Raw genomic sequence first — 144,179 nt, forward strand, 5'->3', positions numbered from 1 at the left:
TTGACTTGGTCCGTATTATTTGAATTAAATAGACTTTGTTATACTTTATGACTTTGTGCATCTGTATTGTGATACTTGTTGAATATCGGGGCCTGTGCTCAAATTCAAACCTTTACGGTTCACTCTGAATGTGGAAGTTTACTTTAACTATTTACATTTTGAGATAATTGCATCGCCTTCTCTTTCTGTTGTCTGAATGTGTGCATATTTAATGCAAGCTCTTTGTTCTTTCATCCTTCCCTGTTCTCTCCTTTCCCTCACCTTGTCTTTCCAGCTTTTCCTACTTCTGTCATCAGAATCAGAATCAGAATCAGAAATCAGAATCAGAATCAGAATCAGAATCAGAATCAGAAACAGGTTTATTGCCAAAGAATGTTCATGAGTCACAAACAAACGAGGAACTTTTTTCTAGAAAAGGTGGATGAAAGATGACAGCATGGAGAAACAAAAAACCATCTTAGACCTGTCACCCTGGGCGTGGGATGGGGGGTAGTGAGTGCATTTCAGTTTGTTGAAGTTCCCCAGTCCACAACAGACAAAGTTCTAATTTTATGCCAGCCTCCATTCGTCATCTGTTCCCTCTCCTCCATCACTCCCACAGTTAGTCCGGTCTCCCAGGACCTTTAGAGATGTCACCTCCAGCAGATCCCTGCTGCAGCGCACGAATACTGATCTACAAAGGGTGGAGGAATGAAGGAAAATTAACATGGAAGCATTAGCAATACTGATGTGATATAGCGATTAACAATACACAACAATGTGTTAACAAGAAGGAAGGCCGTTGCACGTTAAGTTAATAATTTTTGTCTGAAATTGATGCAACGTTGTGCCTCTGAGTGCATGTTGTGTTGTGGTTTTCCTCTTTTCCACTCTCCCCCATGCTCCTCTCTGCTGTGTGCCCTATCTAATACATATGCAATCACATTTTACTAATCTCATAAACTAATGACTGCTCAGCGCTCAAAGTGTGGGTGACTTTGTAATCAAATCACGCAGCTATAAATCGTTATTGGTGTTTACGAAAATTGCTGAAAATGACGTGTAACATCAAAAGTATAAAACAAACAAGTGACACGAACGTGTGGAAACATCTGATCTAATTCTACAGCAGATGTCTGCCAAATGATGGTAATATTTGAGTCAATTTAATGTCAAACTGACTGTCTTTTGGCTCACTCAAACTTTTGAGGAAATCACTTTCCAATAATGCACGACTGTCTTCCATCCTTCACTGCTACTTTCAATAATAATATGGCTTCCCCTGCTGACATCTCAGTGCCTTCAGTACACATACAACAGCATAGTGTCTCCACCCATTCTCACGACACGTGGTATGCTCCCTCATGGTCTCTACAAAACAAGTTCACCCCTACATTTACATCTATGAGTTGACGATAACTCACATATGGTGTTAAAGTTAGTTATAATTAAAAAAAATGCTCTTCTCTTTAAGGACCTTTCAGATTAACTAAGCAGCAACACTCATTTGCATGGAGACCAAAATCCACTTTCCAATCCAAGTTGTCTGACCTTAAAAGTGATTTTGGCTGCAGAATGTGTCAGTTAACTTTGGGTTGTTTTTTAGTTTTTTTCAGGAACTAACATCTTGATATGGACTTCTACATGTCACAATGCTACATGGGAAAACAGTCTGAAAATGCTGCCTGAGACATCACATCGGTTGCTACCACTGATCCACTGAGACCTGGTGATTGCCATTAGTACAAAATAAAAAATAAATAAACTGAATTATAAATTATATATTACTTTCTCTTGTTGTTGTTGTCTCAAATGTAATTTCTACGTATTCCTTCATTAACTTGAAAGAATAGAACATGATTGCATTAGCTTTTATGAGCGGCTGTACATATTCAGATGTTATTGAATTAAGGTTATTATGAGTGAACACTGCAGGCTGCCATGTACCCAAAATCAATAGACAGACAATAAAGACACACTTGCAACATTACTGCAATATAACAATGCTGACTCAAAGCTCATTTTTTAAATTCACTTCAATATCTCACTAACTCTCCTTAGTTGTGAACAGGTTTTGTCTGGACACATACAGTGTCTGAATGGCATAGTGTGTGTGTGTGTGTGTGCGTGTGTGTGTCACAGCCCCTTCTCTTCCTCTTTAAAAATGCACCGATGCCACATGTTTGCATTTTAAAACTCCTTTTTTTCATGGACACATGGAATATGCTGGAACTATGCATAGCTTCTATACCTGCTTATTTCTGCTCAGTCATGAAGGATCCAAAGCTTTTTCCTCAGCTCTGAGTAAAATGCAATCGGGCCAACACAGGGCTACCAACAGTGGTCCTTAGCATGAATATACTGCAACCGCACGGGGGCCTGTGGCCTGAAAGAGCTCATGCTCGGGGCGCCACAGCACAGCTGATGCCGACCCCTTCACTCTGCAAGTAAGTTGGCAAGAACAAGGCAAGTAGTAGTCACCTAATTCCAAACCAAAGCTGATGGCATTTTATATAAAAATAGAATCTCTCTGTCTGGCTGGTGCATAGAGCTCGAACACTTATTGGAAAGAAAGAAAAAGCATTTTTCTGCTGAAAATTGTCTTTGTGTGCAATAAAATGTAAATGTCAGCATCAATGAAGCCTCTGTGGCACATTTTGACTGGGGCACATGCTATAATCAGCAGTAAAGGGAAGTTTATCCACCCTTTAATATGTAATTACATTAATGGCCAAGGAGAGCTGCCAAACACTGAGTTTAAGTTGTGCTAGCTAGTAAGAGGTATATGTACACAAATAAATCCCATGTTGCTCTGAATTCCACATGAATAAAACTAGTAACAAAAATAATTTAACAGAATATTCGCCGCAGCCCAGTGGTGCAAGTACCAGATCTGGTTGGAATATACCAGCGTTAGATAAAAGCACCTTCTTCCCATCAGGCCACACCGCCACACCTCGGCGCTGTCTCTGCCGGTTTCGGCGAGCAGCCACCCCGCAGGCTGCTTGGCGTCATAGAGGACTTTGCGGGGGGAAGTATAGAAGGTGTCGGGGCGGCAGTTGGGCAGACCATCGACTGAATGGCAGCTGGACGTGTCCACCAGCGATGATCCCAGACATTTGGGATGGGAATCGCTGTGACGAGCACAGGTCCGCTGGCTGAGCTCGCTTCATTCCACTGTTCTTTATCTGACTTCCCACTGGCAACCTCAAGGTCTTTTTAGGCTTTCTGAAAGGTGGAGGGTGGGATAAAAACTGGAAAGGTCAAACACTGGAGGATGCAATTACAGTCCGTCATGAAAGGGAAACGAGGGAAAAACACTCTCTGACTGACTCTCAAAATAACATTCAGTTGTGGAGAATCATGAATCAATTAGACAGAATTGAGTCAACAAATGTGGTCAGGTAAATCATTACAGCCATTACCTCTTAGAGTATTGCATGACATGTATCCATGGCAACACTGTAGAGCGTCAATATCACATCTGGCGTCGCGACAAGTCGCAGAGGCTCACCGCTCTCCCGTTTGGTGTTTTTTTTTGTTATTTATGTGTGTGTTTTTTTTCTCGTCCTGCTGGGCGAAATACAGCTATAATAGACAAGACCTACTAGAAATCGGATTACGCAGCAAAAGCACCGTCACAGCCGAGTTTATCCACGGAAATAACATCCCGGTAGACATCGCCAGGAGACCCGGTACTCCGTGGTTCAACATACCCGGAACCAAGTACCGCAGACGGAGGAAGGAGCGTAAGCAAAAACGAGGCTGCAGAGCCGGACTGCGAGAGAGGCTAAGGAAACGCCCGGACAAACCATCGCTACCGAGTATTTTCCTAACAAATGCAAGATCTCTGGCAAACAAGATGGACGAGCTGAGACTCCAGGTTGCAACTAACACCACGGTGAGGGATAGCTGTGTGCTAATAGTCACCGAAACCTGGCTCCACTCGTCCATCCCGGACTTAGCTATCGAACTAGCAGGCCGCACTCTCCACCGACGCGACAGAACAAAAGAGGCTACAGGCAAGTCGCGGCGGGGCCTCCTAATATACACAAAGGACACTTGGGGGGAAAACACAAACATAGTGAGTAACCACTGTTCCCCAGACGTAGAATATATGACTGTTAAATGCCGGCCCAGATACCTACCAAGAGAATTTAATGTTGTATTGATAACCGCAGTGTACATTCCACCCGATGCTAACGCTAGCGTGGCGCTAGGTGAGCTGCACGATACAATTAGTAAACAACAAAACACATACCCTGAGGCTGTCCACATTATTGCGGGGGACTTTAACCATGCTAACTTAAAGGTAGTGCTTCCCAAACTCTACCAGCATGTTAGATGTGCCACCAGGGGAGATAAAACATTAGACAAGGTATATTCTAACATCAAGCTGGGCTATAGAGCCAGAGCATTAGCACACCTAGGCCAGTCAGACCATGTGTCCCTACTCCTAATCCCATCCTACACCTCCATCAGAAAAAGGGTTCCCACCACATCAAAGACAGTTAAAACCTGGCCTGAAGGTGCCACTCCACAGTTGCAAGACTGCTTTGAGTCCACCGACTGGGGGGTCTTCGAGCACGAGGACCTGGAACAGTACACTTCAGCAGTCCTGGGTTACATCAAGCACTGCATAGACTCCGTCACCGTGGACAAGCGTATCCGGGTACATCCCAACACGAAGCCGTGGATGACGGGAGAGGTGCAGCGTCTGCTCGAGAGAGGAACACCGCCTTCAGCTCCGCAGATGGAGAGCTATACAGCACGGCCAGAGCCGACCTGAAGCGGGGATCAGAAGGGCCAAGGCGGACTACAAGGCGAAGATTGAGGACTGCTTCCAGAGTAACGACTCCAGGCAGGTGTGGCAGGGGGTCCAACACATGACAAACTACAGACCCAGCCACCCCTCGGCTGACGGGGGCGACCCTCAGTTGGTGGAAGAGCTGAACTCCTTCTACGCCCGCTACGAGGTGGGACCAACGGAAGCAGCCACACCACATCCACCAGCCCACAGCAGCCTCATCCTCACGGAACACGAAGTGAGACGCACGCTGAAGGCCGTGAACCCGAGGAAAGCAGCAGGGCCGGACGGCGTCTCGGGACGGGTGTTGAGAGACTGCGCCGACCAGCTGGCGGGGGTCTTCACCAAGATCTTCAACCAGTCCCTGTTCCAGGCCACCGTCCCATCCTGCCTGAAAACCTCCACAATCATCCCGGTGCCAAAAAAGAAAACCATCAGCTGCTTAAACGACTACCGTCCAGTGGCACTCACCCCATCCCCATGAAGTGCTTGAGAAGCTGGTTCGTTCCACATCATCTCATCCCTTCCGCCGGCCTGGACCGTCACCAGTTTGCATACAGAGCAAACAGGTCCACGGATGACGCCATCGCCACAGCTCTCCACTCTGCCCTGTCTCACCTGGAGGGGGGGGGGAGCTACGCACGGCTGCTCTTCATGGATTTCTGCTCGGCATTTAACACCATCCTTCCTGACAGACTGGTGACAAAACTGTCAGACCTGGGATTATCACACTCTACCTGCCGTTGGATTAAGGACTTCCTGTCTGACCGCCCCAGAGGGTGAGGATAGGTCCCCACACCTCCACGGCCCTCAGCCTCAGCACCGGGTCCCCAGGGCTGCGTGCTGAGCCCCTACTACTCCCTCTACACTAATGACTTCACCGCCCACCCCAGCAACTCCATCATAAAGTTTGCTGACGACACCACTGTGGTGGGCTGCATCTCCGGGGGTGACGAGACCGCGTACCGCGACGAGGTGGAGCAGCTGTTTGTGTTGTGCAAAGCGAACAACCTGCAGCTGAACAAGCTCAAAACCCAGGAGATGATCATCGATTACAGAAGGAAGAAAACTGTCATCCAGCCCCTGTACATTGACGGGACTGTGTGGAGAGTCTCGGTCTTCAGATTCCTGGGCGTTCACCTGGCTGAGGACCTGTCCTGGAGAACCAACACCACGGCGATCGTCAAGAAGGCACAGCAGAGACTCTACTTCCTGAGAATACTCAGGAATTACCACCTCAGACAGGATCTGCTTGTGTCCTTCTACCGCTGCTCCGTGGAGAGTGTCCTCACCTATTGCATCTGCGTGTGGTTCCTCAGCTGCACAGCCGCAGAGAGGAACGCGCTTCAGAGGGTCGTCAACTCGGCCCAGAAGATCATCGGGTGCCCCCTCTCCCCTCCCTGCAAGAACTATACAGCTCTCGCTGCCTTAAGAAGGCAGTCAAGATCCTCAAGGATCCATCTCACCCGGGCAACGAACACTTTGTACGGCTGCGCTCAGGCAGGCGCTTCAAGACTATGTATACCCGGACCAACAGACTTAAGTTCAGCTTCTTTCCGAGGGCCATAAGCGCACTAAACGCTGCTAAGTTTTTAGAGAGTCAAATGTCGCATCCCCGTTCAATATGAGGAATCGTGCAATAAAAAACTTAGGTTTACACTAAGAAATATGCCTAGTTTACATACGTAGTTTATTATACTTATTTTTATATTTATATTTACATCCATAGATCTCATTTATACTTATGTATAGTTCCCCTATGTCTATTTATGATTCATTCTGGTTTTTATATTGTCTTGTTTATATTGTCTTGTTGTTTTTATATTGTCTATTGTCCTATTAGCACCTTGGGATTGCATCTAAATTTCGTTGTTCCTTTGCACAATGACAAATAAAGATCATTCATTCATTCATTCATTCATTCATTCATTTTGCAGACATGGAGATCTGTCTGGTGATAAAACTTAACCTGTGGTGATATGTGTTATAGAAATGCTGTATGTAATGACATATCACGAGGAGCTCCTCCATGGAGGAAGAAAGTGCTCTAAGTTCATCTTTATCTCTTTTCTCTTTTAATGTTACGTTTATCCGATTTTTATCTGAACAAAACATGTGCCTAGGTTTAGGCAAACAAACCAAAACATCATGTTTGGTCTTAAAATAACGAACAAAGTAAACTGGTGAGACTTAGAGTCTGATTAAGAATGAACAGGAGTGTAAAGTGTCTTCCTTATTGAACATCCGCTTGAGCTTCTTTGCGGATTTTGGTTTACAAAATCATCCAATCGTGTTTCCTCTTGGGTTGCTGATTCCGTTTTTGTCATTTTAATTAAGAGCATATTCTAAACAACTTCAATTTGTATGACTGTTGAGGCCATTTGAATTATGAGTGTGATCTTTTTTTATTTTTTTTAATATGTTTTATTGATTTTCACAGTTTTTATCCCACCAGGGAAGAGGATTCACACATGTCTCAGGGCAATTACAAATTGAAATTTAAAACCTCATTCCCCCACATGTATGCGTATGTTTTTCTCAGCTGCACGTCCTTTTGTCATGTATGCGTTAGTCGCTGGACACAAACCTTCCCGTTTTGAAAAGAAAATAAGTAGCCCACGCTATCTATCTCAAGGATGAATAAGGATACACATTGTATGGTCATAACGGCACGTTGCCTGTTTGGACAGAAAGGGTTTGCAATTGCAGCAGCCATGGCAATTCATTTAAGGGTCAAAGAGGCTATCGCAGTAGACCTGAAACAAACGTGAGGCCATGATCAACATACAACGTAACAAAACCGTGGTGAGGATTGAAATGACCTTTGGTGTGCTAAAAAACCTGTAGGCTCAGAGTAGCCACGGACGGATCATCCCACATCATTCTGGCACATTGCTACCATCTGCAAGGAGATGGCCTTTACTGGACATCAACCACCCCGGAACTTGTACCCTCGACCACCCCACTGGCAGGGCTTTGAGAGAGGCCATAACACAACATTTATTTTTATTATTTGCATTGAGTTTGAATAATTATATTTGAAAATGTCAGACGTTGAAAGATATTTTCATGAGCCACTAATCGTCCCAATTATCTCCAGCTACAATCAGACTGCGGGTGATAGACCAATCTACTGCTACACATCTTGGTCTAGACATCTCTGGTTATTGGAATTCCTTTATTCTCTCCAATACACTCTATACATTAACTGAAGTTATTAACACAGTTATTCATATTTAATGACACAGAACATCGACTTAAATGCATTCATGCACACAGATAAATGCTTCATATTTTTGTTCTGTTTCCATGAGGTTTTATGAATATCTTTTTATGCAGCTCTCTATCTCCATTTATGTCTTTTTCTCACACACACACACACATACACACACACTCACACACACACACACACACACACACACACTCCTCCTTGTGATGTTCAACACCCCGGGCAGTGTGAAACGGGGTCTTAATCCATCACGAAGGGATTAGCTATAGACCGATATGGGAAAGCAGACACAGGGATGGGGGGAGTGAGGAAGAATGAATGAAGAAGAAGAAGAAGAAGAACCAAAATGGGAAAATGATGACATAGATGGAGATAAATAATCGTCTACAAATTAGTAGAGAGAGTTTGTAAGAGTTTGGAAGTAGTGGAAAATAATAGAATAGGTTAAGATAAAGAAAAGAAGACGAGATAAAGGTTACTGGGTGCAAATAGACAGTTGTGTCTAAATTATGGGAACAAATAAATAAAAATAGTTAAAAGGAAAAATAAAAGGAGCTTAAAAATAATTGTAAATTATATTTCAAGTAAATGACAATATATTAAAACCTTATTATTAAAAAGGAATGACATATCTACTCAGTAGCAAGAGGTAGGGAAAAATACGTAACACAAAGAAGCACCGATGAAAGAGGAAGGAGGAGAGAGGTAAAGATGGGAAGGAACAAATGATGGAGGAAGGGGATGGAGGAAAAACCGCAATATCCACAACAATGCTACTCTTTTGTATCATGTCTCACCACAAATTGAATTGACATAATGAATCAGTTGAAATTCAGATGAGGTACAGGGATGAGTGCAGGAGGAAGAAAGTCAGAGAAAGACAAATCATTATGAAACGGTAAGTTATTCTGATCCACAAATAGGTTCGACCTTCATTGTACTTCACCCTGGATTAATCCTTGCCTGTTGAAACGGTGTGTCGGTGTGTCGGTGTGTCTGTGGGTCTGTCTGTGTGCTCTCATGCATGTGTAAGTCAGCAAATGTGTGTGTGTGTGCATGACAACATGTCTTCAGGCCAAAATGTGGGCCTCGAAGCATGTGTAGACACTGACATGTGGACACAACTGTCTGTTTGTGGGTGAAAATGCAAATGAGTGTATACAGTTGTACCTTTAAGCAGACAGGGTGTGTGTGTGTGTTTGTGTAAGTGTGTGTGTACCCATTCGGGAGGGGTAATCAGCCAGCGTATTGGTGTGAGCTGTCACTCTGTGCTCACACATTTAAATGCCAATCACAATCTCAGGAGCGCGAGAAAAGATTCATCAGCTGCCCTCAATCACTTCAAAAAAAATCTTCTGCTAAATCTATTACTTCTTTTTTGCAATCAATGTCTTTTTGCAGTGTTTCCAATCTCCCTCTATTCTTGCTATTTCAAAACACATGATTTATCTTGCTTGTGAATAGCGTGATACAATCTACCACAGTTTGTTTGCTTGTTATGCATTGATATGATACATATATGTCCAATATTTTTGTATGAAATGACAGTATGTAAACAAATTGACCGTATGAAAAGGGTCGCACGCAGTGATGACACTAAATCTGCAGCTCCCCTCGGCTTCATCCGGAGTAGCAGCTCATTGTTTCGCTGCTCCGCCCCAACGTGTTGGTATTTGTTAACCCTGACTGCTCTCGTCGAGTGATTTCATCCGCATCCAATTAAATTTGATCCCCTGCTGTATTGTATATATTGTAACGGCCTAAGTGACATGTAATGTTAACCTGTTATGTTCGAAGTGTTATTGTGTTTACAGGAAGATGTTGTTAAGGAGATAAGTAGATTGTTTATGGCAATTACTGAGTTTAGGAGGTCAGAGAAGGTCTCATGACCTGTGTAGCTGTGAAACCTGTCAATCATCTATTCCTAACCCAGTGTTGCTACAATATATATATATTTCATCCTTCCTGACCGCCAGAGAGGTTGCTAAGCACTGGATATCATCCGTCTCGCGCACACGCAGGTCGAGTATTAACAAGAAAGTCCCCTGTGACCTCGGATGACCTCCACCGGGTATAAGTTCCGGTGTCATTCAGGGGAAGGCGGTTGTCTTGGCAAGTTTTTTAAAGACAGCCATGTCAATGTGTTCACCTCACTTTTAAACATCTGAACATATCAAAAAGGGAAACTTCCAGCTGAAAATGTTGAAGCACAAACATATTGGGAAATGTATAACTGGAAAAGATAAGCACAACTTTATCTTCTAAATATTCAAAGATATGAATCACAATCCAAGAAATGAGAGAGAGGGGGAAACATCAGACATGAGAACAAGAGAGAGAAATAAATTGAGTCAGAAGGAGAAAATACAAAATACAAAAATAGAGAGGGAGAAACCAGGGTGAAGGATAGACGAGAACTAAACACTGAGTGGATTTTCTACAAAAGCATTTGTTAAACCCTGTCAAAAAAACATGATCAAATCACCAAAATAGTAGAATCAATAGAGAGGAAAGATTCAGCTGAACGCGCCGATATGTTTGTTATTTTTGTGGGTTAAATGTGACCTGAGAAACTCTGAAGCTGGTTCTCCTCTGATATCTCTCCATTTAAAGACACACGCACGCACACTGGGCCACACACGCACAAACGTTGGTCTGTGGGTGTGTGGGGTTCACAATGTATCATAAACAAGAGTGTGTGTGAGATCTGCCACGGATTAGCCTACCGTCAAACACCTGTGGGACAGAGACAGACAGCTCAGAATCTGATCAAAGCAACGTGTCAGAACCTTTGGATTTGACAGAGAACCATAACTCTGATCCTAAAGCCGTCTACATTAGGAGATGCTCAAGGCTTTTGTGAACCTTTGCATGTCCTTAAATGTTTTTTAGGTTTAGAAATGAGTTTAATCACAGTTCAGAAAGTTTTCCTGTTTGCTTTAAAAAAGTTAAAATAGTCAGATTTTCAATGGAGATGACTGAGCAGAAAGGTGGAGTTCTCCCCTCTAAGGCTTCTCTAGAAAAATCTGGGAAACTGTTAGATTCCATAGTCACATGTCTACGACGAGCACAATATTATCTACTACTTTACCAAAAAATAATGCCGAAAGAGTAAGAATTGTGGCCGTAGTTATGATATACAAAAAAAATTCCGCTGAGCGTGACGCGCGCCGAGCCGAGAAGAGTTGTTGACGGGAGGGGGGTGCTAGTGACTTTTTCTTTGCTCGGTCCCGATGCGCGCAGACCGGCGTCGGAGCTCTGTGGCGACCACGATCGACGTATTGAGCACCCCTGCATTCAAACATTAAATAGCCGAGAGTTTTTTTCAGCGTAAGAAATACGATGTGTGGCGGGAGTGTGTGAGTTAAGACCGAAATGACACTTGAGAGCCCTGAGAATGTTTAATATTAATTATTACACCATTAGACCACCATTACATTTTTCCTCTCGCGCACCCCCTAGAGGCAGCTCGCGCACCACACTTAGGGAATACCTGGCCTAGTGAAACACCTGTGTGAGTGAGAGACAAACAGCTCTGAATCTGATGAAAGCAACCTGTCAGAACATTTAGATTTGACAGAGAACCATAAATCTAAAGACCAGGGGTGTCTCTGGGATTTTGATACATCTGGGGCTTAGCCAGTGCAGCGAGCGTTGTCGGGGGGGGTAGGGACGCCACTGCTAAAGACGTCTACATTAGGAGATGCTCAAGGCTTTTGTGAACATTTACCTGTCCTTAAATGTTTTTTAGGTTTAGAAATGAGAGTTTAATCGCAGTTCAGAAAATGTTTGTGTTTGCTTAAAAAAAGTTAAAATGTCGTCAGGTTTTCAATGGAGATGACTGAGCAGAAAGGTGGACTTCCTCCCTCTTTAAGGCTTCTCTAGAAAAATCTGGGAAACTGTTGGATTCCATAGTCACATGTCTACGACAAGCAGAAGATTCTCTACTACTGAAGCATTCCAACTAATTAGAAGAAATCATGACGGCAACATCAGTGTTTTCAATTTAGTTTTCCAAGTCGGCATTAATGCAGAAACATACTCTTGAGAAGATTTCTAACAGGAGATTTCTTTTTGACTTATTTGGTAGATTATTGAGTAAATGTGTCATATTGAAGGAAATCAACCTGGACTACAGATAAAAGAAGCCTTGCTATTCTTAGGTGGGTAATTGTCAGAACAACAAGTTATTACGCTCAAATCTTCGCTGTTAGAAATTCAGCTTTTTGGCATTTGAGATACGTTTAAAATAATTTCTCATCTTTAAGTCAATGATCATGAGAGTAGCAGTACAAAATGTGTTATTTGTAGCAATAAGACAGCACACAACCTCGTCTACCATAGGTATACTTTGTCTTTTCTCTATCCACCACTTTGGTCAATCTGTTCCTTATTAATTCTTATAAATGTTTTCTAGTGCGTTTTAGAAGTACTCTGTCAGTCAATAAAAGGAGACACACAGATGAATACCATTTTTAGATCAAAATTTAAATTTCATTTATTCAATCTTTATTTTGATGGGATACTTAAATGAGTCAAATATCTCTATCTACTTTTAACTGAAAGGCGAATAATATCAAAGTGTTGAAGTTTCAGGGACTGATGAATCCATTTCTGCTCTGATGGCCATCTAGTAGACCAATCATTGCAGTTACAAGATGCCGTTTTGAGTTTAAACAGACCATCTAATTAAAGAGAAAGTCTCTTGGCTTTATTTGTCCTGTATCACTTTGCTGTCTACCTTCATGTGCACCAAGCAGCTGATTGATGCATCAAGCATCAGCTTGTTAAAAAGGCACTCTGGGAAATGGGCTGTTGGAAACAACCCCAGAAGATGCGAGGGAAACTGAGGAATGCACTGTTAAAAAAGAAAGGCTATTACATGCCAAAATAACTCCTGGGTTCCAGATTGTATTGGTAATCACATGTAAGACTAATAACAGTTAACGAAGTAAGAATTTCTGTTGGTGGGATTTTCTGCTAAAATCGTTGGTGGAAGTCACAAAAGGTTTACTTTTGAAATAGATTTTCAGCAGAGAAGCTGATAATAAAGCCTGCATTTGGTTTTTAAAAAGCTTCTCCAGTTTGATTTTGTTGTTCGCACAAAGCCAACCGGCCTCAAATTACTGCCATCTTGATATCTTTGGATAGTTGTTTGTGTTAACAACCACAATCTGAAGAGGTCAATTATCATCGAGCAAACAAAACTATTACTTCAATTTTATATGCTAGAAATATAGTCGTTTTAAATTATTACACGATGGTGATCTATATTTTTCCCCATTTATCTTTGTTTTTGAAGAATAATTAAATTGGAACAACCCCCTTTAACAAATTGTCTCTCACACCAATGTATCCCCCAATTGACTTCATCTCTCTTCCCCCCACCCCCAAAACTCTTTTACTCAGCCTCGCTGTCTTTAGCTCACGTTTTGAGATAAGTAGAAAGGTAGGCATGTGTGTGTGTGTGTGTGTGTACTTACTTAGGCAGACACACACACACACACAGTTATGGCTTGTATTGCTAATTTAGGTGAGAGGTGGTCCATCATATGACGAGGCATGTAATAAATCACATTTGTGTAAGCATATATGTGTGTTTGTGTTTTTGTTTTATTGCCAGACTTGATATGTCAACCAACTCAGTATTGTATGAGGAGAAATACAACTAAAACACACACACACACACACAGATTGAACGATGAACGGAGCAAATGCATGTTTGTCCTTTGGCTTCTGCTGTTCCGTAATTTATGTTGATGGATGAGTGATCAGATAAAGATAAAATCGAGAAAGGAAGAGGCAGAAAGGCACACGCAAATATATATATAGAGAGAGAGAGAGAGAATTTGATGGTAAGAAAGGACAAGAGGGACAGTGATATATTGATTTCTAGATATCAGCGGACCCTGAATTTAACAGAAGTCGTGGCTAGACATGACTCATCCAGGTTAAACCTTGTTTCTTCTAATTTAAATATTTTAACTTCACATTAGTGTTTATTTAACTTAATAAAGAAATAGTTAACTTTATGGATTGTGGTAGTCAGTACCATCAGTCGTGTCAATGTGAATGCGTGTGCAATGGAGTGTAAGAGTTGTCAGACAATCTAAAGGAAACCAAAACCAAAGAAACCAGCAGCAAGGTCTGCAACCACTCCACCTATGATGGAGCGAATAACCCGCACCCATCGACATGAGCGCTCAAGGCTTTTATGCCCCTCCCTGTTCTCGGACCAGGTGCTCTGCATCAGGCAATCTGCTTTCCAGGGACAAGAGCAGAAGCAGTAATTAAAGGGAGGGAACATCACAAAGGATGCTTTGACTGTATATATGCAAAACACAATGATGATTTCAAAAGAACACATTTTATCTTAATATTTCAGTCATTAAGAGATTTTGTCTGCCATATGATGCACATGTTATACACATATAACATATACTTATATACAATATACTGACATGTGTATATTTTAAACACATCAGCGTGTCTAGTTTTTTTGTTTTGCTTCAACAAAATCAATGTGTTATCAAATATAACAAAGCTATGTTGAATATGTCAACATAAAGATGTGTTGAAATAACAAAAAAATGATAATTAAATGCATTTTTTTCACTAAAACGCTTGTAACGTCCGGTCTTGGGAAAACCCAAGCGCAGCATAACGACGGGTCTCCCCTCCTCTCCAACTCCCAAATAAGGACCAATGCCAGGCTTACGGTCCACAATTTGTATTTATTGAGATCTTGGTAGCAAATATTTATCAGGGTGAGCTTGACCCAAAACAACGACAAAAACAATCTTTTTAAGTATCCTCACTTCCCGTATCTCACAGAAAGTAACAAAAGAAAGGACAAGTATCTCACCTATCTCCCTATCAGTAAAGATGGAGATTTATTTTTCTCATTTGCAATACAGTAATCAAAACTGTTTTTGACCAATCTGTTATTGGACTGCTCTAAGGTGAAAAGTGTTTCATCATAAATGAAATGTTTTAACATCAATTTCAATTCAATTGGAGCCACGCCCTCTAGAAAATGTCATGCTTAATTTCTACAAAAATGTTTTCAGTCACATGACAATGAATTCCAACAAAACCCCTCTTTTATACCACTTAAAAATGGGCATAACATGTTCTTTAAAGTTTACCCGTAGCACTCCTGGTGATCATCTTCAAACACATGTTGTGACATTTGTTCGTCAGTAAGACAGAAAAAGCTAAATCTGTTCCATGAAAAGCTTTCTAAAAACCTTCCAAGTGAATGGCAAGCACGATTATCAGCGGTCAAGAGACAGATGACATTGTGCCGAGAACTCTGACCCTCAATACACAGGGAAAGTGCAGGTAATTGTACACTGGGGAACGAGACACAGGTGGAAACAATGAGGGCGGGGCTAGCAATCACACAGAAGGAAACAATCAGGGACAGGGCAGACAGTCACAGGGGCAGGGAAAAAGATGACGCGAGAGACAGGGTCTTCAAAATAAGACACAAAACAAGACACAACAAATCCGGACCATGACATTTCCGTTTCAAGATTGAATATCCTTCAACAAAGGCTCCAATATTTTGCCAAACGTACCCTGTGGTGTGCCTGCACGTACCCCAGCGGGCCTGACAAGGCAGTGTTTTTAGAAAAAATATTGACAAACATTTGCATGAAAACAAGTTTTGTGTATTTCAAAAATAATTCTTTAAAGATTAGACAGCATCATATAGACCAGGGGTCGGGAACCTATGGCTCGCGAGCCATATGGCTCTTCCGGTGACGGCATATGGCTCCCAGAAAATTTTGAGTTGAAATAAATAAAATAAATCTCCGCCTGTCACCGTGTCATTTTCTCTATTGCGCCAGATTACAGCAGAAGTAATTTAAGGTCCTTTTCTTAAAGAGCACGTATTTGTTCTTGTATTAAACAGACGTCTGTTATTGATCGTCTCTACACAACAGCATGTCACTCTGTCTCTACGTGTCGCGTTAACACTTCCCGGCTCGCCGTCTCGCGCGCCGCAGAGCTCCGATGCCGGTGTGTGTGCGCATCGGGGCGGAGCAAAGAAAAAGTCACCTGCACCCCCCCCCCCACCCCCGTAGCACCATGCAGCACCAGAAGTCGCATTAAAAGCAAGACATATTTAATTTATTATACGTTAAAAATACCATATGGCTCTCAATGAAATATATTTAGAAATATTTGGCTTTTATGGCTCTCCCAGTCAAAAAGGTTCCTGACCCCTGATTTAGACTAACTACCAATCACAGATGCAGTTTTATCTAAGAATCCAAGGTCTTGTCCAGTAGCTGTTTGAGGCAGGCAATGCTTTTTTGCACATAGGGTGGAATTTGATTTCTTCCACTTGAAACAATTGTGACATGGTTGTACAACTTATACCACTGCCTGAAGCTTTGCATTAAGCTCCATAACTTTTGATCACATAACATTCAAAAAACTATCCTTGAGCAAAGGTCCTAAATCCAAAACCCATGGACTATTCAGTACTGTAATACAGTGGAACCAGTGTGTGCCAGATTAATGGTATACTTTGATTAGCAGCCTAATTATTTTTCATAACCAAAACAAATTAAATAGTGAGTCAAAATAAATCTTATTTTTCTTTTCCAAGCAACTTGCTCCAAATACCAGCGTCCTGATTCAGAATTAATGAATTCCATTCTCCTTTCTCTCCCATCTTATTTTCTTCCCTTTTCGTCCATAGCCTTGTGTCTTTTTGACAATCAAATATGTATTTCACAGTTTCTGTCAGCCAGAGTTTGTACTTATTTCTCTTCTTTGTTCTGTTCTGTTCTTCTGGCAGGCTGGGGTCACTCAGGCATCACTGTTAATTGGATTTAGGCCAGTTTCTTTATGAATAATGTTTTTTCGATTATACAATAAAGACAACTTCCAATAGCAACTGATAATAATGTTTTTTATGATCTAATTCATTGTATTGTTCCTCTGTGCATTCAACCTCGTTTGAAAGACTGTGCAGACTGTGCTTGATTCAAATATGTCTCACATTACGTGTCACACGCTGAGCCTTTTACGTCATTTTACACCATCTTCTATTTCCCAACTTATCACATATAGATGCAAGCTCACAGTTTTAAACAAATGGTTAACCTTGTAAATGTAAACACAATGTTTAGAAAACAAATATTCTTGGCTTTGTTGTGGTTTTTTCCATACATTTAGCTGCATATGCAAGTGAAGTAGTCAACATAAATAAGCCAATGGTTGACTTTTGGTTTGACACAAAGGCAGATAGCTGTCTCCTGTGTTATATTTGTATTACCTTGACCGAAGCGTCCACCCCAACTTCCCCCATACGCAGAATTTATTTCATTTTACACATCCCCTGACTGCCGGAGCACCAGTTTACAGTGAGTGTCTATGGCCGCTGATCATGCATGCATGCGAAAAAAGAAGACCTTTTATATGCACTTGTACATTCCTTATTTCTTAAATGTCACAAATTCCCAGTGAATTTCGGAAGTAAAAGAGAGTGTACAGCCTGTCATGTTAATAACCACTATTACGTAGAAAAGGTCCACAGTGCACACTTACAGTCGGATTGCTGTCAGTCAGAGGTGTTACTCCTTTTGTTTCACACAAACACAGATAAGAGATTAGGTGCCCATGTGTCAGTTCAAACTCCTTTGACACCTCTCTTTGCATCTGTCTAATGAGGCTTTTATCCCGGGGGATGTGAGAGCAAAATCCAAGCAACAAGCAACCACTTTTTGAAATGTCAAGTGTCAGAGCTTTTGTGCTCTGATCATTTTCTCGTCTCCACAGAAAGTGGCCTGAGAGAGAGGGCTGAACATACAAAGATAATAATCCTATAGAAAAGGTTGAGATGTTGAGGATAGATCGGTTACTGTTCTTCCTGATAGCACTTTTCTTTAGTTGTACTGTTATCAAATCTAAGATGCACTCGGGTTCTCCATGAGATCCAACATGTTAACTCGAGAAGACATGAAATAAAGAACAGAAATCTAATCCAGACCTAAAGCGCCAAAGCTATTGAAGTCAGACCAAGGATTTTGTCCACAGTACCCCCAACAGGACAACACACATGTAGATTGGATGGGCAAACTCCCATGAGCCCTGCCAGGCTAAAGAACTGGTCCACTGTTCCACATCCAGAAACAAAGCCGCATTTCTCCTCCTGGATCTGAGGTTTAACAAATCCATCACAGCCTCTTTTTTAAACACTTTAAAATGTACTTTCCAGGGAAACCTCATGATACTTCGACGATTGGAGCACACAGCCTGTTCCCACTTTTTAAAAACGGGAACCACCTGTCTGGTCTGCCACCTTAAAGTGGCAATTTATCAGACAAATGTCTTAGAGATGCAACATGTGCCAAACTTTCTCTTCTTCTTTTAGTTAGGCCAGGATGACAGTTGAAGTTTTTACCATCAGCAGCATTTACAGTGACATAATTAAACACTGTGCGAGCAAGTCAAACAACTCATCCTCCACAATAACTTTGCCATCAACAGTCTTAAATCTGTTGTTAAAAAAAGAACCTCCCTCAGACAAAATGTCTAGACATCTAAAAAACACACACCAGAAAGACATTGCTTCAGACTCCTTCAGAGAAGATGTCCAACGGAGATCTAAAGTCAACATAAATAAAACACCCCTCTAAAATATAGAAAACATAAACTGTGTTCTGTTTTATTTACTCAGAGAAATGCAGCATAAAAAAAGAGTCAGTGCACGCCCACTAGACAGATACACTCCCCTCCCCCTCTGCCCATCAGCCCATTACGGAAGTCTTTGAAAAAACATGTGGTGCCACAGTGTGTTTACGTTGTTTAATGGAAGAGAGACAGAGATGGAGGGATGTATATGACCTTGAGCTGACACATACTGCACTCTCACACACACAGCACACCCTGTCAGAAAGATGGGACGGATAAAAGTTGTTGTTATCCTCTCTTCCTTCCTCTTGTCCTTTCACCCCCGACCTGCCACCTCTATCCCTCTCTCTTCTGTGTCCGCAGTCTCGCTTCCTTTACTCACTCCCTCCCTCTGAATTGTCTTCCATTCCTTTGATCCTCCTCTCCTTGACTCCACATGCTTGTCCTTCCATTCTCCTCCTCTTTCCTTACCTTCCTCCCTCTCTACCTATCAGTTGACATGCGCTGAAAAAAAAAAAAAACGCTATTTGCATGCAGATTGTGTTCCATGCAGATGAGATTAATCAGTTTCTGTTTGACAAAACACTCATCTCACCTACCCTCCCTCCCTCTGTTTCTCCATTCATCTCTCTTCCGACTGTTTTATTCCCCCCATCCATGCGGGTCTCTTTACTCATTGCAACAGTGACAAGAAAATCAAATATTTTAAATAAAAGAGATGTTGAAAAATTAATCAAGGACATTTTTATTTTGACCATGCACAAATTGAAAAGTCAGAATAAGAAAACCCGACAACTAAGAACCCCATTCCTGTATTTTCACTGCAAAGAAATTGGAAGAAGAAATAGATGGAGAGACGGCATGCAGCTTTCATCCTGATACAATCCTCTTCTCTACTCTCCTCTGTCTTATCACTCCCACCCTGATCTTTGTCTCCAATTGTTGCCATAGTGACACACTAGTCCCATGAGACCAGTTAGCAGCAAATTGACTCCACACACGCACACACACTATATCACACACAGGCAGCTCTGAGCCGACACACAGCAAAGAACCAGCTCGCTCACATGACCAGAAATAAAAATGAATACGTTACAATAATAATAATAATAATAATATTAATAATACTACATGTATTGTTTAGAGCTTTACAAGGTACTCAAGGCACTTTACATGGTAAAGATGAGCAATAGAAGCAGCATCAATACAAACAAGAGAGATTACATAACAGTAAGAAACACAATCCTAGTTAACTAGCATCACAGGTTTAAAGCAGATTTAAATAAATTAGATTTAAGTGCAGTTTTGAAAGTGGCGAGTGAAGGAGAATGTCAGGTGCTGATCACTCTACTTCTCACTTGATTTAAACATTGTGTAAACATTGGGAACATGAGTTTATTGCCTAACTCGCTAGTTTCAAGTGTTCTTTAATGCAGGAAGATAGTAATTTAATAAATGATGGTGGTAAAGCAGGGTAGTCAGGTGACGTAGTATAAAGAGCAACAAAGCTTGCATTGGGAGAAGGTGAGGGTGGATGGGTCAAATAAGCACAGGACTCGCCCAGGAGACTGCTGTTTGTGTGCCGTGTGCAACCACAAGTCAACGATGACCGGGTTTAACATACTTATTGATGCAGTCATGTACATCAGTTATGTAACAAATGTCCTTATTTTTACCAACACCACAATCTTGTCCTTGAGCTAACCAAGTAGCTTGTTGTAGAACACATTGCCTACACAACATGCTCTCCAACCCGCAGGAGCACTGAGCGACACCTTTCATCCAGCTCACACAGGTCTGGAGACTGAACAGAAAACAGACAGTTGGACGCGGTAGCCATAGCTAGCCATTTTAATCGATCTCAGTTCGAAAATGGGCATCCCAGTTTTCCAGTTTGGTTGATATTAACCTTTAATTAACTTACATCTTTAAATCTAAAATAAGGTATCTTTTGGCCACTTGGGGGCGGTGGAAACAAGTTGTGGACACAACAATAACATATCACCACCTTTTCAGTAATTATGCCGACCTCTTTTGTAAAACACTTATGACTTATTTACCCATCAGTAGTACCGAAACAGCATAATCAATCATTTGGAGTTGTGTTTCTCGACACATACAACATGTAAGTATTGTTTCTTTAAACTGTTTTTGTCTCTACCAACTCCAGAGGGATTTTCAAGAACTTTAAAACTAAAAACAACTGAATGCTGGGGCCTTAACAACGCTATGAGAGTGGAGAGCATTAACAGAACGGTAACGTGGGTCTGACAGCTGAACAAAGAGCTTGAAACTCAATAAAAAGCTCTGTAAAAATCAGGATCAGTTCATTACTATGAGTGACCCTTTTACATTGTCATTTGACACGTAATCAACATAGCCAAGACAGCCACTTTAATTACTAAAGGGCAGTTGGTATATCTGACGACAACAAAAGATAAAGTGCAAATATAAATACATGATTATATATAAATATAAACCCACACACTCGTGAACAGTGAAAAATGTGGAACATTTAGCATAAGAGACAGATATTTATCTGATTCGTTGATGGAGATCAAACAACATATAAAAGAGTGATTGTTGTACTCACTTGGAGCAGGAACACATGGGCACTTGAGAAAAGGTCTCAAGTGCCCATGTTGCTCTGGGAAGGCCAGTTGACTGCAGACACATTAGCCATTATCACCAAATCAATGTTTTGTTGAAGTGAATTCTTTTGGAGCCTTTCTTTCTACTAAAAGCCAAAATTGCTTTAGGAATCAGCCACGTTTCCACAATCAATCAAAACTTGGCTTAGAGGGACATCCTGGAGTAAATATTAACATATTTCAACAGATGAACTTTGATAAAATGTCCCTTGGTTCAATCAATCATTCAAAAGACAATCTCAATTTCTTTAGAATATCTAATTTATGTTGAGCCAATCATTACCCAGGGATGCCTGCACATGCCTGTAATAGTCTGATTTCCAACATAAAATGAATAATTGAGGAAGTCAATAAGTTCTGGTTCAAGCTTTGTTGTTTACTCTGGTTATTGTATTCATTTGAGTTTAAGAGCGGTATATACAGTACATCAAAATGAAGAAGAGGTATTATTGTAGACCCTAAATATTGCAATGCTCCTGCAGTAAATGGATTTTCTCTCATCAGTTATAGCTTTACAACTTCAGCAGCCGACTTTGTGAAGGGGTATTGTTTATGCTGTTGAACACTAGAACCACCTACGAACAGAAACATCCACAAGCTCTGTCATGTGCTGCCAACAACTCATATACACTTGCACATAGTGACTCACACAATATCTATCAATAAGTCCTCTGAGATGTAAACACTTTAAATGATGAATAGCTGTATCATGAGTTTATTTCCCCTTTAGAATTTAATTATACCATATGTAAACATGATGTATCTTAGTATTTAGTCGCACACACACAATATAGGCAAGGCAAGTTTATTTGTAAAGCACATATCAACAACAAGGACATTCAAAGTGCTTCACTTTAACCCTTAAGTACAAGATTTAACAACAACGTGTTAACTTTCTTTTGCTTTATATTGTGATGCTTTTAATGGTTGTATGTGAAGCCCTTTGAATTGCCTTGTTGTTGAAATGTGCTTTAGAAATAAACCTGCATTACCTTGCCTTACAGGAGTGGGAAATATTGAAAGATGAACACCGAGGGCATACAGTTTCCTAAAATATAAATACACACAAATGCACATAACACTTACGTGTTTTCCTCCAATGAGGGGGCTGCATATTTCTTTGCACAGTTGTGAATCCACATAAGGCTTCTTCACTTCATCAAGCAGGATAGAGAGTAGTTTTTGATCACAGATATATTATTATATTATAATACACACACAATGACAGAGTGAACGACATGCTGACACAGCTTTAGAAAATAACTGGGGGTAATGAGGACAGCCGCACTGCAAACCTATATATTTGGGCTGATACAACTGTACACTCACACATCTGACACAAATGAAGTTGACTATGTTGTCTGTATATGTCCCAGCATCTGCTAAGCAGGGCTCTCAAGTCTCACGCATTGAGCGTGAGACTCACGCATTTCGGTCTTATCTCACGCACTCCCGCCACACATCGAATTCCTCACGCTGAAAAAACCTCTCGGCTATTTAATGCTTGAATGCAGGGGTGCGCATTGGGATGGAGCAAAAAAATAGTCACTAGCACCCCCCCCCCCCCCCCCCCGTCAACAACTCTTTTCGGCTCGATGCGGTAGCGCAACGGTCAGCTGTATCGGGTGCTGATGGAAATCTCACGCTTGCCTGTCTTCAAAACTTGAGAGCCCTGGCTAAGAGATGTCCAGAGTGCAGACATAAGTGAGGCTGTCCTCATGAAAACAATTATGTGTTCACGACGTGCTGGTGTGTCGTGAAAGGGGCAGTTGTAGTGCCGAGAGACGGGAGTCGGAGGCGGAGTATCCAGCACAAAGCTTTAATGAACACAATACCAAAAGACGTTCATTCGTCAAGTCAAAACCGGACTAAACTGGACGGTCGTTCTCGCTAAACGGGTCCGTGCTAAACACTCCCCCCACCCATAGTTCCGTGGGTGAATTATGTTATCCACCACACAAGCCCCCCCAGAATTCACCCATAGTCAAAGTCCTCGTGACGGAAAGGCGACGACCGACCCGCCTCGAGCGGGTGACAGGGGCCGAGGAGAGGAAACAGCAGGCACGTCGGCGCCGTCCGATACCCCGGAGGTCCCGGGGTCAACAAGGTCGCTGGAGTCTCAACGGGCAGCGCGGGCGCGGTGCAGGCGGACGCCCCGGCGTGGGGTTGCGCCACCTCCACCGGTCTGGAAATGTCCACGTTAGCCGGCTTAACCCTATCCCAGGAACGGTCTCAGGCCTACCCCGACGTCCACCACCAGGCACTTGTCTCCATGGCTCAAAACCCTGAACGGGCCATCGTAAGGAGGGCGTAGGGGACCACGGTGGGCGTCGTGGCGAATGAAAACATAGTCCACCGTGCTCAGATCGGGGGGCATGCGGAAAGTGGGAGTGCCGTGTTGCGATGTGGGAACAGGCGCGAAAACCCTAGCGGCTTCCAGTAGGGTGGAACGTTGTTTGGCCGCCGACCAGGGGACCGAGGCGTCGGGAATAAAATCGCCTGGCACTCGTAGGGTCTGCCCGTAGACCAGCTCCGCCGAAGAGGACCGCAGGTCCTCCTTAGGGGCGCACCTGAGGCCGAGCATCACCCATGGCAGCCTATCCACCCAGTCGCCGTCCCTCAAGCTGGCCCGTAGGGCTGCCTTCATGGAACGGTGGAAACGTTCGCACAAGCCGTTCGCCTGGGGGTGATAGGCGGTAGTGCAGTGCAGCTTGACCCCCAACCCCTCAGCCACCGCGTTCCAGAGTTCCGAGGTGAACTGCGAGCCCCGGTCCGAGGAGAGGTCTGAAGGAGTCCCAAAGCGCGCGACCCAAGTGCAGATGAACGTGCGTGCCACGCCAGAAGCCGACGCCGAGGAGAGGGAACAGCTTCAGGCCAGCGGGTCGTCCTGTCGACCATGGTGAAGAGGTAGGTGAACCCGTGAGAGGAGGGAAGCGGTCCCACCAGGTCGACGTTGACGTGGTCGAACCTCCTTTCGAACGGTAAACTCTCCAAGGGGGCCTTAATATGGCGGTGCACTTTGGATCGTTGACAGTCAACGCAAGAGCTGACCCACGCACCAACGTCCTTTCTCAGTCCCTGCCATACAAACTTCTGGGAAACCAATTTCACAGACGGCTTCCTGCCGGGGTGGGAAAGGCCATGCAACGCCTCAAAAACGGGCCGGCGCCAGGACAGCGGGACCAGCGGTCGAGGCTGGCCTGTGGAGACGTCGCACCATAGCCTCACGTCCGAGCCGTCAACCGCGACCTCCTCCAGGCGCAATCCTGTGTCCGAATCCCTCAGGGCCTGGACCCCCTGGTCGGAGGCCTGGTCCACGTAATCCAGGCCCAGTTGGACGGCCCCGATGACCGGTCTCGAGAGGCAGTTTGCGACCACGTTAGACTTGCCAGCAATGTGTCGGATGTCCGTGGTGTACTCGGAGATGTACGCCAGCTGACGCTGCTGGCGGGCCGACCACGGCTCCGCCACCTTGGACATGCAGAACGTCAGAGGCTTGTGATCCACGAAAGCCGCAAACTCCCGCCCTTCCAGGAGGAATCGGAAATGGCGGATCGCCAGCCAGAGTCCAAGGAGTTCCCTGTCGAAAGCGCTGTATTTGCGCTCCCTGGGGGTCAACTGGCGACTGAAAAGGCGAGCGGCTGCCAGGCACCATCGACCCATTGCTCGTGCACCGCGCCGACGGCGTAGTCAGACGCGTCGGTGGTGATGGCGATGGGGGCATCATGCGACGGATGGGCCAACATGGCGGCCTCGCCCAAGGCGGCCTTCGTGGCCTCGAACGCCTTCTCCCTCTCCGCCGTCCAGTCGACAGCCTGGTTAGGGGACTTGTCCTTGAGAGCCCCGTACAGTGGGCGCATGACGTGAGCCGCCTGGCGGATGAACCGTGGTAAAAGTCACCATCCCCAGGAATTCCCGGGCGCCCGAGCGGTGTGTGGCGGGGAAAGCTGAAATCGCCTCCTCCTTCGACGGAAGAGGCGGCCCCCTCCTTGTTGATGAGGTGCCCCAGGAAGTGGATGGAGGACAACCCGAACAGGCACTTCGCCGGGTTGACGATCAGCCCGTGCTGGTCGAGCCTCCTGAAGAGGTCGCGTAGGTGACCCTGGTGCTCCTTTTCGGAGGAGCTGGCGACCAGGATGTCATCCAAATACACGAAAACGAAGGGCATCTCCCTGAGCGCCGAGTCCATTAACCGCTGAAAGGTCTGAGCTGCGTTCCTGAGCCCGAACGGCATACGCAGGAACTCGAACAACCCGAACGGCGTCACCACCGCTGTCTTTGCGATGTCCGAGGGATGCACCGGCACCTGGTGATAACCGCGCACCAGGTCCACCTTCGAGAAGACCCGCTTGCCCGCCAGGTGTGCTGAGAAGTCCTGGATGTGCGGGATTGGGTAGCGGTCGGGCGTGGTGGCGTCGTTCAGGCGGCGGTAATCCCCACAAGGTCGCCACCCGCCGTCTGGCTTGGGAACGATGTGGAGTGGTGAGGCCCAGGGGCTGTCCGAGCGCGGATGATGCCCAGGCGCCCATGTTGGCGAACTCCGACTTAGCGACTTTCAGCCTGTCGGGTTGAGTCGTCGGGCCCAAGCGTAGTCGGGCGGGCCCTTGGTGTTTATATGATGCTCTACACCATGTTTCGCCGGGACCGCGGAAAAGGTACGTCGGGTTATATCGGGAACTCCTGAGCAGGCGTTGATATTCGCCCCTCTGAGAGGGAGCTGGAGAGTCCGCCGTAAGCCGCCCGACTGCGGGCACATTCGAATGATGAGAACGTCTGCGCGTCCACCAGGCGGTTGTTTTCACGTCTACCAGCAGATTGTGCGCACAAAGGAAATCCCGCCGAGGAGGGGAAAGGAGATGTCGGCCGTGACAAAATCCCACCTGAATCGCTGGCCTCCAAAGCACAGGTCTGCGGTCTTTGTGCCATACGTGCGGATGGGTGTGTCGTTAGCGGACCTCAACTGTGGACCATGGACGCCCGGGGCGGTGTCCTCCACCGTAGCCGGCAGGACGCTCCTCTGAGCCCCGGTGTCGCAAAGAAACTCGCGGCCGGAGAGGGTGTCCCTGATGAACAATAGCCGGGTTGACGTGCCTGCACTCACGGCCACTAAAGAGCGCAAGCCTTGGCGTTTCCCGTCGGCTTGAAGTTGCACGGGGACCGGTACCTCTTTGCCTTAGCGCCGAAACGTGCGTGGAAATAGCACATACCATTGCTGGCACTGCCATCGGCGGCTACTGGGGCTCTGTTGGTCAGCCTGTCCCTGTCCGGTGGGTAGGCACTGCGTGTTGGGGCTAGCACTTCGGGTGCAAAACTCTGAGCAGCCAGGAAAAAACGGTCGGCTTCCTCCGCCAACGCGCGTGGCTCAGTAATCTTCGTGCCCGCGAGCGCCGTCCGGACCTGCGGTGGCATGTGTTGGAGGAACAGCTCCATGAAGAGGAAGTTAGGTTCTTCAGCACCCAGCAGGTTAAGCATCATCTCCATATGTTCAGAGGGTTTGCTGTCCCCGAGGCCCCGAATAGCCAACAAGCGTTGGGCCCGCTCTGACTGTGACAGCCCAAAAGTCTTCAATAGGAAGGCTTTGAGGTCCCTGTACTTGCCGTGGTCCGGGGGATTCGCTATGAAATTCGCCGCCCGGGTCGCAGTGGATCTTCCCAGCGCCGACACGACGTGGTAGTAGCGTGAGGTATCGTCCGTGACGTCACGGATGGCGAACTGCGCCTCTGTCTGCGCGAACCACGCCGTCGGTGAAAACTCCCAGAACTCCGGCAACTTAATAAAAGCATTATTCGCCATGTTCGTTTTGGTCTCTGAAGCTTCAGCGAGACCTTCGTCGGGGTCACCAGTGTAGTGCCGAGAGACGGGAGTCGGAGGCGGAGTATCCAGCACAAAGCTTTAATGAACACAATACCAAAAGACGTTCATTCGTCAAGTCAAAACCGGACTAAACTGGACGGTCGTTCCGTCCGCTAAACGAGTCTGTGCTAAACACTCCCCCCACCCATAGTTCCGTGGGTGAATTATGTTATCCACCACACAGTAAACATTAACGTAATCAAATGAAAACATGGTGTTGTGGTGATTAGTGTTATCGGCTGAAAATGATTAAAACCGGCTTCTGTAAACTTTGCTCTTCTGCTGTCATGTTCATCTACGTATTGTCACTGTACAACCCTGTATCACAAAAATTACGTTCCCCCAGACCTAAAATGCAATTTGCAGTTACGTTTGACTGAAACGTATTTCTCTCCAAATTACATTTGACTGAAACGTATTTCTCTCCAGATTACGTTTGTATTTGACGTATTATAATAACAAATACGTCTCTGATCAACGTATCTTTGCCGTTTGTTATCTCTCTTTTCTACAATGCTGTTATGAATTGTAAAAAGCGTCATCTAGTCTTATTTATTATTATGTTATATATGTTGTTTCGCCTGCGTATTCTGACAGCAATAAGCGTTGTCGGATCATATGAATTGGCGTGAAGACTATTGCTGCTGGTGACTCTCCTTTATTTTCTTTTTTTAGGTGACAATACATTAATTAAAACTCGTAAACTATCACCACCTCATCACCACCTTAACAGAGTCAGTCCCATATGGGTCAAATCAACTATTAAACGTGTTATAAAATGCGCATCTGTCCGTAATCTATACCATAAAGTTCGCATTTTAACCTAAAAAAAAGTGCGCTTCCTTGTTACCTTTCAAAATAAAAGTCCGATTTGTCTGTTAAGCGGAAGTAGTATAAAACGTCTATATTTATTCAAACAATACAATATAAAAGGCATACATCAAAATCAATAAGGAAAATGCTGAACAGTCAAACAACTCAAAACAATAAACCCTTCATGGGGTTATTTACAGGGCGTGTTTACTTCTCATCAAACAAAAAGAGCAGGTATCTGGAAAAATCTGGGAAATAATTTGGGAATTGTTAATAAAACATGATTTACCCTTCAACTTCCACTGATATGCATGCAAACTAATACATCGCTTCACACACACACACACACACACTGACAGAAACACATAGACACTCACATACGTACACACACACACACAGGCAGAGACACACACATACTCACACACAGACACACACTCATATGCACACTTACACACACACACACACACACACAGACAGACACACACTCACACACACACACACAGACACACACAGACACACACTCTCACACACAGACACACACTCAGACACTCACACACATACAAACACAGGCAGAATCACACACACACACACGCACACACACACAAATACACATGCACACACATGCATACTCTGCAGACTGACCTTTGACCTCCCAATTGTCTCTCAGATATAACCCTACTGCTATATATTAAATATATTATATTTACCTAACTATAAGACTTTGAGGTCGTGGGGGGAATCCCCTCCAAAAGATTCACAAGAGAAAATTGTCACCGTGCCAATAACCCTTGTACGATCCTTAAAACCAGTCTTTTAGTTAATTTTGCACACTTTCAATCAACTTAAAGATCTGGATTCTTTTCAGATTCAAAGAGGGGCCTCTGAATATGAATACCCTACAGTTTTGGACCGATAGCTCTGAGCTAAGGGCCCCAAAAACAGGTCCAAATGGTCAAATTGGGTAAACATGTCAGAGCTTAGCTTTCTTTTCCACGTTGTAGCCACTCCCAAATGGGGTAGAATACAATTGAAATTGTTCATATAGTACAAACATTTGAGGAGTTGTTAACCTTTGAAGGAAGGAATTTTGTTTTTTTCCGGGTTTTTAAACCCTTCCCAAGCAGGGATGCTAAGTGCTATATGTGGCCAGCCTACATGGTTGGGACCCATTTGGGAGTGGCTACAACCTGCAAAAGAAAGTTAAGCTCTGACATGTTTAGAAAGAAAAAAAGCTAAAATCAGCCCAAACTCACAACAGGGTCTCAGATTTGTTAAACCACACATCCTCTTCAAGTCCTGGATTTCAGACAGCCAATTAACTCTTGTGGGTGTTTCGGAGGAAATTTCACCCCATCACCTCATTGTAGGCCCTGTCCTGAGTGTCTGTGTTCAATTTGGGATTTCCAGGACTAATATTTAGGAGATTATGGCCATTTTTGCACTTGTCAAAAAATATGCAAATTTAAGAGAATAAGGCCCAATTTGACCCTTTAGACCTGTTTTTGGGGCCCTTAGCTCAGTGCTATCGGTCCAAAACTGTTGTAGGGTATATCATATTCAGATGCCCTTCTTTGAATCTGAAAAGAATCCAGATCTTTAAGTTGATTGAAAGTGTGCAAAATTAACTAAAAGACTGGTTTTAAGGATCGTACAAGGGTTGTTGGCACGGTGACAATTTTCTCTTGTGAATCTTTTGGAGGGGATTCCCCCCACGACCTCAAAGTCTTATATTTAGGTAAATATAATATATTTAATATATAGCAGAAGGGTTATATCTGAGAGACAATTGGGAGGTCAAAGGTCAGTCTGCAGAGTATGCATGTGTGTGTGTATTTGTGTGTGTGTGGGTGTGTGTGTGATTCTGCCTGTGTTTGTATGTATGTGAGTGTCTGTATGTGAGAGTGTGTGTCTGTGTGTGTCTGTCATTCTGTGTGTGTGTGTGTGTGTCTGTGTGTGTCTGTCATTCTGTGTGTGTGAGTGTGTGTCTGTCTGTGTGTGTGTGTGTAAGAGTGTGCGTATGAGAGTGTGTGTCTGTGTGTGTGAGTATGTGTGTCTCTGCCTGTGTGTGTGTGTGTACGTATGTGAGTGTCTATGTGTTTCTGTCAGTGTGTGTGTGTGTGTGTGTGTGTGTGTGAAGCGATGTATTAGTTTGCTTGCATATCAGTGGAAGTTGAAGGGTAAATCATGTTTTATTAACAATTCCCAAATTATTTCCCAGATTTTTCCAGATACCTGCTCTTTTGTTTGATGAGAAGTAAACACGCCTGTAAATAACCCCATGAAGGGTTTATTGTTTTGAGTTGTTTGACTGTTCAGCATTTTCCTTATTGATTTTGATGTATGCCTTTTATATTGTATTGTTTGAATAAATATAGACGTTTTATACTACTTCCGCTTAACAGACAAATCGGACTTTTATTTTGAAAGGTAACAAGGAAGCGCATTTTTTTAGGTTAAAATGCGAACTTTATGGTATAGATTACGGACAGATGCGCATTTTATAACAAGTTTAATAGTTGATTTGACCCGTATGGGACTGACTCTGTTAAGGTGGTGATGAGGTGGTGATAGTTTACGAGTTTTAATTAATGTATTGTCACCTAAAAAGAAAATAAAGGAGAGTCACCAGCAGTAAGTCTTCACGCCAATTCATATGATCCGACAACGCTTATTGCTGTCAGAATACGCAGGCGAAACAACATATATAACATAATAATAAATAAGACTAGAGGACGCTTTTTACAATTCATAACAGCATTGTAGAAAAGAGAGATAACAAACGGCAAAGATACGTTGATCAGAGACGTATTTGTTATTATAATACGTCAAATACAAACGTAATCTGGAGAGAAATACGTTTCAGTCAAACGTAATTTGGAGAGAAATATGTTTCAGTCAAACGTAACTGCAAATTGCATTTTAGGTCTGGGGGAACGTAATTTTTGTGATACAGGGTTGCACTGTATTGAATGGGCTGTGTTGACACACTTTAATACACTACACTACATTAGCACGCCCATACAATAAACAGTGATTCAAACGGCCATGAAAACGTTCAGGGGAACCCTGGATGTAAGCATTCAATCATCCTGATTTGTCAGATGGGAACATATTCACGTCTTGCAAACAGTCCAGTCCATTCAGTAATACAATGAAAAGGTATCTGCTCGACCTTAATCAGCTGTTTACAACCACTGGTGACAAAGACCTGAAGGTCAACATGGCTGCCAGAGTGCACTATGCCAACCGAAGGAAACGTTGTATAGTTGAAGTCAAAACAAGAGCCAGAAAATGGAAACTAGAAGGAGAAGATTTACTGCTGAGGATCTGAGTCACTTTCTCTATAATTACCTATCTGTAGTTCCCCCAAGCTTTAAAATATATCCGTTCTGTCCTCTGAGACCTGATGATTTCTGTTTCAGAAAATATATTCCCCTCATCATACGGGTTGACATTTTTCAAATACTTTAAATATTTTTTTTATCTGCAGATTCAACCACTCAGAGGAGATTGATTCAAAGATATTGTATATAAACTTCTCTTCTAGACTTTTTGTGACTTGTCAAACTGTAAAGCACTGAACAAGAGGTTGGCAAAGCCAACCAAGGGGAGAGAAAATGCCTGATGACACTTTGCAATCTTCACACTGCCCTAAAAGTGTTTGAAATAGAGGAGGAATCGAATATAGAAAAAGAGGAAGATGAACTCTAATGACTGTCCGAGAGGAATTATGCAATATCTTTTAAAGGCTAGTTCCTGGACTTAAGGTCACTTATTGGAAAATTGGTTATTGAATTGATGAAGTAAAGCTCCCTTCACCATCGACTGGATCCAAAGGTGCCCGCAGGTTGATAGATGGTCAAAAATCCATTCACCATTTGACACAGTTGTCGTGTTACATTTCATTTCTGAAAACTACATCTAAATGTTTCAATTTAGAGATTAATCAAATCAAATAGGTGAGATTATAACATGCAAATACGTTCCTGTCTGTTGGTAGCAAATTGATAAAGGGGAGTGCTCTGCTTACGCATGATAGGAAATACTCCTTTGAAGCTTGTGGCTATGTTAAGTGACATGAATAAAAGTACATAGTTTATATTTGAAAAATACAAGAACACAACATAGATTAATCAGACAAATGTAGAAGACTCAAATCTAAAAGTGAAATGTAATTTAAAAAGTTTCTGTTTCTTGTGGATAGACTATATGGAGGCTGCTTAGGTGAGGTTAACTATTCTTAAAAATGCTAATAATTTAAAGACGAGAGCGCTGCAGACCGACCGTTTTATCATATATGTTAATACAAAATTAAAAACAATGTGTGAAGACTTGAAGCACATTTCAGAGAGCTTTAATGTTCCAATATAGTGTCACACATTGTTTATATTATAAAAAGTCTCCCTTGACTTCAGTTACACCAGAAGTGATTGACTCATTCATTTGTTTCCGTGCTGGTATTACACTTGCATCTGGATCTGGGTTTATTGTAACTGACTCTGGGACATACTTGCTTTCAGCAATTGGCTCTTAATATTTGGGAAACAACTGGACACTTTTCAAATAGTCATATTTACAGTATCTCTTGTAAGTAGTTTATTGATTCAAAATCCTTGACAACTGCTTGATAATACATGATGAAATTAATCCAGTTAGGCTGCATTTAGTTTGGTCTCCTATCACAAGCATCCGTTTGCTCTGGTACGACTGGAACAATCAGAAATGCCTCGCAAGAAAAGGATTTCAAGATTATTTCCCCCCGGTGAATTCCTGTAATGGCATAGCAGGAAAAGCTTAACTGTCACTAAAAACATTGTGACATTCACCAATAGTGCTACCCACACACTGGCACTCTTTAATGCAATTAGCCCCCAGTTTCCTTATTATTGAGTCACACATTCTCTTTCTCCTCCACTTTACATTCAGCGACGGCCACTTGACATATATTGTTAGAGTGTTTTTGTGTGAGTTCTTTCTTCAGTCTTTGTGTTCATTCTCATTCAGCATGCTTATCCTCAACTCATTTGGAATCAGTTACTTTGGAGGTTGAACATTGACATTGCAGTCGAGGATGTAATTGTCTCTCACTATTACTCTACTGTCATCCGATAGGCTTGCCCATGGACTCACTTCTCCTCCCAAATTGTTTTCTAAATGATGGTAATTTAACAGTCTATTCTATTCTTTGGAGAGTTGTTTGGGATTGTTTGGCATCCAACAATGACAATTGATGAGCATAGTTTGAATAGAACATGTCGTTTTTACTCATCTTTATCCGAAACATCTCTCTTCTCTCTCCTCCAACTCCTCTGCAACATAACATCGCCTCCAGCCCTTACGTATGAGTGGCTGGTAGTGTCTATTCTCAGTACTATTATGGACATGCGGGGATATTTAGATGTTGTGTTTTAATAACCCTGCTTGTCAACATCAATCCAAATCTTATCAGACCGAATAAAAAGTGACAGGAAGACATTTAGAAGCAACAACTTGTTTACACCTGTCTGGTAGCTGTCCAAAACAATCCGCTAAACTGTCCCGGGTCAGCATTCACCTCATTGCTTCTCCTTCTCTCAGATGTATCTCCCTCTCTGTCTCTCTGTATGGATGCTCATAAATGAAGCCAGACATCTTTTCTTATTAGATGTGCTCGAGGCAACAGCTAATTGAGCAAAACAGAAGTTGTTTTGTTGTTTTGCTTAAAAGAAGGCAATCAAAAACCCATCTCAGAAATGGTGCAAATCAGTTTGGACTACTTTATAGCAGCACGCTGAACTGCAGGCTGCATGTCATGTTGCTGTTGTAGATGGACTATTTTGCCTAACCTTTGCAGGTCTTAAGACAACTATAATACTGCAGACAACAATGCACTTGAGGAAGATTGTAGTTCCTTGTAAAGAAATCCGGGAACTAAAAATACCAGACGTGTCTTGTTTGAAATGTGTCTTAGGTTCAGGAAGTAGAACCGAGTTCAATTCAAAACCTAATGCATCTGGCAGTCCTCAACTTCCCATGTGACTCGTGCATTCTCAATGTTAAGATTGTTCACACCAGAAAACGACTGCATTGTTCAACTGTTGACATACTTTAAATGCGATGATAGTTAAGTGGTGTAATGTTGTATATAGAGTCTCAACTCTTTATGGAGGTGGTTAAACCTCGGTATACATCCTGTGTTTACCGACAGTTAACATTTGGGTTTAGCTAGCCAACATCTATCCATAAACCTTGACACATAAATGCTCTCTTGCCCACACACCTCATGTAGTGGTTACACTGATTAGGGAGCAGATCAACCCCACAGCAGTTTGGTGAGCTTGCTCCACAAGCCAGGCGGTTTTTATTCAACATACACAGCTAAAAGAAACAACTAACTGTCCCACGAAATAATTTCCTTTTTTATGCTCGTAATCATATACAAGGAAGTATAATGAACACAAAAGCACACACAGGCCGAGCACGCGGGGAGGCTGATGGGTCCAGAAGCCAGCCTGCTTTCGGCCAAGAGACTGCAGTCCGTCACCCATGTGATATGAGAAGCATTATTTGTCACATAACTACCGCACTTCAATAAAGACACTTCCATAGTTATTTAAAGCCAAACAATGTTCTTTTCCTCAAACCAAACAAGTAGTTTAGGTGCCTAAAACTAACTTAAGTTGATACATGTGATGACGGGAGGTTTATTATGCAGACTATATGTAAGTATTGCACGGAATTTGACACTTGTTACACAATAAATGAGTAACTTTTCTAAGATATTATAATCATTGTTGTAATTCTGTTTCTTATTATTGTTACACTTAAAACAATTCCTTATTTCAGAGTAACTTCATTGTAACTTTAGCTGCCATTGTCACAAGGGAATGACTAAGTAGTTATTACCAAATAGCGTGATCACACCTGGGAGGAGAAGAGATTACGTATGCATTTACACCTCTTCAACATTTGGATCAAATGTGTCTCGCAGGATCCCAATCTGCCCAAAATGTGTGAAGTGACAAAGTGTCAGAGGGTTCTTTTAATTTTTATTGGGATAACTGCTGCCAGACAACCATTTTTTTCTTTCTCTTTGCTATTTTGAACAGTTTGGCAACATGACATCCTTTGATTTAACACTTTGATTCATGGGAGCAACTAAACACACACAGGCCTCTCTCTCCGCTATCAAAGAAATCCAGGATGCAATGAGTTGCAGTAAAAACAATACACTCTCCTCTTTTGACTGTCCTCGTTCAGTAAAACACTCCTGCTATCTGAGTCCCTCTTCATTACCCACTCCTCCTGAATCAGCAATGACATGCTCTACTCTCTGACAAATAGTCTTTTGACCCATCTTTCACTGCAGCATTTTGTTTTCTTTCTGAACAGCAGAAGCAACAAAAACAGTTGTTTTCAGTGTCCTGATCTCCAGTTATAGAAAGTCTTGATTTTTCTTTATCTGTAATTATACATGTTTTCTATGAAGTTAAATCACTTCACCAAGGTATCAACACGGCAAACTGGAAACATGTTGCCATATGTGCATTTGTGCCCTAATATGGGAACATATTTTAATGTTGAGGCATCCAAGAAAAATGTAGCACCAATGCATAAAAAAACAAGCTACATCTCCAGGCTGCAGGCCTTCTGATAATCACTCCACTCCTCTCGTCCTTCTTTCTCTCTGATCCGGTCTCCACCTCCCTCATCTTTTTCTCCCGTTTCATCTACTCAGTGCCTTTTCCTGGTGCATGTTTCTGACCTGCAGACATTATAATCTTTTGTTTCTTTCTCTATTTTTCAATCTTAATGCCTGATTTTATTCATTTCATCATAAGCAAACATCAGACTTCTGCTGCATTTCCCACTATTAGCCACTGGCTAGTAAATATGCTGGACTGCATTATGGAATATACGTGTAAGTGGAACCAACTATGCTATGACAGATGGTGGACGCAGTTAAAGCCTGAAGGTGAAATTAAATCAAATAACTATTTTTATGTGACGCGATAGGGTCTTTCACATAATTTGCTGTCACTATAATCCAAACCCTCTGGATACATAAGCTTCTTGTAATAGGTCTTTATCTCGAATGATCTAAACTGTATTATTGTTTATTTCTGGGAAATGTGTTCCTCCAAGACCAATTTAATTTATAGGGCCAGTATGTTAACATTTTGGGTGCTATATTGGAATATAATATGCATAACTATGTTTTCATTGGTAAAAATGTTGAGTCCTTCATGTAGGGAGTGGGCCCTCTTCCTGGGGTCCGCCATATTGCACCGCCATGTTTCTACAGTAGCCCACAACGGAAAAACCAAACACATGCAATAGCACTTTTCAAGTTACCTGAAGGCCACTCGAGTTATCCAACAACCGAGTGAAGTGACACGGGCCGCCTGGCAGCAGCACGGTTTGCACTCTGCAGCTCAAGTTACTGCTGTCTTGGAAAGGGAGCATTGAGCGGAGGGTAGTCAGTCTTTAGCAATTAGTAAACAGACCGCGAGATGCCACTAAATCCAAGACACTGTCTATTTAACCTTGAACACCAAGCAGGCATAGGCTGATGTCTACGAAAGGGATGCCCTGCGTTAGACATGGCAATGGTTATTAGACAGACATTCAATGAAGACAGAGTTCCCTTTCTGAGACCAGAACTGGATCTCATAAATACAATCTTCTGTGACACAAGAATATAAGTTAGGAATAAAAAAACAATTCAGAAAAACCAGACGTTCTGGATTCCCTGTCAGTGAATACAAATACATAAACCTCAGTTTCTTGTTTTCCTCTTACCATCATGTATTATTAATCGTTTTGACTACATTAGCAGAATGATCCGATTTCAAAACATATTTTTCTACTAACCATGTTATCAGACCATCCACCGCAGTATCTCACTATCTGTCTCTCCTTGTTCATGGATGGTTTCCCTCTCTCTCTCATGAATAATTTATGCAGTTATGCAATCACAAGACGCCGCAATAAATGAAAAAAGGAGTCAAGGCTACAGTTGGTTTATAGCAGCAGTGGACTGGAAGCTGAGTGGGCGAATACATTGTTACCCTACCATTGTACACAATAATCATTAACAAACGTGTGGCGGAATGATTCTATATATATTTATCATTATTTTCCTTTTTGGGGGAACTGTTTTTGCCTCTGTTCTCCCCGTAAAGTCAATCACCAAAGACTTTATCATCACATATCTCATCTGTTAATAGTAAACAGTGATCTTGTTCTTCATCTGACTTGTCTTTCCTGATGGAAATAATTTGGACACATCCTGAGAGATTTAAAACTTGCTCAGAGTGGATGCATCCCAATGACATCCACATGACATCCCACACATCCACAGTTTGTTAACTTTGAAGTTAAACCAGTGTGAACATGGTGGTCCCACAGCAGAAGTATTTAATACAAAATTCCGCAAAGTCCAATAGACCTTATTTTGATATTCCAAACCTGCATGTCCACTTTTCTGTTTTTGTGAAATAACTTCTCTGACGCACATATTTATCTGACTGTTGGATATGTCTACCCACCTCTCTCTTGTGTGTGTGTGTGTATGTGTGTGTGTGTTTGCGTGTGTGTGTGTGTGTGTCCATGTCACTGCAGTTATAGCGCATATTGGAATACACATATTTGATTGGCTGAGTAGCATGACATGATGTTTCCTGAACTGACGGTTACCATAGATTTGCTCCGGTTATAAGTCCGGATACAACAGGGTCTGAATCTGGATCTGGATCCGTACCGCAGTCCTCCTATCAGTGAGCCCCTTCCTAGAGCATCATATTATGAAGCGCAGGGCCATTGACCAAACGGCAGTATCGTGAGAACATGTTTCTCAACAAAAAGTAGCCAGGAAAGAAGTACATCTGTGATGTTTTTACAAGAAGAATTTCTGACTGTTGTACTGGGCAGTATACAGTATGTGCATTTTGGAGAACGAGGCATTTTAAGGTTGCAGTGTTATATCTTAATGTCATTTTCTAAATTAACAATCGGACTAAATATAACAAAAGCTTAAGATATTGAATGCTTGAGAAATGCCTGGGACTAATGCAAGGTGTAAGCTGATTGTTATGGTATTGTTATGTTTGGTTATTTTGCTTAAGTGTAAAACCAGAGCTATGGTCCTTCCCCACCTTAAATGAACTCTAACAGGAACATGGTTAGGGCAGCAAAACAAAGTAAATTCACAGTATGTTCGATATTTGTTGTTGAAATTGAAATTTGCCTCAGAGTGCTTTACAATCTGTACATATAGACATCCCTGTCCCAAAACCTCACATCGGAAGCTAGCCACATGCAACACTCTGGTTGCCTTCAAGGGGAGAAACTTAGCGAAAGGACAATCTTTCTTAGCCGGAACCTACTTGTTTTTGTGAACTGAAGGACTCAAATGACTTAATCTGATGCCAGAAAATGAACCCAGCACGGAACCCAGAGGAGTCCTGAGATTACTGCTTGAGCAGGCATCAAACTGACACGGTTACACAGTTAAGACTCTCTCCCACACACACACACACACACACACACACACACACACACACACACACACACACACACACACACACACACACACACACACACACACACACACACACACACACAGTTATACACGATAGTTCATTAGAAGTAATTTGTCAGATTGGGTTTGCTCAGGTCTTGAAAACAACATATGAGTATGTGAGAAGTCCACTGTGAATCACTGTGACAGTGTTTCAAATACTGCTGACACTTTCTTTTGTGGTTGTTTTTCTTTGTCCTGTGAGTAAGTGACTAAAAAAACATGTAACGTGATGCTAACTTTTTTTTTAATCGACACCTTCAGAGAGACAACTCTTGAGCAAAAGTTTGTTTTAGTAGTTCATATTTTCCGACTACTTCCTTTTTTCTTCTATTGTTCTATTTAGAATTTATGTTTTTGGGGATGAACCACCATGTGATGTATCTTCCTATTTTCAAGAAGATCCTGTAGGCCAGGCCTTTTGGTCAAGTTAAGCCACATCCTCTTGAAGCGTATAGGACTTAACTAACCGCAATATAAGTAATGATTTTAAACGTACACTTACATTGTTAAAAGTACTATTACTTGTTAGTCTGTGCACTTTATTTAATATTGCATATTGAATATACACTATGTAATGTTTGGCCTGTGTTGATTGTTGTTAATTGTTTAATGTTACTCTTCAATGTTGCATTAAATTCCTTGTATGTGAAAACATACTTGGCCATAAAAAGTTCTGATTATGATAAATAGGGGACGTTTGAGGATACATATCTGTGGATTATTCACACTCATCATAAAGTCATTCATGATTTCTAATGCTTATAAAAGTATTCAGGTATTAGATTGAGCTGTTGTGTCTGATCCTGTAATAACAGACCTGACATCCATGTGCTCGGTCAAGCATCCTTTATTGTATTTTAGTATTTGGGAGATAACTCAGAGAAGGTAACCATTTCTCCCAGTCATAACGATATTTGCTGTTGCAAATGGATTCACTTGTTACAAGCATGACATGATTAGTTTGAAACAGTGAAACATGTCAAAATGAATGCATGAGGAAATAGAGCAGCATGTGATATGGGCCCCTGTATGCAATTCATAATGTTGACTGATATTCTTATCTTTACGAAATGGATGTTCAAAACAGACACACACACACGCACACACACCTACACACACACACACACACAAGCACACTCTCACGAACAAAATACGTATTACTGTATCCAGACTCATCTGCTAATCTGACACTGCTGTAGGAGAAAAGTAATCTTTGCACACTTGTATATAGACAGTCGCCCTGGAAAGTGATGAATCTAGAGGCCTTTAAGCATCGGGGCGATTTATTCACACTTTAATCTAAAGTATTATGTCTTTCACTAACCAGTTTTCCTTGACCTCGACAGATCTCCATGCCTTTTCATGAAAGGCTGGCGGAGTGTTCTGCTAATGGAGATAAGAGAGGAAGCACTGAAACACTTTTTTTTTTCTCGAGCCTCATTTTTGGTGGCAGGGACGGCATGTTAGGCTTGTTCCATGCACCGTGTCTCTATGTCCTCACTGAAGTGTGGTGAAGCATGTAGTTACAGTTACTAGAAGAGAGATACCAAATAACAACTTGATCAAGTCCCATGAAGGAATGCCAACATTGACTTGTTGGAGTGAGAACCGGTTGCTCCAGAAGAATTACAGGTCAGAGTAATATCAAGACATTACTTAATTAATTAATCTTCTCATGACCAGTGTAACATACAACTGGCTCACTGTATTCATGACATCACATATTTTGTCCAGAGTATTTCATTGAAGACAGAGAATGTGAAAGGTAATGTGATCACAGTAGGAGGTTGTAGTCATTACTCTGATTATGTGTTTATGTGTTCCTCTTTGGGTTCTGCTTCAAACTGCAGGATCAAACGGTGTTATACATACAAATGGTTGCGCATGCTCGATATAAAATAATTTTAGAATGCACTCGCTCACAGTTTTCCTTCCCTACCCAAAATGCACATAAGATGGGTTACTAGTGCAGAGATGGAGAATATAAAGGGGGGTGTTGAGAAAGCCCTCTCATCGATCTGCCCAAAGGAAAGAGACAGAGGGGGGAGGGGGGGGGGATCAAAGCAAAGCAAAGCGCAGTGCCTGGCTGCATCTTCATCCCAGCAGACCCCTCCTCTCTCTCTCCCTCTCCCACTCCCTCTCTTTCTTGCTCCCTCTCTCCCCCTCTCGATCTCTGTCTGCCTGCCAGCTGATGCTGACTGGAGGTGAAGTAGTTGTCTCTCCCCTCGTCATCCCGGTGAAAACCTGGACAGGTTGACGGAGATTTGGGATTGTGACACTGACGAGCCGACTGCTTGATGACAGCGGGAGGAAACTGCGGATTCCAAGAGAAACAAACCCACACCAAGAGAGAGCGACAGACAGAGACAGAGAGACAGACAGAGAGACAGAGACAGCGGGCTGAACCAGACTGTGCTCAGTAACGCGGGGAGAAACAAACAACTTCCAAACGCTTGTGTCCTCTGGGCGGTCTGCGGGGAGCTGTGGAGGTGTTGCCACCAGAGAGGTAAGATAATGCACAACCTTCCACACAGATGCAAGAAGGTGCACACAGCCTATATGCGCATATATGTACATATATGCGTCCGTGTCCTGGATCACAACAGTGCGCACTGCGTGTGAAAACGCGCCCGTGTCCATCTGCACTCCGTCACCGTGTTTATGTTGAGCTACTTCAGCTGAAAGGCTGCCATAACACACTGTATAGATGGCGCTTGGCGCGGCGCGTGCGTGCGTGACGCAGTCTACATGTGTTACATCTGCGCATTCATGGTGCATGCATGCGTTGGCCGTGCGGGTGGTAGGCCTACGTTTCAACGTGTTTGTACTTGGAGCAGCTCGTTTCATGTCGAGTCTTAGCAGCAGGTTGCATTGCAGACACATTGGGAAGTTTGTTGCATTTAAGCCTGTAAGATTCAAACACCTGGCCTGATTGAGATGCACGCTTGTGTGCGTGTGTGTGCGTGTGCGCTTGTGGCGAGTGTTGGGGTCTGCTGGGAGTGGAAGCTTTTATTGGTGCATTTCCATGCAACACTTTCCCTTTGGGATGTCACTGTGTATATGAGTATGTCTGTGTGTGTGTGTGTGTGTGCGCGTGTGTGTGCGTGTTTGTGTGTGTGACTGATGTTACTACTGAGAGACGTTGCAGCAGATCGTATGGAAGTGTTTTAATGCCAAAACTGAAGAAAACAAATCCAACACCAGGTATATGCCATATCAGTAATCTACAGGTTTGAATGTATTTTACAGTAAACATATCCACTCACAACAAATCACCTGACCTGCCTTAGCAGGTGGAGTCGAACTAAATGGCGATTGACAACCAGGTGTACTTTGCTTGTGAGGGACATTAATGAAGAGCTAGCAAGTGATAAGGATGGATTGTGCACCCATGTTTAGTGAAACAATTTATGTTTGCTGTCTGACGTACTGATTACTTTGTCCTGACATATTCTCCAAATTACCAATGCTTAATTTAGTTTTTGAGCCTTTAGCACATATTTTATTATCAGTTGATTTTCATAGTTTTGTAGTATTAACTGCATTTGAAGCAAGTCTTGTTCTACTAAAATTAAAATATTGATATATATTTCCCCGAACAATCCCAACACAACGTCTACTTCTGCCTACACTCAAAGAAATGACTCATTGGATGAACTCAATTAAATTGTTGGCAGGTTTTCCATCCAACAATTATATGCAACTCCAACTCAAATTTAGCACATCAGTGCAATAAAATGTAATTAAGTTAGTCTAACTCATTTGTATCAAATACATCTAAAATAAAATAACGATATTCATTAAATTAAATTAATTTATGTTTGTCCAACTCAAAATATAAACTAACTAACTAACAAAATATGCAAACTCCACACAGAAGGAACGCCCCAACTGGGAATTGAACCCACGGCCCTCTGGCTGTGAGGCGACAGTGCTAGCCACTACACCTCCGTACAGCCCTGAAAGTGTCTTCACCTCATGCAAACAACTGATTTTCAGAAAGCGCATGCGCAAAGGGTAGTCCTCAATGAAACACATTTATTTTGAGTTGATATGCACACCATCTAACCTAAATAAATCTAATAAATGAAAGTATTCATACATTTTGTGTTACACCCATTAAATATAAATATCTATTTTTGTAATTGATTTATTTAAATGTATCAAACAATATTTAAATGTGTCACCTCTAAGAAGGGCTTGAATCGTTTTTGTGAGTGTAACCTAAATAAATCTAATAAATGAAAGTATTCCAACATGTTGTGTTACACCCATTCAATATAAATATCTTCGTTTTGTAATTGATTTATTTAAATGTATCAAACAATATTTAAATGTGTCACCTCTAAGCAGGGCTGGAGTGGGGCCACTTTTCAGCCCGGGAATTTCAGGCTCAAGACCAGCCCACTTTTTTTATGGTAGTGAAAATTGGATAATGCAATGCAAATACTTGCGCGCGCCGGCATCGAGCCGAGAAGAGTTGTTGACGGGGGGGGGGGGGGGGTGCAAGTGACTATTTTTTTGCTCCGTCCCGATGCGCGCAGACCGGCGTCGGAGCTCTGCAGCGACCGCGATCGACCTATCAAGGTGTCAACAAATAAAATTCTCGACCGGCCCAGAAGTGAAGCGGCCCACCGGGAACTCTCCCGATTCTCCCGATTACCCACCCCGGGCCTGCCTCTAAGAAGGGCTTGAATCGTTTTTGTGAGTGTAACCTAAATAAATCTAATAAATGAAAGTATTCCAACATGTTGTGTTACACCCATTCAATATAAATATCTTCGTTTTGTAATTGATTTATTTAAATGTATCAAACAATATTTAAATGTGTCACCTCTAAGAAGGGCTTGAATCGTTTTTTTTAGTGTACCTTGTTACAGAGCTACCATCTAGACCTGGGCCTATAGAATAGAGAACATCATTATCATCATCTTTCATCAAACTTAATTTTTTTAACTATATGCTTAAATATTTTGAACTAAAACTATTCATCCATCACTGATGCAAATTCACGAAAGTTTGAACAGTTTATCAATAAATGGTTTAAATGTATTTGTGCAAGCAGAGGACTTATCACCTGGATACTTGATTGACTTGTGAAATGTAAAAACAGAAGGCGTGGATCATCTGGCATGTGCTGCTTTTGTCAAGATTGAAGATATGAGTAATATAGTTTGCTGTCTTGGGGGGGGGGGGGGGGGGGGTCTCATTTATGAATAGATTACAACCATGGATTTGTGTTATTGTCTCTGTTCTTGCTGAGTTAAAATCAGTGCAAAACAAGCTTCTTTGTGCCACAGTACAAACAGAAGCAGTGTAGGACATTGGTTATGAGTGTGGTCCAACCATTTGCTGCTGCAAAGGAAAATTAGACTGTGTCTTATTCATGTAACTAACCATTTAGACATCCACGAATAGGCTGGAAGGCTGAAAACAAGTAGAGATTACTTCTTCCTTCAACGTTTACCTGAACTGAAGCTTATTAACAGCTGTTTATTTTATAGGTTTCCCCTGAGGGGGTTGAGGAGCTTGCAGGTATTCACCACAAAGGATTCTGCACTCTTGCGTGTGTGTTTATTGACTCATATTTAATGATTGTAACAATTATTCCATCCTAACGGTTGCTCTCGGTAGACTTTCACAAGATATTTACTGTTTTGTGTTCCTTCTGACCTCATTGTGGGTCTTCTTCCTTATCAAGTCTCATTAAGGATCTTTGGTGACATTCAGAAAAAACACCAGTCATCCTGCAAAACAGTTGAACCCATGGCTCAAAATGTTGTGTTGTGGTGGGCAATCAAGCTGACTGGATAATCAGGAGACTGCGGGGCAGTGATTAGGGGTGTCACGGTACCAGACCTTAGGTAGGTGATACCAGTGAAATTAAAACAATAAATCCCATGTACTTCAACATACACTCCTTTATCACCATTTGCATACAGTTTTTCAAATATATTATTTATAAGTGTTGATCCACCTCAAGTTTCTTGCTTAAAACTCAATTTTACAAGATCACATTTGAACACTTCATGATTATGGAATAATTTGATTCACCTATACACATGTTTTTAACCCTTGTGTTGCCTTCGGGTCAATTTGACCCGATTCAATGTTTCACCCTCCTGTCGCCTTCGGGTCAATATGACCCGATTCAATGTTTAACCCTCCTGTTACCTTTATATTTAATAACATATTTTACCCTTGAGGTCAATATGACCCCAGCTGTTAAAATCTCCAGAAAATTATTAGAATTAATATTGTTTTCCAAGTTTAAGTGTGAGGTACTTTATGTTTGTTTGTTGACTCCCGAAAGAACACCGACATTAAACATTGAATCGGGTCAAACTGACCCGAAGGCGACAGGAGGGTTAAATATTGAATCGGGTCAAAATGACCCGAAGGCAACACAAGGGTTAAAGAATAGAGCTTAAAGGTAGCTCAATGCAACCTCTATTGGCTCCATTATTTCGCCAAGCAGGACCGTTATCTGTCTTCTCTGGCTACATTGTTGTTTTACAACGTAGAACTATCAGGGAATGTTTCTATTGGTCTCAGGACGATGGTTTGTGGTTCTACTCAAGCCCTAATCTCTACAGGGTACTTGTGGTATTGGAGAAAAAATAGCATGGGGACATGGGTTCTTGGGACATCCCTAGTGTAGATGTATTTTAGGGCTATCCACCCTAGACTGCAAAATTACCAACACAATATTTAGCTGTTTGACATCTTGACAACAACGGTCACCTGCTAGCTTACCGCTCAGGCAGCGGAGGCACCAAGGAAAGAGTGGAATATTCTGGACCTACACGTGCATTCGATTAGCCTTAAAGATGATGGATGAGTTATTAAAACTGGATTTCTTGGATCTTAGTTAATTGTCTCACTCAAAGAACAGCATTGGTGAGGGCAAGTTCTTTCAGGCGTTACCTGAAAGAACTTGCCCCTAAAGTGTTGGTACATTGTTACACTGTAAAGTATTACAGCAACGATTAAAATGTGTTGTAGTCTTAACAGCATTTTCTATGATGTTTCACAATGTTTCACACTTATTTAAATGCTTCAGAAACCAAGATATGTAACTGACTATATTAATGTAAAACAGTTAACTTACTTACCTGTCCTGCTGTAATTCATGACTCAGCATAAAGTTTCCAAACAGACATAATAAAATGAACGGGTTTAGCTGGATGTCCTCAGTTGGAGTTCAAATCGTCACCCCCTCTTTCTACCACCACAGCAGTTGATAAAAACACCAGAAGAAGCCATATTCATTGATTGAAAAAACACAATTGCCACCAGAGGTTGGAAACAGTGATGCAATCCAACAATCAATCAGAGTTTATGTTGATCAATGAATTGCGTGATCCTGTAGCATCCTCTTGAATGTATATCACATCACCATAACCCTAACCACATTATATTTTGCAGACATTTTGGTTTCCATAACATGTATTCTAGAGGCAAGAAAACATGCAGAATACACAGGTGTATGTCTATTTGCCTTTTTGGATTTCTCCTAAGCACTTACATACACCAAACCTTACACTAAATAGATTGTAATTGCTGTTGAGAGTATTTTCCGATTTATGGATTGATAAAGAGATATCTAAATGTCTGTCTGTGATAACAATATATATATATATATATATATATATATACACTACCGTTCAAAAGTTTGGGATCACTTAGAAATGTCCTTATTTTTCAAAGAAAAGCACTGTTTTTTTCAATGAAGATAACATTAAATCAATCAGAAATACACTCTATACATTGTTAATGTGGTAAATGACTATTCTAGGTGGAAACGTCTGGTTTCTAATGAAATATCTCCAGAGGTGTATAGAGGCCCATTTCCAGCAACTATCACTCCAGTGTTCTAATGGTACATTGTGTTTGCTAATCGCCTTAGAAGACTAATGGATGATTTGAAAACCCTTGTGCAATTATGTTAGCACAGCTGAAAACTGTTTTGCTGATGAGAGAAGCTATAAAACTGGCCTTCCTTTGAGCTAGTTGATTATCTGGAGCATCACATTTGTGGGTTCGATAAGACTCTCAAAATGGCCAGAAAAAAAGAAGTTTCATGTGAAACTCGCCAGTCTATTCTTGTTCTTAGAAATGAAGGCTATTCCATGCGAGAAATTGCAAAGAAACTGAAAATTTCCTACAGTGGTGTGTACTACTCCCTTCAGAGAACAGCACAAACGGGCTCTAACCAGAGCAGAAAGAGAAGTGGGAGGCCCCGGTGCACAACTCAGCAAGAAGACAAGTACATTAGAGTCTCTAGTTTGAGAAATAGACGCCTCACAGGTCCTCAACTGGCAGCTTCTTTAAATGGTACCCGAAACGCCAGTGTCAACGTCGACAGTGAAGTGGCGACTCCGGGATGCTGGCCTTCTAGGCAGAGTGGCAAACTAAAAGCCATATCTGAGACTGGCCAATAAAAAGAAAAGATTGGTATGGGCAAAAGAACACAGGCATTGGACAGAGGAAGATTGGAAAAAGGTGTTATGGACAGATGAATCCAAGTTTGAGGTGTTTGGATCACACAGAAGAACATTTGTGAGATGCAGAACAGGTGAAAAGATGCTGGAAGAGTGCCTGACACCATCTGTCAAGCATGGTGGAGGTAATGTGATGGTCTGGGGCTGCTTTGGTGCTGGTAAAGTGGGAGATTTGTACCAGGTAAAAGGGATTTTAAGTAAGGAAGGCTATCACTCCATTTTGCAAAGCCATGCCATACCCTGTGGGCAGCGCTTGATTGGAGCCAATTTCCTCCTCCAACAGGACAATGACCCAAAGCACACCTCCAAATTGTGCAAGAACTACTTAGGGAAGAAGCAGGCAGCTGGTCTGCTGTCTGTAATGGAGTGGCCAGCACAGTCACCAGATCTCAACCCCATTGAGCTGTTGTGGGAGCAGCTTGACCGTATGGTCCGCAAGAAGTGCCCATCAAGCCAATCCAACTTGTGGAGGTGCTTCAGGAAGCGTGGGGTGACATTTCAACAGATTACCTCAACAAATTAACAGCTAGAATGCCAAAGGTCTGCAATGCTGTAATTGCTGCAAAAGGAGCATTCTTTGACGAAAGCAAAGTTTGAAGAAAAAAATTAATACTTCAAATACAAATAATTATTTCTAACCTTGTCAATGTCTTGACTATATTTTCTATACATTTTGCAACTCATTTGATAAATAAAAGTGTGAGTTTTCATGGAAAACACGAAATTGTCTGGGTGATCCCAAACTTTTGAACGGTAGTGTATATGAGACAGTATAAGCTGGATCATTCAATGTTCTTTTTCTGTTTGAGAATGTTGTGCTAATAAGCACATACAATTTCAAGAATTTCAGAATGCATGATAATTGCAGCGGGGAAGTTTCATGTGGATATCCATGTGTTGCTTTTTTTTAAACATGCACCTTGCGTAGTAACACAACGTCAGTATCATTCGTGCTTCTTTGTCCTCACACGTGACAGAAGTGGTACAATGGAGCACCTGAATTGCAACTGCAGCCTTACATGGGCACACACTTCAGGCTCAAGTTTAACTGCTTATTCATCAAAGCTTAGGCAGCTAAAACACACAGACACATATACACACAGACACAGCTGCCGCAGAGATGAAACCCGTCAACAAAAACACACTGTGTCTGAGATGTGGAGGGTGGATGTGAGAAGGAAAGGCGGAAAGGACAAAGAGACATCAACCGTGAGGGAGAGATGAGGAAGAGATGGAAGGATGAGAAAGGAAGGAAGGAGATATTAGAACATATATACAACCCATGTGTATCGAGCCTGGCAGGAACCCCGGGGAAATTTAGCCACACAGCAGAGTTACTTTGCTGTTCTGATTTGATGAATATTCATGAGCATGCAGAGAGAGAGGGAGGCCGCCTGGATCATGGCAGCATTTTGATGTGTTACGAGCTGACAGATAAGAAACGACTGCTCCATTGAGTTGCAAAATGATGTGTTCATGCTCTATCAGTAAAAATGAGTATTGGGCAAATGCTATTACCACGTTATCATGATGTGTTTAAATGTAAATTCATTGTAAAATGTTGTGTTTGGCTGGAATCTAACAAATACAAGTAGATATTATATATAGAGAAGGAATTATATGGGGTCAGATCAGTCTCAATAATTGCAAATGCACACAGAGAGACTCACACATGCAAACACAAAGATTCACAAATGCACAAAGAACAATTCACAAATACATTCGATTTACAAATGCACGCTGAAAGATTCTCAAATACATTCCAATGCACACATGAATAAATTATGATTCCTTTTTTTGTCGATCGCACTGCATTTGCTTATGAATCGCTCTACATGTGTACCTGGCTTTTTGAGACTCACCTGTCATGGCTCGATTTGCAAATGCGTAAGGCCGCACACAGAGGTCAGGAATATACATAGTGTCGTCGGTTGAGGTTGTTGGAGCAACATGTTTAACACAGCCCTCTCCTTTAAATGCTGGCAGATCATCTTTTGTTCTGCTTTAGAATAATTACTGATACAAATCTCTCTCTCTCTCCCCCAACTTCTCTTAACAACCATAAATATTGATGTCATCCCCCCTCTCTCTCCCTCATTCTTTCCTTAAGTCTCTCTCTCATACATCTTGGTGTTAACATATTCCTCAAGCGGCAGAGCATTAATAGCAAATGTAATGCTGCCAGCTTTCTTCTTCTTCTTCTTCTTCTTCTTCAGTGCTGTAGTATCCTTTCTTTCAGTTTCCTAAATCTCTCGATTTTCAAATTTTCTAATGTACTTCTCTTCTTTACTTTATTCTCTCTATCTCTAAATGTTGGAGATTTAGCTTTATCAATACACAATAACACGTTGATTCATGGCATTGCAGCATGGCTCGTTAGTTTCCTCCACTGCATGTTTTTAAAGAGAGCAGCACTCCCAATGGTGATACCACAGGGTCCTATCCCATCACTGCAGAAAGGTGAGAAGTTCAAGCAACCATAACAATTGATCCTTCACTAAGCCCCTCCCCCTTTGTTACTGTTGTTAGGCCTGTCAAACGTTCACATCTGGCTTTGTCAGTATGGCGTGTTAAACAATTTCAGTGAGATATATTCCAAAGGAACAATAGTTCTTACATTTCAGAGAGGAGTAGAACGGAGTACAATATGCATTTGAGAGATTAATTTCCAATATAATTTGTTGGCGAGTATTGTGAAATAAAGAGGCCGTTGGAGAGACAAGCTCTGCAGTCCCCCCGAAAGCTTCAGACCCTGTGTCATGTCTCGCGATGGGTGTCTTAAGGATTTTATTGATACTACTACTCCTAATACGTCTAGTTCTTTATCAATACTCTTAGTGGTTCTTTTTCATGAGTAAATAGTTGCTTTGTTGTATCTACATTTTTTTAAATATTGAGAAGAGGATTAGAATTTATATATATATTAAATATAATTAATGTTTCTAGTGCAGCAACAACAATGTTCACAATTGCAAAATCACTTTAAAAAGTCCATAAAAAATGGCTCACTGGAATCATCTAAATTCTAAAATGTCAATAAACGAATACATATTCCTGAGTGAAGTCTGTAAAGAACAAAGAACACAGACATCAACCAGTATCCTCATGCCCTTCATGGCAACCAATGCAGATGGGCAAGAGCTGGCGGGATGTGTTGTTTTTTCTTTCTTCCAGTTCAAAAGTCTAGTAGCTGCATTTGAACCAAGTACAGTGCGTGTCCACCTGCCCATCACTGTGATAAGTTCTACCACCTGATATCATGGAGTGTTAAGTTACTCTTTAATTTGTACCCACACCCAAATGCTGCTTGCAATTTGCAATACAAAGTGACTCATTATGGCCTCATTGTTTACAGTAGTTTATTATAATATTACATGTGACACCACACTTCTTCCTCCCGCCAGGTGAGTTTAAAACGTCCCGGTTCCCGGTCAGAGATGGAGTACACTGATGACTTCCTCCTTGCTGAGCTGGGCCACCTGCAGTTCTACAACGACTCCAACGGTACCTACAATGAGACCGACGGCTTACTGCCAACAGGGGTGAAGGTCACTATTGTGGTCGTCTACATGATTGTCTGTGTCATCGGCTTGGTGGGAAACTTCCTGGTCATGTATGTCATCATAAGGTAAGAAGAACATGAATTTCTACATGCACACATGATAAACCTGTTTCTGGTAGAGATGCTTCAAGATACAACCAACCTAACACTGTAGCTTCTAGAACATTCTTAGAACAAGTTCATTTGCATTGGAAACACTATAAAATTATCCCACAAAGTTGTTTTTTGCCCACTGTTGTTGAAAATGCTTCAGTACAGTCCACACTTCCAGTTTTATGACAGCACATCATCAGCCATTCTTCTAAAGCCATGGCTTCAAAGGCAGATATGATGATATGATCACTGTTGCTGTAGCGATCCGTGCTGAAAAGGGGGGGGGGGGGAGACCAGTGTTAAACATCACATGAAACTTGAACATGCACACTCATAACAAATGATTGCATATGCGACCTTCTGAAGGCTTGCTTTGTTTTAAAGGGACAGTGTGTATGATGTAATGGCATCTAGCGGTGTGTTTCCATGGAGCAACCAACTGAATCACCCCCCCCCCCTCCACCTTTCCTATTGTTCTTACATTATTCTCATAAAAGCCTAAAACATTATCTTTAAAAAAAAACATGGTGGTTCATGACCCAATATGAAAGGCTCATTTTAAACAAACAAAAACACAACAATACTTAGTTCCTGGTTGATATACAATATTGAACACATGTTTTTAATCATTGTCTTCCATTCCATTTGCTTATAGATCAAAAGCCCAAATCATTGATTAAGACACAACATTAGTTCATTATCAGAAGTTGCAGCATGAGAAGGTATCAAGGTGATGTTTTAAAGCCAGAAAGCCCCTCTCAGCAGGTGTCGACCTGTTTGTGTCTTTTTGTGTGAGTGTGTTTGCACATATTCTTTGTGTATTTGATTTGAAACAAGCGTAGGTGAACATCTGGGTGTTGTATGAGTCAGTCAGTGCGTTTACATGCAATCGAATTATTGGCTTAGTCGGACTGAAATCGAATTATCCGTTTCATGTAAACACCTTAGTCGGACTATGTGCGGTCCGACTTCGGTCCGATTAACACCCCTGGATAGCTCGGTCCGATCCAGTTGATAATTCGACTCTTGCGGCATGTAACTCTGAATTCGAAACTGGACTTTGCGTCTTTGCGCATGCTCGAGATCCCGCCGCCCTCCTCCCTCCCATGTCGTGACCCGAAGTCGAAAGAGACGATAAATTAAATTCTCCGTTTACCTTCAAGACGGCGTCTTCTCTCCGTTATCAACTCAGCCAATAGCGCCATTTGCATTCGCTGTACTCCTATTAACACCATGGAAGAATAGTAGAGGGATGTAGTCACCGCCTCTGTTCGCCATCTTTCTCGAAATGTTGTTGTTGGTGGTGGTGAAGAGGTCAAGCGGAAATGGCTGTATCACCACGAGTTGTAATGAAAACAGCGCCGCCTATCGTATCGGATATGACATGCTTTCGGCCAATGATTCGATTTACTCACTGCCATGTATATTGGGATAACAGCAGATCCCCCAAAAGATAGCATAGTCCGACTAAAGCAAGATTCGAATTATACCATCATGTAAACGCACTGAGTGTATTTCTGTGCAGTCATGGTTGGCCTGGTGGACAGCTACTGTCTGTTCATGTACATCACGTGAAACCAAAACAATGTGTTTTTTTTTCAAGTTTCAAGTTTTTATTGTCACATCCCCTTTTATACAAGTATAATCGGTTCGTGAAATTCTTATGCAAAAAACACCACCAAAAAGAGCAAGAAAAAAAAGAATAGATGATACATAAACTATACAATATCCACAAAAGAAGAAAGTATTACAATATATATATAATACAGTAATAGAGAATATACATCATAGATATACAGGAGTCAATCAGAAAATTAGAATGAGAGTTGAGATATTTTCTGTTTTGCACTAAAATTTTAATGTCGCATAAAGTGTGCACACTGAATGTGTGTGTGTCTGTGTGCGTGTGTGTGTGTGACTTTGCTGTTGTTGGGATACTGTTGCTCTGTTATTTAGCTCAATATGGTTTGTGTGAGACATACAGCTTTGTTCTTGCTTCTTGTTTTCAAACTGGAGAAATATATACAGGACTGTCTCAGAAAATTAGAATATTGTGATGAAGTTCTTTATTTTCTGTAATGCAATTAAAAAAACAAAAATGTCATGCATTCTGGATTCATTACAAATCAACTGAAATATTGCAAGCCTTTTATTCTTTTAATATTGCTGATTATGGCTTACAGCTTAAGAAAACTCAAATATCCTATCTCTAAATATTAGAATATCATGAAAAAGTATACTAGTAGGGTATTAAACAAATCACTTGAATTGTCTAATTAACTCGAAACACCTGCAAGGGTTTCCTGAGCCTTGACAAACACTCAGCTGTTATAAATCTTTTTTTTTACTTGGTCTGAGGAAATATTAAAATTTTATGAGATAGGATTTTAGAGTTTTCTTAAGCTGTAAGCCATAATCAGCAATATTAAAAGAATAAAAGGCTTGCAATATTTCAGTTGATTTTTAATGAATCCAGAATGCATGACATTTGTTTTTTTAATTGCATTACAGAAAATAAAGAACTTTATCACAATATTCTAATTTTCTGAGACAGTCCTGTATATATACCATTGTTATAAAATGTCTCCTTAAAAATCGTTAGCTTTCCATTTACCATCCACAAGTGTTTGTGCTTAAGAAGCAGGAGCAAGCCCTGGGACCTGAAAGAGATATAATTATATGTTGGAAATGTCAGCGTGTGTGTGTTAGAATGCCGTGTCCATATTACTTAAATCGTTGTGGATAATAACTGTCCTTGTTAGACCTGTTCTCACTCGGACATCTGCGTGAGGTTCTGTAGACAGATGTATGAGTCACACACAAACACACATAATAGGAATCATTACATCCGACTCCACCTCTTTGTCTTTTCCATCCACAATTCCAACCCGCAGCCCTCTGCTGTGTATCATCCCCTCTCTCTTTCCCTGCAATTTTCAATTCAAGCAGACAGAGGCTGAAGAACAATACAACACTCAGCTCTCTGTGCAAATTTAAAAGAAGAATTGAGCTGGACAACACTTGATCTTAAAGTTACATTTTATTTCCATTTGCTAACATACATGTATTTATTTAAGATAAATTAAATACATATAACACAATATAAATCTGTAATTCAAAAAGTAAAGCTGTTGATTGCTGAAATAAAAAAAGAGGAATTTACATCACGCTTTTAACTACATCATCTGAAATACAAATATGCTGATAATGGTTTCTTCATCAAGGTCGACGTGGCGCTATGAGTTTGGGTTCTGGGCATCCTGTTTACTGCCATCTACTTTATCCATTACTACAACTCTTAATCTTAATGTGGCCAGCAGTGTGTAGCTGAGCAGGGTCAATGAAAGGTCAACTCAGGAGACCTGTTATTCATGCTAATGTCCCACAAAGTATACCCCTTCTAAAGCTTCTTTTTTCTTATTGAATTAACAACCCTCTAATCCAATTTTTTGGAGGTAATCTACCGAAATAATATGCCCATTTCTTCATTATGGGGATTCCTGATGGATACCGGGCGCTATATGACTTTACCAACTAGCTATCATGATCTGAACACAAAACTGGAAAGCCGGGAGGCTGTTTAAGCTACCAATAACTATTAGGGAGCGTACAATGCAAGGTCTGTGTGAAGCTAACTTCATTTTGGTGGATGCCTAGCACTAGTGTTGTTACGAGATGTGCCGACGCTTCGAAGCGTGTGTCGAGTAATGGAGGGGGCGTTTCCTTGAAGCGCGTATCGAGGCTTGCTTCATTTAGGGGAGGAGCCAAAAATGATGACGTCCGAAGCCTCGCTGCCCGGCTGTACCACGTGACTGCTTCGGGAAGTGGTTCAGATATTGCCGTCAGGCTCCATTCAACATGTGGGTTGTTGGTTGAGAGTTTGGAGAGTTTAGAGAGAGAAATAGTTAGGAGAGTGAGGAGAGAAGGAGAGGTGATAAGATGGAACTGTTGAGAAACTGTTATTTCTGAATTAAAATGTCCCTTGTCCTGTACATCACTGTCCAAGTTACACAAGCATATTCAGTCCCCTCTTCCTAGTTCCACACACACACGTTCACTGTCCTCTGCCTGCTTAAGCCCATGGCATTTTCCTAAAGTGACATAATAACATTATTACACAACCTGCCATATCATATACTACCATTTTGGGAACATTTACACACACAGAATACATTAAAAAATATATCTTATTATGCACATATGTGATAATTTATGTACAGAAATGATTTAGTCATACATTTTTGTAATTCATAGTCATTCCCAACAGCCATAACAGACACAAACATTCAATGCATCACATTATGTGGTTCAGATACAGCTGCCTGTGATTATACACTTGGCCAGTAGGTGGTTTCGTGAGCACATGAAGCTTCGAGAAATGAACCCTTTCTCGAACCAATTGGCTGAAGTGGTCCGATGCCTCATGAGGCTTCATCTCACCATCACTACCTAGCACACAGCAAAAAAAGATGGAGCAAAAAACTAACTGGGCAACAAAAAAGTCAGTGCAGCGCACCTTGTGTTTCCACCCATGAAACACTTCTGATTAGCGCCCTGCTGTGTTTTGTCGCAGCTAGAGAGGACCCAAATGCCGACATAACTTCAGCAAAAGCTAATATTTATTCCAACAAACTCGACAGGACGACAAAAACGCGGACCAAACGGAACGAAGCCACGCTGGGAATGATACGAACAGGGTTTACATACACAGGCAGGCGGAGGTGATTGGACAACGGGGAACGAGACACAGGTGGACACAATGAGGGCGGGGCCAGCAATCACACAGAAGGAAACAATCAAGACCAGGGCAGACAATCACAGGGAGACAGATGACACAAGGACTTCAAAATAAGACACAAAACGAGACACAAACTCCAGATCATGACAGTGTAGCCACTGAGAGAGGACCTAAACGCCGACAACGGTGGAAGGAAACTTTATTCTTCAGAAAACCATCTCACAGAACAACAAAGCTCTACACAGGAAGCTCAACAGGGTTCTAAACAGGACGAACAAACAGGGTTTACATACACTGGGAAGGGGCAGATGATTAGACACAGGAGGAAACATGGGCAGGGCAGACAATCACAGGGACAGGAAGTGCAGGTAAACAGAGAACACGAGAGAAAATGACTTCAAAATAAAACGAAACAAGACACAAAATCCCAAGACCTTGACAGAATGAGTGTAATAAAAACGTTAAGAGATGATATAGCTCAGAAAGTCGTTGGCCCCGCGTGAAGTAACTTTGGTAATCCAAATGATGCAATACTACATGCTTTTCTACACTTGTTGTGTATGTATTGGAAAAATTTATTATACGTCCATACCCCCCCTTTCCTTTAACCTTTACACTGTGCTGCCTCTGCAAATCCTCAGTTACAGCTGAGACAACGTAGTCACTGTAAGCCAGATGGAACTATGTGATATTCAACCCACAAAACACTATGATTAATACATCACTGTAAAATGTCTCCCTCGAAGTGGAGCTACATCAGATGGAGGAGAGAACAAAAATGTTTTTACTCACTTTCTATCAGTGGGGGTGGTATGAGTTACATCAGAGCATTTTGTTCGCTGTAAAATGACTTGAATACCGTCCTATGGCAACAGCGACTTTTTGATCCTTGGTAACAATTAGTTTAAATCAGGTCACTCATTAAAATAAAGAAAACATTCAGCAAAGGGTTTTTAGCAACGAAATTCAGTAAAATAAACATTTTTAAATAAAATATACAGATGTAGATGTAGTACACACAAACTGTATGGCTCTAGTTTTACCTCAGCAAAAAACGTATAAATAAAAGTTACTGTGACTTTTGTAAGGGAAGGACAAGAAATTAAAAAGCAACTTTTCATGGCGCAGCCACAAATCATTCTTTAAAAAGCAGGGTTAGCGACAGAAGGTAACCAACTGCGCCTGAAAGCAGCTGTCCAATGCACCTCTTCCTTGTAAACAATAACGAGCGATAAAAGGCACGGAGGAAAAGCCGACGAGCAGCATTAATTGAGGTTGCGTGTCTGTCGGAACTCCTCTCTCAGTCTTGTCTTGTCGCTCTTATAGTTTTCCTAGACATCACCGAGTCCTTTCCTGACAGCGTGTTTCCTGCTACTAGTGCTGTCAGAGGACAGTTGGGGAAGAAGAGTTTCAACTTCCAGCATCAGAGCACTGCAGTGCAAGCGCGTCTTTTGGGTCGTAGCAACAACAAGAGCCAGGAGCGAGGATTTCTCCGAGACTCTGTTTAGTGCTACAGGCCCAAAGAAAAAATCAGGTGGACCACAGGGAGAGATAAACATCATGCTGCATCCAGCACAGAGCCGCCTGGAGACAGAGAGGAGAGTGTGGCAGGACAAAGCTGTTTTTAGGTTTGTTTTTGTGAGGGGGAAAACTGCCTAGAAGGATTTTTGTAAGGGTCTGTTTCCATAACAACAGACCAATCCACGTTTTACATTTCAGGACATGCTGAGGCCTGATGATGTCATCATTTCTTCGAGCATGATAAAATAAAAAAGACGGCAGTGAAAAAAAGGTGTCGTACAACTGCACCAACGGGCATTGCAACAAACAGGCTCAGGGGAATCTTCTGCAGAGTTCGTAAGTTGAGTGATAGTTGGAGCCCTTTCAAGGCTTGGATGATGAAACACCTCCTGTTGAATCATCAGTGCAAACTAGGAGCACCTGCCTTAACAAATAGCTGGTCCTTTGATACAAAGCCAAACTACAAGTTAAGTAAGAACGAGAAAATAAGCCAACAACAAATCTCAACCATTACAAACTGTCACCTAATTGTACTCTGTTATATGCCCTGCTAACCTCATATCGATTGTTGGTTTGACTTTTCAAATAGCTGGGAGTAGCTGAGAGGCGGGTGTGATGACGAGTGACGGGAGTATGAAAGCTGAACTGACAACGAAGCAGCTCTGATCTGGCCGGGGCTCTGTCTCCACAAACAGCTGCTGGTAGAGGCACTGAAATCATTTAAACCTGGCCATAACATAAACCTTCTTGATAGTTTTGGTAAATAGTCAAGGAGACTTATTTAAATATTGCCTCCGATCTGGGGCTGGGTGTTTTGACAAGCATGTTGGGCTCTTACAATTAAAAAGTGTCGAACTATGACAGTGCTCTCTCAATGAGATTTGTGTGCAATATTTTTCAGAGAGCTTTAATTTAGCTGTTGTGGTTCCACAGAGTTCGGTTGTGTGTGCTCTGACCTGCGTAGAGTGGTCCAGTTATCGGATTCTCTCTTCTTCTTTTTTTTATTTTTTGTTTTTGCCTTTATTTAACAGTGAAGGGTACGGTCAGGGGTTGGATTCGAACATCAACCTGCTGCAATATGATGCAGTGAGTTTTCCTTCTCTTGATTACATGGTAACAGCAAGCAAAGTCAAGCAGAAAGTGTCAGAAATTGCGTACTTTCCTTCAGGCTACTATGTGCTTGTAAACTGAAATAAAAATATATATATTTTCACTCCAGTAATATGATCAAAAGTTACCGAAAGAAAATTGTCAATTTTGCTCAGCCAGTGCTGCAGTGCAGTTTTGCATTATGGGTTGCACATGTGATGCAACATGTGCATGCATGTTGTAATTTGACTGAATTCCCATTAAATTATCTAATACATGTGATGAATAAATGCAATGCTGAATGTGATGCATGGTTACAACTCACTTAAGTGGTCGTGCTTTTTAGCAAACAAAACCTGGATTGTGTAAAACCCACGAAAATAAGTTCACTGTTGGCTATTCGGCTGAATGAATAGCCAATTGCTTACAGATGGTGTGTGTGTGTGTGTTTGTGTGTGTGTGTGTGTGATTGTGTCTTGTATTTCAGCACCAGTTCAATTATTTAGATGACCTTTTTGGTGCGTTTCCATTAACAACTGTATTCAGACCAAAACGAGGTGTGTGTGTGTGTGTGTGTTTAGGTATATATACATATATATATATACTGCATTCACAAGGAGTCAATATGATCCTTCTGATGAAATCTGTTCATTCATTAGTTAGCTCCTTCATTCGTTGATCAGGTTTCTCTGCGACATTATTTCTTGATTCTGATCAAATTGGTGTATGCTGCTTCTGGACATGTACATGTCACTGATTGCTGATAGATGAGCTGTATTTTCATGACGTTTTCTTGTTTGAAATGCAATCATGACACGCTGTTGGATGTGGGTTTTGACAAGCAGCTGCTGCCTCCTCTTCCCGGTATTGCATACCAACACATTTTCATAACAACACTTTACTTTCCGTGTGTATTTATACAGCCACTATTTGATTTATCTGACTTCAGTCTTTTTTGTGCTTTTGAAAGATGTTATCACCGTACTGTTGTTGGACTTCTAGCCCACTAGCATTCAGCTTGCATATCCTTTCCCTTACTTAACTGTAGGTCTATGTTCAATGCCTTGCTGTCAAACCAATTGGCCTTCTGGGACCAAAACAAAAACAAAAGAAAGTTGCAAAATGTTTTCCCATTGGAGTTAGTTGAAAGCCAAAGGGGTTGGATGAGGCCTTCCGGCTTGTATAATTCTGTGTGAATTCAGTGACTATGCAGCATTCTGTACTTCTTAGATCTCTGATCTTCTGGCCTGCTTCATCTCCATAGCAACAACGACTGAGACGGATTTCTTCGGAACATTTTCTAAATAATTCAAGCCTTTGGCCATAATATAAATGCTATTTTTAGTATTGTTAAACTATGTATAAGACTCCAATGCAGCCAAATGTAATTATGTCCATATTTCACAATTCCACAACTTTAAATCTGATAGTAACATTCAGTGCTAATGCAGAGGTAATGTGTCCTCTATGTAGCAATGCACAACGGAAGTGTCACTGCTGGCTAGATTATGCCTGTGTGTTAGAAAGACATTACAAAAAGAAAGAACAGCTGTCATCTCATCTTTTTGGGGATCTTTGACAGAGCAAACCAGCAGAGAGAGAAAGAGAGAGAGAAAGAGAGCCAGAGAGAGAGAGAGATATAAGGAGGCCTATTTTGTGATATTTGCTTGTCTTTGATCCTGTGACCTGAACACTTTGCAGCTGGATTGATGCTATGTGTGTGTTTGTGTGAATAGACCATCTTTGTGAGAAACAACCAGACGTTGAGAGTGAGAACTTATTATGAAAAGTGAGCCAATTCAGCCTGTCCTCGCCTTCGGACGTATCTTTAGAGGCCTGTTTGAGGGTTCAGGTTAGAATTAGGTTTTGATTAGGGCAGTGGTTCTTAAACGTTTTTTGTCATCCCCACTTCGGAGGAATGTTCATGCCCCACCGCCCCAACACAAATATTTTTATGAAATTACTTTTTGTGACATCTCCATCTGTGCTTTTTTCAATTTCAATAATAGAATAAAGAAAATTGCAATCACTTTCAAGCAAACAGATTGCTCCATTAGACAAGAACAACTCATTTGCAATCACTATGTAAGCAGAAAAAACTTATATTTGGCAAATAAATAGCTTATTGTATCTTTTCAAGATAATAACAATAAAGTGCAACCTGTGAAAAACTAAACAAAACAAGTTCAAATATTTGGCAATAAAAAGTTTGACAGTTTTACACTGCATATCTTTTCAAAACAATGTGTAACCTGTACACAACTAAATGGCTTGTGTGCGTGTGTGCCACAGGCTAATGACTAGGGATGGGTATCGTTTGGGTTTTTTCCGATACCGGTGCTAAACCGGTACTTTTAAAACGATACCGGTGCCTAAACGGTGCCTGAACCGATACTTCTTCTTTTTTTAACGCACAGAGGACATTAAAAACCTCTTTGGCCATATTCCCTGTAGAAGCCGTTATCATGGAGCACTGACAAACAACGGATATCAGACTGTTAACATACCCAAGACATGTTCTCCATTATATGATGTGATATGTATTGTCATGTGCAGACCTTATAGGGTTAAACCTGTCACTGTTTTGATGGGCAAAGAGAACAACCAATCAGAGGTACTGAAGATGACACGTGACAAATAAAGTTTTGCTTCTGACAGCGAGTTACACTGAACCAAAGTGACGCCCCACGGTCTTTATTCCTCCGTCATTATATTCCCGGTAACACCGGGTATACAGCCGGGATCGCTGTACATCAACACATCTGCTGACAGACTGTCACGCTCGTAGCTCGTAGCTAGCGCTAGCTACGAGCTAGCTTAAGCATGGTTATAATGGCTAATTTATTATTTCTTGGCCTACATTTATGAATGCAAGACTTGCAATCAACGTTACGGTACTAATCTGAGTTAAGGCTGCTCGTCATCATCGGTCTCCACGTGTTCAGGGGGACCGGTGACGGTCTCCCCGTCGCGTCCAGCCTGACGCTGGTGTGCTCGACACGGGCTCACTAGTCACACACGGCGCAGCCTCCGCTGTCAAAGTTAAATGATAGGCTATCGTAACCTGCTGACAGGGCGGAGTCACCTGAGAAGTTCACAACAATAGTTTTTTTCAATTTCAATCTGCTCAGGCACCGGAAAGAAGCACCGAAATGTGCGTTGCGTTTCGGTCCGGGTAATACCGGTTGTATTGGAACCGGTACCATATTGGCACCGGGTTTCGGTACCCAACCCTACTAATGACTGTGCCTTCCTCCTTCATAATGACCACAGTGAATTATGAGGCCATTATTCTGCACTGCAAATTAATCTGTAGTACTGAGAACAGAGTGTGTGTGTGCGTGTGTGTGTGATAGACACCCCAATATAGCTGGTTGTCACATGACCTTTCAGTCTTCATGACACACTCATCTGCATATTGTAAGGACTAACACACTCTTTAGCCCTCCTTGTAGTTCTTCCTTCTGTCTTTCAGCTGTCCTCCCATTTTGCACTCTCTCCCTTTAATCATATTTATTTCAATCCACTTCATTGTCATTGATCTTCAAATTAACAGCCTCATCAAAGGGCCTTACACACAAATAGCAAGAAATGTGGTCTTATTGAATGCAAAATTGCTTAATATGTGTGTCATGTCATTTAAATGCCATTTGGTAACAGCAGGCTAGACAAGACCATTCTAACTACTGGTCTTCATACTGACTTGGCAGTCAGAGCCAGGCTCCTGAAACTCAAAGTATACCCAGCGAAGTGCTAACAAGTACAAGTACAAGTCCATCTACCATTTAGCATGATAGACAGTATCCTGCAGTCTGAAATGACGGTATGGGCCATGTGGCCGAAACTCTCCTCAGAACAGATGTGAGACCATTCTTTCAAAAGAGACTTAATGAGTTAAAGATAGTTCGTTCTTAAGTGACTGACTACATGGTTTTAAGAGGGACAATGACTGGGTCGATTCTGTTTCAGGTTCTCTAGATACTTGTGCAGCATGACTATATGCCCTGAAGACTTAGTTCACTTTATATGTAGGTGGATGTAATTTCATTGGTGCCAGTGTAGTGTGGAAAACAAGACTTTTCAGATGCTATGGTAATCTAGTGGTACGGTCTGATCCAGATGATCCAGTCATAGAGGGTTCAGTGATGAAGTCTAAGCGTATGGCATTACTGTGTACGGTATGGGATGTGGACCCAAAAGCAGCACACAGGAACTGTTCAAGTTAAGATTAAAAAAAGGTTTATCTCCAAGGACAAAAAGCACTCTGACGAAGGGACATGAACGAAAACGATCTGACAAAGAACAAGCGGTAGACACAGACTAAATACACAGGGGAACGAGTCACAGGTGGAAACAATGAGGGCGGGGCTAGCAATCACAGGAGGAAACAATCAGGGAGGGCAGACAATCATAGGGACAGGAAGTGCAGGGAAACAGAGGACACGAGAGACGAGGACTTCAAAATAAGACAGGAAACAAGACACAAAAACTCCGGATTATGACAGGCATCTGACATGTGAGACCCTTTTCAATCATAATTCGCCACTGAGCAATAAAATGCACAATAAAAACTATGTGTTCTGGTGCAGTTGTCTTTACAGAGAAGATCTTCCAGATTTGTCCGAAGCAAGAAAGTGCTAAATCAAAGTTTAGAGTTTGACATCTCAATCCGATTCTGTCTTGTTGCTCTTTTTCCCCTCTGTGAGCTCCTGAAAGCAGCAGGTACTTAATGATTCTCCCATTCATCCTTAACCGTCACTTGATGATGATAGATTACAAAATGAGATTGACTTTGACACCAATTGTAGCAAAAACATATCTCCTCATGAGCAATGAAAATGACCAACACTTTGTCAACGTCTGCGTTGGCCCCATAAGAAAACTAACAACTGGTGTCATTGAGAAAGTGTACCTGCCGATAAGACCTAATCCTCACTCATTTGTCACTCAGACGTTAGGGTTAATGAATCCATAACTTCACTTGTTGAGATGAAGTGTTGCCATGTGGTGTCAGTGATGAAGCAAACACCTTCACATTCTACTGGTTTAAATAGCTCAAGGTTGTATCGCAAGTTTCTGGTTCTTGGAGAGATGGAGATAGAAGAAAGTTCCTTGTATAAACTCAACCACAGTAATGGTGTCTCAGTAACTATTAGGTGGATTACCATTGAACGATTGTACAGATATTTATGGTCATTAGAGCAGGAAAGGCAACCTAATGACTTTCATGATCCCTTGATGCCCTGGCCAGCAACCTATTCCACGTTTTAAATTATTCAGTGGAACATCTCAACATCTTCTCGGTAGATTGGCTCACATTTTCTTAGAGATATTAATGATGCCAAGACAATGTGCATTATAAATATAATTTCCATAATCCTATCCTCTCCGGTTCTGTGACTGATTAAACTCTCCAAACAACACACATCTGTCCTAAATGGCTAAACACAAATTGACATAAGGCAAGCTTTGAAGTTTCAAAAAAGTTCCAAGGTTTGTTTTACAAGAGCTAAAAGACGAATGTTCAACGTTGTGTCATTAGAGCGGTTCCGTCTTGTGACACACATAAAGAGGACATGTTCTGACATTGCTCTCTAAAGCAAAGCAACGGTTGAGGAGATGTCTTAGACAAGATAGTAGGATAGTCCACAGCGGGAGATGTAACGCACTCAGCAACAGAGTACGACAGAGACTAAATCGTTAGATTAAGGCTTTATGAGTCATAGGTTAAACAATAGATTATACTTGATTTAAGGACCCCACATGAATTCTGTTTCGTACCTAAAAGAACATTTAAAGTATGAAAACATTTAAATCACTCTTACATGCTACTCAGGGAGCTAGCATTTCCTTTTACGCTGTCTCTTAGCCTTTGAGGATCAAAGACAACTTTTCTGACAAATTATTTAAATAAGGGCTATTTAACTGTTTGTTCTGAGAAGTTGATTCACCTCAAATGAATATAAGTTGATTTACAGACTCCGATTTCCCATTGCATTCTCTCTGGCTCTCTCCGAAGGCGGTCGCATTTTTTCTCTCCCCCCCCCTTCCCATGACCTTCCCTTCCCTGCTTGGCTTCTCTCGTCATGTCTTGTCTGTCTCTATACTGGAGAGACTCTCTACGCATCGCTCTTCGAACTAAAAACCATGGACGTAATCAACTGGTCCTTAAACGCAATTGACACCATCTTCTCGACGAGAAGCTCGGGTTCGGGGGAACCTGCCTGTCCTGCTGGGACGAATGTTGCTGGATACACGATGGACGCGTGGGCGAAGTGGCGGGTCTTGTGCCTAGCACCACTCTCCGTGGAGGACGTTGAAGACATCTACCTATTCGGAACTATGATTACAGGATTTCTGCTGTTTGGATTTGGCGCTGCCCTGGCTTATCGGAAAATTAAGGAAACGGTGACAGCTGTAAAAGCCCCTAAGGCTGCCCGACATGATTGACGTTGGGTAGAGTTGTTGGCACTCAGACTGTGGCATTGAACCGCCAGAATGATAACATCGTGGAGAAGCTGACGGCTCTGCAAATGAAAGTGGATCGATTTGAAATCCTATTGGCAAACGGGAGGAAGATGGAGGAATAGTGGTTGCGCAAAATTGAAATGCAGCTACTGGAAGACCAAACAATCCCAATCTTATCTGCTTTGGCTCCCTTACCAGGACGGGCCTTGGCCAAGGCCGTTACTGGGACAACAACTCCCCCGTAGGTCACTGGAACGAGAATCTCTCATTCCTCCCCCTATCCACAGACACCTGTGGTTGTTTTCTCCCCAGGACCCTTCAAGGCTATCTCCATGGCAACGACCATCTTGCGGACTGAGAACTTTGTCTGTTGTGGCCTGGGGGAGGACGACATATCAGGCCACGCTCACACGAACTTAACATAAACTGAAATGCATTCACTACCCCCCTCCCCCATCCCACGCCTTCGTCTGCTTCGTCCCCCCAGTGTGACAGGACGGGGCCTGTGATCGGCGCTGTAATGGCTGAAGGACCGGGCTGGCTGCTTGTCGGTGCTGGTCACCTCCTGCCCCCAATGGCTGGGCTTAGATCACCCAGTCTTTGGCTTACCTCCCCTCCCCCCTTCCTACTCGTTGCAATTTATGTTTAAGATGTATGTGCTTATGTGCTAAGGTGTTTTTTTCCTGCTCCCACACTGTACCCCTAGGGGCATAGTCGGGGGGTTGTTTTTTTCTCGCCTCTCTTCCCTCATGTTATGCTGTAATCTTCCATCCCCTTTCTTTTCAATTTTGTTGCTTCTGTACCTGTACTCTATGCAATGACAATAAAACCCATATCATATCATATCATATCATATCATATCGTAAGTCAATGGAGAAAAATAAATAAAAAAGTGCAGCCCAATGGCATCATGGGACAGATACGGCAGTTGTAACTTGGCCTGACGTTCATCCTTCAGGCTTGGGTCAACCTGGTTAATACTGCTAACATTTCTTCACATTGACAATGTGAGCGTGTTAGCACGCTGATTACTATTTATCTTTAGGGACATCGTCTTACTAAAAATGTTGTTGTCTAATCTTTTCCTAGCAATGTGTGGGTGTGTGTGTGAGTTCGCTTTTACAAGTCATTTTCCTGTATTGAAATGTTCTTATCATAATGTCAAGTCACCTAAGACATTTATATTCAACTTAAATTGCTTATTTATCCTCTACGTCTCCTTTTCCTCTAGTGCATTATAGTTACATTTTATGATGGACATATGGTCTGAAATCAAGTACTTTGATTTAATTTAAAGTGAAAACATTAGCTTAAATGGCTTACTATCTTTCATTTATTCTGGAAATATATTTATTTTTTATATGTCCCATTTATCTCTTTTCTTGGTCTCTACAACATGTCTTTTGTGGAGAGCGGAGTAATTTACCATAATTGCTTAAATCTTTTTTTCTGTCCTTTATTCTTTGAGTCTCCCCTTGACCTTCTCTCTGCCTCTCCTCTCTCCCCTTATGTTTATCTCCGGCTGGTTTAACAGTGTAATATAATGAGATTGGGTCCATTAACTGAATCTGTGTTCAAGTGAATTTCGGCTTAGAATGAATGGATCGTGAGCGCCTTTCTGGTTTGTTATACTTATTATACCCCAAAGCTTCCAATAACAGACACCGGTCTACCAGCTGTCTGTCCCCGACCACGAGAATAGCCTCTGCTTCCTCTGCTTCCTGTCTGCCTTCTCCCCTGACGGCTTGGCGTTCCACCGAGTGAGTTTCTCGACAAGAGCTGGTTTCAGACTGGTTGCCTGTTGTGTCTTCTGCCTGGAATAAAGTTTCGTTCAACTATTCCGTGTCTCCATCCTAAAGCTCCTGGGTCCAAAACAAATCTCCTGTCTTGTGCATCACACGTGTTTTTAACTTGCATGTTGCAGACAACAGATACACTTCATACAATTACTAAAATATATATATATCTACATCTGAAAATAATCATTACATGATCGTATGCATTTTAAATTATACAGTATTTTGGTTTTGAAGCACATTGTATAACTCTCCCACAAATCTTTTGCAGTATTGAGACACATGGTTTTTATTTAAGTCTTTTAATCAGTCTGCATAAATCTTGGTATTCTTCTTCGTATACGTTTGAGACTGGAGCTACAGATAAAATACAAAACAATATTTCAAGAGAAAAGCTCAAATTAACACTAGTTTTTCAGGAAAAGGTTCAGCTTAGTCAAAATGTTATGAATTTACAAACGCTAACGCATACACTGTTGCTTTAAATCACAGAAAACGTGTCTGCTCCATGTGCTCTGCACCCGCCTGTATTTCTATCTTTACTATCCTCTCTGTGCAGCTGATTGCTTGTTAAGACCCGATCAGAGGATCTGTGACATATTAGAGTGGAGAGAAGTGGAAGAAAAGAGGAAAAGAGAGATCAGATAGCAGATAGGAAAATTAGGAGAGGCTTCTTCAAACTCTCATTATCCATTTCTATTCTTTGATCTTCACTGTCATCTTCATTTTCCATCTCTTTGTTCTGTCTCTACTCTTTGTTCTCTGCTCTTCTTTCTTTCACTGTGTGCACGTTACTACTATGCACTATGGAGATCTATAGGACGTAACAGGAGCTTTCTCCCAATAAGTTACATTTAACCTACATATCAGAAAGAATACCATCATAAACAAATGTTCTGAATGAGAAGATTAATTAGTTTTAGAACTGATTATGGGGTAAAGCAGCAGTTGTCTGCATTTGGCCAGAAACCAGTATTTCACCAGTTATGTATCACAGAGCAACATGTGGCAGAGACGTATCGTTTTCTTCACCCCGGCAATGGATTGGACTTGGATGATTTGTCACAGACACGCACACTCAGGACACGGCCGTGGTCGGCTTATGTCTTGTGCAATCATACCTGCTCTGGGCCTCTGTGAGCCATTTCCCTTAATGAAGCCTCACGTGGTGAAACAGAGCCAAACCATAGATCATTATCACGGCGCCACTTCTCCCCCCGATTGTGCCTTCTACCAGCACCTTGATTTTCAACAGTGGATAGAAGTTTGATTTGTGATTTGTGGGATTGCTGCATTGGCCTGACAGTAGGGGGTTATGGTGAATGAATGGAATTGAATGTAGAATGAAGGATTGGTCCGGTGTAAAAATGATTGTGGAGGTTTGAGATAAAGTTCTCCCTCTCTGGGACGGCATCCAAACCTCCCACCGCACTTTGTCTTTAATGTTACTCAGCTATGGAGGCGGAAATAGGTGATACAGTCATAGGATATCACTTCATCTTGTATAAACACTGCCTAGTTTGACAGTTTGCTCTAAGCCTGCTGCCTCAAATGGACAGAACTAATTTGCAAAAAGGTGAAGTCCAGTCGTGACTATGCAACTTGGTCTGTCACCCCGTCACCTTGTCGTATCCATCATGCAACTCGCGGCAGGGTCTCTAGCTCTACAAAGAAAATGTATAGAATTTGGCAACTTTACTTACGCCAACGGATTTGGTGTATCTCCACCTTATGGCAATATTCGTCTTTCCTAACTTAGTCCAAACTAAATGGAAAACAGAAATACATTGATAGAAATGTACTGAATTGTTAATTATTAAAGTAATGGCGTCCGTTTCCAGATTGATCTATTACCACATATATCTGATCCAGCAATTTGAGTCAGTATTGGACAATTAGCCAATACTTTGCAGGATTTAATGCATTGATGCCGTTGGCACAGGTTGCTGACGCAGGCTATTTTTTTATGCTGATAAGGATCATGTGATACGGTCAAGCTTCACAGTAATGACTCTGTTTACATAGAATTACATACATACACAAACATGAATTTGACCTCTGCATTTAGGTGCAATAGGCTGCTGTGAAGCAATCACATTTTATGTTCAAGTTCTCGCTCACCAAAGGGTAGGGAACTCACGACCTTGTGATTCAATGACAACCAGCTCGTGATCCTGAGCCAGTCACCCCAATTGTATTGTTCATTTCTCAAAATGTTGATTGGCCCTAACATAGAGTAGCTGTACACATTAGGGTTTACGGGACTATTGTGACTTAACATGTATGTACCCTTTTGATTGAAAGTAAGTTTTTTGTGCACGTTGTAATTGTTATTAGAATGACTTAAATTAATGTGTCAGGGACCGCCTGGGTAGCCAGTTGGTTTCAGCACATGCCATACAACCGTAACAACTTATATTAGATTCTAGCCATGGGAACTTTGTTGCATTTCATATCAATCTACCCTATTTTTACAATGTCCTCTGTCAAAAAAAGGTGAAAATAAAATTATTATAATATAACTTGGAATGAACAGAAAAGAAATATGAATAGATCTTTTCCTGACAATCTGTTTGCCTTTATAATTTGCAGGTTTAACTTGCAACAATCCACAGAGAGTGTTGCAACGTGACACTTTCATAGATGTTTCCAAACACCCTCACTGAGTCGTATATTTAGAGTATTGGAATTCATTAAAATCTCATCAGTGGTGTACGAGTGGCTGCATGCCATTAAAGGGAGGACAAACAAACAAATGGTCCAATTCAATTCTGGAGGACACAAAGAGAGAACTAAAAAGAAGAAGCGTGATGCTAAACAAATTAAATAGTGAGAACAGAAAGACAACAGGGTTATGCTGCGTTCACCAAAAGCGTTGCGAATTGTTTGCGCGTGTAGATCCCATGCAAAGTCAACATACAGACGCGTGTGTTTGCGATAGACGTACATTTTAATGCAAATTGGGCCTTGTGAATATTCGCCTCAAGTTGAAATATTTGAACTTTGGCAAATATTCGCAACTCGAAAGCCAATTAGCATTAAGACGCTCCGCCGTTGGTGAATCTAACTGCTGCTGCTGCTCTAATGGTGCTGGAAGCAGCAGTTATTCAGACGTAGTTGGTGAAAGTCACCGAGCTGTGTGAGCCTACGGGTGATTTTATGTATAAATATATATATGTATATATATACTCCCTGTACACCCACGACTGCACGGCCATGCACAGCTCCAACGTCATCATCAAGTTTGCTGACGACACAACAGTGTTGGGGCTGATCACCGACGACGACGAGACAGCCTACAGGGAGGAGGTTGGATCACTGGTACAGTGGTGCCAGGAGAACAGCCTCGTCCTCAACGTCAAGAAGACCAAGGAGCTGATCGTGGACTACAGGAAGCGGAGAGGAGAGCACACCCCCATCTCCATAGACGGAGTTGCAGTAGAGAGGGTCAGCAGCTCACCACGCACACCACTCACGTGGTGAAAAGGGCCCAACAACGCCTGTATTTCCTTAGGCGACTGAGGAAATTCAACATGGCCCCCCGCATCCTCAGAACATTCTACACCAGTACCATCGAGAGTGTTCTGACAGGTTGCATCACCGTCTGGTACGGGAACTGCACCGCCCTGGAGCGTAGGGCACTACAGAGGGTGGTGCGGTCGGCACAGTACATCGTTGGAGGTGAGCTTCCCTCCATCCTGGACATATACACCAAGCGGTGCGTGGCCAGGGCCAACGGATGATGAAAGACAATAACCACCCCGGCCACAAACTGTTCACCCTTCTACCGTCAGGCAGGCGATACCGCAGTATCAAGTGCCGCACAAACAGACTGAGGGACAGCTTCTTCAGTCAGGCCATCAGGCTGCTGAACAAGGACTGAGACCCTCATTAACACTATACACCAGAACATATTCTGTGAATATCTATGGCCATGGTGTATATTTTATTACATTGTTTTATATATATATATTGTATATATATATTGTATGTATACACATATATATATATATATTGTCTCAAAAAAGTGGATATTTTATTACATTGTTTTATATATATATATTGTCAGGATGTATATTCTATTACATTGTTTTATATATATATATTGTTAATACTTTCTTCTTTTTTGTGTGGATATTGTATAGTTTATTCCCATTCTTATTCTTTTTTTAGTCTGCTACTGCTGTCGGGTGTTTTGCACATAAGAATTTCACAAACCGATTATACTTGTATAAAAGGGGATGTGACAATAAAAACTTGAAACTTGAAACTTGAAACTTGAATATGATATTAATGTTACCAACCCAAACACAGGGCGTTAGATGTTCCGACGTTTGTGGGATGTCCACAACAAGTATAGAGCCGAACTAGTGGTTAGTTCTTCCGTGGTGTATGAAGGAAATGACAACATTTTTACGGAGACAAGCCATGGAGATAAGCCACGCCCCTCGTAAAGATTCCAAACGCTTTTGGTGTGAACGCAGCAAATGCTCAAACGAGTAAACTCACGCAAGTATAGCGTTGCGAATATTTGAAATGCTTATGACTTTAAGTAGTGGCCATAGGCTGGGAACCATATTGATGAGCGCATTGGGTTCCCCAAGAAACCCATCGACTGCCAATATAAATGTGAACACTTTAAAAACTATATAAAATCAATGAAACATGTTTGAATGAAGAAAATACAAATGCAAGCTTTGAAATGAACTGTCTCGGAAAAATGTTATATATCTGAAGAATATGTACATTGTAACATTTAAATGAACTTTCTACATACAAATGCACACAAGTAGATATAGGCCATATAATGGCATATTAATAATACAGAATGGAGAATAAAGCTGTCGCACAGCTCTCACACCATGGAAGAAAAGTCTTGGAGCCAAGAGCTGAACTGAGAGGAGGGAGAAGAGAGGGACAGACAAGTGAGCCATCGGTTTAATTGGGTACTTGTGGATGTAAAAGGGCGAGCTAAAGACAGACGCGTCTGCCCGGTGGCCTGACATGCAACAGTCTATAATGTTTGATAAAAAGGGTTCCAAGAGACGAAGGAGACCGAAAATATAGAAAAACATAGATAGGGTGGGAACGAGAGAGGGTTTGAATGGAACAAAAAGGTTAATGACACATGATGCGTTTAATAAAAATAGCAATGTAGGAAAAATAAAAGAGACCAAAAGACAAATGAATTGGTAAAAAAAGATGATTTGAAAGAGCTATTAGACACGTGTGTCTAGATTCATTCTTCTTTTTTGCATTCAGTGCCGAGAGTAAGCTGAGTTCAGTCTGCGAGGATACCTTATATTGATAGAGACACATGAAATCAAGCTTAAAACAGTAATTTCTGCAGGCGGTCACAGGCAGAACCGACAGTCACCTGCTACTCAACCAAGAGTCACAGACTGTAAACAACATTAGCTTTCCTGCAAAATATTTATTATACTCATGAACATACATTCTTGTTGCACCATAGCATCCAAATAATCATCTACCAGAACAAGTGCCCTGCTATGACAGACTGCAGGACAGATAGCTTGTGTATTGTTAATGTCTTAGTCTTATTTATAAAACAGCTACCATCTGGAAGATGTTTGATTCATCTTAGGAACAGTGTGTGTTTCACCAGTAAGGAGCTCTTTGTGAATTGAGTATGCATTTAATAAACATTCTGCTTTGCTAAAAAACATTACATTTTAGTGTCCTGCACTGGTCTTGAGGAATATGGTGGAGAATATAGTTTCATTAATCGTTCTCCATAAATGTCAATGGCATGCACCAAGAATATGCTGCATTGGATATGTCAACTAAAAAATAATAAAAGTGATTTTAAATGTACACAATATTGGACTACTATTAATATCTCTTCCACACTGTTATTTTACTGGCTGTTGGGCTTGAATTTATTTACATGATTTTGCTACCCTTCCATTTGTTTTCTTTTCATTTCATAAAAATAATATTTTTTTCAATCCTTTTCTTTTTTACATTATATGGCAGTCAATAAACTCTTTGACAGTTACTTATGAAGGTTTACTATTAAACAGTGAATGTGTTTACGATGCTATCGTAAACATGTACAAGGTCTTATCAACACAATAATCTTAACAATCATTTTAAAGACTTATAAGGGCGCATTACCAGCTCCACTCGAGATCCTCCACAGATTATAAAAAAGAATAGAGATGCTGCTTTGTTATCTTAAATGAATATGACCTATCAAAGAAGTAAGTAAGTTAAAAAAAAGCAGTCACGCAGATAATTATTCTGAATCACAAAAAAATTAATCATCAGATTCCATTTGAGTAAAGACTTTATTAGAAAGCATTGCCAAAACAAAAGCTTGAACTAACTTAATCATATTAGTGTTACAAAGGAGAGTTGCAAAACACACTTCACATCGAGATGGATTTCTATTAGATCAGAAGAGGAAGAACAAAGCTGTGAGTAGAACAGCAAGCTGTAGGAAGAACAACTGAAGAGGTGAGGAAGGAGAGACCAGGGACGGAACAAAAAGATGAGAAGGAGAGAACATGAGGGGACTTATGAGTGATGGGTCATATTCACTAAGTGGATAATTGTTGAATGTTGCTTTTCACTAATTAATGATACCTAATATTGTATTTCTGTCAAACGCATTAATCACAGTTAGTATTAGCTCATAGTGTATTTCTGTCAGAAAGACGAACATATTTAGTTATATTCAGTTAACATTGGCTTATGGTATCTACTATATTTCTGACAGAAATGTTAATTTTTTTTCTCACAATTAACCTAAGCTAATGGTGTATTGTTGTCAGAAATGTTAATGCATTTTTTACCAGTAACTAATTATATCTTTGTCTTGATGGGCCATGCCATGCTTGTGAGCTCTTACATGTAAATGAGGTTTATATTCTAGCATTGTCCATGGAGCAGCCCCAGATTTTACATCCCAGTCACATCACTGATTGGAGGGCTATCTCTCTGAATTTTAGATTTAACAGAGGGCGCTGTTCACACATTCTTATTATACAATCCTGGGAATTGGGATTATATATGAATTATTTAACTGGGTGGCATCCACCTTTAACAACATTTTACACTATTTCATTATCTTTCTGTTGAGCTGTTTCTCCCACCAGACTGATAGATAGATAGATGGATACTTTATTAATCCCGAGGGAAATTTAGGTCATCCAGTAGCTTATACACTTAACTTAACTCACAAACATACATACACAAATCACAGGAGAATCACAGTAGAAAAACAATACACATAGGGAGAACATGTTCACTGGGAGTAGGGTGTATACAGATATTATACAGATATTACAGTGTGCAAAGTGATATAAATAGTACAGTCAGTGCAATGGGCTAGTATAGCCAGTAAAAAGAGTAAAAAGATTAAAAAGATGGACAGTGGGATGGAAAAATAAAGAGCTGAGAAGAGGAGGGGAGACCGAGGTATACTCATGCAGAGAAGTCCATCTCCCTCCCCCTCCCCCTCTGCGTGGCGTTGTACAGTTGTATTGCCTGAAATGCTATGACTCATTCGTTTCAGAAAATGGCAAGAAGAATTAAACGAAAGTACACCACTTAGCCATATCCTAAAGGGAATTCATGTTTGGCTCCATTTTAGTTTGTCATTTTCTGAAATACACTTACTTGCCATCTTCCCCACAATCAAAAGTAAAGATTGATATTAAATCTTGGCGAGTCATTTTTTGAGTTCTTGAAACATGTTTTCTATTCACGATTGAAGGACCAAGCCGAGGTGATCATACATTTCTGTGAATAGCCGTAAATCTGAACTTTTATTTTTCTGTGCCACTTACTGATGAATGTCACACTTTTCTTGCGTTGTTGGTCTCTCCCTCTGCTGCTCCGGCATGTAATTAGATGGCCTTTGAATGTATCCATGGAAACACAGACCACCATCAAAACCTATCCAGACTAATCACACACATGATTACACCTGTGCCCTCAGAACAAAAGTTCCAGAATAGGTCTGATGATGGTTTAGGGGGAATGTAGACTCAGAGGATATAACTGGGGATATTTCAGTTTGGATTGGCTTCTTTCAATATTTGCTCAAAGACAGGTCAGCTTGTTGCACAACAACCAACAAAAAGGATCCCAGTAGAATCAATTGCTTTTTGTGTTGTTTGTATTTGCGGTTTGTACAGCCCACTGTACATTTCCAGCCAACTCAAACATATAGAGTACACAATAAATTAGCTGATGGATAAATGTTTTGTTATTCCGACTTCACAGTAATTTTCTTAGTTAGAAACTGATTTATTTGGATTATTTCGACACCGTGTGAATGCAGCACAAACCCAAGTAAAGATGTTTTTACTGCTGTATGCTCTACACAAAGTTCAGTCACTAGAAATGAGAATAAGACGGTGCTTTATTACCTGAATTAAAATCTTGCAGTGACTTCCTCTCTTTTTTTCCGAGAGTTCTCTACCACAACAAGCAATACCTCCTGAAATTGACAATTCATCCACCATGCTGACAACGGTGCAGCTAATGTTTTCACCTGCCTGTCGCAGATCCTCAATCACTGACGCAACACATTCTGCTGTGGTTCTCAGTCGGCAACCACAATTACTTTTAGGTCTCATGTGTATACATTTCCATTTCTTTCATCCATCTTTTGCAGTCTTTCATTAAAGCCTAAAATGCATGAACCCAAGCCGTAAAACTTCAGTGAGGTTCTGTAGTAAATGATCACCAATGCTTTCTGACTTCACTTGTCTGACTGGGTTAATCAACAGTGTGACATTAGGAGCATCAATCCCAGCCTGGCAGTTATCACATCCACTTCACTCCACCTTGCTTTTTCTGGTGTCATCATAAATACATTTATAAATAAATAAAATGGCGACCATTAAACTCCAATAATTTTGCTTGAATTTGAAAACCGTTGCTGGATTTTCCCCTCCAACTTTTTAGAAAATGTACAGAAACTGCAACAAATCTTATTTTACCGTGTGCTCCAAAACAACCCCCACACCTAGAGTGTCAAACGTATACACAGACAGGTTCTGATATTCTCTGCACTGCTTAACTGCAAAACCCTTTTCCAGATATGTTAATGTTTTCACAGTGACTGCATTGAGCTATTTTCTGGAGGCAGGATTTGTACAATCGATATGCGACTGGCATGAAATGTCACTTTGCGACGTGCCTCTCCAGCAGGCTGAGACGAGAAGAAGCATTTAGTGGCTACATATTTTTATCCTCTATAAGCATTTATTGCTATAGGACTGCCAGGATTGTAGCACCTCCTACAACTGTTGCAAAAGCCTGCCAGACCTTATAATTCAGATGTATGTGTTCACATCAAGAATGATGAAGTTACTAAAAATGATGGGAAATTATTAAAATACCATGAAGTACTATTCGCAACCTTTTGTTGTCCGATGCTGATTAATAATGGATATATTTTTTATTAGGCACATTATTTACTGTTGCACGTCTCTCATCCAAAGGGACCAATATGCTTTCCAATGTTAAAATTAATTGTATACATGTTGAATTTGACACAAATATTTTGCGTCACAACTAAACACCCGTGTGGTGCACTGCAGTCATTTTGAGACTAATTTAACATGGAGGAGATGGTTCCTGTTATTTCTAGCTTACCTCGTTCAAAAGAAGAGTGTTGCAAGATGAAAGAATAGTACTACAAACCAAACAGAATATAACAGATGGTTAAGACAATTATCTCACTTCCACTGGAACAATTTAAAAAGAAACAAGCTTAGAAAATAAGCATTTAGCACTCCTTGATGGATTACTTGATTTAATTGCTTTGACGGATATGCAGTTCATGTTTAATAGCTTGCTCAGCTCAGCCACAGTGATAAGCTACAGAGCTGAGATGACACAGATGAAGAAAGAAATGTGTGCAGCTTAAAGTGACTGTGTGAGGTTGAAGGGTGTTAGTGGCTTTATATTCTACCCTTAAACTAAAAGTTTAAAGCTTTTTTCCCCTGCCTCTGCCGGGTCTCCATCAACAACCCTGATGAGGCCCTTTACCTGCTCTGGGCTGACAAAAGCCTGGGCTGTGATGTTCACCGGAGTTGAAAGGTTTCGTGATCATGCACAACATTTGCCAGAAGACAGTAGTCAGCAATCACGAAGCCGGCATTCTGATGCTTTCGGCACAGCTGTGAGCAAAGCTGGTCCGCTGGCAGCAGCAACCAAAGGCTGTCAAATGAGGAGATGCCGGCTGACCAAGCATGCTCAGTGCTTCCACAACCCGAATCAGGATTCACAGAAAAATCATTCATTATTTACAAGTTGCTACGGGCTGCATCTGCCGCTGTGCGCATGCTGCACTGGTGTGTGGGAGGTGTTGCATGACATATGTAGATGCTGACAGTGGCAGAAAATGTGGCACTAATGAACATCTCATCCCAGGGAACAGTCTCCTTCTGTCTTTCACCTCCTCAGATCTCAGTGTGTGACTTTCTTTTCAAGTTAATGAGGGCAGTGGTGTACCTTCTCTATGCATGACGATGTGTGTGTGCGTGTGCGTGTGTGTGTGTGTGTTCACAGGCCCTCTCAGTTTCTAGTAACTAAGGGTTAAAATTATAATCAGGTCTTTGAGTGTTGCTGTGTTTCATAGTTTAGTAAATCCTACTCAGAACACATGGTGAGTCTTGGACATGACAAGAGATGGAGAGTGTGAACTGTCAAATGCAAGAAGAAGGACATATTGGGGCTCTTTACTACTCGTTAATTGATGGCACATCAAACTGCTGCCAGTATTGGTGTTCTTGCTCTACGGTTGTTTGGGTAGTTGGAAACCCTTTGTTTTGGTTGTTGTGGTTTTAGTTTTAGGATCAACATATGATAGAGGATAATGTGATATATATTGGCATGTGGGGTTGTGGGTTCATTGTATTAACTTCCATATAGTCGTGGGATCTCCCGAAATCCATAACATTTGAGAGTAAAATTGATTTATTGTTTTCAAGAAATTAATCAGGCAATTTGCAATTTGTCTTTCAAGAAATAATTCACTGGTACATAATCCACATAATCCACAGACCTCCCTGTGAACTGTTTCTATTAATGAAAAAGTATTTGTGTGCAATTTCAACACTCACGAAATGAAAAGTTTATGATATTCTCTCATGTATTTGATATATGCATTTGATAATATACTATATAAATATATATATTTTTTTTTTGTTAGATTATAAACTGTTGGATTAAAGTATAACTCAGATGGATAGTTGGTCAGTTGAGCTATCCTGCATGTTTTATTCAAAATGATATCTGTTGTTTTATTCAAAATTATATATTTCCAAAAGATTAATGTAAATATCCCAATATTTAATGTGCTTTTGTGTGACTCTTTGTAGGTAAACTCAGGTTTACCGATCTGTCAATTCAACCAACTAATCGATTAGTCAACAACATTAATTTCTCTGGTTGTGGGGAGCTCTAAAACACTTCCTCAAGGCGCAGCACAGTCCTGAAGGTTGCTGAGCATCGCGAAGGATTAGAGTTTAATTTACTGTGTGGCTCGGTGGCAACTTGCATGAAGGAAGCATGGACTGTGGATAAAGGGCAGCAATGAAATTAAGTGCCACCGCAACTCACAAAAGGACATTTATATGAGCGTGGGATGAATTTTAAGATGCTAAGCTTCTTTGAGCAAATAATTTGAATTGCTGTATGGTTAATTTTTTGCTGGATTACTTGGCTGATGATTGCAGATCAACAACTTTTACAAAAGCAAGTTCATCCATTCTAATGTGTTCACATTTCTGTACGGAGGAAAGCACCTGTTCTCCATCATTGGCTTTGAAACGCCATACTCCTGACCAAGGTTTAAGACACTCAGACAGCACATGTAATTAAATGTTTCCAAATAATATCCAATGAGCTTTATAAGCTGAACCGGTGATTGGCTCAAATATTTTGTGATTTAATTTGAAGGGTGAACATACTTTATTCTTTTTTAACACACTGTAGTGACGCTTTTGTTTGGAAGGATAGTTAACATGGCTTTCAAAGAAAGTATCCCAACCCTCCTGGGGTGGGGTTATCCAAGTGATTGTTTTTGCATCCACTTGGTCTCAACACAAGCAGTCAGTGGTTTAGTCACTCTGTCATAAAACAAACTTCAGTTAAGAGGTTGTTTTACCGTGAAAAAGACCTTCAAAGCAGCTGTTCACATTTGGAGAAGGCCAACTTCAATGAAGCAGCTGTAGAGCACTCATTTATTGATTGATTTATTGATTGGTAATTTTGTCATTATGCAGAATTATAAATCCTCAATACCCTGAGGTGTAATTATTTGTAAATCCTATTCACAAGCTTCGGATGAGATGTTTCAATTAATGAGATCCAACGATCTTTAAGTTTCAGTTTATTTCAGTTTATTTTGTATAGCCCATTATCACAAATTACAAATTTCTCTCAGAAAGCTTTACAATCTTTACATATACGACATCCCTGTCCCTTGAACTCACATTGTATCAGGAAAAACTCCCATGAAATAGAAAAAACCTTTTCAGGGGGAAAAAAGGGAAGAGCCCTTCAGGAGAGCAAGAGAGTAGGATCCCTCTCCAGAATGGACAGATGCAATAGATGACAGAGCTGCAGAGTATTTATTCCTGCGCAGGAAGGAACAAGTCTGCAGGACGATGGACGTTCAGCAGAGAAATACTAATGCACCTTGGTTTTGGGCTCCGTTAAGTACTCTTCTATCCGAGGGGTCGGGTAACACACGAACATGCACAGACAGTGAGTATTCAATCCAATTCAATTCAGTTTATTTGTATAGCCCAATTTCACAAATTTGTCTCGGAGTGCTTTACAATCTGTACACATAGACATCCCTGTCCCAAAACCTCACATCGGATCAGGAAAAACTCCCAAATAACCCTTCAGGGGGAAAAAAGGGAAGAAACCTTCAGGAGAGCAACAGAGGAGGATCCCTCTCCAGGATGGACAGGTGCAATAGATGTAATGTGGACAGATTTAGAGTTAAAATACATTCAATGAATATGACAGAGTGTATGAATAGTTTGTAGTAGGCATATTCCACGATGGAGACCTCCACAATCCATCAGGCAGATGGCGGTAGAGAGGAGGAGTGGGCGGAGTCTCAACAGGGCAGTGGCGTAGTTGGTAGCTGGAATTCCACGATCCAGACCTCGACGCTCCATCAGGCAGATAGGATCTATGCCGTCTCATAGGGTCCCACACCCCGCTGCCACACATATATATTAGGCTGACCGGACGTCCTCTTTTCCCCGGACATGTCCTCTTTTTGAGACCTAAAAAATGCGTCCGGCAGGGATTCCAAAAACGTCTGGGATTTTGCTTCGTCTGTTATTTGTGTTTCTCTGGGTCTTTCACAAACTAGTATTTACCCCTTACAAGTTTTGAAAATGGTATCTCCCTTACGTTCCACCTTCTTGCGCGAGCTCTGACTGCAGAGAGAACAGTCATTGGTCGACCGATCTCAGGGTTGCCAGAAACACGATAATTATCCTCCAAATACGACCATTTTGAGCCTTTGGTACGATACTTCACCATCTCCAATCTGGCAACACGGAGCACCTTGCCGCCTCCACTAGTTCATTGTTGTTTGTGCGGCATGCTATAAACTACTACCAGCGCCGCCGCTCCTATAACAAGCACTACGCGCTGTGCGTAGGGCACCTAGTCCTGAGGGGGCTCCACAAAATAGGCAACTAAAAAAATCCTCATAGTTATAATAATTATAATGCCGATATTATTTCAGTCTAGAAATATTAGGCACCTTTTAGGCATGTATATCACAAAACAGGCAGAACAAGAGATATGTTTAATCGCTCATCACCCCCCCCCCCCCCCCCAACCCCACCCCCGAAGGAGTTATGCTTAGGGCACACTGACTACTACTACTACTACCGGAAGAGGTGCAATAGCTTACCGGAAGAGTGAGATGATGCGTTCAGGAGCAGCTGGAGAAATTGGGAAAAAGAAAAAAAATGTATGTGATGTATGTCTCTGGGTCCGCCGGTGCAAAAAAAAAGTATGAAAGGAAAGGGTGAAAGGTGCAATTGGAGGTGATATGGTGTGCTTCATTGTATTATCATATGTGTGGAGAGAATGCTCCTAAGGAGGCTCCAAGTATCTGGGTCCAGCAGATCCACAAGCCGAAGGCCACAGGAGGAAGATAAGATTGGGGGGGGGGGCGGGGGTCAATGTGTTCTTCCAGTGAGAAGAGAGTGCCCATAAAGCATACAATTTCTTGAAAAGTCTAAGAATAATGAGTATAATGAGATGGAGAACAGGGGCCACAAAAAGTTAATTACCTGCATGAGCACTACATCCAAGATAAAATATGATATGATATACAAATCTGCAACAATTATTACGTGCAGTATTTTTTCCATAACAAGCCCTCATTAGACAGAGGTATGGTCTGTGTTTTAAATAAATCAAGGCTGGTGGTGTACAGCTGATAGGTTTGTTTTTTGTTTCACGTGAAAAAGGTGATTTTCACAGTTAACATCTAAAAGTGATGAAATACACTCCGCTGAAAGCGACTAACATTTGATTTTATCTGCATTTTCTGCCATTCATGTCTTCCTCCTGTTCTACAATTTAATCACATGGAAGATTATTTCCTTGCAAACACAGATATATATATAGACAAGAGAGTGTCTGTGTCAGTGTGTTGAGACAGAAGGAGGACAGAAACAGAAAGGATGTAGCAAAAGAGACAAATGTCTCAAACAAGACACATTCACAGCTATAATCATTCTTAACACGTGTGAGAGTGAATTTAACTGTCTGTTATAAAACTAGGGTGGTATCATTTTTCTATCAAAATTCCGACGGTTTCACAACGTCCCAACACAATGATACTAAACCAGTTTGGCATGTGAACTATTTTTTACACGTTATGGCATTAATATCTATATACTGTATATATTATCGTCGTTCTCTGTCCTCTCCTTCATCACTGGCCAAATCTTCGCCTCCTCCATCCAGGGCCGCTCAGCGTACAGTGTTACCTCCTCATCCCCTCTCCTGCCCGACCACACTGGTTGTTGATCCTGACATGCTCAACAACTACCGTCTCATCTCTCCCTTTTCTGTCAAAAATACTGGAACGCACTGTTGCCAAACAATTTAAAACTCATCTGGACTCTAACCAACTCTATGACACATTTCAATCCAGATTCAGATCTCACCAAGTCAAACCTCTACAACCGCCAACAGTTAATTAGTATCAATGAATTAAACTCCGACACAGCCCCAGTCCCTCAATGTGTCCCCCAAGGTACAGTACTCGGTCCCCTACTCTTCATCCTCTACTTGCTCCCTGTTGGCAACATCAAATGCAACCACGGTATCCATTTCCACCGCTAAGCTGACGACACACAGCTCTACATCTCCACTAAATTGATCACACCCACTACCTTACCCACCATCAGCAACTGTCTCACAGATATAAAGACCTGGATGCAAGCCAACTTCCTCAAACTCAACAGCGACAAATACGAAACCCTCATCTGCCCCGAATCACTGAACAAATCCCACCACACGTTCTCCCTCTTCATCGATGGCCCTTCTGTTCCTGCTTCCACACACATCTGTAACCTTGGTGTCATCTTTGATCCAACCCTCGAACGTCAAGCACATCACAAAAACACCTTCTTTCATCTTAAAAACATCGCCCTTCTACGCCCCTCCCTCTCCTCTTCAGACGCAGAAACACTCATCCTCGCCTTCATCACCTCTGGACTGGATGCAACAGCATCATGTACGGCACATCCACCAAAATCATCAACAAACTACAATACATCCAGAACTCAGCTGCTTGTCTCCTCTCCCACTTCCGCACCAGAGACCACAGGACAACCGTCCTTCAAAACCTCCACTGACTCCCATACAGCAAATAATCCAGTTCAAAATTCTCCTCATTACCGACAAAGCCCTTCATAAGCTCGCCCCTCATTCCTTTCTGACTTCCTGCACCGACACACTCCCGCCCGCATCGTCAGATCAGACGACGCCAACCTCCTTACCCACCCTACTCTGACCGAGCACCGGACCTGGGGGGACAGGGCCTTCTCCATTGCTGCTCCTTCCATCTGGAACTCTCTCCTCAGCACCTCGACATTCTCCACCACTCGCTTTCACGATTTACATTCACTTTTAACCTGTGACGCTAGTTAACTATGATTTGGTTTTGTTTCTTACTGTTTATATTGTTATTGCTTCTAGTGTCTGTTCAACCATTTAAAGGGCCTTGAGTACCTTATAAAGTGCTATAGAACTAAGATGTATTTTTATTAATATTATTATTCTTTTACATCAAATAAAGAAGAGGGGGAAAAGATCTAACACTGGCGATTCCAGTCTGGTTGTTTGGAGAGAAAATGTCCCATCTGTGTTCTTACCCAACATCAAAATGGTGTAGCCAGCATGTAAAGTCTGAGAGCTCTTCACAGACATCCTGGCTTATTTAAACAGATACGATCAAAAGCATTTCTTTGTGCAGCTTTGGCTTTTTCTCCGGCGATGTTCACATCAGAACAAAAGGCCAAAAAGGGACGGAAGGAAGAAAAAAAAGGCACCTCGAATCAAGGCTTTAAGCAGCTTGAATTTGTCGTTAAAGGACTCCAAATGTTGATGGCAAGAAATTACTGCGGCTAAGATAGAAGTCGGAAGCAGAATCTGAGTGTAAACTGCTTTTAATGACTTTCTGCTCAGCTCATAGCGTCTCGAGCTGCAGCCAAATCGACCAGTTTGAGAACATCAACACACATTTGCAGTTTGTGTGGTTTTTCCAAGGCCGAAATCCAGGAAGAGTTCTAGTAAGACCAAAGCAAACAAACAAGATCTAAATTATTATATTTATTTTTGTTTTTCTATATTTGTGTGTGTGTATGTGCTAACAGTGAGTTCTCTCTATCATGTGACCCTGAATTTAATTATAAAGTGAGATTGTATCAAACCTCAGAAATGAAAAATAAATGTATCGGTATTTTGCAAAATGTCTTGCTTATTGTCGTGCAGTAGAAATAATGTGTCTTATTTCTTCCGGATCAAATCTTCTCTTGCAGCCTTCGCTAACAGCATCAGGGGAAATTACTTTCAGCAGCTGCTTTTATAGAATGTACTCTGGGAAAAATATGTCTCGCTCGCTGTCAGTTTATTATTACTATTTGCCAGTTGGCATGTTGATATCAAATGTATGTTTGTATTAAAGAACACAATACAAGGGACACACCATGGACTACTGGCCGAAAGAATCCTTTTGGATCTGTTTGTACACAAAAGGCTCTTTTGGTGTTTGGGGTACAATGAAAAGAGTCAACTGTCAGGCAGAAGATGCACGTACAAATAACCAAAACCCAAAAAGCTTTGTTTGAGGAGAAACTTTGGGGTAATCTTCAATCTACACATACATACAAAAAGTGTAACATACGTAAAGACATGTATCTGTGGTATGAATATGAAGTATGCATCAAAACACCTGCATATACTGTTGTGTTTTTGATGTGGCATTGATTTGTTTGCGTTTATGTACATACGGTTGTTTATTCACCACGGCCCTAATCCTCGTACCTGCCCAACTGACTTAGCTGGATCATTTTCAGGATAGGATAACATAAATCAGGATCCAGGAAGCAAGTTTGACAAAATCACCAAAGCTACACATCAACAAATGTGAACCTGATCCAGGCTAACTTAAGTTAGCTGGATGAGCTTACGGCTCCCTTCCTCAGAGATCCCATTGATGAAGGAGTGATGTTAGATAGATAAGCGTTATATAGGGAGAGAGTTCGCCAACATCCTTTATCACGCCTTTATGACTTCCTATATGACCGCTAGTTAGTCTATTCAGAAATCAGGCTCATTGGGATTCAAAGTGGAAGGTAGATGAATGTTTTCATTTTCAAAGATAATTAGGGAAAAGATGCATTATCATGGTGTTTGAGTACATTTTAAAATCCCTCTTGTTATTATATCCCTATTGACATTTAATTGACAGATACATTTATGAAATAAAAAATATACAGATGAAGCATTTGTTCTGATTGTTTCGGTACTTCCATTTGTTTTATCAACACTCTCACATTTGTGTTTTTTTTCATAGTGCGCCGAGAAAAATGTGCTTAGTCCTTTTTTGTAAATCAATTTAAGTCATTTTAGTACAGTGGGGTTTACGACAATGTTTATGATTTGATAACGCTTATAAAAGTGGTAGCAGTGGTTCATACCAGGTTAATATATGTATTCTCGTTTTAGGTATTTATAGAAGACCTTGCTTGAATCAATCAATCAAATGTAAAGATGAAATTCAAGAAACATAAATCCTAATGTTTTTTGATGAAAATGTAAAACGTTAAATCATACTTTTGATCACACTGCGGTGGGTGGCAGGCCATGATTGGAATACTGAAGGCTTTTCTTGATGCGATCTTGCATCAGTGTTCAGTGAGGATATGAAGTAATGCAGCACTGTATTGAGAGAGAGGGTAACGGTCTTCAAGCTTGTTTGACACACGAGGTCTTCTGAGTCTTTGTTATAGGCACTACAAGACCCACCTGGATCAGTACTCATAAGTATTATTTGAAGAGCGAATAAATTCGAAAAACTGAAGCCTCATCTCTCTGACATTCTACTATTCAATTTCAACCCTCTCCACTTGTGCTCTTTTCAGAAGATGAACAATACATCTGTCTTTCCTCGTCTTTTGAATTCAGCTCATATTTAATTGCTTCTTCATCGAGTATCTCAAAACGTCAAAGTCTAAGTTTGTTGGCATTTATCGAAGGGTTTTGTTTAGCAGCATCATTACAAGTTTATATGTGTTGTACTGGGATTGAGCCAAAATACACTTGTGCATCTGTTGATTGTTGCTCATGTTGTTAGAAGGGTATTCTTTTTTTGAGTGTGAGTCCAAATCTCCACTTCTTTGACACAAAAAACAAAGGTCAGAAAGGAGACCAGAAGAGTCCCTGAACATTGCAACCTCTAAACAGAATATAAAATAGCTTAAACGAACCACTTTGGAAAATTGTACACGGTTCAACATACAACATGTACAGATTCAGATATTAGGCGGGTCAGGTCGTAAAATCAATAATGTTCACTGTAGCTGAAGTTGAATCTTAGAAATAAGGTAATTTCCCGGAGATTCACAGGAAATTGTGCTTCTTCTCTCTGAAAAAGTATTTAAAATTTGTATTTATTAATATTCCTCATCTGAAGCACCAGTAATCATCCTCTTGGATTATAACCTATCCAGACCAAATGTTATGCTAATCCTTTTACAAACTGTTGAGATTTCTTGCTTTGGGCACAATGGAAAAACCTTAACTCACCACAGTATAGGTAGTGGCACTATTATATGTTCAGCTTTTAAACAGTTGTGTGGCTCTGAGAGTGTTGTCAACCCTGAGATTCCTCGACTTGGATATTATGATATAACTGGTTATAGGTCTCACATAAATAGGTCTCAAGATATTGCGGCTGCTGTTTCATTTGCTTTGTTTAAAATTGTATGGATGTGCAATACTAAATCAATGTACATTCATGGTGTGGTCAGATTAAACATAATTTGTTGTCTCTGTTCAAACAAATATGATCATTGGGGGGTTGAGTTTCTTTTCAGTCAGTATTCGCTCACCAGAAAGAGCTGAGCTGAAGTAATTGCTTATTTTTAACATTCAACCAGTTTCATGCTTCTTCATGCGTGGTGACAATGCACGCCATTCATACCACACTGAGCACGCTGACTGCGAGAAGCATGACGCAGGTTTTATGGACACGACTGTGTGAGTAGAGTGATTTTATGTAACAATTGGGATATACACGACCAAATTAAATGGAATCATTTTATATATGTTATGCTTTATATGACATGTCAGCTCTGTAAGCATTCATGAATTCCTAAAGTCTTTAAACTGTAATCGTTGTAATCCTGACAACACATGCCGACACCTGACTCTACTTTTAAACATTGGCATTCATGTTTTCATAATCCCCCTTGCTGCACACTTAAATAATATTTCGGCAAGGCATAGAGAATTATACATTCGTTGAATTGCTTCTCGAGACCTTGAAGAATAAAGCTGATGATGTCGCCAGAGGAGAGCTGTGATGATAACACTTCTGCAGCAGTTGGTGGCCGGGAATTGGATTGCGAGTCATCGAGAAAGGCTTTCCTCCAGGAGCTCTTCCCTCTGAAGACACACATGGCCTAAACTGTAGAAGGATACAGATTAAAGTTCCTCAGAAATCTGTACATATTTCCGAAACGAGCGACACGTAGCTCGGTGCTATCGGAAAAAGCGAGATGCCAGAAAGCAAGAGGACTGTGAATGTCAGGTGTAAGGAAGTTCAATTTTAGCGTATCGGATTTCACATTTCACAAATAGCGACGCCTTTCTGTGTCCTATTGGCTCACAGTGCTGTCAATCTTGTCTTTTTTGGTACCAATCGATTCTATTGGTTCTAACGATTCCATAGACATGTTTTTGTTTTTTAATCCGCCCTTCCCCGGATGAGATATCTCCCTGCGTAAACCTCTGCTGCGAGGGAGAGGGACATTATCATTACGCACAGCACCACTTTGTTTTATCGTTCTTTTATCTTTGGGTTACTGTTGTAAAGCCACAGACTGATGTTTTTGGATGTATTGAACACCATAAGTAATATACAGGTGAAATATATGGTTTGGTACATGAGAACATTTAAATGGAACAGATGGTGCTCAAATGCACATTTTGAAGACCTCACCTACATTCTCTTTACTAAAAACTCTCTAACTATTTTTCTGCTTCACTTTTTCCAAGTCAAACTTTGCAGAGAGACTGTTCACAAGTTGTGCTATTATCTGGGTTAGTTTAAACCTTTGCTGTGCATCCTTCCAAGAGATAATCATCCTGAAAGTGCTTTTTTTCCCAGGCGAACTTGAAACTTCTATTTTTGCTGTGTTTCATTTTGTTTTACTTTTAACCAGTAACATATACACATCTGAACACAAGCTCACATGTGTTGCCTTTATTTTAAAACCCAAATTATTCAAATAGCCTTTGTGGTTGCAGAGATACACCCTTATTAGTTTGGGTATTTCATTTCGAGCAGAATCCTAAAAAATAGGCTATTTTTTAAAAGGTTATGGCCATGTTCCATTTGTTTTCCTTGTGTTGAGTAAGGCATTAATTTAGAGTGACTCATTGTGATCTTTTGGTTTTAGATCGACAGGCAGCAAAGGGTTACAGATTGCAGAGCTCTGAGAGTAGAGACACATTGTTTGACTTTGGAATCATTGGTGTAGTAAATGAAGATAATGAAACCTGGGGAGAGTCTTGGTCAAAGAAACACCGCACAATGGATCACCATTAACCTTGCAGTAAAGATGTAATGCATTGAGCTTTTAAAAAAGGTTTCTGTCTGTGATAAGCAGTGGGTTTTTCTTTTTCTTTTTTTTGTGCAAACCCTGGCGCCCTTAGCTGGTTGTCCGTGCTGCTATTCAAGATAATATATCTTTGTGCACACAGAAGTTGTTTTTGTGATGCAAATAGTTCCGAGCTCTTTTCCAGCTGCTCTTGGATTTAGCAGAATTCAGCATTATTTAAAATATATATGTCGCACATTGTGGTTAAAAATGACACGTCTGCTACTCGTGCACTTAGTGTAAAATATATTTAATCAAAATTATATTTAATCCCTCTCCAAAATCCAAAATGAATTATTAAATTATTAACTTTTAACCACACAAACAAACATGTAATACCTTTTTGTAGTGAACAGTGGTTGAAGCCACTGCCACCATCATGTTGCCACTACACAACATTGGTCTGTGTAGAAATTGACCATTTGAGATGCATCATTTTAATTAGTGGAGAAGGGGAACTATGCTCATTTTCTAAATCTCTTCATCATTCCTTTGGTTTAAAAGTCTCCCCACAACAATTCCATATTTGTCATCAGAGATTGTTGTATGTTTAAAAATCATCAAAATTACACAATGAAGGTCAATTCAAACTCCTTGCAAACGCCATGATCTTAAATGGCTTCTGATAAGCATACACTTCGTCTCCTTACAAAGATGCGTGATTGATATCTCCACCAGGAGAATCATTTGATACTTGCGTGTGTGTGTGCACGTCCGTGACTGACTCGTCAACCCCCAGTTGCCGCTCTGCAGACACAGGCACGGTGGGCAGAACACAGTGTTTGTCGAACAGCTAATGGAACTATAACCACATCCAGCTGGGTGCATATGTTTTGTCAAGCTTGAGTGAAAAACACGTCCGATACTCTTGTGGCCTTGATGGTGGGTTAGCCAATTGCAGACACACCTGGTGGAAATGAAAATGATTATGAGTAAAATAGCAACCACTTCATCCAATATGAACTGTACACATTTCTACCAGTCAAATTAATATCAGCATTTAGCTGAAAGGAAAATCAATGGAATATCTTACAGTCGCTAAGGCTATACAACAGTTGGCTTCAGACAGATTGTTAGAAGCTGCTCATGGTTCAATGTTACTCTCCTTCTTGAGATCAAAATTGGAATTACTGTACGATTAATTGCAGTGTTGACCTTTTATAGCTCTCAATTATACATCATGCACCACCAAATTCAACACAATTCATTATTTGCTACAAATGCGTTCATTAACTGCACATATTAATGACAAAATCATAGTTGCACGAAATAAAATTTAGTGAAATAGAATAAATTGGTAATAATAGAAAGATTAAAGATTAAAATCGTGATCTGAGCAGAAAGCTAGCTGCTGTGTTCTTGCTCGAGAGAAAGAAAGGATGAATATAGCAAGGTGAGGAGGACACATGATTTTTTTTGTTCCAGCATCTCAGTTTAATCAAACCTGGAGACGTAGTTGAGTCTTTGCCAAACTATCATTTTTCTAAGCCAGGTGTATATAATTAATAATCAACAAGGTCCAGATAAATTCCTCATGCAAAAGTCTGGAACATTACAATAATGTCTAACTTGTGCTATGATTTAGTCCCATATATATTAAAGTAGCTTAACAGTTATATCAACGTCTGTACTTAGTCAACAACTGACAATTATAGAAAGTTCAAATAAACAATATCTCAACAACATGTATTGTCACATTAAAATGTAACTGAATGAATTATAAATGATGTATACACTAATAATAAATAATTGCTCTTCTTTGTGTGCAGGGACGTTATCTGTGGTTATTAAACCCAATTTGTTCAGCTTTATTCTCCTATGTTAACATCATTGCTGGACAGTGAATTAATGTGTTAGGATTCTGTTCATATTGGGCTTGTGGGTTTATTTTTCTGTGCTTTTATTTCAGAAGTGAGTGGGTACATTTGCTCAAAAGATGTGTGCTTTGTCTCTTGGTGGCACTTCACATCACCGCTTTTAATAATCCCCACAGTCTTTGAACATGTGAGACATGCTGGTTTTGAACTTCTTTTGGGAACACTGAACATATACGAGTCTATTCTTGGTTTACGGCTCTGGTTAAGCTCTCCACTCTGGTAAGTTTTCCATACTTGGTTCACCGAGTAGCATCACGTGAGATGATTCACAACGCATGTAATTGGTTGCTGAGTGAGTGATGTAATGGCTAGAAAAAGCTATCCGTCAACATTTTATAATTCTGAATTATCTATCGATTTTGAGTCTGGGTCCAGATACAACGCTGTCTGTATCCAGACTCGGACTGCAGTCTGCCTCAGTGGCCCCTCTTAGTGACCCCTGGTGAAAGCATTTCATGTCAATTTGCTGTCAATACTTGTGTCCAGACACTTGAACTTTCTCCAAAGTTTCTCCAAATAAATGATCATTTCTGTAGTGTTTGTTATGTTTAAAATCAAGTTATCTGACTTCTCCAAGCTCTATAACAGTAAAAAAAAAAGGCCGATAAGAGCAACATAATCCGCAAATGTTATCATTGTACAACTGTCCTGATGGCTAACATAGTAATTGATATACAATATGAACAGCAGAATGACGGACACAACCTTGTGGTTTGCTCATTTTGCTTTGGAACGCATGCTTTTGTACATAAACAAAACAGGACATCCATATCATCAAAGAATATCGGTAAAGCAACTATTTTGTGTGTTGAGCTGCCCGAAGTTGACATACACGTCTTCTACATCTCTGTATTTATCTATACGCTGTATGGCACATGAATGGAGCTACTCTTTGCTTAAGGGCTCACCTCTCTGACCTTTCCTTTTTCGTCTTTTCTTCTTTATTTCACTCTCTCTCTCTTCTCTGTTGCTGCCTATCTGCCTATTTAACCTATAGTTAACTCATAATTGTAATGCAATTATACTTTTACTGACTGACAGAGAGAGAAAGGAAGGGAGAAAGAAAACATTTGATATGGTTTCAGGAACAAGGCTGAATATTAGAAGACAGCTAATGTTGAAATAAAAAAGAGAGAATAGTTCTTGACCCAAAGACAGAAGGCCAGAAAACAAGTGAAATCTCGAGTGACTTACTAAGTTGAACAGTCATGAAATATTCTCTCTGAAGACTCGCCTGCCAGCAAGTATTCAGTACGCAGAGAGGAGTAGAGGGGAGGAATGTAAGAAAGACAGAATGTAAAAGACAAAAAGGTAGAGAGAGAAGATTAGGATTAGAGGCGACGAGGTGAGATGCCAACAGGATAAAGGAGAGAATAAAGATAGTGATGTGGGGTGGAAAGGGAGGTATGGGATGAGGAAAAGGGGAAGAATGGGATGCAAGATGAACAGAGAGACTGAAAGGAGCTGAAACATATTCAAAGAGTGAGGATGGTAGGATTTCACGTGGTGGGAAGGTGGATGGAGAGAGAAGAGGGAAGATGCATCAAAAGAAAGAGACAAAGGGAGGAATACAGAAAGGAGGAACCAAGCCGAAGCAGTGACAAAGACATGAAGAGACAATTCACTCAATCTAGAGATTTTTAGGCTTACGGTATCATATCTTAAATTCAGCATCCTGGAACATGAGATGCAACAAAGAGCAATACAGGAAGGAAGGAAGGAAGGAATCAGAAGGAGATGAGGACTTGGAAATGGATTACAAGTGAAGAGGAAGAAAGATACAGAGAACTGAAAGAGAGAGGGAGGTAATGAGGAAGATGAAAGGATAAAAGACTGAAAGACACAGATGTTTAGATGCAAGGGAATAGATGAGCGAAAGATCTCAATAAAGAGTGGGGTTTGTGTGCGGCGAACGTTCGCTAAAGTTGGAAATGTTGGGGTAGGGGGACGTTATAAGGAGGTAAAAAAGAGGCGGAGAGAAAGGATGAGAGAATGTAGATGTTTTGAGGAGAAAAGGGAAAGTGCAAAAGAGTTCAAGGCCAATACAGAAGTCAAGAGGGTTAAGTTATAAACGCCCTGTGTATAACTGAACCCGCATTGTCAACATCAGTCCAACATGTCACGCTCATACACTCATCTTCTTTTTTAATGCTGCGTTGTCTATTTAGTCTCAACAACTGCACACAGATGTGGCAATTCTATCAGCAGCACCTCACAAAGTGCGCCGCTGTCGTGGCGTTCAGGCTGTGGAGCAGGCGGCACTCGGCTGCCGACTCTCGGTTAAGGTGTTAAATGTGCGTCTGACCTCTAGTGAAATGAGCCGCCTGCCTCAAGCTTCAACATTTGACCGAACGTCTGTGCTGCTGTGCTTCTTCTCTCCTCAGATACACAAAGATGAAAACGGCCACCAACATCTACATTTTTAACCTGGCTCTGGCTGACTCGTTGTTCCTGGCTACTTTACCTTTCCAGGTCTGACTTACTGCTGCTACACATATCACACACGTATTTAAGTGTCGCCCTGGATTTTTTATATTGTTTCCTGAACTACTTTTTTGCCTCATCTTAAAATGAAAGGCAATGTCTGTATTGTTTCACATTATTGTCTCAATCACCTGATCTTGTTTGCTGTTGTCTGTCTCACTCAAAGAGAAGTCTCTTTCTTGAATCTCAAGACGGGGTTCATCCTGAACCATGACATTGAATACATTTGACATAACACCAAGACAACACACAACACAATCTTCTTTACAACTCTCACTCATGCAAGATTTCAGAATGACATTAGGTTAGCGGGCTGTTCTCCTCGAAAAGCCTCTATGTTTATGTCGTCATCATTTGAGGGATTCATTGCTTTTTGCCTTGTCATGCAGTGTCACTCTGGTAATACATCACTTTAGACCATCAACATGTTCATAAGAGCCTTATTTACTAGTCGTGACAGCGACACTTGTATTGTTTTCATCTTCTGAGTCATCATGTCAAAATGTGGCCGTGGAGACACCTACTAATGAGGAACAACTGATATATACATACAAACATACATATATGTTGAAAACTGCTGACTGTCCAAAGTCACTTGACCGAAGAGTTGTTCTAGCTTCCAGCTCTAGTCATACGTTCATTCTTTGATATCCGGATATTTCCAGGGCACAGATGTGTTCCTGGGCTTCTGGCCATTCGGGAACGCTCTGTGCAAGGTGGTGGTGTCCATCGACTACTACAACATGTTCACCAGCACCTTCACCCTGACAGTGATGAGTATGGACAGGTACGTGGCAGTCTGCCACCCAGTCAAGGCGCTGGACATGAGGACTCCTCACAAGGCCAAGGTAAAGGCATTTTCATATATATATCTTTGTTGCCCCTGAAATGACCGCTGATGTCCGGTCAGGTTTCAGTCACTTCCGCTCACCAAGTTTTTAACCTGACTGTGTGTGATGTTGTCATGATGGGAAACTGAAAAAAGATAAACAGATACAGGGCATGTCAGTTTTTTTTAAATCTTGCATCACATTCACTGTCTTCACATTCAGACATCACCAGTAAGCAGATTTTCAATATAGCACTGGCTATAAATTACTGAAAGAAATTGATTAATTGTGGTAAATGAAGACTGTAAATCTGGAGTTGCACTGTGTTACATGATCCTCAAGTATGAGGTCTATTTATACATCTATCTATTGCCATGCACTGTGCTCACTGTGAGGATGTATCAGTGTATGATGGCATGAAAAAAGAAAGAGTCTCAGGGATGTCAGCAGTTTCAATCTCAAGAAGTGTGCCTTTTTCAAGTGCTGAAGAAGACTTGAAAACACTAAAACACAACAGCAGATTTCATATCTGATCCTTTCAGATGTAAAAATATAACAGAAGCGAGAACTAAATTGAATTTACACGAAGTCTGTTTAGTGTTAGGGACGTATACTGCATATGCAAAAAAAAGAAGAAGGTATATGCAGCATTATATGGGTCCAGAGGGATCTGTGCAAAATCTGATAAATTGCCTCAAGCGTTCCCTTTAACAAGATGCTCGGCCTCAACGCGCTCACATGAATGGCTTATTTTATATCGGGAAATATATCTGGATTTGGCTATCGGTGCCTTTTACAACTTTTAGGGGGCCCAACGACATCACGTGACTTCTATTAGTGCTGCGTGGAGACTACAGGCTGGAAGATTAAAGATATCTGGAAGTGTTGAGTTAGACAGACGCTTACCAGACCACTGTAGCTCCTCATCACGCCTTATTCAACAAGCAGAGGCCGGGGTGAATTGTGGAAAATGTGGGCCAGGTTGTTGTAGTTCATCATGAGTCTGACATTCCATTCAGGTTTCCCAGTGAGAGGCTCCTGGCATTGTGTAGCCGGCTAACTCTCTGACTTACTTCAACATCTTAGTATAACAGAGACATTGTTTCAGTTGTAACTGAGCTTCTCCTGCTATGATAGTGCTGTGATGGCTCACTGATGTGCATTGGAACAGTGATTTTAATTAATTACTCAGCAAAGTAAAAGGTAAATAAAAAAAACATTACCTCTAAAATGTTTAGGCTCAAGTGAACACAATTAGTTTGACCATTACCATCATGGCATCTTGTCCCAAGGTGGTGAATATCTGCGTGTGGGTGTTGGCTTCAGCTTTTGGCGTACCGGCTATGGTCCTGGGAAATGTGGAAGAGGAACAAGAGCATAACAGTAAGTAATTCAAAGTTAAACACACACTCGAACACGCACCCGCACACACCCACACACACACACACACAGTCAATACAGACATATACTGACCTGGACAAATACATGTGCATGGACCTTCACATCATGTGCATTTGAAACAAACAGCCATATAAAGTATCACCTGACAAACTGTTCCTTACATGCATTTGTTCTGCGATTGTGTTCATTTGAATGTATAATTAATGTGAAAAATCCTGCACAGCTGTTGAACAGTGCAACACAGTTTCTGTACATACAGAAAATCCAAGCTGTATTTGAAGAGATAGTTTTGGAAGGTGTGAGTGAGCCCATTTACAAGGACTGCTGTCCCAGTTTTTATAGCTTTAATCGCACAGTGTCTGACGAATAAGCTCAACACACATTGTTGCGTGATGCATTTTTCCCTCTTTATTTCCTATCAAACACGTACAGACATATCAAACCGTGTGCCTGCGATGTGACAAATGATACTCCACATGGTGCTTCCTGTTATGAACTTTCACACGGCAGGTGCGCATTTATGTCTTCAAAAACTAGAAAGGGATTTCCAGTTCTTGATCTCTTTCGTTTCAGCAGAGATGACGTTGACAGGCCAAGGAGATAACAGCATGAGTCACTCGCTTTTGTGTTTTCATTATTAAAAGCGTGATGACTTTGAGCGGGTCGGATTGGAGATTATATCAAGTGAAAGTAGAAAAACACGTGCAACAAGGTAACATCATCATGCCCGAGATAAACTGAATGAGGAAAATACAACTGGCTTCAGATATCAACAGAAAGCTAAAATTATCCTCAATTACACACAAATTATTATACCAATAAAAAAGAACCATAATACACTAAAGTGGGGAATTTAGACACTCAAAACACTTCCCTACAGAGTTGCAGATTTCTAGTCAGAAAATTATGTTTATTTTTACTAAAACCTAACCAAGTCATAAGGTTTCATTTTACATTAACCGTGTGTCTAAAGTGGTTTGAATCTACAACTCTTATCCGAGAGAAAATAGTTTCCCCTCGTAATTGTATGGGAATATAGTTTTGGAGGAGACAGGTTTGGTAGATATTTCAAGAATATGCATGCCATGTGTAATTTTACTCAATATAAAAAAGCCACACATTTGATTAGTAATTTATTTGACAGAAGGTTGTTAGAAAAACCCGCTGCTCACAATGTTTCCATTGTACCAAACTGTTCCCAGAGAGCATGCAATATTACAAAACATACAAGAAGGAACATTATCTCTGTATTTATTGCCGTGAAGCAGGCGGGGAGCAAGTGGGGTTCAGTGTCTTGCTCATGGACACGACTAATGGTGATGGACCGGGTACCACTCATCCTCATGAGCTATACAGTCGACATTAGTATTTAAAATCTTTTGAAAAGTTTCACACAAGCAAAACATAAAAACAGCAAAAACCCTCACAGAAAAAATATATTTAAAAGAGAACAAAAACAAATAACATTAATCAAATAATATTAATAAGGCGTCAGTGTTTCATTTGAAACATGTTCACCTGTCAGAGAACTGGGAACATGTTTCTGCTTCCTCCTTCTGCACCAGGTGGCAAACCAGTGTGTGTTTCTGCAACCATCATAAGAAGCTTATTATGAGACATATTTAGGAAATGTATATTTATGATAAAAAAAAAAATGCCACAAAGAATTTTTATTTGGTTATGTACCTCAATCTCTTTGATAACACCTGAAGGATGTCAGTAGTTTCATTCTCAGTTTCAGGCAGACTTAATTCATTGTCCTCTTATAGCAACTTATCAGTTTCTGCTGAGTGGATCCAGCTGGGTCCTACTTCTATTCACACGGTGTGTGTGTGTGTGTGTGTGTGTGTGTGTGTGTGTGTGTGTGTGTGTGTGTGTGTGCGTGTGTGTGTGTTTCAAAGCAGGGCATTTGCCTTATAGGGTTGCGTGAGAGTGATGATGAGTTTGTGTGTGTGTGTGTGTGTGTGTGTGATCTAATCGTGCTGGTGTCATGACACACTTTATGTTGGAGTTTACAGATTACAGATGGCAGCTCTTCTCCTAAAAAGGCCAAACAATTCAAATTATTCCGCTCAGTTTATATGGTAACAGGTGCAAAAAGAATTTCATATGACCTCAATGGAGCAATATACAGGGTTTTTTAAAAGCCAAAGCAGAACGCAAATATGGTGTCAGTTGTAAACAGGGTTGTTAATTGATAGGCCTGCTGGTAGCTCGATGTCGCTTCAGCAGCCGCTGAGATTTCTTTCCTCTCTTCTGTTGTGGAACAAAGTAAATCCTGCCCACTGCAGTTTTAACCCACTGCCTGTTTAGCTTGATTACTCATGTGTGTGATGGCAGATGGACCTAACTGTTTATGACATGTTTAGTTAAAGTTAGAATGGAGAGGATACATTCCATTTTGTAATTTATAGTACTGTTTTTGTAATTCTAAGGATATCATAAAATATTATCGTTTATTATTACAATTTTCTTTTGTGTGTGCCTTCAACGGCCCAAAAAAGGCGATCGTCCAAAGCAAAGTCCACTGTATACACTTTCAAAAAAAAAAATTTACATTTTCATTTCCTTTATTATTATTGAAATTCTTAAAAGTAATATGTCCTGCCCTGCTATTTCATTTTTTTTTATTATTGTATTGTAGATATTTAAACATGTTTGCTGCTGCATCAAGAAATTTCCTCTGGGGATGAATAAAGTAATATTCAAGATTCAAGATTCAAGATGTTTTATTTGTCACATACACACACAGGGGTGAAATGAAAAAAAAGTGGTGGCTCAGCTCAGGAATGTGCAAAGCAAAACAACTACACACAATACAAATAAAAACAACACAATGTGTGTGTGTGTGTGTGTGTGTGTGTGTGTGTGTGTGTGTGTGAGGCAGTTGTGTGGGGTCTGGGTGGGGTGAGGGGGTGGTCTGGAGGTCCTGAGGGATGAAGTGAAAAACTCCGTCTCTGTTCTCTGTCTCTCTGGCGCTTGCCTGCGTGACCCTGCCAGAGCCCTGCATGTGAGACAGTGAAACAGTGGTGTGTTGCCTTCCTGGCCTTGATCCTCTGGCTCTGCTTGGTCCTGGTTCCTGTGCCTGTCAGGGTGGGGAATGTGTGGTGGAGTGTGTGTCAGATAACGCGTTCAGCCAGACTCCTCTCTGCCCTGTCCTGAACTGAGCTGTTGGGCAAACCAGGCTCAGATCAGGATGCTTCCTGTCAGCAGTCCCTCTGAAGGACTTGACTGATTTTAAATGAAGAGGGATCCTGAGGCAGCTGCCTGAGGTGACTGCTGTGCCTTTCTCACCAGGTGTCTGTGTCTCACAAGTGTCTGTGTCCCCGTTGATGATGTTCCCCAGATATTTATACCCTCTCCCTCTCCACTCACCCTCTCCACCCCTCCCCCGTTGGTCCCCAGTGTGTGTCCTGTCCTCGCTTCCTGTCCTTAGTTTTGGTCCTTTTCACAGATCAGATCAGCTCCCTGGTTTGGTGCAGTTGACAGATCAGCCAGAGCCTCCTTCAGGTAGGCCAGCAACTTCAGTGGAGACCAGACCCACCACCACTGTGTGCCACCCCCGTCACCCACCACCATGCTGGGAGAATGAGTGACTGCAGAAGTGGTGGTGTGTGCTGGTAGGAGTAGGGGGGAGACAGGGGGGGTGTGGGGGGATCCTGGTGTGTGGTCCTGGAGGTGTGAGGAGGTCTGCCCCCCCTGACCACCCTGTGGCCAGGAAGTCAGTCCAGGTCCCAAGGACACAGGGGGTCCAGGAGTCAGCAACAGGGGACCGCCAGTCAGTCTGGACTATGGGCTTGAAAGAGTGAACAGCATCATCAGATAAAGCAGCAGAACAGTCATATCCCCCCCTCCTGTGTGAGAGATGAGAGTGTTCTGTGAGCATCATGGAGCAATGTGCAGCATGGATCTGGAGATGCAGCGGCCGAGGCGCTGGGAGGGAGGGAGGAGGTGGAGGAGCCAGAGAGGAAGCTTCTCAGAGCTTCCGGCAGCATGAGGTGATGGCCACTGTGAGGTTCCATGTGGGGGGAACCGTATGGGGGATGCTGGGGCACAGGGATTGGGCTGGGGATGGGGGTGGGACTCTTGACGGAGAGGGCAGGTGAGGGATTGTGCTGGTGGACAGCTGAGAATTCTGTGGTGTGAGGTGGAGTGCTGTACAGAATGCAGGTCTGAAGCTGCACCTCTCTCACTGGCATGTGCACTGTGCCCTCCTGTTCTCACTGTGCACCCTCAACAGAGGTCACTGTCAGCCTGCGGGGTTGTTGTTAACGGTGTGTTCATTGTGTTTGTCATGTGAGCCTTATTGTTGCGAGCTAGCTGTGTTGTTAAGAGCTAGCCTCAAACGTTGCTAGAACTCAGCTGGTCGTCTGCTCTGCCATTGCCAGGTCCGCCCCTTGTAGTCTGTGCTGCTTCTCTGCTGCCTATCACTGCTTCTCTCTGTCTCGCGCCTGGCGCACTTGCATGCCACAGCTCCCTGTCCCTCCTGCTGCCTTCCTCTTCCTTCACATCCATGTCGCCATTTCCTTGTATTGCACAACCGCCGGGCGCTGGAGGGAGCTGAGGGAGTTGGACACCCGGTTAGCTTCACGGCGGGGAGAATGTTCAACCCTTTTGGATGGACGTGTGGTGAAACGGATGGGGGGGGTGACACGTCTTTTTTTAGGCTAATCTTTTGCCTGCTACTTACTCAAACCATGATGGCTGAACTGACTGGATTGATCATGTCATCACGTCACGCTTAGTGGATTGGATCCTGTCAGCTCGAAGTTGGATACCGTCCTCCAGCTCAGCTCTTCGCCACTACTTTGTAGGCTTCTGTGCTGTTTTATCCCGAAGCAGAAAAAATGTCCCTTTTTTCTTTTTTTCGAGAGAGGGAAGAGCGTAGCCTTTGAGCCTCTCTGGCGAGGGGTAGTCCAGGCCTCCACTGTCTCTTCCCTCTGGTAGCTGTTTAATGTGCTGGTAAAAGTTCCACATGACTTTTTTTTAGTCCCCAGCCACAGTCCTGGCCGCCGTACACAGCATGTTGAATTACCAGGTTCTGATAAAGCCCCCAGCCACCCGATATAGCTGATCGGGATGTGGTGATGTGTGCCGGTGTGCTGGTGGGTCGAATGCTGCCTGTGGAAATGGGAAGGAAGGTAGGTGGGGATGGAGCTGAACAGATGATGAGAAGGTGAGGAGCGGCATGGAGAGAAGATAATATATTATCTTATCTTATTTTAATATGCGTGACTTTTAATTTGAAGGTCAAATATATCGATGTTGAAGTTTAAGCTTTTTTATAAATGACCGGGCATACACAACTGTGCTGAATTGTATATCAGTTACAGCTGATAACTTCATGTTCATATAGTTTACCTTATATTGTTTACAATTATTGAGAAGTCGTTTTAAAAAAAAATGGATGAACCATCTGTCATCAAAAGCCTCCATGTGGTTCTTTGCTCTTCTTTCAAGACATATTTTCCAGTTCTGATATAACTGATGATATTGAAGCATCCATCCACCTTTTCAGGGGTTGTCATTGTTGTTTTAAACAAACGGTCGCCTCTCTGTCTCTTCACGCACACAACTAAGCCACGCCCCTAGCTGCTCACTTGACACTGATTGGTCATTGCTCTGGCTGACAGAACACAATCGCATAACCTGAAGCCTGACAAGATAGTTTTCCGTGTGAGATGTGATTCTGTTAATTTCATGTGATCTTGTGACATTGCAGTGTAAACACACCTTTTCCCTGTGAATCCTAATCCAGGCCTGAGAACCTTCAGCTGCAATTGCTGTTCCCCAGTTAGTGAGCTCTTTTAACTCCACCCCTAAAATTCCATTTTATCTTAAGACCGTTTCCTCATACTAATTTACAATTTCAGTTCTGTGTAATGTTAATCCGTTTCTTGGGAGTCATTACAAAATAAAACGTAATGCTGACTGATTGGAAGATGGACTGTTTTGGCAAAAAGAGGGGAAACACAACAATATTGCTATTCATATTTATTATTACGAAACGTAAAGAAATCACTCACTGAAACACCAGTGATTTTCCACATGCCCGCACATGACACGGCCATAATCAGGGCTATTTTGCAGTTAAATCGAGTAATATGCTGCAGCTAGCAGGGGAATGGTGGTGAGACATTGATCCAGCCTAAGCCTGCAGCTACAGCCTAATCCTACAATCATTTATATTAGTCTCCTCGACAGCTGAGCTACATCTCTGCTCTCCTGTTGTATCTCGTTCATCTCTCATTTGTTCTTTTCCTTGTATTCCCTTCTCCTTATTTTAATTTTAATTTGAATGTCATCCAATTCATGTCATCCCCATCTCATTTGGATCTCTGTGATCTGATGTCAGCCATTATCATCTCAATTCCATTCTTATTTTATTAATTTCCCTCATTTAATTCTCACCTCATCCATTTCAGTCTTGTCTGCTTCATTCCTATCTCATCACGTCAATGTCATTAAAGTTTCATTCTTCCCTGGCATTTCTTTCCCATTTCATTCGCATCTTATCCCCTAAGGTCATTTTGATTCTCTTCTCGACTCATCATGTCATTCTCATATAAGTCTCTCTTGTATCTCTCCTCTCACTAGTTTTATTTTATTCTCATCCTCATCTCATGTATATTACTTAATTGTATAATATGAAACACTTAAATATCCCATATTTAAATCATTGGGTCCTAAACGTTGTAAAATGCACCAATAGCCAAATCCAGATATATTTCTCGATATGAAATAAGACATTCATGTGAGCGAGCTGAGGCCGAGCATCTTGTTAAAGGGACCGCTTCAGGCAACTTAATTGTATTAAAATTGTTGTCAAAAGAAATATTATACAATAATATTTGTTTACAAACTCACTCATTGACCTTGCCTCATTGTTTGTGAAGAACATATATCAGAACACATTTTCAATGATCACACACTGTACACCCCCCCCCCCCTACACATGTGTATCACATACAGGATGTTCCGGTCCACTGGACTGATGCAAATTTGGAAATTGTAGGTCCTGTGTACTGTGTGTGTTTCGGTGTGTGTGTGTGTGTGTGTCTATGTGTGCTTGTGTGTTTGTGCCCCCCTGCCATTCCCACACAAGGTTGCATCATTGTTGGTGAGCATAATACAATATGATATAAAGATCTGGACTGCCTGTAATACATCTTCCTCAAATGCTTGGAACATACAAGTCTACACGGGGAAGGAAGCCTGATGGAGGAAAATGGGATGGAATCAAGTCTGAATACAAGACTCCAGATTCCGTTCCTTCCTTTGTGAATAAGAGGCCAAAAGTAACTTGAGGAAAGGTCTCTGTCTCATAGTTTTATGTGTGAAGGGTGATGAGATATTGAAGATATATTGTTGAAATAGAAAATCCAGCAAAAAAGTGTGATGGAAGAGAACTGTAACAAAGGAGAAATTGAGACAGACCATTGTGTGTGTTGTGTGTGTGTGTGTTTGTGTAATAGAGTTTTGTGCCCCCTGCACTGCTGACGCAACCTGATACAACTTTTATGACAAGTGCTGTATCGCCCAAGGATACACACACACACACACACACACACACACACACACACACAGACACATCACACTCACAGCTTTTTGACAGGCCTGCATCAGACCCATATGTTTTGCCTGGAGCTACGGTGCAATGACCTGTGACCTGACAAAACATGATAATATATCACTCCCACTCACAGATTTACAGGTTAAGAAGGCCAGACCACATCGTTTTATTGTCAAATTGTATCTGGCTGGTGTTACTGTCAGCTCTGCTTTGACCAATTGTTGATCAGGAGTGAATTGTTGATTGCTTGTCAATCCCAGAGCTGTCACACTTGATAGTGAAATGTAACTCATACAATGAAGGCTGCATAAACCTCTACATCAGTGGTTCTCAACCTGTTTTCAGTAATGTACCCCCTGTGAGATATGTTTACAGCCAAGTACCCCCTAACCAGCACAACGCATTTTTGGTTTGAAAAAAATGTAACACACAGCTCTGGGTTCTTGAACTTACATTTATATTTAATTGAATATGTTATTTTTAATGGAATTTTTCATGGATACGAATTTGTAATATATTTAGAAAAATATCACGTACCCCCTGGAGTGCCTTCATGTACCCCCAGGGGTACACATACTCCTATTTGAGAACCACTGCTCTACATGTTTAATCATAGAAAATTAAAGTTTTTATCTGGATCAGTGTCAATGTACATATTGTGACAGACAATCAAAACTATTCTTCTTTTTACCAACAAATATAGAATTGTGAAATAAACACTGCTGGTGCTGTGGGGCCAATTCAAGTCCAGGTGACATGAACATGTTTTCAATGCATCTTTATGAAACCTGTGGTTAACTAGAAATACCTTGTTGTACTAAACATCCTTGAATGGGGACCATATTCAACAGGGCAGTGCCTGTAAAATCCTGCTAGAAGTTTAATGTTTGAATGCAAGAGCAGGTCAACAAGTGCACACAGAGCCATTTGTCAGCTTGGAGCTTCAGAAGCTGACAAAGCTGGAAGCCTCAGAGATACACTTCATATGTGGATGAATTCACATGTAATCAACCGGCTTTATTGTCTCCCTGCCTGAGACCGCTGATACAAATGCTTTTTATATTTCTCTCTGTCCTTGGCATTTTATTTTTATTAGGCCCTGAAAAACTTTCATTTTATCTCTTGTCTGAGAAAAAAATGTCAGTCCCCACTCCCCATTGCTCTATGCGTAACTAATGGCAACATAATATGTCATTCTCTTTTTTGGAGACGCAAGAGGAGAAAACAGGAACAGTTCACCTTAAATACCTGTCACAGTGCTCTGTAGCCCAGGAAATACTTCAGAAATGTAATTGAGTGTTTCAGAGGTGATAATGGTTGCACTGTGCAGCTTCTCCTTATTAGCAATGCAAAACTGGTATCCAATCACAAATGCCCATCACATATTTCCACAGCCTGCAATGTTCTGTTGGTAACATATCAAATAAAAAATGTCATCAGAATGTCAGAAGCAGTTGCTGAGGCAGCTGCTTCACTCAGTTAACAGACGTCCGTGTATTCAAGTGGGAGGGCAGCAGGATCCAATCACAAGACCCCACCAGAGCAACACTATTGTCCTCTGATAGAACATGGAAGATAAAGGGGAGGAGAGGAAAGAAGAAATGATGAGTGAGAAAGTTAGAACACATTTTAGGAAGAAGGGAAACAGATAGGATCATGCCTTTAAACTCGGATTTAACCCTTGTGTTGCCTTAGGGTCATTTTGACCCGAATCAATATTACACCCTCCCCCCGCTTTAGGATTAATTTGACCCCATTCAATGTTTAATGTCGGTGTTCTTTCGGTAGTCAACAAACAAACATAAAGTGCCTCACACTTAAACTTGGAAAACAATATTAATTCAAATAATTTTCTAGAGGTTTTAATTTCTGGCATCAAATTGAACCCAAAGGGTAAAATATGTTAGTAAATATAAAGGTAACAGGAGGGTGAAACATTGAATCGGGTCAAAATGACCCAAAGGCGGGGGGAGGGTGTAATATTGATTCGGGTCAAAATGACCCTAAGGCAACACAAGGGTTAAACTCGGATTTAAAATGAAAGAAGGAAAGAGCAGAGGGGATAAGGAAAAAGAGAGAGGGATAATATAACAGCCAGAGATCAGACCATTGGATAAATATATTTTCGACAGAGAATAAATGTAAGGAAAGGAAGATACATCCATAGAGAGGAGAAGGGAAAGTGAGAAAATAATTCCAAAAGATGAAATTAAAATATATAAAAAAGAAAATAAATGGAACAGATGTGAATGGGGAAATAAAATCCTGAATAAAAATCTTTTTAAGCAAGAGATTTAAGCGAGAAGTGAGAAAAGTAAGACACGATTGAAAAGAAATAGAAGAGAAAAGCAGTCGAGAGAAATATACAGATAATACAAGAAAAAAGGTAGGCTAAACGCAAGAGAGAGAAAAGAAGTGATGATAAGAACGAAAGCCATGGTGGAGAATCACCAACTGTGAAATGGAAATCAGGATGGGACACACATCCCTGGTTATGTATGAAAAAAGACAGGAAAGAAAAGTACCGAAGCGGACCCTGTTTTATAGCCCTGTTTGGTTTGCTTTTTGATAAACCAAAGCCACAATCTTGCTAAAGTCTTATAGCTTGAAGTGTTTCTTAACCAGACCCTAACCATTCATGCTCTTGATCACTTTACACAGTTTACAATTACTTTAAAGTTTTTTACATTTTTGTTTCATAAACAGAGGTTATTGTGGATTAACACCGCATCTCAATCCAAAGTGTTCTTACAAACCACTCCAAAGAGTTGTTCGGTTCCTGGGAGTGCTGTTTAAGGTTAAGCAATCCAAAAGACTCCTATGTGGGAAGCCAGTGAGGGATCATGTGTAAACTGTCTGTAAAAAAACTGAATCCTCGATTACGTTTCAAGCAGTGTTCATTTTGCAGATATTTTAGATTTAGTCTTAGTCTTTTGACAAAAATGCTTACTATTTAAGTTATTTTTTAAATTTATTGTTTTAGTCCAGTTTTAGAAATGGTAGTCATTACTCTTAGTCAATATGGTTTCTCTATTAGTTTTGTCAACAATTTCTTTAGTCCTGTCTTTTTGCTCAGATTATTCAATTCAATTCAGTTTATTTTGTACAGCCCAATAGAGAAGAGGAGATAGGTGCTCAGTGCATCCTAAAACGTCCCCCGGCAGCTATAAGCCTATAGCAGCATATCAAGGGGCTGGACCAGGTGAACCTGATTCAGCCCTAACTATAAGCTCTGTCAAAGAGGAAAGTCTTCAGTCTACTCCTAAATGAGGTGACTATGTCTGCCTCCCAGACTGAAGGTGGAAGCTGGTTCCATAAAGAGGAGCTTGATAACTAAAGGCTCTGGCTCCCTTCCTATTTTTTAGGACTCTAGGAACCACAAGTAGCCCCGCATTTAGTGACCTGTGAAACACACAGGTTGTGTAATGTATTTTCAGTCACGTGTCACATGAGTTGTAAGTCACTCTGTAGTCAGATAACAACAAACCATCAACCAGGATATTCCCAAACAGCCATTGAGAGACTGTTTAACCCTTGTGTTGCCTTAGGGTCATTTTGACCCGAATCAATATTACACCCTCCCCCCGCCTTAGGATTAATTTGACCCCATTCAATGTTTAATGTCGGTGTTCTTTCGGTAGTCAACAAACAAACATAAAGTGCCTCACACTTAAACTTGGAAAACAATATTAATTCTAATAATTTTCTGGAGGTTTTAATTGCTGGCGTCAAATTGAACCCAAAGGGTAAAATATGTTAGTAAATATAAAGGTAAGGAGGGTGAAACATTGAATCGGGTCAAAATGACCCAAAGGCGGGGGGAGGGTGTAATATTGATTTGGGTCAAAATGACCCTAAGGCAACACAAGGGTTAAAGTGCCCAGCGCTGCAGAAAAGCTTTAATGGGACAGCAATAAATCCATGAGATTTTTTTTTACTGTACCAGCTCCTTAGAGAGATGAAAGCTGAGATATTGGATGTCTCTTGTCAAACTAATGAAAATGTATTTGATGTGGTTTGATCAACATATTTTCTTGAAATAACCGGTTTCTGTGTGTTTTAAAGTGTGGCTTAACACAGTGGGCAGACTGGACAACCAATACAAATAGTAATTGAAATGTGTTCCCTCCGAGATAGCCTGAGAGAAATATGCCTGGATTGGTCAAAGTTAATCCTGAGCCTTTTTTTCTGTGCCTAAAACCTCCACAGAGATTTAAAGGTCCCTTGCAAAGTGTGTTATGATCATGATGTAGCATGAAGCTGTTTAGAATCTGTTTCTGTAGTTATTTAGGTCTTCGTGTTGTTGTGTGTATCAGTGTACTGACAAGCTGTCAGCCTGTCTCTGAGCAGAATGAGAATAAATCAAAATGTTCGCAAATTTCGCTGTCAGAAATGTGAGAAAACTGAAGAATGGAGGGCGATGGACACAAAGAGTAAACAGTTTCCAAGACGGGGGAGAAGGGGAAGATGAAACGAAATTAGAAATAGGAAGACAATCTGGCCATGTTAGGAGACTTATGTATATTACACTCCAGAAAACAAAACTGTTGAAGGGATTCAGGAACAATTATTTACCCACAGGGACCAATACCATTATTGCATCTGTTGGTGTTGCTTTCTTTTAAGTTTAAGATGAGATAGCCATTTACGGCATTTTTTTAAACACATAAACTTCACCGCCTAGCAAGTTATTAGTATTCCTGTCCTTTCACACAGACTTTTACTGTGCTTTTGATCAATGGCTGGAACGTGGCAGTAATGGATCAGAGGCTACGGCTTCCATTTTTACTGGAGACACCCACACACTATAAATCATGCACACTCGTGGCTGGCGAGATGCAGTGGATTAAAGCATCCACCAATTGGAATAATATATCAACGTTTTCTTTCAACGTTCCTATTCCTATTTGTTTAATCTCAACTATGTATGCAGTCTATTCTGCAGTGTGTGTAGGTATTGTGTTATCTTACAAACACAGTTTAAGGAATTAACTCAAAACATGCATTTATTTTAATTTTATAGCCAGAATCACAAGATCACAAGTATGTGAAGTTACTCTTGACTTTGGTGGAGGAAAAATAAGACAAAAATACCCCTTAATGAATTAATTATTTTTTGAAGATGTTAAATTCAAAATGCAGAACCTTAGTATGTTGTGGCCAACAGCGTCCTAGCAGAAGCATAACAGCCACCCTCTGGTCCGTCCCCCGTCTCCCCCCAAGAACACTGTTGGCTCTGTCAGCGCTGTTGCTTTTGTTTACACTTTAAGCGCCGTTTGCAGAATTAACAGCTAGCGGCCGCCCCAGCTGTCACCATGTTGAGAGCCTTGTGGAGGCAATCCCTCAATGATAGATATGCTCTTAATTTGGAATTTTGCAGCTTTGATACTTCAAAATATGGAAACCATCATTGCTAATTGTAGATATAGGAGAAGAGTGTGGTTTTAAAGCATAACAACATTGAAGTGTGTATCTTTATATTTAAGTGGTGTCGCTTCAAGTGGGTCAATGATGTATTGCAAATTGTGCTCATGAGGGATTGTTAACATCCATTAATTCATTAAAAAAACACTTGTTCGTGTCGGATAATTATTATAATGACATTAACTCGAAGGCACAGTGGTTGAGCAGTTCTCCAACATCCTGTTACACCTCAAAGCTCAGTTGCTTGAATGTTTTTGTCAAGTGATTTCTTGGCCTCTCGAACAACCTCAATATCACAAAAGTTGTGATTGAAAAACAAAATTCATCAATGTAATAAATAGTTTGGACCGTTTTTCTGACGACTGGATCATCAAGTATGTTTTACAAAATGTTATCCAGCCATGCCAGTCTAATACTTAGATAATACACAATAATTACATGACAATAATGTACAATGTTACCGATGTGAAACATGTTCCCATCAAAAGATCAATGTAAGAATGTTATAGTCATGAAATGATAACCCAAGATTACTCATATTTCAAAGATTGAATTCCTGAGAATGGAATTTTTGTTTTTGTTTTTGTGGATGAATTGTCATCATATGTGTCACATGCATTCATGGTAAAACCGTAACTATGTATCTAGTGCCGTCATCTGGTCAGAATTTCAAGTTGTCCAACACTCGTTAGAGTGAGCATATGTGTATTTTTTATTCTTCATCATATCCCGAGAGCTAATGAGCTAATTGGTAAGCACTGCCCCCCTTGGATCTGCAGGAAATCGCTTCTTATTAATTGGAGCTGAAGAGGTAGTCGTGTTTATTGTTTAGCTTTCACTGCTGTTGAAGAGTCAACTTTATATGTTCTCTTCAATTTGTGATCCATTGCTTCCTGCATAGAGCGTCCAAACCCACCAGCTGAGTTTAATCTGGACGAGCTGAATGTATTCAGTCTTATCAGGAGGACCGCAATGCTGTTCTCTGTTGTGATTTAGGCTGAACGCACAGATGTACAAATGTTGTAAAATGTATTCTCCTATCATCATTGACTGAATTGATGATGATGATGATGAGTAAACTGATAAAACTATGTAACAACAGGCTCTCCTATCATAGTAAGTTCATCCTGCCACACATTTGCTTCTATGTACCTATAATATCCGAACTATAAATCTGTTTTTATTCTTTCCTCAATTATGCGTGCCTGTCTTCTATTATCAGTATCACTGCCTAATCTACATTCGTAATATTTTTCAGACGTCATCCACATTGTTCCATGTAATAAACAAAGCAGGCTTTAATCCTGGTTTAATTGCATACATAGTGTGTGAATAATAGTTTATTTTGGGAAATACAGTCAGTCACATTAGAAAACAGATATTCCTCTGTATGCATTAAGACTTTGTCTAGCTAAGTCAAGAAGCGGACTTGTTTCAGCTGTTTTGATAACTAGCAAGCTCGTCACCAAACAATCCAGGAGTCACCACAGATTTATTAAATAGTGGCTGCTCAAGAAATAGCTCCAGTGGAGCTGATTATATGATTGATAGTATTTGTATAACTTGCAATGGACAGATGCAATAGATGTAAGAAGCTGGTTCCATAAAAGAGGAGCTTGATAACTAATGCCATCAGTCTCTCCCTTCTTGACTTAGACTAAAGACATCCTGGACTTACTCTGTTGCTACAAGGCTGTACCCTACATGTCAATATTAAACTTTGTAATGTAATCTCTTTTCTTCTCTTCCTCTTCTCCAATGCCTCCAGGTGTTGAGTGCATCATGGTTTTACCTGAACCAAGGACTCACTGGGATTCTGTCTTCGGTACCTGTGTCTTCCTCTTCTCCTTTCTCATCCCCGTTGCTATCATCAGCATCTGCTACAGCCTGATGGTCAAGCGCCTACGCAACGTTCGCATCTTGTCCGGCTCCAAGGAAAAAGACCGCAACCTGCGGCGCATCACCAGGATGGTCCTGGTGGTGGTGGCAGTATTTGTCATCTGTTGGACACCCATCCAGATAATGGTCCTGGCTCAGTCTCTGGGCTTCAACCTGAGCAGTTTGTTCACACTGGTCCTGATGCACTTCTGCATCGCGCTGGGCTACGTCAACAGCAGCTTGAATCCTGTGCTCTATGCTTTCCTGGATGAGAACTTCAAGCGCTGCTTCCGGGAGTTCTGCAAACCCTCGCCATTCCGCCTCGACACCCAACAGTCGGGCAGGATGAGGAGCATTGCTCGGGAGGTGGCGGCTGCTTACAGCTACAAGGCTGATGGCAGGGGGCCAGGTGGAGGGACCTCAAATCCAGCATGACTAGGCGTGGAGATCCCCTTGGTGGGGATAGACCACAAAGAGAGGGGGGAGAACCAGGGGACAGGGAACTCCAACACAGAGTTGACTCAGATCACAGCTCTCTAGCGGCACGAGCCCCCCCGCCCCCAAACAAGAAGACTGGCTTGGGCTGGGGGGGAGGGAGATGAGGAGGATGGGGTTGAAAAGAAAAGGATTTAGGAGCACGGATAAGGATGAAAAACAATGGGTGCAGTATTTGGGTTTCGGGAAATGGGATATGTTGAAAGCTTGGATGGGATGGGCGTGACTATGGTCCTTACTCCACTGAGGCTGGGAGATATTTTGGAATGTAAAACTTTCATGTAACTATCTTGGTGGACGTAAACACAAAAGAGGTAACATCATTATTTGACACTATAGCTCCAAAAACAAAAGCCTCACTTACAGAAATGGCATGTACCAACTGAGTCTGTTATCAGTTGCTGCATCTCTAGAAAGATGCCTCGCTCTGTGCTTTTGTATGAGAAGTTAAGAGTCAGGGAGGGACATTTGTAGAGACCATATAATAGATTTCATAGAGTGGGTACATCTACCTTAGACCTTGCACTATTTGGTGCTAAGGACCACGGACTGAAGACTTGCCAAGGAAGAGTTAAGCTTTCTGGAAGTGTGAAACACTCTTCTGTTTTACACGTCCTGTGTCCAACACTCATCCCAGTATGGGTTCTGTATTGGTGTCTCTAGAGGTCGACATAATGGTAATATGCTGCTGTAATATGAGCCTGTGTAAGGACTGGGTAATCAAATTATAATGTGATATTTTAGCCTTTAGACATGAAGTTGGATGTAAAGCAATAGCTGACATAAGGAAAAGAACAATGTGCTGCAAGTTGCTCTTGAACAATATTCTTAAACTGTGTCTATGGACCCTGAATGGGTCACATGAATGTTATTTTGTGTTGGGGCAACATGTCTCGATGGGTTCTGAAACAAGTTAAGCCGGGGAAACCCTGTCAAACAAGTGTTTAAGAGTTGTTGTGATATTTTTTTTTAAAAACGCTCTATGATCACCTGGGGGGTGTGGGGAATTTAAGAGTTTGGGACCAAGGAAAAACTGGTGGTATTGTAATCTAAATAAACAGCAGAAAGTGAATGACAGTGTTTGCAACAAGCCCCGCCTGGGTATCAATTCTTCTTCTTGTTGTTGCTCCACAAGATGGATGAAAGCGCCTCTTTGTGGTGTGTCCACACATGAAAGGTCAATTAGCCTGTCAATCAATTTTACACCGAAGACTTGAGATTTTTTTGCCACAAACATCATCTTTCTTTATTATCTAGATGTCCGGGGCAAACAAAATTCAATTCATAAAAGCTATTTTAAATATTAGTTGAAACATGTAAAATTCAGAAGTTGTCGAAATACAATTAAGAGATTAATGATTCGGAATTTTTTCTTCTTAATTGAATTTTGAAACCGGCTTACAACATGATATTTTACAATTGAACCAGATATCTCTCTTGTGAAACTTTGCAAGGCAATACATTTAAAAATGAATACAAGGACATCAACAGTGAAAGCACACTACCTGAGTCATACACTGCAGTTGGCCAGTAGAGTCAACATTGCCACAGTTAGTTGAAAACCAAAACATCAATGTTTGATAGTAATGATGATGAGTAGGTCTGCCTATCATTCATACTTGATATGTTTGAATTCTGCTAACTGATTCTAGCTCTTATTGAATCAAAATGTTGAATCTTTGTATTTTGTTTGAGCACATACAGAAACCAACGTAGTGTTGAAATCCTTAAGATGTCATTGTTAGCTGCTTTGGCGACACGCGATGTATTGGAGGTAACAGCAAATAATGTTTAATATAACAATCCCAGAAGATTGGGGAATGCAAAACAAACCATTGCTCTTTTAAAAAAGAAGTCAGGCAACAATTGGTCTTTTCCATTGTTCTGTGAGCAACCATGATTGGATTTGATGCTGCACACGGCATGATTCTGTAAACAACTAAAGTGAAAGTAGTTGGTTACCTCACTCTGCAACCTACAGCTCTTCATATAAAGAAATATTAATATATATTACTAAGTATAAAATTGCCACTTTTTCACAGTTTTGAAATTATGAGGTAGTTTTTAAGATTAATATTATAATTTTTTTCCGATTAACAGCTGAAACGAGCAAGTTCAATGTTTGTGATTTCACACAATTGGTTTTCCTGAGCTGGAACTTCCGACTGTAACTTTAGCTGATTTTGAAGCATTATGACCGTAGATGTGTTCCTGTAAAAACATTGTATTCTAGCATCTGTTGCAGAAAAATACCACTTTCCTTCTTCCCTGCTTTTATTATATGTGTCTGTGTCATCACTGTCTTCTGCAAAGCTCAGTCACACTTGTAAGCACTACCTCTGACCTGCCATACTGTAATAACTATACATACGCATTGATGCATTCAAAACTGGTTATATAGAAGTGTATTAGCATAAAGAAACCAAAGTTTGCTTTTGTGAAAGAGGAATTGTTGGGATATGTTTGTAGGGGAGAGCTGGCTCTTTTAAATGTGTGTATAGTTCAAATTCCAAACCACATGTTGATATCCAGCCCTTATTGTATAATAAGGACTCTTTGATAACATGTTCCAGCCTTTTTAGGATACATTTTGGGGATATTAGAAATTCAACACACAGTTGTAAATGATATGTGTTGAATTACAGATAAAAAAGGGAAGTCACTGTTCATCTGTTTATCTGACCAACTGCAGAAAGAAAATGTATTCTCTGTAAAAAAACAAACATAGTTATGGTCAAATTGTAAACCTCCTGTTTGAATACTATAAGCATGCTTTGCAGCTCACGTTTTAATTTCCCATGACACCTACCATGTTATTTCAGCATTTGGAGAAGAGCAAACTGAACATACAAAGGGAAGACAATAAGTGTTGTTTAGAAAATCATACATATGGGTATGCTGTTTTTTCCCCAGGTCTGTAGCTGCTGTCAGGTTTGGGGAATCAGAGCTGAAGGGGATCCGAGTCAAGGTCGGGATTGGGAGGTGACTTTGGTTGTGGGAACAATTACATTTAACTATGAGTTAGCAGAATATCAGGGTCCCAGTGCTTTTTAACTCCAATCCAAGGGGCTCTCTCTTAAAGTGGAACTCCACTCTGAAACAGAAACCACATCGGGTATTCTTATTTTCCTACACAGTTTTGGAAATCATATTGAACGTATTAGACGAGATGCAGTATTCCAACTGTTCTACACTTAATACTTGAACTGACAGAAATAGATAATTATGAACAAATATAAACCATTCTGATGGAATGATCAGTATATTACGATTTAATTCTCTTCTTAACTGGAAATGTGTCTCTCACATAAGTCTAACTGTGACAATTTCAATGTGTTTTTGAAGTTATATTTGTAGCAGTTTTTATATAAGCCCTAATGTGATGACCAAAAACTATATTCCTACCTTACATTTTTTACTAAATGTTTGCAAAATGTTCGGACAAAGTCTTTACACATTTTCCTGTTAATGCTCATTACGAATAACAAAAAGATCTCACTGTTTGACTTTTACATTTCGACAAATTCAAAATGTTGGTGCATTTTCTGATTCATAGCATAACCTCAAAATTTAAAAATCAGTTTTTGTTATCAGGCCTTAAATAAAATCAGCTTCTCGTGCACAGTCCTTTGTTACAATCCAGGAACTGTTTCTATTTTTAATGTCTGTATATTTAAAACGGTGGCCAATTGTGGTATTTATTTAAATTATTGGTTTGTTAAGGTCAATGTTTGCTTTAAAGAATTAAACAAATGGAGTTTTTATTTCCAATTTTTGGAGTTACATACTTTTTGGCTGCAGTTTCAGTGAGCCAGGTAGTGGACTGCCCAGACCTAAAGTGTGGATTCTATTTTAGTGTGGGTGTCCCCTTTAACTTAAAATGTGTATCTCTTCATATAATTGCCCATTTTTGATTGGTTAAAATGTCTTTAATTTGAATTCAAAATGTAATTTTGTTCTTACTTTTGAAATATTATAATGAATTTCAGGATAACAAGTTGACACCATTTGCTGTAATGACTGGTTGTGGATTTGCTGTCAACTGTATTGTTTAAGTTAAGTCTGTGCAAACCAATTTCTTTTCTGCAGTTACTCTTTGCAACATATATAAATGTTTAATAGTCTTTTCTTTGAGAGGAACCATTCTATGAACTTACATTGCCTTAAATATCAAGTGAAGTCTGCAAACTGAAGCTCGCTCTCTGGCTGGATAAAATGTGTTCTAGTTTTTACTGGTGCTTTGCTGTTAGTTTATACTCATCCAGACCTGTATTCATAAAGCCTCTGAAGACAAGAGCCATCAAACCAGAGAACAATTACATTCTAACTTTTTCTTTCTTAGAATAGCTGTCTTTACCCATACATAGAGGGTGTAACTACTTTATTACCAACAGCTAAAACATCAGTGGTAAATGTCGTGTCATTGACCCTTTCAGTCACTTTTGGTTCATGTGTGTGAAGGTAGTGCACACCAACAACACGTATGAACAGATTCCATGTGTGCTCAGTACGCCGTTGGTTGCAGTATTCTGTAAAACTCCAGAGGTTGTACAAACAAAATACTATGTATGAGTGTAACTGGCAAAACACCATAAAACAAATCTCCTCAATGAGGAGAAAGACATTGTAATTAACTTTAAACACATATCTCATATTCATAGACTACTTTATATATTCTCAAAAATATTTTTTTAGACTGGGTTTCTATGGCATTTTAAAACAAATTGTTTTTCTGTAAAATCCTTAGACAAGTAAATAGTGCTTTTATCAGTTAATTATTTGTAAGAGTCATGTTTAAGAAGCTTTGATCGTGCGTGGAGCATTCACAAGTTCCAAAAATGTTGAGGTACAGGATATGTTATTCACACATGACGCAGAGGCCATGATTACGTAATGTTCTGACGGGCCCCTCTCATTGGCTTCACTGCAGCGAGGAGCTTCACATTTGGGAGCCCCTGGCTTCTGTAGGATATCCACATCAATCCAGATCAAATATCCATTAAATCAGTTTCTGAAAAATCTGAACTAGGCCAAAATAAGACAACATTGCTTCATTATTATATTACATGTTTTCTGTAGTTTAAACAGATCCCTGATCATTTGTTATATATATATATATATATATATATACAGTATATGGCCATTAGGAAAGCTTGTGTGTGATCTTCCAACATTTGGTTTATGGGGACACTGTACACAAACACACTTTGAACATTCTTATATGACCTAAAAAACGTTCCTTTTTACTATATTTATGTTACCCAGTCGTAAGCACGGCGATACGCTCCAAGGTGTTCAGATATAGAACGTAATGCGGCTTTGCCTCTACACTGTGTCATTTCATGATGTCCAGATTCCCCACACATTGTCATATATGGAGTCTTTTGAAACTGAAAAAGTGAAGTGGTTCATTTGGTATTCAAAAAATAAGTAACTGAATCTTTGTTTAAAGAGTTGATTCTAAATATTTGGGCTTTTGTGAGGCTCATCCTTGACAAGTAAAGTTTCATAAATTCTCGGAGCTCTCCAGTTTTGCCACACCCCTGGTATCCTTGATAATCAAGTATGTCTGTTCTTTTCTGAAGATAGTTTTATGAATACTGGTCATGTTTTGTACAACCTAGCAGACTTTGTGTAGTAACAATGTCCAGAGCATCAAGGACACTTGCTTCAACACGGTTCACCTTCATCAGGGTGAAGCTATAACCTAGCTGTTAGGCTCTTTGTGCTTAACTGTGTATGTTCAAACTGAAGGCGCTACAATATTTTGTATTACTGTTTGGTGTTTTTTTGTAGCACAAAATTACATAAAAAGGCCTCAAAGAGGGCAAAATCCTTCTGTTAAACAACGCAGAGTGAGCATAATTATATTGTCTGTAAGCTCTGTATGAACATTCTGTTTTAATAGTACACTTATGTAAAAATATGAAAATGGTTTAACGTCTGACCTCTTTAACTTGTTATTCTTGGTGTATAAATACAAACTATTTCTTGCTAACCGTAATGGTACGTATTGTTACCTCCTGATCGCAGGGAGATTCCTTTCATTTGTTTACATTTTACAGACCACATGAATGTCAAATGAAAAAACTGTTGAAAATCCAAATTGAGGAAGACAAAAACATACAATGTTGATGTTGTTGTTATTACTATTCTTGCTATCAAAAGAGAAAAACAGTGTCGCCTTAGTGTTTTTTTGCTGTGTGGGAGACTGTCCAGTATGTATCTATGTGTTACTTGTGGACCGCATTTTGCTCCCTGCCTGAGTTATAAAAATGATTCAGTTTGCTGTTGCTGCTGTCGAGTCCCCACTCCTCACCTTTGTTCAACCACAAATCTGCTCACACAATTTGACTTTGGTCACAACATTTTAAGTAGTTTCTCCAGTTATTTCTCATGCTTAGGGTTGGGACTAGGTCAGAGCATTAGCTGAATGATAACATGTGATCATGTCTGCTCATATGTCATTATATTGGTTTAAATATTGGCTGATGCTATCCGCTCACAATTTGGTATTAGTGGGATTTGAGTATTGGTTGTGATTGGTTGAAGTCAGGTGACAGAGTTGTTTATATCACATCACTCTGGCTGTAGCTACATAAACATAATGTTCCTGTTCTGCAGATGGCAGACTGAACTACCATGCTAGATTCAAGATTCAAGATTCAAGATGTTTTATTTGTCACATACACACACAGGGTGTGCAGTGAAATGAAAGTGGCAATGCTCAGCAGGAATGTGCAAGGGCAACAAGTACACACTATTTACAATAAAAAACAACACAATATTTACAGTAAGTGTGTGTGTGTGTGTGTGTGTGTGCCTAAGAGGGGCAGTTGTGTGGGTCTATGTGGGGGTCCTGGTGAGGTCGGAGTTCACAATCCTGATGGCCTGAGGAAAGAAACTCCGTCTCAGTCTCTCTGTTCTTGCAGCGTGACTACGGAGGCGCCTGCCTGACCGCAGCAGCTGAAACAGTCTGTTGTTGGGGTGGTGAGGATCCTTCATGATCCTGCCGGCTCTGGTTCTGCACCTCCTGGTGTACAAGTCCTGCAGGGTGGGGAGTGTAGTTCCAATAGTGCGTTCAGCCGAACGCACTAGCTGGCTTGTCTTTGAAGCATAGACTTTTTGCTGAAGCTTAAAGTTTAAATTGTATATTTTTCTCTGCATATGAAATGAATAAATAAATGATGGCCATGCATGACTCATTCTTTTGTTCTTTTAATTGTTTGCCTTACTTATTCCAAATGTCAGCTCATTCGGTAAAAATCACATTTAATCCACTTAATAATGACTGTTATATATTTTGTATAGTTTTTGACATATGTTTTTAGAAACACCCTCTCATCTACTTTTACAAGCTTTATATACATACTGTATATACAATTATTTTGAAGAAGAAAAAAGCTTAGCTAAGAATTAATAAGAGAGCATATGAGTCAAGTGACTGACAGAATCCTCCACCTTAGCCACAAACTCAAACTACGCTATTTTGCTTCCTCAAATTCACAAATGATCTTGTCTTTAATAAGTAACTTTAACAATGACATTGTTTAGTTATTAAGTTGTGGACTCTCATCCCAACATGTCTTATCCTAACCCTAGTCAGAACCCTTGCTGTCAAAATATGACAACAGGAGTCAACTGACTTCAAACAAAAAAACAGCGGGATTTGGCCATCCATATATCGAACTAAATAAAGTCAGCCCAGCTAACAGGCAAATGTGTTGGCCTTGTATATTTATGCAGACCATGGATATGTTGAAGTTGGACATTTTTGTATGTGATATTTTTTGCATTTGGGAAGAGCAGGTGACGTATTACAGTGAGCAACACGCAGAGCAAGTGATGTCGAGCTGCTGTTATGGAAAGTTATAATAGCGAGACTGTTTTTTTACCGCTGTGCCAAGTTGAGCACAGAATGAATCTTGTAACTTTGAAAATAGTTACTGTTTCTGAAGACTCATTAAAGCTTTGGGAAGTTGTTATTCCTTTACATATTCTTTGCATCGCATTTCGTGGTTTGTATAAAATTGTTTTGGTCACTGGGTTGATAAAGCCTCAGATACATCTTGCAGAGATGCTACATAGCGGAGGTGAGTAAATAAATCAGACTAGTCCACGGCTAACTGACTAGTTTTAATATAAAATGAAAACACCAAGACACATTATTAGGACACTCAAGAGGGAAGAAGCATCTCCATAAGAAGAATATAAACAATTACCAACAGAGTTTTTTTATAAACAACCAGTTGACCTTTTACAATGGGTTTTCATAGCTTCTGATCACAGCTTCCAAAGTAGTTCTGAGAGAAAAAAGGTCAAAACAATCTTCCAATGTCACCCTTTCAGCACTGAGGTTCATCCTTTAGATGCGTCCTGTATTTGTGGCACGGTGGATACTATAGACGGCTGCTTCTTGTGTAATGAGTTTCTCACATCAAATGTTTCTGACAGGCATTCTCAGAAAGAGCGTTATCAATTGGTTGCATTGTCGATTTAAAAGGACGCGAGCAACATAAGATTTGTAAAAGATATGTATGCTTCCTAAAGGACTAATCCTAATTATGATTGTGACCACTTGTCCTTTGGCACAGCACCATTTCAGATCAAATACTCATCTTGACAAACACTTTGGTCCTTTACAATACCCTGACAAAATTGGTCAGATTTGCATTACATTTCATTCTGATCCGAATGCTCTCCACAGGGTGATCCTAGTAAGGGGATGTTTCCTCTAACATCACTATTAGGAAAAATGTCCCATTGTTATAAGAGATATTAAACACAAATGGGCGGATTGCTATGAAATTCATTGAGTTCGCCAATGTTCCCCAGAGGATGAAGCCCGTTGGTTTTAATATTTACTACGCTTACCTCTAGCACCACCACCCTACTTAGTACCATTTATTAACATACTGCCTTCAAATGCAATTAGTGTATGTGTATGTATATGTATGAGGTAATAAATCAAGTGAGAAGTAGGTTCATTTGCTCATGGAATTATAAAGTCAGGCTTCTTTTTGCAGCCAGAGGAGTCGCCCCCTCATTGGCTTCACTTTTCTGATGTAGTGCGCCCATCAGGTTTTAACCATTTCTGTCATGTTTTATCTTGTTGTAATATTTAACCGAAACAGTTCAAATTTTGTACACAATTAATTATTATTCACAGAGAAATACAGCCCATTTGGATTTGGCTCTCGACGGAGGCGGTCGCACTTTTCTCCCCCTCTCCTCCCCATGACCTTCCCCTCCCTGCTTGGCTCTCTCGTCATGTCTTGTCTGTCTCTATACTTGTGAGACTCTCTCCGCATCGCTCTTCGAACTAAAACCATGGACGTAATCAACTGGTCCTTAAACGCAATTGACACCATCTTCTCGACGAGAAGCTCGGGTTCGGGGGAACCTGCCTGTCCTGCGGGACGAATGTTGCTGGATACACGATGGACGCGTGGGCTGGCGGGTCTTGTGCCTAGCACCACTCTCCGTGGAGGACGTAGAAGACATCTACCTATTCGGAACTTTGATTACAGGATTTCTGCTGTTTGGATTTGGCGCTGCCCTGGTTTATCGGAAAATTAAGGAAACGGTGACAGCCGTTAAAAGCCCCTAAGGCTGCCCGACATGATTGACGCGTTGGGCAGAGTTGTTGGCACTCAGACTTTGGCATTAAACCGTCAGAATGACAACATCGTGGAGAAGCTGACGGCTCTGCAAATGAAATTGGATCGATTTGAAATCCTATTGGCAAACGGGAGGAACGTGGAAGAATAGTGGGTGCGCAAAACTGAATTGCAGCTACTGGAAGACCAAACAATCCCAATCTTATCTACTTTCGGCCCGCGACCAGGACGGGCCCAAGGCCGTGACTGGAATAACAACTCTCCCGAAGATCACTGAAGCGAGACTCTCTCATTCCCATTCCTCCCCCTATCCACAGACACCTGTGGTTGTTTTCTCCCCAGGCCCCTTCAAGGCCATCTCCATGGCAACGACCATCTTGTGGCCTGAGAACTTTGTCTGTTGTGGACTGGGGGAGGACGATACACCGGGCCATTCACACACGAACTTAACAAACTGAAATGCACTCACTACCCCCCCCCCCTCCCCCCCCTTCGCCTGCCTTGCCCCCAGGGTGACAGGACGGGTCTCGTCCGCGCCGTGGCGATGGACCGGGCTGGCTGCTTGTCGGTGCTGGTTACGTTCTGCCTCCGATGACGGGCTATCGCCCAATCTTTGGATTACCTCCCCTCCCCCCCTTCCTACTCGTTGCAAGTCATGTCTAAGATGTATGTGCTTATGTGCAATGGTGTTTTTTGTTTCTCCTGCTCCCACACTGTACCCCTCTAGGGCATAGTCGGGGGGTGGCTTTTTCTTGATCTCGCCGCTCTGCCCTCATGTTATGCTGTCATCTTTCATCCACCCTTTCTAGATGGCGCCATGACGGCGCCGTGTCTTGGTGCGCGATTCTTGCACCTTCCGCCAAAAAAAGTTCCTCGTTTGTTTGTGTTTTTTTAATATGAACATTCTTTGGCAATAAACCTGTTTCTGATTCTGATTTCTGATTATTGTAATAATTGAAAGGATAAGGCTGGTGATATTCTACACTATAAACAAAGCTCATGAAAACCCTAAAAATTATAGTGTCTCTCAATACTTTATGTTTTTACCAGCTGACGTGTGTTATCAGTCAAAGACATCAATTTTAGAGACAGGTCCAAGAAGCAGTTTAGCCTATTACTGATTAAAGATATAAATGAGTGATCGTGACGGTCCCCGTGTCTAATTACTAATCATGTCCTTGTCCCTAGGCGAGTGATTGCCTGATGCAGCGCACCTGGTCCGAGAGCAGGAGGGCATAAAAGCCTTGAGCTCACATGGTGTGTGGCGGGTTATTCTCCTCACAGGTGGAGTGGTCCTGGTCCTGGTCCTGGTCCTGGTCCTTTGCTGTCGGTTCCTTTGCTTTTGGTTTCCTTTGGGTTTGGCTGATAACACTTACACTCCATTACACACGCATTCACATTGACACTACTCATGTGACTGACTACCACACTTCACTCCATTATCTTTCTTTATTACGTAAAATAAACACTTTTCTTTAACTTACTGCTGTGTCCGTGCGATATTTGTCATGGCCTAAGAGCTGGGTTGCGACAGTGATACAAATTACTGATAAAGAATTTAAGCAATCGCCGTCTGTAAATAGATTCAGCTTTGGGCCAAAGTCGTCTGGCCTAAATCTGCGCGTTCTTGTCAGGCGCTTTTTTTAAACGAGATGAACACTTCAAAGAAGACCCAACCCTCTAAAATGTCTCCTCCAAGACCTGTTTGTGAGAACAAATTTGGAGAAACTACAGCTGGGCCCACATCAACCAGACCGAATATGACAACAGACTGGCTGAAAGGGAAGCAGAACAGAAAGCTACCGTAGAGACCGGTACACCCAAAAGTTTTGCCGAGCAATGCCCCATTTTACAACATGAACGATGGCAAATGTATTCTTTGATAGAAAGAGAGAGGGGAGCAGAGGCAGTCTGCTTGGAATAAAGTATATTACCGAATAAATCCTTTGTGCATTGTTATCCTTTGGTGCTTGGGGAGAGAAACCTACCTGTGACGGCCATGAACGTGATACAACCAGTAAAAGGCTTTGCATTTGCATCTATTAATCTCCCCTTTTATCTTCCTCAGCATCTATCTCTTATTCTGTGTCCTCTCCTCCCCTTGTATTATAGAATACTGCCACTGTGTCCTCTTTAAACTCTCCACCTAGCACCACACACATGCAAACTCCTCCCAAATCTGCCCTCACCACTCCCACAAACTTCTTCTATTTCAACTTTTCTCTTTTTCAATTTTTTGTATCTGCTCATTTCCCCTGCAAGTTTTGTCTCCTTTTTTACTCTTTTATTAAATAACATGTTTTTGCACGCTTTTGTGACTTTCCACTCCTTTTCTGTACACCTGTATCTGTGCATTCAGCAGCCACTTTCCTTTGGAGGTTATTCTTTATGAATATTGTATTCTTATGAAAATACACTACTTAAACACTTTCTTGGCTTGCCATGTGGTAGCAGATTTTCACCCAAACATACTCAAATGCTGCTCAGTCATGTCAGGGACATTTTGAGATAAGAGTCTCGGCCAGTTCACTGCCGACAATTTTTGCGTTGCAGGCTGAGAGATTTTACTTATTGCTCTCTAGATGATTATTTTTAATCATGGGCTTTAGACGGCATCGCAAAGGGCTCTAGGCACAAGAGCAGCAGAAGGACCTTCACCATCAAAGCAGGCCAAAGACAAGTTGCAGCTGGTATATCATATGTCATTGCTCTGTTATCACTTCTCACTTCCACAAAAACCTGCTGAATAAAAGAAAAACCCTGTATTGTATCTAACAGTCCACATATTCTGTACAACCCTAGAATCATACAGAATTGTGTTGCATACATTAAGCACCAAATAAACTCACTTAATTGAGAGAGATTATCCAACCTGTTAAACCCAGGTCAGGAGCTAGGTCACATGACCTGTATTGACTCCTCAGGTCTACCGCGTAGTCCTTTTTAAAAGGGTTTAAGGCTTTTGATATTCTACAGTATATTTTGGCATCAACAAAGCCCATTAAAACCGTAAAACCAACAATATGTAAGTATATTTGTCATATTTCTTTGACATTTCAAATGCAGCACTTATTTCCAAAATGCCATTGTTTGTAACACTTTATTCAAAATAACTTTCATCGGTTATGTTTTAATATAAACGTATCTCTTTTGTCTGTCTGTCCTTTGATTTGTTCCTGTCGCTCGTCATTGCTCTTTTGTTGCTTTTATTTAAATGAATTTAAATGACAAATATGAACAGAGCTATATGCTTTGTTAGTTTTGGTTGTTTTGTTTTGTATAGCCCGCCAAAATCCCAAATGTGCCTCAGAGGGCTTTACAATCTGTACGCTGTCATGGCTTGGCTCTCAGCCACAACAAATGCACGATGGAGACGGTGGCGCGAGTAGGAAAAAGAGAAGTTTTATTCCACCGCTACAGGATAACAACACCGGCGGAAACACAATTCATAGGCCGGAGGTCAGCTGTTCCTGGCTGCTCCTCGCCCTACATCCTCCGGCCAGAGAGAGCCAGACTGCAGCCCTCCTCAGGTCCTTTATGGAGATCCTGACTGGATTGAGAGCACCTGGGGAGAGGCTGCACCTGGAGACAATCAGGGAGAGAGACGCACACACACACACCCCAGCAGAGACAGTGAGGCAGAGGTCGTCACACCCCCCCCCTTAAAGTCGGTGTCCCCAGGACCACCGGCTCCTGCAACCAACCCTATCCCAAACCACAAAGCAATACTTAGTGCCATGGGGCCCGTGACAGCAATAACATTGTCGGACCCCCTAATGTGCCTAATATCTAGGTTGTAAGCCTGAAGAAACAAAGACCACCTCGTCAGTCTTTGGTTGGGACACTTCATTGAATGTAAAAAGGTCAGGGGATTGTGATCTGTGTAAACCAAAATTGGTCCTCCTGCTCCCACATATACAGTGAAATGCTACAACGCGCAAATGAGTGCTAACGCTTCCTTCTCAATAACCGAATAATTCCTTTGGTAGCTGTTAAGTTTCTTTGAAAAGAAACTGACGGGTCTCTCCACCCCCCCCTTGTCAAGCTGGAGCAGAACCGCACCGACTCCCACTTGGCTTGCATCTACTTGGAGACTAAAAGGACGATCAAAACATGGAGCCGCTAACGCCTGAGAGGAGCACAACAGAGCCTTAACCCTATCAAACGCTCTCTGACAGTCAACCGACCAAGTATATTTTTCCTTAGCCCTAAGAAGTTCAGTCAAAGGAAACACTGTACTGGAAAAATGTTCACAGAACCTCCTGTAGTAACCCACCATACCCAAAAATCTCTGGAGTTCCTTTTTGGTTGTGGGCTGTGGGTATTCAGATATTGCTCTGACCTTGGCCAGAACTGGAGCCACACAACCCTGACCTACCACATGGCCTAGATATGTCACTGTTGCCTTTGCAAAGACACATTTGGCCAAATTAATAGTCAGATGTGCCTCCGCCAACCGTTCAAACAACCTCTCGATGCGCTGAACATGCTCCGTCCAAGTATCACTGCAAATTACCAAATCGTCCAGATACACCGTACAGCCCTCTAAACCCGACACCACGCGATTCATCAAACGTTGGAATGTAGCAGGGGCATTTTTTAACCCAAACGGCATTACCTTATATGAATAAAGTCCCGATGGTGTGATAAATGCCGCTATTTCCTGTGCTCGCTTGGACAAGGGGACCTGCCAATACCCTTTAAGCAAATCAAATTTGCTAACATACTTTGCAGACCCCACCTGATCTATACAGTCATCCATCCGCGGCAAAGGAAAAGAGTCAGATTTTGTCACCGCATTCACTTTTCTTAGATCAGTACAGAATCTAGGTGTCCCATCCTGCTTCGGCACCAAAATACATGGACGCCCAACTAGATGCTGATGGGACAGCAATTTTATTCTCCAACATGTAATTAATCTCTGCATCCAGCCGATTGCGCTTGACTGGTGGCATGCGATAAAAATGTTGCTTAATCGGCTGAGCGTCCCCAACATCAATATCATGCTCAGCCCAGTCAGTTTGCGAAGGAGTGTCTCCAAACAGACACAGATATTTGTGTACCACTGCTGAGAGTTCCTCACGTCTTGATTCTGCCAAATGAGACCACAACTCGTCTAAATTATCTAGCGATTCCGAATTTCTCAAACGACCACAGAGCAAACTATCATCTGGTTCAGGCACTATATCCCCCTCATGCGTCAAACCATGTGTCACCGCAACAGCCGACTGGCCTTCCTCCTTCTCCACCCCTGTGTTTGTGTTAACCTCCCGCTTGTGGTAGGGTTTCAGAAGATTTACATGACAGAGGCGTTTAGTCTTCCTTCGTTCTGGTGTTGCCACAACATAATTTAAATCAGAAGTTTTCTCAATGATAGTGTATGGACCTGAATACTTCGCCTGAAATGGGGAACCAACAATAGGCATAAGTGATAGAACCTGGTCACCTGGATTAAACTCCTGTCGTGCCGAACGACGGTCATACAACTTTTTCATTTTACTTTGAGACACTGACAGCTTTTCCTGTGCCATACTCAAAGCAACAACCAACCGACGTCTGAAGCCATTCACATAATCCACCAAGCTCCGTGGTGGCTCAGTGTCCACACAACCCTCTTTCAGCACTGCCAAGGGACTCTGAACCGCATGTCCGAAAACTAACTCATTAGGGCTAAACCCCGTACCTTCATGTACCGCCTCCCTTGCAGCCAACATCAACCAAGGAAGACCTTCCTCCCAGTCTCCATCTAGCTCAGTACAGTAAGCACGTAACAAGGATTTCAATGTCTGGTGAAACCTTTCCAAAGCACCCTGACTTTGGGCGTGGTAAGCTGTTGACTGGTTCTTCTTAATCTTCAAAAGTTTCAACACCTGAGCAAACTTGTGAGATGAAAATTGGAGCCTTGATCACTCTGAACGACCTTAGGAATACCAAATATTGAAATAAACTGCGACAAAGCCCTAACCACAGCCTTAGTTGTAATCGACCTCAAAGGATAAGCCGCTGGATACCTAGTAGTTTGACACATCACAGTCAGCAGATATTTGCAACCAGACTTTGAACATGGTAAAGGACCCACACAATCCACAATGAGATGTGTAAATGGTTCACTTACCACTTGTATCGGCTGTAGTGGTGCTGGTTTGATCTTCTGGTTCGGTTTCCCTGTCAGCTGACACACATGACATGTTCTGATATACTGCGACACATCTGTCTTTAGACGTGGCCAAAAGTAGTGTCTCAGGATGTTCAAATATGTTTTCCGAACCCCAAAGTGTCCACACTCATCGTGTGCGACTTTCAGGACAAGAGGACGAAGCTTAGTTGGCACCACCAGCTGGAAAACCTCAGTTTCCCTACCATCAACAGCCATCCATCTTCTAAACAACAAGTCATTACGCAACATGTATCCACTTGAAGCGTTTTCCCTTTCTGCCACTGGCGCAGCACAGTCAAAAAGACCCTTCAATGAAGAATCCTGACATTGCTCCTTTCCCACATCATGGTGTGTAAGTAACACCGAAAACTCAGACAAAGATGAAACCTCCACTGTGTCAGTTGACTTTCCATCTGATAGCAAGTCATGATCCCTTTTGGCCCTAGCCCGTGTGATCACACACGAGGCCGTAACGTCTGGCACCACTGTAGAGCGCCTCTCAGCTCCTGCCTCAATCAGACCACCAGTGACTACCACAGAAGAACCATCAGCCCAGACTCTACCACCTGCCAACTCGTTACCCAGAATGAAATGTATCCCCTCGATTGGAAAAGCCGGACGTACCCCAATAGCTACATCCCCTTTAACAAGATCACAGTCAAGATACATCCTATGAACAGGAAAAACCGTTAATCCCATCCCCCGAGTCCGAACCGTGTCACTTTCCTCAGACAAAGGCAGAACAGTCAATAATAAAGGAGTCAAACGCCCCTGTATCCCTCAACATTTTAATTGGAATTTTGACCTGGCTACCTACCAATGACACCAACCCCTCTCTTATAAAAGGAGTATAGGATGCCAGAACCTCAGGTCCACACAAGTGGTCCGTAAGCGCCTTGTCAACACAGCCGCTACTCACAGGAGCAGCGAACGCAACTGGTTTACCCACAAATCTTCCTCCCTTGGATTTTGCTCTAAGCACCGGACAATCTGGTTTCCAATGGCCTTTCTCACGACAATAGTTACAAGTATCCTCCGATTTTTCCCAAGCCACTTTCTTTGGATCCATCCCCAATGACCCAACATCAACAGCCCTTCCACTTCCCCCAAACCCAGGCAGATCTCCAGCGCGTCCTCCGAACTTGCCCTTATGTAGTAACACAAACTCATCCGCTGCCCCTGCAGCCTCGGATGCCAAAGTTACCCTGTGTTCTGTTATATAGGTTGCAATGTAGTCAGGAAGGATGTTTTTGAACTGTTCCAAAATCATGAGTTCACCCAATTTGTCAAAAGAAATGATGTCCAGAGCAGCTAACCAACGTTTAAAATGAACCGACAAATCCCTCGCCATTTCCACATAAGTCTGCCCCTGTTTTTTCTCCAAGGACCTAAACCGCTGTCGATAAGCCTCAGGAACAAGTTCATACGCTCTAAGCACCGCCAACTTTATTTTTACATAGCTAGAGCTATCCTCCGAACATAGCGCAGAATATGCGGACTGTGCTTTTCCTGTGAGTACACACTGAAGCATCAGGGCACAGTCTGCATCCGGCCATTCCCTAGCTTTAGCCACCCGTTCAAAAAGCAAAAAAAAAGTGTCAGGATCACTTTCATTAAATTGCGGTAACAAGCGCAAGTTGTTAGCATCGAACCGCAGAGGCGACTTGGGCCCCTGTACACCGTGCCACTCACCCATGGAAAGACACTGTCCTTCCATATCAATTTTGGCTTTCTCAGTCTCCTGCCGCATCCTCTCCACTGCAATCTCCTTTTCAAACTCCATCTCATACCTCCTTTTGTCATGACTCAGCTGCAACAATAATATCTCCTTCTGCTGCTCAAAGGACAGTGAACTAGCTTGCAACAGAGGTTTTACCACCCCCTCTTTCTCTGCCGGCAACACTCCCGTTTCACATAATGCCGACACAATAGAGGCTTTTATAGTGCTTTTTAGCCTCTTATCGCCAACGACTTCCACCGAGAAATGTTCCGCAATAATGAGCAGCTGCTCCATTGCGAAATTTCCAAGGGCTTCCTGAGACGGAGCCCTGATAAACGCGTCTATATCCGCCATACTACCACGCAACACAGGAGCTTACACTGAGACAAAAAAAAAAAAAAACTGATTGGAGTCTCCCCACTCACTACGACCCCCGCTAACTAATCACCTCCCTAGTCTTCATGTGGTTACTTGCGGCGGGTACTTATGCACTACAGACCGCTGGCCGAGCAAAGCGACTAGCAAGCTAGCAAAAATACTGCGACCACGGCCATGCCCCCAAACCGAAGTTTCAGCCACTTTCACCACAACATTACACCCCGCACAACGACCCCAAGGGAACCGTCGCTACCACCTATCAGGAGAAACTCCGTACAAAATAACGAACTAACTCAAACACACAACCTTATCTTTACCAGTTCGGACGAGCCCCCAGCTGTCATGGCTTGGCTCTCAGCCACAACAAACGCACGATGGAGACGGTGGCGCGAGTAGGAAAAAGAGAAGTTTTATTCCACCGCTACAGGATAACAACACCGGCGGAAACACAATTCATAGCCCGGAGGTCAGCTGTTCCTGGCTGCTCCTCGCCCTACATCCTCCGGCCAGAGAGAAAGACTGCAGCCCTCCTCAGGTCCTTTATGGAGATCCTGATTGGATTGAGAGCACCTGGGGAGAGGCTGCACCTGGAGACAATCAGGGAGAGAGACGCACACACACACCCACCCACACCCCAGCACAGACAGTGAGGCAGAGGTCGTCACAACACATCTGACATTCTCTGTCCCAGGAGCCTCACATCGGATCAGGAAAAACCTTTAACAGGGAGAAAAAAAGGAAGAAGCCTTAGGTAGAGCAACAGAGGAGGATCAATCGATGTCATGTGTACAGAATGAACTACATAATAGTTACAATATATCAAATGCATGTGACATACATTATTCATATGTTGAGAGTGCTCTGGTGATCAAATTACAACTTCTAATAATAACAGCAGCAGTAGATATAGTAGAATAACATTTAAAACAAGTTTTGGGATATGATAAAGCCCCCAAAAAGGCAAATAACCGTAGAGGAAGATAATAATAATTCCTAGAAATACAAAAGCTCATTTTCCGACATTGTCGATGCGAATCAGTAATGTATCAGTACTAATAATGTGACTAATAATGATAATGACAGTAGCAGTGGGTGTCAGCAGCGCCACGGCAGAAACCTGTGAGGCGAGAACGCACAAAGACTCCTCCACTTAAATGTGGTGAGTGTATCTGCCCCCCTAGTTCCATAGAAGAGGAGCTCAATAGCTGAAGGCTCTGGCTCCCTTTTTAGAAACCACATGCGCCCCCACATTCAATGATCGCCACTCTCTAGTGGAATAACATGGCACAATAAGCTCCTCTGGATATGACGGTGCCTCACCAATCAGCTGGCTTTGTTGGTGAGGAGAAGGACTTTAAATTACTTGCTTTATTTTACACGGAGCCAGTGAAGAGAAGCTAATACAGAAGTCATGATCTCTTTTCTCAGTTTCTCAGTTTGTACTAGTCTAATATTCATCCTTTGAGTTTTGTTTTGGTATCCAACAATGTTTGAGGAAGTTTTCAGAATTATGAACTGCTAACTGTTCCACTATGTTCACCAGATATGTGCAACCTTAGTTTTAATGTAGCTCAATCGAAAGTTCAGTCAGGAAGACGCTTTTTACACTCCTGCTCATAATTCATAATCAGCCTCTAAGCCTCACAGGATTACTCCATCAGCGCATGGGGGCGTGTACGACGAATGAACCAATGGGATTCGGCACCGTTTCGGTAAGCCAATCACAGAGTTGTTGACAAACTTTTAAAAGAGGTTCTCCTGTCTGCTGCTGTCAGTTGTCATTTCAGCTCAAACTGATGCGACTCTCCTCCACCCCAGGCTCCTCCAAACAGCGTTCATTCCTGCTCCTCATTCATCGCCGGGTAACATCTGATCCTTTGACTTCCACAGTCATACGCTCCCGACATAATTCTTTGCAAAACTGTGACTGAAAAATGTGGGGAAGTGTACAAAGTGATCTGTGGAGATTTAGTTCTGTTTAGGTAACCAGTATACCGATTGTGCTCTGACTGACCTTTGACCTATATTAGGTTTCCAATTAACTGATGAAAAAATAATAATGAATTAGATTAGATGAAATTAGATTTGACTTTATTCATCCCGAGGGGGAAATTTCTAGAAGCAGCAGCCAACATGTTTACAAATATACAATACAATAATATGAAATAAAATAGTAGGCCATATATATATGGATATATAAACACAGTTGCTGATTTTCTCAAAATTGATCAAATTCACTGGAATTACCAGGAATTTCTCACATCATCTGACATCCTCCAAAACTGTATCATACTTGTTTTGCACAATGTGACATGAATTGAACTTGTTTGGTTTCTGTAAGTATGATTCAAGCTGATATGAAACATATTCATGAACTACAGTGCATCCGGAAAGTATTCACAGCACTTCATTTTTTACACATTTTGTTATGTTACAGCCTTATTCCAAAATGGATTAAATTCATTATTTTCCTCAACATTCTACACTCAAAAACCCATAATGACAAAGTGAAAACTGTTTTTTGCAAATGTTTGCACATTTATTAAAAATAAAGAATGAAAACATAACATGTACATAAGTATTCACAGCCTTTGCTTAATACTTTGTTGAAGCACCTTTGGCAGCAATTACAGCCTCAAGTCTTCTTGGGTATGATTCCACAAGCGTGGCACACCTATTTCTGGGCAGCTTCTCCCATTCTTCTTTGCAGAACCTCTCAAGTTCCATCAGGTTGGATGGGGAGCGTCGGTGCACAGCCATTTTCAGATCTCTCCAGAGATGTTCAATCGGGTTCAAGTCAGGGCTCTGGCTGGGCCACTCCAGGACATTCACAGAGTTGTCCCGAAGCCACTCCTTTGTTATCTTGGCTGTGTGCTTCGGGTCATTGTCCTGTTGGAAGATGAACCGTCGCCCCAGTCTGAGGTCCAGAGCGCTTTGGAGCATGTTTTCATCGAGGATGTCTCTGTACATTGCTGCATTCATCTTTCCCTCAATCCTGACTAGTCTCCCAGTTCCTCCCGCTGAAAAACATCCCCACAGCATGATGCTGCCACCACCGTGCTTCACTGTAGGGATGGTATTGGCCAGGTGATGAGCAGTGCCTGGTTTCCTCCAGACATGACGCTTGGCATTCAGGCCAAAGAGTTCAATCTTTGTTTCATCAGAACAGAGAATTTTGTTTCTCATGGTCTGAGAGTCCTTCAGGTGCATTTTTGCAAACTCTAGGCGGGCTGTCATGTGCTTTTTACTGAGGAGTGGCTTCCGTCTGGCCACTCTACCAAACAGGCCTGATTTGTGGAGTGCTGCAGAGATGGTGTACTTCCTGATGGCGCCGCGGACGGCCGCCTCGGTGTGTTGGTGCGCGATGTTTTTTGTTGTTTTCGTTTTAAATACTGTTTTCTGCTGTGATTCCCAGAGCTCTTTCACCAGAGAAGAGCTCATGAACATCAGGGGAACAACTCCAGCGGATTTATTTCCAACGTTTTTAACTTCTGTGGAGTTACTGGACATTTTGTAAAGGTGTGCTCACCTTCGCCTGTGAAACGCCGGCGGAGAGGGAAACGCTCAGGGCGCTTGGGATCTCGTACAGCGCTGCCGGGCATATTTCTCTCCAACGTCCGCTCACTGTGCAACAAACTGGACGAACTCCAGCTGCTGGTGGGGAGAGACAGAGACTTCTCCTCATCCTCCGCCCTGTGTTTTACGGAATCATGGCTAAGTGGATCGATACCAGATTCTGCGCCCAGCTCGCTGGCTTCCAGCTGTTCCGAGCGGAGACACGGAGCTCTCCGGAAAAGCAAAGGGTGGAGGAATCTGCTTTTACCTCAACAACGGCTGGTGCAACGACATAACGGTGATCCTACAGCACTGTTCGCCGGACCTGGAATCTTTTATCATTCACTGCAAACCCTTCTACTCCCCACGTGAGTTCGCTTCATTCATCCTGGCCGGAGTTTACATGCCGCCGGGAACGTGCACGAGGCACAGCGAACCCTCGCCGAACAGATACGGTGTGTGGAGCGGACCTTCCCGGACTCTTTAGTTATTGTACTCGGGGATTTTAACAAAGGAAACCTCAGCCACGAACTCCCTAAATATAGACAGTTAATTAAATGCCCTACCAGAGAGAAGAGCATTCTGGACCACTGCTACACAACAATCAGCAGGGCCTATCACGCCGTCCTCGAGCTGCACTGGGAAACTCTGACCACGTCATGGTTCATCTGATTCCTCATACAGGCAGAGACTAAAGCTCTGCAAACCTGTGGTGAGGAAGTTCAAGAAGTGGACCAGTGAGGCTCTGGAGGATCTGGCGTGCTTGGACTGTACTGACTGGGATGTCTTCAGGACTGCTACCAACAGCCTGGATGAGTACACAGAGGCTGTAACTTCCTACATCAGCTTCTGTGAGGACAGCTGTATTCCATCCAGCTCCAGGGTGAGTTATAACAACGACAAACCCTGGTTCACAGCGGAGCTCAGGAAGCTAAGACTGCAGAAGGACCAGGCATTCAGGAGTGGGGACAAGGACCTGTACACAGAGTCCAAATACAGGTTTAGCAAGGCGGTGAGAGATGCTAAACGTCTGTACTCTGAGAAACTGCAACAGCAGCTCTCAGCAAACGACTCTGCTTCTGTCTGGAGAGGGCTCAGGCAGATCACCAACTACAAGCCCAAATCACCCCACTCCATGAACAATGTGCTTCTGGCAGACGAGCTAAATGAGTTCTACTGCCGCTTTGAAAGACAATGGAGCAGTCCTGAGACCATCCCCCACAGCCCCATCAACAAGCCACAGACCATCAGCCCACCCCCCCAGCCCATCAGGGGCTCACACCTCTGGAGCACCCTCCATCAACTCAGCGACGACCCTCGTCATCCTGGAGAGAGCCGTCAACAGGCTGTTCAAAAGCAGAACCCCGCAGCAGCGGGCCCGGACTCCGTCTCCCCCTCCACCCTGAAGCACTGTGCTGACCAGCTGTCTCCGTGTTCACCGACATCTTCAACACCTCCTGGAGACATGCCACGTTCCAGCCTGCTTCAAGGCCTCCACCATCATCCCGTCCCCAAAACCCAAGATCACAGGACTCAATGACTACAGGCCCATCGCCCTGACCTCTGTGGTCATGAAGTCCTTTGAACGCTTGGTCCTGTCACACCTCAAGACCATCACCGACCCACTCCTGGACCCCTGCAGTTCGCCTACAGAGCCAACAGGTCTGTAGACGATGCAGTCAACATGGCCCTTCACTACATCCTCCAGCATCTGGACTCCCGAGGAACCGTGTCCAGGATCCTGTTTGTGGACTTCAGCTCTGCTTTCAATACAATCATCCCGTCCCTGCTGCAGGACAAGCTCTCCCAGCTGCACGTGCCCGACTCCACCTGCAGGTGGATCACAGACTTCCTGACCGACAGGAAGCAGCACGTGAGGCTGGGGAAACACGTCTCAGGCTCCCGGACCACCAGCACGGGTTCCCCAAGGCTGTGTTCTTTCCTCTGCTGTTCTCCTGTACACCAACAGCTGCACCTCCAGTCACCAGTCCGTCAAGCTCCTAAAGTTCGCGGATGACACCACCCTCATTGGACTCATCTCTGGTGGGGACGAGACCGCCTACAGGTGGGAGACTGACCACCTGGTGACCTGGTGCAGCCAGAACAACCTGGAGCTCAACGCCTAAAGACAGTGGAGATTGTTGTGGATTTCAGGAGGAATGCAGCCCCACCCGCCCTCTCATCCTGTGTGACTCCCCCGACGCTGTGGAGTCCTACCGCTTCCTGGGCTCCATCATCTCCCAGGACCTCAAGTGGGAGCTGAACATCCGCTCCATCACCAAGAAGGCCCAGCAGAGGATGTTCTTCCTGAGGCAGCTGAGGAAATTCAACCTGCCAGGGAGAATGATGGTACAATTCTACACGGCCATCGTTGAGTCCATCATCTGCTCCTCCATCACCGTCTGGCACCCTGCAGCCACAGCCAAAGACAAGCGCAGGCTGCAGAGCATCATCCGCTCGGCCGAGAGGGTTATCGGTTGCAATCTGCCTTCCCTCCAGGTCCTGTTCACTTCCAGGTCACTGAAGCGGGCCAGAAAGATTGTCGCTGACCCCTCCCACCCTGGACACTCCTGTTCGAGTCCCTCCTCGGGAGGAGGCTGCGGTCCATCATGACAAAGACCACCCGCCACACCAAAAGTTTTTTCCCGTCGGCAGTCGGGCTCATCAATGGAACCCGGACTGACTGACTGTCACCCCCAGGACTACCACCTCTTCTTCCACCTTCCTCTCTCCTCCTTCTTCCCGCTCCTTCCTCTTCCTCCTCCTCCCTCCTCCTTCTTCTTCCCTCCTCCACACACGTCACTTTAACATGCACTTTAACTAAAACACACCACTTGAAGCACACACCCAAACACTTCACATTATTTGTTGTCTTTCTGTCGTGTTGATTGTTGTTTGTTTGTCATGTCCAAATGTTGCACCTTCCACCAAAAAAAATTCCTCGTTTGTTTGTGAAAACATTCCTGGCAATAAAACTGTTTCTGATTCTGATTCTGAGATGGTTGTCCTTCTGGAAGGTTCTCCTCTCTTCATAGAACAACGCTGGAGCTCTGTCAGTGACCATCGGGTTCCTGGTCACCTCCCTGACTAAGGCCCTTCTCCCCCGATCGCTCAGTCTGGCTGGGCGACCAACTCTAGGAAAAGTCCTGGTGGTTCCAAACTTCTTCCATTTCCGGATGATGGAGGCCACTGTGCTCATTGGGACTTCCAATGCTGCAGAAATCTTTCTGTACCCTTCGCCAGATCTGTGCCTCGATACAATTCTGTCTCGGAGGTCTATAGAGCGTATTCACTCACGTGACCACAACAAACTCTGGCGGCCATGTTGGGGTCCCACCACGGCATTGTTTTGCTTGTTTGTATGCCGCTCTTCTTTAGAAATGACCATTATATCCTGAAGGAGACACAATTTCAGTTCAAAGCGGTGTGCCTTGCGATTATGGTACTGTGCTTCATTGTTGGATGTGGGACTGATTCAGAATATGGGTTTATCAGCTCAACAAGAGGCTATTACTTCAACTTGTCATGCATTTACTTCGGCTTCACTCGGCATCTGAGCGTTAGGACTGTTCTCATGTGTTTCTGTAGACACATCGGGTTGTGGGCACGTTTCCATTGACACACTCGTCAATAATCTCTTTATGCTGTTTCGCCGAGCGAAAATCAATGTTTCACTTGCGCAAAAGGAACTGTGGATGGAAACTTGGGAGGAAGCCATGAACATGGCAACTCCGTCGGGCGATGTCTGCCTTTACTCTGTGATTCATTTCACGGTAAAATAAAACACTGGCTCCATGGGAACAGCACTCAGCACGGCCAGCCAAACAGTCACTGCTGGTCCTGAAGGAGCTGGAAGCGGCTTCATCCAGACACTCGTCCTGGAGGCGGAGCTGTGCGACGACTGATCATATATGAACCCAGACACGGGGCGCTTGATGTGGTATTTCTACAACAAGTATAACGCAGAAATAGTTGTTAATGTCCCATGGTCGATAGCGGAAATGAAAACTGTTTTACAGGAATGTGACCGGGCTATGTGCTGGTAACTAGGGGTAACTAGCGAATTAACCACAAAGTGTTGAGCGAGTAAAATCAGGTAAAAAAGCGTTGCAAATATTCAATTCCAACCGCTGAAATCTTTCTTTGGTAATGCAGAAGGACATGAGGTTGCTGGCCTCTCGCATAATCAAACAGCGGACACGATAGCCAGGTCAACTTCTTCTGACATTTAATAAGTGGGAACCCAAGATGGCGCGATTGAGATTCTGACGTCACGTGAATACGCTCTATAGATAATTCCTTGAACTTCATGGCTTGGTTTATGCTCTGATATGCACTGTCAACTGTGATACCTTATATAGACAGGTGTGTGCCTTTCTCAATCATGTCCAATCAACTGAATTTAGCACAGGTGGACTCTAATCAAACATCTCAAGGATGATCAGTGGAAACAGGATGCACCTGAGCTAAATTTTGAGTGTCATGGCAAAGGCTGTGAATACTTATGTACATGTTATGTTTTCGTTCTTTATTTTTAACAGATTTGAAAAAATTTGCAAAAAACAGTTTTCACTTTGTCATTATGGGTTTTTGTGTGTAGAATGTTGAGGAAAATAATGAATTTAATCCATTTTGGAATAAGGCTGTAACATAACAAAATGTGGAAAAAGTGAAGCGCTGTGAATACTTTCCGGATGCACTGTATATTTCAGTTCAGAAACATTAACATTGTTATTGGAGTGTTAAATAAAGTCAAGTTTAGAATCAAGTAGAGTCAAATCATATAAATTGCATTTACATAGCTCATTATTGCAAAACACAAATTTGCCTGGAGGGGTGTACGTCTCTGCCCTTGGAACCAGCGTGGGTGATGCAGGGGATGGAAAGAATGATTTTCAAGGGGCGATTATAAACTTCAGGCCATAATCTGTTGCAACTCAGGCTTTAACCTCAGAAATATATCTATTTCAACCCTTTGAAAAAATGAATATAATATCTTTGTGTGCCGTGTATCAACATCATGTTTTGTCCACATATGAAAGATACGAGTGCACTACAGAAGGTGAAGGAGCTGTTGACAGGCAGCAACACTAACTCTGTTCTCCACATGTGATCTTTTATGTCTGAGTCCTCTTTGTGATACAATTCAATTACCACCGCAGGGGGAGGGGTCTGTGGGCAGGAGATCTTTTCACAGCCAGAGAGTGACGGCAATATATATATATATATATAGTATCAAGGAAAGGTTTTCCATTATATATTTATGAAAACAGTGGTACATTTTATACCTACATGCTGGCACCACAGTTCCCGTTGTTTTTCCTCAGCAGGATTGATGCTTTCACTGTCTTTGTGCATGCTGGCTTCCAAAGAAACATTCATCACTGCCTACGTCACATGATCTTGGCTCTGTTTGAGAACGGTAATGATAAAGCCAAGTTGACGCCATGGCAAAATTACAGCAATACAATTACATTCAAATAATTTCCAGGCAACAGGGCGGGGGCGGGGGGCTCATTCATCTTAGCCTGCACAGGCATAGACAAACATTATTATCATCATCATCATCATGAACACAAAAAAACCTTTACATTTAAACAGAAATCATTAGGGCGACTGTGGCTCGGTGGTTAGCAGGTCCATCTTTCAATCAGGGGGTTGGTGGTTTAAACCCTCGTCATTGTGTCCTTGAGCAATACACTTAACCCTGACTTGCTCCCTGTAGCTGTGTCTACAGGGTGTGTACATGTATGTAACATGTAAAGTGTCTTTAAGTACCTTTTAAAAAGCGCTATATAAATGTATTATTATGAACAGAGTTGTGCATGGCTGCAACTGATGCAGACACTTAGTCTGACTCAGATGCAGTCAAAACCATCTGCATATGGATTTGTAACTAATTGGTAATTAGAACATCTAGAAATAGAAGCCGCTGTAACTAATGAACAATGATGAGTGGCAGAAGGGAGAAGAGATATAATTAATGATGTCAAACAAAATGGAAGGAGACCGAGAGACAGACGGAGAGAAATAATGCGTTGTCTCATTATCAACATTGTTTTATTAAAACAACAATTGTGTTTGTTGCCATATTAACACTGTAGTCTCAAGCAGAACAGCAATTAGTAAAAAAAAAAACACAAACTTAATTGTTTCCAACAGTAAGTGTAATTATAATATACTGCATTCAACAATTGTGTACCTTTTAATAAAACTGACATGCGGCCAGGTGTGTGAAGGCGGGAACGTTGGTTGTGTGCGTTCAAATGATACATTTGCCAAACCTTTGAGTGTGACCATTTGTAGCTCCTACAAACCGGTGGAAGACTCATTGTGTCAATCTTACTCATTCAAGTTTCAAGTTTCAAGTTTCAAGTTTTTATTGTCACATCCCCTTTTATACAAGTATAATCGGTTCGTGAAATTCTTATGTGCAAAACACCCGACAGCAGTAGCAGACTAAAAAAAGAATAAGAATGAGAATAAACTATACAATATCCACACAAAAAATCATAACTTAAGGTGTCCACATTCTTGATTCACATGCGAGGTTAACATGCCAGTCGTCTACTTCTTCTCTTTTGATCAGCGGGATGTTGAGTCACCAGATATCAAGGGTGTGTTACGTTGCCTGAAGATTAAAGCAAAATTAGGGATTTCTTCATGGTCATGAATTTATCTCCCTTTAACACTAATAATAATTAATGAAACTATTTTCTGATTTTTAGTCATATTAGATATGGATCCCTGAGGATGATAATCGAGGTCTCACTGTCAAAATATTTGATCCAAAAGTGTCTCTGGTCCAAATGACCACAATCTAATCCTGTGGCATAAGATTCATAGTCATTCATTTCTGGTGAGCAATGACGTCATGCTTGTTAAAGCTGATTGGTAGAACTTGTCCAGTCATATTCATACAAGTGTATTGGGAGGGCTTTATACCCCGACATGTTCTCTCTTAAGGCTTTTACACACTGGGGACGTTATTTTTTCATGCATCATTTCCGATATATTTTTTCAAATTATATATTTGTTTTAATCATGAAAACATGTTTTTCACAAATACAACCTGTAAGCACTCTGCCAATCTGTTGGAACCTTTAATTGAAAATGAGCTGCAGCTGTTGCCAATTCACATGTATGCAAGTATAATTAGTTTGGATGCTAAATATCCGCAGGTGATCATTTTGTCTCATGTCACCACCGCAGTGTGTAAAGTCCTTTTTTTCTGCGGATACTCTCTAGCCCGCTCCGTTTGCTGCCTCAGCTTAGCATGTGCTATTTATAGCACAGGCTCCATCAATTATTCATATATCCCTGAATTTCATTAACTAATACTAAAGTTCCTGTATGATTCGATATGAAATGATTTAATACGATGGGGCAAATCCTTGTGGCAGGAAGTTCAAATTCTTTGGGAGCTTCATCAAAGAGCAAAAACCTTTTCTGACTAATCTAATTGAAAAACAACTTCCTCTCAATAATTGAATTCCTTGTATGTGTCTCTTTGAATTCCTATCTGACTCATATTAATAAGAGTTGCTAACTGTCCTTGCATGACGGTAATAGCAGCAACACCCACACATGACTTCCACAGTGTGTGACTCTAAAATGGCGGTGCATGACTGAATTCCCTTTGCTACCCCTTCTTACAGGTAAATGCTTTCTTTGCATTTCGTTACTCTGCCGTAGACCGTGAAGGAGCAGAGCAAACGAAGGAGAGACCGTGAGTGGTAGATGAATACAAAGAGACAGATCGAGGTGGATGTCAACAGCCTCAGAGACCCCACTCGGCCCTGAAGCAGCCACACAAGTGCCACGATGACCTTGTAATTGTTCTCTCCTCAGTAAGAGATGCAGTGGAAACACATTACTGCTCTCCTTCCTCAAAAGTACATCTATATTATAGTGGGTAGGAGGGAACAGCAGGCAGGGTTTAACAAATGCGTCTTGCTACCTTGCTCCTACCACTACAAACCAGTCACATAAGCGCTGTAAACTGGATTGATTAATGGATCTTTTTTCTCTGCACCCAAACTATACACACTCAACATCCCTTCAGTCTACATGGATAAAGCATTTGTCCCCTTTTGACAAACTACAGTTGTTGGGGAAAATCATATAACCTTGGTTGAACTCCTTAGAGTTAGCCAGCATAAATAATGATGTACCTTGCTATGATACTTGTGTGGAAGTTGCATTAAAAGGCAAAACACAATTCCTCAAGTTGAGCACACAAGTGTGTGTCTCGTTTATTCCGTAACACAAAAAGGAATGAACACAAAATGGAGCTGCCCAGATACCAAACCCGCGTGGGGCTGACGTCACAAACAGCAACACAACACTTAAAGGGACCGCGATCCCGGAACAGTCACACTGATGTGTGTGACTCCTTACATTAATAATTGTGTATAGAACTACACCAGGAACAAGGGTGAATTATGATATGACATTCACTACACTCGGTTATTTAACAGATGTTCTCCTGAATGCGGACTACGATCTCTTGTTATCTAGTGCGGTTGGGTCACTGTCACCTTGATCCAACCGGAGTAAATCATGTGCCCGGCTGTTCAAATAATTGATCTGATTGGTTAAAAGGTCTGATGGGAGGGCTACATTTACACTACAAATATGTGCTAAATATTCTAGAAAGACGGACTTGTTCACTTGTTGGATGTTGCCTTGTGCTCATTAATACAGTCCCGCTGGATTGCTACATAAAGTCATTGTCTCTCTACTCTTCATTTTGCCACAACATAGCTGAGAGAGTTCTGAGGAGCCCTCTTCAGCTGGACATGTACTCACTCTTCCTGTTGTCACTCTGTGCCACTGACCTTTTTATGCAGTCTTATTTCTGAAGGCTGATTATTTTTGGTGTGAACAGCATCCAGTTGGACAAATTCACATGAATCTGGTGAGATGCATGTTGAATCTCCTGCTCCACTGCACAATAGTCTTACTCTGGCCCTGTTGGTTAACTGCATGGATAACATTAATATTTATAATTTAATTTGATCCTGTTTAGTTGTGTTGTATTTTATTGTATTCAATTCCAGTGAGAGTCATCCATTATTTTAAAAAAAGGTCTGTTCACCGTATTTTTTTTAATCACTTTATTATTATTACCATGTTGGCCAATAATAAAGGGAGGGGGGGAGTAAAGAAATATTGCATATCAGTAGTAAACATTTGTAAAAATATGAATGGTAGACAACAAAAAGTTAATTTGCATGTTTTTGCTTGTGGCCTATCACTGCAATCGATTTAATGTGACATGCGGTTGTCCCACAAACGCAGCCGCTACAGCCCTGACATGCTGTGGTGTGGGGCGGTGAAGTCGAGCATGCCGTACATGGCAGAGTACAGTTCAGCGTCACCTGGTTATTTGACAAGCTGGGAGTGAGACTGGGTCAGAACTCCTAACCTGGCTCTCTTGAGGCAGTTCCAGCCATGAACATGAAATCCCCTGAGGAGCAGGCTTCACGGGACCAGCTGGTAAATGGTAAGTGCAGCGAAATAATGAGTGACATCACCTTTTCCTCCTCTTTCAACAGATCCTCTTCACCGGGCTTTGATCAAAGAAGCTCAACTGCCAACTGCTCAAGTGGAGCAGCTTGAGTAACAGAGGCGGGCAGTGTTTGGACCTGGCCAGTGTGCACACGTGTGAACGTGAAGGAGTCCGTTGTTGAACAGAGTGTGTGTCTTCAGACTCAGGGAGGTTGAAAACAACATTTAAAAAAAACGATGTTAAGACAAAGACACGAGAAAGAAGAATGTGTGAAATATTAAAGAGGATTTCTGGAGGCAAATTTGTGGGAACACTCTTTTAATGGGAACACAATAATTGTTGTAACATGTTAAACAATCGTATTTGTAAGTACATGTTTATACTGTGGTAACACATATATATATATATACAGTACATATACAGGACTGTCTCAGAAAATTAGAATATTGTGATAAAGTTCTTTATTTTCTGTAATGCAATTAAAAAAACAAAAATGTCATGCATTCTGGATTCATTACAAATCAACTGAAATATTGCAAGCCTTTTATTCTTTTAATATTTAATATTTTTTTAATTGCATTACAGAAAGTAAAGAACTTTATCACAATATTCTAATTTTCTGAGACAGTCCTGTATATGTATTATATATATACATATATGTGTGTATGTATGTTGTTATCCGTATCATCAGGTATAAAGAGCTGAGTTAGGCTCCCCCCGCCTCATTAACTTTTTTTAAATAGTATTACCGAAAGTCTAAAACACAAGTAAATCTTTAAAAAAAAGAATCTCTCTCTCTCTCTCTATATATATATATATATATAATGTTTCTTTTGAAACTTGTTATTTCAACTAAAGAGACATTTGAGTAGATTGCCCTTATTTGCTGCTGCTTACTTCTAAAATGATGAAATGAGGCTGTATTCAGTTATTCACATCTTAAGTTCAAAGAAATATAATTCAGAGGGATGGTGACAATTGGGTATGGTAGCATATATACAGGACTTTCTCAGAAAATTAGAATATTGTGATAAAGTTCTTTATTTTCTGTAATGCAATTAAAAAAACAAAAATGTCATGCATTCTGGATTCATTACAAATCAACTGAAATATTGCAAGCCTTTTATTCTTTTAATATTGCTGATTATGGCTTACAGCTTAAGAAAACTCTAAAATCCTATCTCATAAAATTTTAATATTTCCTCAGACCAAGTAAAAAAAAAGATTTATAACAGCTGAGTGTTTGTCAAGGCTCAGGAAACCCTTGCAGGTGTTTGAGTTAATTAGACAATTCAAGTGATTTGTTTAATACCCTACTAGTATACTTTTTCATGATATTCTAATATTTAGAGATAGGATATTTGAGTTTTCTTAAGCTGTAAGCCATAATCAGCAATAAATCAGAATAAAAGGCTTGCAATATTTCAGTTGATTTGTAATGAATCCAGAATGCATGACATTTTTGTTTTTTTAATTGCATTACAGAAAATAAAGAACTTCATCACAATATTCTAATTTTCTGAGACAGTCCTGTATATAGAGAGTTTCTTTTTTTTTTAAAGACGTACTTGTGTTTTAGACTGTCGGTAATACTATTTAAAAAAAATTAGAGAGGGGAGCAAGGACTAACTATGTTCAGCTCTTTATACCTAATGATATGAATAATGTCCGTGGAAAAACATCTAATATTGATTAGTCCAGTTTCTCTGGACACACCCTGCTCCAAGGACGGTCGTATTGATCTTTGAAATCCAAGTTCAAATTCAACCGTTTCTGAATGCAGATCAGATGTCCTGCCTTTCCACCAACACGGCAATTTAAAATGAGCAAACAAAGTGAGGCTGAAAGTGGTGCAGTTTAAAAGGTGATGCAGTATTGTCTGAGACTACCCGATTGCCTCTAATGGCGACTATTTGGGTTCCCTGAGCTTGTCTCCAGGCTGCCTTCATAGAATCTTAATGAACAACTGGAGCTAATAAATAAAAGTCAGAGGGAGGACAGATCAATAAAGAAAGTCTGGCGGTCGAATCCTAAATTGTGTTAAGCTCTGCACTAAATGCACACTCACAGGCAGGTGAGCGCTTGAGCAAACTCTCTCTTGAATAAAATATGCAGACAGAAAAAAACTTTAGAAGGCAACATTTAATATAGTAAATGATAGTTTCTAAACACTTCAGAGGTTATGTTTTATTACGAGTTTTAGAAAGAGGTCCCGCAGTTGGAGCCCATTTTCAACACAAGCAAGCGAAAAATAAAACAAATGTAGTAGTACAACTTAATAAATTGTTTTAATGATACAAACATTACAATAATTAACTATATGGTCAATGTATGATCATCCTCACGTTTAAACAATTATTTCAACCAGAATTAACATCCAAATTCCAAATACCCCAGTTTTACATTTGTTTAATATTCTTGAACCTGACATAGCTTGTCAATATAATACCGTTTCACCTCTAATGTTCAATTCCGGTGTGTCTGTAAATTGAACCTAGAACTGAATGTTCCTAGAAATGAATTGCTGTGTGGTAGGAACTAAATCAATCTGAAAACTGATGGTATGATATTTAGAGAATAAATATTTAAAAAAATGTTAATTGTGAAATCCAACAGAGGATAAATCGGTGCACCGAAGAGAAGGTTGCATAGTGGATGTATTTAGATGAATCTAACAGTGGAGTACATGTCAGTTGTATAAACATGTCTTTAGGGTGCCTACACTTGGTTGTACTGTGTCGAGCAAAGTACAAGTCACAGGGCGGTGCAGAAGAGGGAGAGGTGTCGAGGAAGATAAGGAGAGGATGGGAAACAGGTGAAATGCATGTGATGCTTCAATGAATGCTCTGAGTTCATGGATGAGAGAGAATGGACGAGCAGTTTCTCATCTGTTTTAGAAAGCCAAAGTTGTTTTGAACCAGCATAATGGACCATTTGTAGCAGACAGACAAAGAGTTTATTAATTTTACAATTCAATTCAATTCAGTTTATTTGTATAGCCCACTTTCACAAATTACAAATTTGTCTCGGAGTGCTTTACAATCTGTACACATAGACATCCCTGCCCCAAAACCTCACATCGGACCAGGGAAAACTCCCAAATATCCCTTCAGGGGGATAAAAGGGAAGAAACCTTCAGGAGAGCAACAGAGGAGGATCCCTCTCCAGGATGGACAGGTGCAATAGATGTAATGTGTACAGAAGGACAGATTTAGAGTTAAAATACATTCAATGAATATGACAGAGTGTATGAATAGTTCATAGTAGGCATATTCCACGATGGAGACCTCCACAATCCATCAGGCAGATGGCGGTAGAGAGGAGGAGTGGGCGGAGTCTCAACAGGACAGTGGCGTAGTCAGGAGCAGGAATTCCACTACGATCCATCAGGCAGATAGGATCTATGCCGTCTCATAGGGTCCGATGACCCCATGAGACGTGAAGTCAAAAGGACTCCGGGGAGAAAGCAGTTAGTAACGTGTGATTGAGAGATGAAAATTCATCCCTAAGGAGAGAAAAAAGAGGAGA

At 41.6% G+C, this 144,179-nt stretch overlaps 1 protein-coding gene and 1 long non-coding RNA gene across 2 annotated transcripts; both read left to right on the forward strand.

Moving 5' to 3' along the window:
* Positions 1-41,005: 41,005 nt before the first annotated feature.
* On the forward strand, positions 41,006-110,735 carry oprl1 (opiate receptor-like 1). The gene is made up of 6 exons (XM_056422298.1): positions 41,006-41,055; positions 50,458-50,681; positions 92,007-92,094; positions 92,772-92,954; positions 94,229-94,319; positions 109,103-110,735. Exons 2-6 carry the CDS (start codon positions 50,491-50,493, stop codon positions 109,645-109,647), a joined length of 1,098 nt encoding a protein of 365 aa, XP_056278273.1. The 5' UTR covers positions 41,006-41,055; positions 50,458-50,490; the 3' UTR covers positions 109,648-110,735.
* Positions 110,736-139,805: 29,070 nt separating this feature from the next.
* On the forward strand, positions 139,806-141,150 carry LOC130199087 (uncharacterized). The gene is made up of 2 exons (XR_008832747.1): positions 139,806-140,057; positions 140,698-141,150. It is a non-coding gene; the product is annotated as an uncharacterized LOC130199087 (long non-coding RNA).
* The last annotated feature ends 3,029 nt before the right edge of the window (positions 141,151-144,179 follow it).

Source organism: Pseudoliparis swirei, chromosome 9 (genome assembly GCF_029220125.1).
Source record: "Pseudoliparis swirei isolate HS2019 ecotype Mariana Trench chromosome 9, NWPU_hadal_v1, whole genome shotgun sequence".
Lineage (NCBI taxonomy): Eukaryota > Metazoa > Chordata > Actinopteri > Perciformes > Liparidae > Pseudoliparis > Pseudoliparis swirei.

Coding starts and splice junctions, on each gene's coding strand:
- oprl1 (XM_056422298.1), top strand. CDS start 50,491: ATGGAGTACACTGATGACTTCCTCCTTGCTGAGCTGGGCCACCTGCAG. Junction 50,682..92,006: donor GTCATGTATGTCATCATAAG/GTAAGAAGAACA, acceptor TTCTCTCCTCAG/ATACACAAAGATGAAAACGG. Junction 92,955..94,228: donor GGACTCCTCACAAGGCCAAG/GTAAAGGCATTT, acceptor TCTTGTCCCAAG/GTGGTGAATATCTGCGTGTG.